The sequence below is a fragment of the Macaca nemestrina genome, chromosome X (genome assembly GCF_043159975.1).
Source record: "Macaca nemestrina isolate mMacNem1 chromosome X, mMacNem.hap1, whole genome shotgun sequence".
Lineage (NCBI taxonomy): Eukaryota > Metazoa > Chordata > Mammalia > Primates > Cercopithecidae > Macaca > Macaca nemestrina.
Genome location: NC_092145.1, coordinates 48,965,535 through 49,109,713, shown reverse-complemented (window position 1 = coordinate 49,109,713; position 144,179 = coordinate 48,965,535).

The window sequence follows — 144,179 nt, the reverse complement described above, 5'->3', positions numbered from 1 at the left end:
GTTCAAGTGATTCTCCTGCCTCAGCCTCCTGAGTAGCTGGGATTACAGGTACGTGCCACCATGCCCAGTTAATTTTTGTACTTTTAGTAGAGACAGAGTTTTCGCCATGTTGGTCAGGCTGGTCTCAAACTCCTGATCTTGTGATCTGCCTGCCTCGGCCTCCCAAAATGCTAGGATTACAGGCATAAACTACTGCGCCTGGCTTTTTTTTTTTCCTGTAAATCCTGGCTATGGGAACAACTGTGAATTTTATTGATCTTTTCTATTGTCTTCCTAATATTTATTTTGTAGATTTCTTCTTTGATCTTTGATATTTCCTTTCTTCCACTAACTTTGGGCTTAATACATCCTTCTTTTTCTATTACCTTGAGGTATAAAGTCAGTTGTTTATCTGAGATTTCTAATTTTTTTGCTTACTTCTTTCTTAGAACTGCCCTTGCTACATCCTATAAGTTTGGTATGTTGTGTTACCACTTTAATTAGTCTCAAGATATTTTCTAATGTGCTTTTTTATTGCTTCCTTCTCCATTGGTTGTTCAGGAGTGTGTTGTTTAATTTCCAGATATTTTTGAATTTCCCAGTCTTCCTCCTGTTGCTGATTTGTAGTTTCATACTATTGTGGTCAAAAAAGATGCTTGATATGATTTCATTCTTCTTAAATTTGTTAAGACATGTTTTGTTGTTAACATATGATCTCTCCTGGAGAATGTTGCATGTGCACTTGAGAAGAATGTGTATTCTGCCACAGTTGGAGGGAATGTTCTGTATATATCTCTGTTAGGTCTATTTGTTCTAAAGTGTGGTTTAAGTCCAATGTTTCCTTATTGTTTTTCCATCTGGATTATCTGTTCATTGTTGAAAGTCACACATTACAGTAGCCTGTAATCCCAGCTACTCAAGAGGCTGAGGCAGGAGAATTGTTTGAACCCGGGAGGCAGAGGTTGCAGTGAGTCTAGATTGTTCCACTGCACTCCAGCCTAGGCAACAGAGACTCCGAAGGAAAAAAAAAAAAAAAAAAAAAAAAAAAAAAAAAAAAAAAAAAAAAAAAAGATGTTGGCATGGATGTGGTGAAAAGAGAACACTTTAACACTGTTGGTGAGAATATAAACTATTACAACCACCATGGAAAAGAATGTGGAGATTCCTTAAAGATCTAAAAGTTGATCTACCATTTATCCAGCAATCTCACTACTAGGCATTTACCCAGAGGGAAAGAAGTCATTACGTGAAAAACATGATAGCAGATGCATGTTTACAGCAGCACAATTTGCAATTGCAAAAATATGGAACCAGCCCAGACACCCATCAATCAACCAGTATATAAAGAAAATGTTCCCATGGAACACTAGTCAGCCATAAAAAGGAACGATATAATGGCATTTGCAGCAACCTGGATGGAATTGGAAACTATTATTCTAAGTGAAATAACTCAGGAATAGAAAATCAAACATCATATATTCTCATTCATATGTGAGAGCTAAGCTATGAGGACACAAAGGCATAAGAATGATACATTAGATTTTGGGAAGTGAGGGGAATGGGTGAGAGGTGGTGAGGGATAAAAGACTACACATTAGGTATAGGGTACACCGCTCAGGTTGTGGGTCATGTAATGAAACACCACCTGTTTCCCAAAAACCTACTGAAATAAAAAAAAAAAGATTCACCTGAGGCTTTTGCTTCAGAACTCTATTTTTAAACAATTAGCCCTCTATTGAATAGGGTAGTGTGATTACATTTAAGAGAGAGACACAAAGAACAGTGTGATTAAGTCTTTCTGAAAATTCCTTAATGGAAGTGGGGGTCACAATGAAGAAAAAGAAATGAAGTCAGGATAAAGGTAACTTTCTTTTAAACTTCAGGACACTTTGGTACACAATAATACATTACTCATGGGGACGTGTCAGAAGACCTTGATGAAACTGGGGCATTGAGCCCTAAATAAAGCTTGTCCAATCCATGGCCCATGGACCACATGTGGCCCAGTATGGCTTTGAATGTGACCCAACACAAATTCATAAACTTTCTTAAAACATTATGAGATTTTTTTTGCGAGTTTTTGTTATCTGCTATCATTTGTGTTAGTATATTTTATGTGTGGCCCAAGATAATTCTTCTGTAATAATATAATTATCTGTATCTGCAGATTCTAAGTCTGCAGATTTAACCAATTGCAGATCAAAAATATTAGAATAAAAGCAATACAACAATAAAAGTAATATAAATAAATAACACAGTATAACCACTATTTACATAGAATTTGCACTGTAGCATTGTATTAGCTATTATAAGTAATCTAGAGATGATTTGAAGTATGCAAGAAGATGTGCATATGTTATATAAAAACACTATGCCATTTTATATAAGAGAGTTGAGCAATTGTGAATTTTGGTATCTGAGGGTGTTCCTGGAACCAATCCTCCATGGATGACTGGTTATATAATTGATCTTCATATATAGTCAATTGTATATGCGTGCATGTGTGTGTGTGTATATATATATATATATAATTATATATGTTATGTATATAAGCTGACTATAAGGAATAGGCTTATCTGCAGCATGCAAGCTAGAGACCTAGGAAAGTCAACCATATAGTGCTAGTTCTAATCCTAATGCATGAGAATCAGAAGACCTGATAGTGTAAGTTCTATTTCTAGTCCAAAGACAGGAGACCAGTGTCCCAGCCTGAGGTAGTAAGGCAGAAAGAGAGATAATTCTTTCATACTCAGACTATTATTCCATTTAGTTCTTCAATTGATTAAAAGAAGCCCACCCACATCAGGGAGGGCAATCTGCTTTATTCAGTCTATCAATTCAAATGTTGATCTTATCCACAAACACACCTAGAAATAATGTTTAACCAAATATATGACACCTCATGGCCCAGTCAAGTTGAAAAATAAATTTAAGCATCAAAATATTTAAGATTATCTTCTTTAAATTTACATTTTGGAGGCTCTGCCACCCTTGTCCTTTTAATGCTGAACACAACTCTTAAATTAATAACAATTTTGGGAGTATTTTCCCTTAATGTAAGGAAATAGGAGTTGGAAAATGACATAACCTATCAACACCACTGGGATACAGCAAACGTGGTGCTAAGAGGAAAGTTCATAGTCCTAAATGCCTACGTCAGAAAGACTGAAAGAGTACAAACTGACATTCTAAGGTCACACCTCTAGGAACCAGAGAAACAAGAACAAACCAAACCCAAACCCATCAGAAGACAGGAAATAACCAAGAGCAGAGCAGAACTAAATACAATTGAAACAAACAAACAAACAAACAAACAAATACAAAAGATAAATGAAACAAAAATCTGGTTATTCAAAAAGATAAATAAAATCTTTATAATTAAAATCCAAATAATCTCAGTAAGAAACAAAGCGGGAGATATTGCAACTGACACCACAGAAATACAAAAGATCATTCAGGGCCACTATGAACACCTTTACACACATAAACTAGAAAACATAGAAGAAATGGATAAATTTCTGGAAAAATACCACCCTCCTAGCTTAAATCAGGAAGAATTAGATACCCTGAACAGACCAATAACAAGCAGCGAGACTGAAATGGTAATTAAAAATGACCAATAACAACAAAAAAATCCAGGACCAGACAGATTCACAGCACAATTCTACCAGACATTCAAAGAATAATTGGTACCAATCCTACTGACACTATTCCACAAGATAGAGAAAGAGGGAACACTCCCTAATTCATTCCATGAAGCCAGTATCACCCTCATACCAAAACCAGAAAGGGACATAATCAAAAAAGAAAACTACAGACCCATAGCCCTATGAATATAAATGCTAAAATTCTTAACAAAATACTAGCTAACCAAATTCAACAACATATGAAAAAGGTAATCCACCATGATCAAGTGGGTTTCATACCAGGGATGCAGGGATGGTTTAACATATGCAAGTCAATAAATGTGATACACCACATAAACAGAATTAAAAACAAAAATCACATGATCATCTCAATAGATGCAGAAAAAGCATTTGACAAAATCCAGCATCCCTTTATGACTAAAATTCTCAGCAAAATCGGCATACAAAGGACACGCTTCTGTTGTGGGAAGTCAGGGACCCCGAATGGAGGGACCGGATGGAGCCATGGCAGAGGAACATAAATTGTGAAGATTTCATGGACATTTATCACTTCCCTAATAATATTATTATAATTTCTTATACCTGTCTTACTTTAATCCCTTAATCCTGTTATCGTTGTAAGCTGAGGATGTATGTCACCTCAGGACCCTGTGATGATTGTGTTAACTGTACAAATTGATTGTAAAACATGTGTGTTTGAACAATATGAAATCAGTACACCTTGAAAATGAACAGAATAATAGCAATTTTAGGGAAAAAGGGAAGACAATCATAAGGTCTGACTGACTGCGGAGTTGGGCAAAAAGAGCCATATTTTTCTTCTTGCAGAGAGCCTATAAATGGATGTGCAAGTAGGAGAGATATTACTAAATTCTTTTCCTAGCAAGGAATATAATATTAAGACCCTAGGAAAAGAATTGCATTCCGGGGGGAGTTCTATAAACTGTCGCTCTGGGAGTGCCTGTCCTATGCAGTTGAGTTAAGTACTGAGATATGCCCTGGTCTCCTGCAGTACCCTCAGGCTTACTGGGATTAGGAAACCCAAGCCCTGGTAAACTTGAGGTCAGACCGGTTCTCTGCTCTCAAACACTATTTCCTGTTAAGATGTTTATCAAGACAATACGTGTACTGCTGAACATAGACCCTTATCAGGAGTTTCTGATTTTGCCCTGGTCCTGTTTCCTCAGAAACATGTGATCTTTGCTCTGCCTTTTGCCCCTTGAAGCAAGTGACCTACTCCCTGTTTGTACACCCCCTCCCCTTTTGAAATCCCTAATAAAAACTTGCTGGTTTTGCAAATCAGGTGGACATCATGGACCTACTGATATGTAATGTTACCCTTGGCAGCCCAGCTATAAAATTCCTCTTTGTGCTCTTTCTCTTTGTTTCTCAGACCAGCCGACACTTAGGGAAAATAGAAAGAACTTACATTGAAATATTGGGGGTGGGTTCCCCCGATACGCTTCAATGTAATAAAAGCTATCTATGGCAAACTCACAGCCAACATAATGCTGAATGGGGGAGAAATTAAAAGCATTACCTCTGAGAACTGGAGCAAGACAAGGATGCCCACTCTCACCACTCCTCTTCAACAAAGTACTGGAAGTCCTAGCCAGAGCAATCAGAGAAGAGAAAGAAATAAAAGGCATCCAAATTGATAAAGAGGAAGTCAAACTGTCACTATTTGCTGACGATATGATAGGTTACCTCAAAAACCCTAAGACTCCTCCAGAAAGCTCCTAGAACTGATAAAACAATTCCACAAAGTTTCTGGATACAAGAATAATGTACATAAATCAATAGCTCTTCTATGCACTAACAATGACCAAGCAGAGAATCAAATCAAGAACTCAACCCCTTTTAAAACAACTTCAAAAAAATTAAAATACTTAGGAATATACCTAACTAAGGAGGTGAAAGACCTCTACAAGGAAAACTACAGAACACTGCTGAAAGAAATCATAGATGACACAAACAAATGGAAACACATCCCATGCTCATGAATGGGTGGAATCAATATTGTGAAAATGACCATAAGCCAAAGCCAATCTACAAATTCAACGCAATCCCCATCAAAATACCATCATCATTCTTCACAGAATTAGAAAAAACAATTCTAAAGTTCATATGGAACCAAAAAAAAAAAGCCCGTAGAGCTAAAGCAAAACTAAGCAAAAAGAACAAATCTAGAGGCATCACACTACCTGATTTCAAACTATACTATAAGCCCACAGTAACCAAAACAGTCTGGTACTGGTATAAAAATAGGCACAGAGACCAATGGAACAGAATAGAGGACCCAGAAATAAACCCAAATACTTACTTTGACAAAACAACTGATCTCTGACAAAGCAAACAAAAGCATAAAGAAGGGAAAGGACATTCTTTTCAACAAATGGTGCTGGGATAATTGGCTAGCCACATGTAGGAGAATGAAACTAGATCCTCATCTTTCACCTTACAGAAAAATTAACTCAAGATGGATTAAGGACTTAAATCTAAGAGCTGAAACTATAAAAATTCTAGAAGATAACATTGGAAAAACCCTTCTAGACATTGGCTTAGGCAAGGATTTAATGACCAATAACTCAAAAGCAATTGCAATAAAAACAAAGATAAATAGCTGAGACTTAATTAAGGTAAAGAGCTTTTGCATGGCAAAAGGAACGGACAGCAGAGTAAACAGACAACCCACCGAGTGGGACAGAATCTTCATAATCTGTATATATGACAAAGGACTAATATTCTGAATCTACAATGAACTCAAACAAATCAGCAAGAAAAAAAAAAAAATCTCATCCAAAAGTGGACTAAGGACAGGAATAGACAATCCTGTAAAGAAGATATACAAATGGCCAACAAATATAGGAAAAAATGCTGAACATCACTAATGATCAGAGAAATGCAAATCAAAACCACAATGTGATACCACCTTACTTCTGCAAGAATGGCCATAACCAAAAAATCAAAAAGCGGTAGATGTTGGCATGGACGCAGTGATCAGGGAACACTTCTACACTGCTGGTGGGAATTCAAACTAGTACAGCTACTATAGAAAGCAGTGTGGAGGTTCCTTAAAGAACTAAAAGTTGAACTACCACTTGATCCAGCAATCCCACTAGTGGTTATCTACTCAAAGGAAAAGAAATCATTATACAAAAAGATACTTGCACACACACGTTTATAGCAGCAAAATTCACAATTGCAAAATTGTGGAACCAACCCAAATGCCCATCAATTAGTGAGTGGATAAAGAAACTGTGGTGCATATATACAATGGAATACTACTCAGCCATAAAAAAGAATGAACTAATGGCATTTGTGGTGACCTGGATGAGGTTGGAGACTATTATTCTAAGTGAAGCAACTCAGGAATGGAAAACCAAACATCGTATGCTCTCCTGGATATGTGGGAGCTAAGCTATGAGATTGCAAAATCATAAGAATGATGCAGAGGACTCTGGGGACTTAGGGGGAAGGGTGGGAGAGGGGTGAGGGATAAAAGACTACAAATAGGGTGCAGTGTATACTGCTCATGTGATGAGTGCACCAAAATCCAACAAATAACCACTAAAGAACTTACTCATGTAACCAAGCCTATGGAAAAATAAAATAACCAACTACTTATAACCCAATAACCTATGGAAAAGTAAAAAATAAAAAAGCCAAAAACTAATGGATGCCTATGAGGTTGTGGAGGAAAGGGAACACATATACATTGTTGGTGGGAGTGTAAATTTGTTCAACCATTATGCAAAGCAGTATGGCAATTCTTTAAAGAGCTAAAAATAGAACTACCATTTGACCAAGAAATCCCATTACTGGGTATATACCCAGAGGAATATAAATCATTCTACCATAAAGACACATGCATGTAAATGTTCACTACAGCACTATTCACAATAGCAAAAACATGGAATCAGCCTCAATGCCCATCAGTGACAGACTGGATAAAGAAAATGTCATACATATACATTATGGAATACTATGCAGCCATTAAACAGAATGAGCTCATGTCTTTTGCAGTAACATGGATAGGGCTGGAGGCTATTATCCTTAGCAAACTAATGCAAAGAAAAGAAAACCACATACCACATGTTCTCACTTATAAGAGAGAGCTAAATCATGAGAAGTCATGAATGAAAAGAAGGGAACTACAGACACTGTGGTCTACTTGACAATGGTGGGGGGGGTGGTGGGAGGAGGGAGAGGAGCAGAAAAAATAGCTATTGGGTACGGGCCTAATACCTGGATGATGCAATAACCTGTACAACAAACCCCTGTGACACGAGTTCACCTATATAACAAACCTATACATGTACCCAAAATCTAAAATAAAATAAAATAAAATAAAATAAAATAAAATAAAATAAAATAAAATAAAATAAAGAATTGGAAAAAAATAAGTTTCTAAAACTTCCCCCAAACTAAGATTGTTATATCTGGTCTAATAAATCTGATAAATCTTGTAAAATTTCAGCATGTTAGAGTGGAATAAAGATATGATAAAATACTGTGTTTTCTGCAAGCTCATCTTCATTTTTAAAAATGTCTTTCAAAGTGTCGTTTTGTGCCTCACATTTCTCAATTAAATTTTTTCATTGTTGTCAATTAGTTGATGTTGTCCTACAAGTTCTGTATTTTTATTAAGAGGATTAATAGCTGGAAATTATAACACTTACTATATTACAGGCAAAATTCTAAGTATTCCACAGGCAATTTTGGTCCAGAACCCCTAATCTTAAATACCATGCTGTAAATGTCGTTTCTTGTTTGGGGTTTGAGGTTTCTCCCATTTTTGTGATACATATCCTGCACATATTGTGAGACTTGTTCAAGAGTGAAAGCTGTTTAATTTGGGAGTGAACCTAGAATTCAAAGAGTATTTTTTTTTTTGGTCTTTTTCTTATTAAGTACATAGGAGTTCCCAAGACCTGATAAATTGTTTTTTCACTTTGTGTAGAATGGCTCAGGCAGGAGAAATAACTGCAACTGTTGGCTAGTGAAATTTTCAGAAAGTAAAGAGGTCAGAGAAGTGATCATTTCTAGCTAACATATTGGTTTCGTATTTTATAAAATAATGAACTGTCTAAAGATCTTCTCAGTATTTATATTTCATTGCAATTTATGGAAGAAAAAATGAACTATAAGTGGCATTTGCGAATTTTGTGAAACTTGAAGGTGTCGTTGTTATCAAGGTTATTCTTCCTCAAGCCATCTTCTCTTCACTCCCAAGCAAGTCATGTCAAGCTCTGCCTTTTAACTTTTGTCATCATCGTTTGGATTTTACAGTGCTCTTCATTTATTTTCAATCTTATCTATCTTAAAATCCCAGGCCTCTGCTTCAGGAAAGATGACTTCTATGGCTAAGGATCTTTTCATTTTTAATTAAGACCTTCTTTCTCTGATTGTTTGTTAACAATATTTGTTAATTGTTGTTTATTAAAAACATTTGCCACGTTAAAAACTAAATGTTAAGCTACTCACTTTATTTCTTGATGATATGGACTAGCAAGAAACAGAAAGAGAGAGAAAGCAGCCCCTGACATTATAAAGCTGACCTGGCAATACCAGGTAGTCCATGTTCTTCTATCAAATAAAAAGAATCTCACAGAATACGGTTCTCAGAGAAGGTCACTCTAAGATCATGATACAATAAGAAAAAATGAGACCACTTTATATTTTTGTCTAACCACAGAAAAAACCATGGTAACTGCTACCCACAAAATTACCAGTCAGAATTGTGCCCACTTTCTAACATCTAAACTAAAGTGAAATCCCTGCTTCCTCATACCCTCCTCCAAAATATTGAAGCAAAGCCCAAATCCTAAATGTCCTGTCTAATACTCTTTTACTGAGACTATTGTATTTCCCGTAGTGTTCTTTTTCCCTGCAAGAAGTAATAAACTCAACTTGTTTATCTAAGTGTCTGTTCCTGGTATTTATTGAATGAAGAGAATTGACAATGGATTGTAAAAAAATAGAGCATGGATTTGCCAGCTTTAATATTTGCCTGTATACAACCATTATGGCTAGTTTGGGTGGATTTGAGTTAAAGCTAAATAGAGTTATTTTGATGCTTGTTTAAACTCAACAACCCTGAGAATTTTGGAATAGATTAACATTAGTTGATTTTTATTCATAATCATACTTTAGTAAATCAAATTACTGTTACTGGTGTATAAAGTCAATCAGGATTAATAACTGTGTGTATATGTATATAACAGAGAATGAGAGGGAATAAGAGAGAGAGGAAGAAGTGTGGGGGGGGAGGAGAGAAGAAGAAAGGGGAGGGAAGGAAGAAAGGAGAAAGGGAGAGTATGGGCAGGAGGGAGAGTACACCCCCCTCTGCTTTCCATGCTGCTTAGCATCATCCCAATAGAGGACCTTCAGGAATGTCCATTTTACTGTTTATCCTCAAATATCAAGGCACTCAATTTTGCCTGCTCATAAAGCCCCACAGCAGCTGCTTGCTGGGATGTCTCTTTGCTCAGAAGTCTGGATTCAAACTGGTGTGCAGGTCAAGGTCCTTCTCTGAGATTCTGAGGCTTAGCACAAGGCAGGCAGCTGTCCCTCCTCAGAGATAGAATTCCCTAGTTCACGATTTTCCTGCTTGAGCCCCTTTAGAAACCACCACTAGTTGGGCAGTTTGCTTTCCTCAGAGGTCTCAGTCCTAGCTCTGAGGGTCCATCCTCCCTTAATATGGGTTCTCAGAACACCTAGATCTTTCCTTGGTTTGCTCCACTCTAGGAGCTGAAGTTCCATCTTGCCCTTACTATCTTTGTACACTTCAGCCTTCCTTTATGCCCACTTAGACATCCCAAGTTTGTTTAAACAATTCCCTCTATTAAATCCTCAATCTTATTAACTTGTGTTGTTTCTGTTTCCCTGACAGCACCTTGATTGATATACATGTGTTTCTGAAAGGATCTTGCCTAATATTATATGCTTATTTTTTTCTCCTGTGGTGTTTTCAGTTTTCTTCTGAGCATGTGCATTTCAGGGTCATCTCTTGAATCTGCAGCTTGGTTTTTCTCATAATTTATTTTTGTAGAAATTTTGAGCCATTTTGTTTTCAAATATTATCTCCTCTACAATCCCTTTCAATTCTCCTTTGCATTATGTCCTATAAATTTATATTGTTCTTTGCATTTTCTTTTTTTGGCTTATTTATTTATTTATTACTTCAATCGTTTGGGAGGAACAGGTGGTGTTTGGTTACGTGGATAAGTTCTTTAGTGATGATTTCTGAGATTTTGGGGCACTCATCACACAAGCAGTGTACACTGTACCCAGTGTGTAGTCTTTTATCCCTCATCCCCCTCCCATCCTTTCCCCCACTCCCTAGAGTCCATTATATCATTCTTACACCTTTGCATCCACATAACTTAGCTCCCACTTACAAGTGAGAACATATAGTGTTGGCTTCTTGGCCTTCATCACCAGTAAAAATATTTATTTATTTATTTATTTATTGAGACAGGGTCTTGAACTGTCACCCAGTCACCCAGGCTGGAGTTCAGTGGCATGATCTCGGATCACTGCAACCTCCACCTCCTGGGCTCAAGCGATCCTCCCACCTCCGCCTCCTGAGTAGTTGGGACTGCAGGAGCATGCCACCACGTCTGGCTAATTTTTTAATTTAATTTAATTTAACTTTTCCAGAGACAGAGTTTCACTATGTTGCCCAGGCTTGTCTCAAAATCCTGGGCTCAAGTGATCCACCAGCCTGGGCCTCTCAAAGTGTTGGAATTACAGGCATGAGCCACTGTGACCGACCATTTCTTTTTATCTATCATCCATTTACTTTTTGTCTTTTTCACTCTGCCTATCTGTTATTTTAAAATTCTCTATTTCTATATTTCACATTTCAATAAATATTATTTACTATCGATTATGCAGCTATCTCCATGTAATTCTATTACTTTGTAAAAAATGTTTTAATTTAAACTGTGTTCTTAGCTATATACAATTTTGGTGAATAGTTTCTTTGATCAATATAAAATTTCTTTCTGTACTTTTCAAGGATATTGCCTCTCAATTTTTAAAATATTGTATTAATACTGGCCCACTGATTGTTAAAATATATTCTCAAAATAATATTTTTATATTTTTTCATGTTTTTTCAGAAGGCATTATTTAAGTGCATAAATAAATAGGAATGCTTTCTTCTAGTTATATCTTACAATATGATTGTAATAATAGAGTTGACTTCCATCACCTGCCTATTCTCCTCTTCCTCCAGTTCTTTCAGATCAAATTCATTTTATCAGTTTGGTGCATACCATTCAAGACCTTTATCAGGCCAGACGCGGTGGTTCACGCCTGTAATCCCAGCACTTTGGGAGGCCGAGGCGGGTGGATCACCTGAGGTCAGGAGTCTGCGACCAGTCTGGCCAACATGGTGAAACTCCATCTCTACTAAAAATACAAAAAAAATTAACCAGGTGTGGTGGCACATGCCTGTAGTCCCAGCTATTCAGGAGGCTGACACAGGAGAAACACTTGAACCCAGAGGCAGAGGCTTCAGTGAGCCAAGATTGCACGACTGCACTCCAGCCTGGATGAGACAGAGTGAGACTTTGTCAGAAAAAAAAAAAAAACCTTTTTCTATGGATATGTATATTTCTTCATTTTGTAAGAGAAGAATACAAAATATTGTTTTCCATCCATATGGGATTTTAAAATTAATGATATCATTTTATTTTCTTGTTGACTAATCTGATTTTTGCATCTGATTTTTTATGTTAATATATTTAGCTCCATCTCATTCTTTGGTTGACAGCATAATCCATTTTGGCCTAGACCTTAGAGTACTTATTCTATCCCCTCTAATGGCACTCAGTTTGAGTTGTTTTCATTGTTTTGTTATAAAAGCAATGCAATGAATAATCTTGTGACAATGGTCAATGCTATTTTTGAGCACAGCAGAGGGATATTGACAGATGCTGAAAGAACCACACTCTCAGTTCACATACCTAGAAGTTTCTCATTATAAGGACAGCCCTCCAGGAAGAGGAAATACCACTGGTTTCTAAACTTCAAGCCTCGTGCCTCAGTCATTTATAGTTACAGGTGCATTATGAAATCTCCAGGCTTTCAGGTTATAGGGAAAGGTAACTCAACATTCTGTTATCAACAGAGTAGGGTCAGTTTGGGCTAATCCTGCAGTTATGAGACTAGGGAACAGAAAAGTTATAGTGAAAGTAACAGTGGCTGGCAGAGCTGGGACTCAAGCCCACATATGTTTTTCTGGATATCTCTCTGATTAAAAGCACAGTTGTGAATGACCCCCACATGAGGGTTGCCAGATAAAACATATAATACTCAGTTAAATTTGAATTTCAGATACATACCTTTTTTTTTAGCTCAAACATGTCCTATGTAATATTTGCTGTGTATTTGAAATTAAAATTTCACTGGAAATCCTGTAAATTTATTTACTAAATCTCATAATGCTATCAATATTTGTCTTCTGTAAAGATTGGAATGTGTGGCTAGGTTTCTCTCTCCATTTTCTCCTCATTAAAGGTATGTTGAAAACATTCACTCATTTTACATACAGATATATTTCTGGACTCGCCTGAGCATATGCTATGGATCCCAGTGGGTTTCAGATGGGTTCCTCTTGCTTTTGAGTCCCTCAACCAACCACAGAGGAGTGCCTTCTATGCTTGTTGATAGGAAGTAAAGCTGTGGGTTACTGTAGCTCACTCTCTCTAGACTGAATAACCATGTATTACAGAAACTGTGTGGTCATTATCAAATGTATCTCAATGTTATTATTTTTAAAATTAATCTTAAAATAGTGTCATGTAAAACACCTACCTATGAATATATTATCCATGTTAGCCTATAGATTTCATCATGTCTAAGGAACAGCATAATCCCTAAAGTGGCAGCCTCTTATTTACCTTCTGTCCTATGTTGCCTTATACCAAAGCACTATGGAGTAGTTTATCTATTCTTTTATTTTAAAGTATTTAATTAGCAAGTAAAGACTGTATATCTTTAAGGTGTACAAGAGGATTATTTGATATATGTATGCTTCATATAATTATTATCACAATCAAATTAATCAACACATCCATCACCATTCATGCTGTACATTAGATCCCCAGAACCTGCTCATCTTACAACTTAAAGTGTTATACCCTTTGACCAACATCTTGCTATATCTCTCACCACCCCCCAGTCCCTGGTAACTACCATTCTATTCTCTGCCTCTATGAGTTTAACTACTATAGATCCACAAGTAAGTGACATCGTAAAGTATTTTTATTTGTGTCTGGTTTATTTTACTTGGTGTAATGTCATTGAAGTTGTTTTCCATGGGTCTTGGAATGATGATTCATTTTTTATCCAATCCTGTACATTTTGACTTATATTAGGAAATTCTTGATTCTATATAAATATTACATTGCAACAGGCAGTCACCATATTTAGCTCTAGCTTATATATACTGGCCAACTTTTGTGACCTTTAGTTCAAATGGAAATTTGGTATCCAGAGCCTGGGCCATTGCTTTTCTGATTGGCTTGGTTCTGGCTCTGCTAGTCTCCCACTTGATCTCTGCAAGTGCCTCCTATGCACTTAATGTCATTGGGTTGGAATTAATGAAACACTGGGCCTTGATCGCTAATGTTGTTGTGGACTAATTCACTACTGCTCCATGCATGGAGTGTGGGATACATCCCTGGCTGGGGATGTCAGCCCTGTTGACACTACTACTGTGATACACAGAACCACAGCTTTAGTTGTTGGACAGTATGGATCCCCCTGCTAGGTCTTTGCTGGTTTGCCTTTTTTCAATGCCTTTGACAAGAAAAAGTAGGCTTTTTTGTCCATGTTGTTTCTCTTCCACGCCTGCTGGAGCTTCCTGGTTATAGGACTCTCTTGTGCCCAGACAGGAATATATGAGAGATAAAAATAAAGTCAAGGGACTCAGTGGTGTCTTTCCTCATGTCCTGAGTTCCTTGGCCTGTCAGCTTCTTCCTTACACCTTCAGAGTCCTTTTGTGATTCTGTGTTGAGTTATTTCCATGACATTTAGAAGGAAGGTGCAAGTAAAGTCACTGTATACCTTTTTGTCTTGGAACTGAAAGTCAGCGTATCTTTTCGGGAATCATTTTCTTCATACTGCCATCTTCATAAATATTTGTTGTCCAAAAATGTTTCCAGTGTCCTTACCTCAACTCCTCAGTGGCTGGTTTCCCTAGTACTATATCTGGAGGGTTGATATTCACTAAATTTTCTCCTTCCCATGTTGACCTAAAATTGCCAAAGGTCCTTGGACATGGCCTCATTATATTCCTGGGGACTGCTATAGTCAGGTATCAGGTATCTCTATTATCAATGAAGACTTTGGTGGAGGGAAAATCTCATTCTCACTTATTACTTAGATTTTGCTTCCTCATTAGAGTCATCTCAATGTCCAGATTCTAACATTTTTTATTCTACCTTATTCACTCATTTAATTTTACTACTGAGTGTCATATGTGAACCACTGAGCTGTGATGCAAAGCTCTGACTCTGAGGATGAACTTAAGGTGCTATAGACAGAACATGTTAATCTCGTGAACCACATCATCTGGAACTATTGAGTGTTTGGGCCACATTTGAAACTGTATGGATTTATAGATAGTTTCAGCATAAGAATCTGTTATTTCAGGTTCTAAAGTGATCCTACACAGAGACTGAGATCAGATTTGGTGTGTCTGACAGAAAACTCATAATAATTAACTCTTTGTTCTTTCATTTTCACCCTTGTTTCAAAATCCTCTTATTTCACTCCAGAGGTAATTTTGGGGGAATTGATAGCATAATGTCTTCTAATATTGTATTAATTTATTCATTCATTGCATTGATTGAGAGAATGAATTACACTTTCAAGTTTCTCTGGAAAACTAATGTAAAACTGAATGTTATGGTGATATTCTGGTTTCTATGACTACTGGTATATGCTCTCTAATGGCCAGACATAGAAACAGTTTACAAGGTTATTTACAGGCAAAACAATTGGCATATGTGCATATATAACAAGCCTATTGGGGGTTTGGCATCACTATGACTATGTTTTTTAGTGTGTTTCTGTTTGTGTGTGGTTGAGGCCATGAGTTATTTTCTTGGAGAAGCTGGGTATGATCCCCCTGTAACTTGAGAGAAACTGCCAGCTGCTCAAGAGGAAAGCTGTAATTAATTGAGTCACCAGTTTCAATTTCCTTGTTCCTATGTCCTAAAATAGCCTAACACCTGTGCAGGAAGAGCCTAGTTAGCCTTTGTTAATTGCAATTTGATTTCATTGGTGGACAGAGAATAAAATTCAGAAGATCTAAAGAGGGCTAAATTAATTTTATGATTTTATAAATTATTATAATATTTTCATTTAACATTATATATTAAAAATTGCCCTGACAAAATGGGTATTATTTATTAGGGTGGAAAATGGAATTTTACTGAAGACCTAAATTATCCCTAAATTGGTCTATAAATATCAAAATAATTATCAAAAGTTCCTTTTTTTTTTTTTTTTTGAGACGGAGTCTCGCTGTGTCGCCCAGGCTGGAGTGCAGTGGCGCGATCTCGGCTCACTGCAAGCTCCGCCTCCCCGGTTCACGCCATTCTCCCGCCTCAGCCTCCGAGTAGCTGGGACAACAGGCGCCCGCCACCACGCCCGGCTAGTTTTTTGTATTTTTAGTAGAGACGGGGTTTCACCATGTTAGCCAGGATGGTCTCGATCTCCTGACCTCGTGATCCACCCGCCTCGGCCTCCCAAAGTGCTGGGATTACAGGCTTGAGCCACCGCGCCCGGCCAAAATTTCCTTTTAATTACATAAGTCAATTCTAAAATTTATCTAGTGTCACTAGGGTTCCAGAATAGCCAAAATATTTTTATTTTGTAAAGGAAACAAAATTTTACCTCTACCTTTTCCGGATAAAGAGCCAAACTCTGTAAAATATTTGAAGAGATTTATTCTGAGCCAAATATGAGTGACCATGGCCAGAGACACAGTTTCTGGAAGTCCTGAGAACATGTACCCACGGTGGTCAGGCTACAGCTTGGTTTTATACCTTTTAGGGAGATATAGCACATCAATCAATATATGTAAGGTGTACATTGGTTTGGTCCAGAAAGACAGAGCAACTTAAAACGGGGAGGCCTCCACATCATAGGTAAATTAAAAGATTTTCTGATTGACGATTGGATGAAAGAGTTAAGTTCTTATACAAAGACCTGGCTGGGTTAAGATACTGGGTCATGGAAACCAAGTTTTTTATTTTTTTTATCATGCATATGCCTCCAGGTAGCAGGCTTCAGAGAAAATAGATTATAAATGCTTCTTATCAGACTTAAAAAAGTGCCAGACTCATTGGCAATTCTCCTCTGGATCTAGGAGAAGACCTGGAAAGGGAAGGGGATTCTCTACAGAATGTAGATTTTCCCTGCAAAAGGTAGCTTTACAGGGCCATTTCAAAATATGTCAAAGAAATATATTTTGGGATAAAATACTTTAATTTCTTCCAGGGATTGTTATCTGTCATGTTGGTATCTTATTGTTACAAAGCGTCTGTTTGTCAGTCTTAAGATCTCTGTTTTGAAAACCAAACACCACATGTTCTCACTGATAAGTGGGAGCTGAACGTTGAGAATACGTGGACACAGGGAGGAGAACAATACACACTTGGGAGTGTCTGGGTGGTGAGGGAAGGGAGAGCATTAGGATAAATAGCAAATGCATGTGAGGCTTAATACATAGGTGATAGGTTGGTAGGTGCAGGAAACCACCATGGCACATGTATACTTATGTAACAAACCTGCATGTCCTGCATATGTATCCTGGAACTTAACATTAAATTAAATTTAAAAAAAAGATAATTTGATAAATTAGTGAGGTTAATACTTAGCAAATATAAATGAATATATGAATAAACTGTGAAAAAATACATATAAATATGTATATGTAATTTTAGCTTTACTAAAGAAGAAAATTCTGCCATTTTCAACAACAAAAAAGATCTCTGCTTTTATGTTAATGCTGGTCAGTTTTGCCTGAATTCCAAAAGCAGGAGGGTATAACAACGCATGTCCAACCTCCCCCTCCCCCATCATGGACTGAATTAGTTTTTCATATTTCTTTGGAATACTGTTGGCTGAGGGCCATTTGGGGGGTTGTCCATCAGTCCATTGTTGGGGGGCTTAAAATTTTATTTTTGGTTTATATGTCTTAGAGTTTTCTGCTGGGTCTGATAGTTAAATTGATATAAAACAGGTAAAACAGGATAAAGGCATAAAAAACTTGTATACATTTTATGTGACATAGGAGCCCTCATAAGGAAATGAAGACCCAAAGAAGTAGAAAAATCTAAGTGTTTTTTATATTAGGCTGAACAAAAAGAGACAATTCTGGAAAAGTAACTAAATTATCTGGGAAGGCTAAAGGAAGATAAGAAATACTTAACAAGGACTGTTTGTACAGAATTAACTCAGCTGTGACTCCCCGTTGAAGAATGTTCCTTTTAACTGGTACAGAGAGATCCAGTAAATAACCTTGCAAACTGTTTCTTCTTTTTAAAATTATTTGGTTGTTTTCGTTTTTGTTTTTTAATTTCCAGGGTACATGTGCAGGATGTGCATGTTTGTTACATAGGTAAATGTGTGCCATGGTGGTTTGCTGCACCTAACAATCCATCTCCTAGGTATTAAGCCCCACATGCATTAGCTCTTTTCCCTAGTGCTTTTCCCCCACCACCCTCCCCCAACAGGCCCCAGTGAGTGTTGTTCCCCTCCATGCGTCCATGTGTTCTCATTGTTCAGCTCCCACTTATAAATGAGAACATGCGGTGCTTGCAAACTGTTCTGACCTCTGGCCATCTTTCACATGGCAGTTTTTATCCTGTTTTCAGGAAGAAAGGGGGAAATAAGAATGCCCTTCTTCCATCTGTTGTTACTCAAGTGAGTTAAGGCTTAAAAATAATCTTTATGTCAAAATGACATATTTTAGGGTGCCATATTCTGCCATGCTTCAATTACATGAAACCAGTTCGAACTGCTCATTTAGCATATTAAAGAAGTTTCTGAGGACTAAACTCTGATCTTTTTCTTCTCTTGCTCAAATTCCTATGTAAGGGGCCTGGAGATCCATGTCCTACAAACCATAAAATCTCAAAAGAGGGGTTTTATTCAACAATATATAACATGGCTTACTTTCCAGCCTGACTCTAGCATAACATCACATGACAGATAAAGATAACCCCCAAATATGTTTCTTTGCCACATCTTCAAATAGCCCAGCAAAGGGGACAGTCAACATTGTATAGAAAACCCCCTTCCCTTTCCAGGCTTTTTTCCTGATCCAGGAGAGACTCAACTAAGAGTCTGGCACTTAAAAAAAAAAAAAAAGAGTCTGACAAGAAACATTTACAATCTATTCTTTCTGAGGCTTGCTACCTGGAGGCTTTATCTGCATGACGGGAACTTTGATCTCCACAATCTCTTATCTTAAGCAGGTCATTCCATTCTATTGTTTCTATGTACATAATGGGAACCTTAATTTCCACAACCCCTTATCTTGGCCCAAACATTCCCTTATACAGATTCTAGATATTTGGACAATGACTTAACTCTTTCAACCAATTAACAATTAGAAAGTTCTTGAATCTTCCTATGACCTGGAAGCCCCCACTTCAACTTGTCCCATCTTTCCAGACTGAACCAATGTACATTTTACATGTATTGATTGACATCTTATGTCTTCCTGTATTGTATAAATCCAAGCTGTAGCTCGACCATCTTAGGCACATATTCTCAGGACAACTTGAGGCTGTACCTTGGGCCATTGGTCACTCATATTTGGCTCAGAATAAATCTCTTCAAATATTTTACAGAGTTTGACTCTTTTGTTGATATTTTCTTACTAATTAGTTTTAGGAAACACTCCATTCAGGTGTCTTTACATTTCAATGGGCTACATAATACAAGAAACTCTAAAGTAATAACAGCTTGGAAGTTTGGTGATGTGGATTTGGGATGAAAGTCTATGGGTGTCGGTGTTCATGGGGGTCATTTTAAGGAAAATGCACTTATTTCAAGAGAACTCCATTCCTAGGATTTCTTTTCCTTGAGGTATATGTTAATTGCCCACCTGGATAAAGCATTATCAGAATATACTTTCCAAATTAATAATTCTATACAACATGGCTATCAGTTGGATAACTAATGACTACTTTTTGATTAGTCATTTTATTTCAACCTAAGAGCAATGAAGGAACATGAATCATTATCATTTTTATTTTTTATTTTTGTGGATAGGTGTTTACATTTATGGGGTACATGAGAGGTTTTGATACAAGCATACAATGTGAAATAAGCACATCATGGAGAATGGGATATACATTCCCTCAAGCACTTATGCTTTGAGTTACACACAATCCAATTATATTCTTTAAATTATTTTAAAATGTGCAATTAAATTATTCCTGACAATAGTCACCCTGTTGTGCTATCAAATAGTAGTTCTTACTCATTCTTTCTTTTTTTTTTTTTTTTCGTATCCATTAACTATCCCCACTTCTTCCAAACCCTGCAACACCTTTCACAGCCTCTGGTAACTGTCCTCCTACTCTCTATGTCCGTGAGTTCAATTGTTTTAATTTTTAAATCCTACAAATAAGTGAGAACATGTGATGTTTGTCTTTCTGTGTCTGGCTTATTTCACTTAACATAATGATCTCCAGTTTCATCCATGTTGTTGCAAATGACTGGATCTCATTATTTTATATGGCTTAATAATATAATACTCCATTGTCTGTAGGTCCCACATTTTCTTTATCCATTAATCTATTGATGGACACTTAGGTTGCTTCCAAATTTTGGCTATTGTGAACAATGCTGTAACAAGCATAGGAGTGCAGATAACTCTTTGATATACTGATTTCCTTTCTTTTGGGTATATACCTAGCAATGGGATTGCTGGATAATATGGTAGCTCTATTTTTAGCTTCTTGAGAAACCTCTAAACTGTTCTCCGTAGTTCGTGTACTAGTTTACATTCCCACCAACAGTGTACAAGGGTTCCCTTTCCTCTACATCCCTGCCAGCATTTGTTATTGCCTGTCTTTTGGACATAAGCAATTTTAACTGAGGTGAGATGATATTTTGCTGTAGTTTGGATTTACATTTCACTGATGATCCATGATGTTGAGCACCTTTTCATATGCCTGTTTCTCATTTGTATGTCTTCTTTTGAGAAATGTCTATTCAGATCTTGCTCATTTTTAAATTGGATTATTAGATTGATTCCTAAAGATGTGTTTGAGCTCCTTATATACTCTGGTTATTAATCCTTTTTCAGATGGGTAGTTTGCAAGTGTTTCCTCCCATTATGTGGGTTGTCTCTTAGCTTTGTTGATTGTTTCCTTTGCTGTTCAGAAGCTTTTTAACTTGATGTGATTCTATTTGGCCCTTTTTGCTTTAGTTGTCTGTGCCTGTGGGGTATTGCTCAAGAAATTTTTGCCCAGAGCAGTGTCCTGGAGAGTTTCCCCAATGTTTTCTTGTAGTAGTTTCATAGTTTAAGGTATGAGATTTAAGTCTTTAATCAATTTTTATTTGATTTTTATATATGGTGAGACATAGGGGTCTAGTTTCATTATTTTGCATATGGATATCCAGTTTTCTCAGCACCATTTATTGAAGAGACTGTCTTTTTCCCAATGTATGCTCTTGGCACCTTCATAAAAAATGAGTTCACTGTAGGTGTGTGGATTTGTTTCTTGGTTCTCTAATCTGTTACATTGCCCTATGTGTCTGTTTCTATGCCAGTACCATGCTGTTTTGGTTACTAAAGCTCTGTAGTGTAATTTGAAGTCAGGTAATGGGATTCTTCCAGTTTTGTTCTTTTTGCTTAGGATAGCTTTGGTTATTCTGCTTATTTTGTGGTCCATATAAATTTTAGGATTGTTTTTTCTCTTTCTATAAAGAATGTCATTGGTATCATGATAGGGATTGAATTGAATCTATACATTGCTTTAGGTAGTAGGGACATTTTAATAATGTTGATTCTTCCAATCCATGAACATGGAATTTTTGCCCATTTTTTTGGTGTCCTTCAATTTTTTTTCATCGCTATTTTAGAGTTTTCACTGTAAAGATTTTTCACTTCTTTGGTTAAGTTAATTCCTAGGTATTTAATTTTATGTGTGGCTATTGTAAATGGGATTGCTTTTTAAGTTTCTTTTTCACATTGTTCACTGTTGGCATATATAAATGATACTGATTTTTTATGTTAATTTTGTATCCTGAAACTTAACTGAATTTGCTTATCAGTTCTAATAGTTTTCTTGTGGCATCTTTAGTTTTTACAAAATATAAAATTATATCATCTGTAAACAAGGATAATTTGACTTCCTTTCCAATTTAGATGCCCTTTATATCTTTCTTTTGTCTGATTGCTCCAGCAAGGACTTCCAGTAATATGTTGAATAACAGTGGTGACAGAGGGCATCCTTGTCGTGTTCCAGATCTTAGAGGAAAGGCTTTCAGTTTTACCTCACTCAGTATAATATTAGCTGTGGGTCTGTCATATATAGCTATTTTTATGATGAGGTATGTTCCTTCTATCCTCAGTTTTTTGAGAGTTTTATTATGAAAAGATGTTGAATTTTATCCAATACTTTTCCAGCATCAATTGAAGTGATCATAAGGTTTTTATCCATCATTCTGTTAATATGATGTGTCAAATTGACTGATTTACAAATGTTGAACAATCCTTGCATCCTGGGGAATAAACCCCACTTGGTCATGATGAACGATCTTTCTAATTTATTGTTGAATTTAATTTGCTAATAGTTTGTTGAGAATCTTTTGCATCAATGTTCATCAGAGATATTGACCTGTAGTATTCTTTTTTGATGTGTCCTTGTCTTGTTTTGGAATCAGGCTAATACTGGCCTTGTAGAATTAAATTGGAAATATTCCCTCCTCCTCTACTTTTTGGAACAGTTTGAGTAGGATTGGTATTGGTTCTTCTTTAAATGTTTGGTAGAAGTCAGCAAGGAAGCCATCGGGTCTTTGTCTTTTCTTTACTGGGAGTCTTTTTATTACGGCTTCAATTTTGTTACCTGTTATTGGTCTGTTCGGGTTTTAGATTTCTTCCTGGTTCAGTCTTGGTAGTTTGTATGTATCTAGGAATTTTTCAATTTCTTCTAGGTTTTCCAATTTATTGGCATATAGCTGCTCAAAGTAGTCACTTATGATTTTTTGAATTTCTGCAGTATCAATTGTAATCTCTCCTTTTTCACCTCTGATTTTATTTGTTTGTATTTTCTCTTTCTTTTCTTAGCTATTCTAGCTAAAGTTTTATCCATTTTGTTTAACTTTGCAAAAAAACAACTTTTTGTTTCATTGATCTTTTGTATTTTTTTATTTCAATTTCATTTATTTCTTTAATAGAAGAAAAGAAATAATAAAGATCCCAGCAGAAATAAATGAAATTGGTTTCCTTTTAGTTTTCTAATTTTTTAAGATGCATTGTCAGATTGTTTATTTGAAGTTTTTCCTTTTTTTGATGTAGGTACTTATTGCTATAAACTTCCCTCTGGGGACTGCTTTTGCTGCATCCCATAGGTTTTGGTATGTTGTGTTTATTAGGTGTGTCTGTTTTCGCATTGCTGAAAAAGACATACCCAAGACTGGGCAATTTACAAAAGAAGGAGGTTTAATTGTACTTACAGTTCCACATAGCTGAGGAGGCCTCACAATCGTGGTGGAAGGCAAGGAGAAGCAAGTCACATCTTACATGGATGGTAGCAGGCAACGAGAGTTTGTGCAGGGTGACTCCCATTTTTTAAAAACCATCAGATCTTGTGAGACCCATTCACTCCCACGAAAACAGCACAAGAAAGATCCCCCCACCATTATTCCATCATCTCCCACTGGGTCCCTCCCACAACACGTGGAAATTATGGGAGATACAAGATGAGACTTGGGTGGGGACACAGAGCCAAACCATATCATTGTGTTTTCATTATCAATTGTTTCAAGAAATTTTTCAATTTCCTTCTTAAATTTCTTCATTGACCCACTGGCCATTCAGGAGTATATTGTTTCATTTCCATGCGTTTGTGTCGTTTCTGAAATTCCTGTTGCTATTGATTTATAGTATTATTCCACCGTATTCAGATAAGATACTTTACATTATTTCAATTTTTTGAATGCTTTAAGACTTATTTTCAGACCTAACATATGGTCCCCTTAGAAAATGATCCATGTGCTGAGGAGAAGAATGTGTATTATGCAACTATTGGATGCAGTATTCTGTAAATATCTATTAGATTCATTTGGTCTGTACTGCAGATTAAGTCTGATGTTTCTTTGTTGATTTTCTTTCTGGAAGGTCTATCCAATGCTGAAAGTATGGTGTTGAAGTCTCTAGCTATTCTTGTATTGGGGCCTATCTCTTTCTTTATATCTAATAATAATATTTTCTTTATATATCTGGGTGCTCCTGTGTTGGGTGCATATATATTTAAAACTGTTCTATCCTCTTGCTGAATTGGTCCCTTTATTATTATATAGTGACCTTTTTGTCTCTTCTTATACTTTTTGTCTTGAAATCTATTTTGTCTAAATATAGTGAGTCCTGCTTTTTTTTGGTTCCCATTGGCATAGAATATCTTTTTCCATCCCTTTATTTTCTGTCTGTTTGTGTCTTTATAGGTGAAGTGTGTTTCTTGTAGGCAATAGATTGATAGGTCTTGTTTTTTCATCCATTCAGCTAGTCTATATCTTTTGACTGGAGAGTTTAGCCCATTTACATTCAATGTTATTATTGAAAAGTAGAGACTTACCCCTACCATTTTGTTATTTGCTTTCTTGTTGTTTTATGGTATTTTCTTCTATCTTTCTTTCTTTCCTGTCTACCCCTAGTGAAGGTTATTTTCTCTGGTGATATGACTTAGTTTCTTGCTTTTCATTTTTTGTTTATTTGTTGTATGTTGTTTTAAGTTTACCATGAAGCTTGCAAATACTATCTTATAACCCATTATTTTAAACTGATAACAACTTAATGCTATTTGCATAAACAAACAAGCAAAAAATAACTAATAAAAACTCTACACTTTGACTTTGTCCCTAAACTTCTGAACTTTTTGTTGTTTCTATTTATATCTTATTGTACTATCTCTTTAAAAGGCTGTTGTAGTTATTATTTTTGACTGGCTCATCATTTGGTCTTTTTACTTAAGAGTAGTTTACACACTATAGTTACAGTGATATAGTATTCTTTGTTTTTCTGTGTACTGACAAAAGAAAAGTTTCAGCTGAATTAAATTTAAAGAAATTTAATTGAACAATGAATGATTCACAAATGGGGCAGCCTTCTGAGCCAGAGTAGACTCAGAGATTCCAGTGTAGCCAGGTGATGAAGAAGATTTACGGACAGAAAAAGAAAGTGATGTACATAAAATGGAGTGAGGTACAGAAACAGCTGAATTGGTTACACCTCGGCATTTGCCTTATTTGAACATGGCTCAAAGAGTTGGCTATATTTGATCGGCCAAAACTCAGTCATTGGCACAAGTGTAGGCTATGGTCTGTTTACACCTCCACTTATTATAGTTCACAATGTACAGAGAAACCTTTAGGCTGAACATAAAATATGTAAGGAGGCAGCTTTAGGCTAAAACTGATTTAACAATTCCCCGCTGTTGGTCTTTTCAATTTTGAGAGATTGACCAAAACTTTAGTCATTTATGTCACTATCACTATCATAAATATACTTAGCTGGTCTTGAAACCCACTGGAAAGCAGTAGAACTGTGGGTTTTGTAAGGTGGGAACAAGAACTTCAGGTTATTATTATTATTTTTTGTAAGGGTTAGAGTGGAGGATACCCTCCCCATGCTGAAACCTGTTTAAAAGGAAAACCTGGTCTCTTTTAGGATTTACATGTTTCCTTAAATTATTAGTGTGATTATGTCACCTTTAGAATGAGCAACTCCATTTTGGTTTGGTCTGGTCTGTTGGGGCCTAGTGCATGAGCTCGGTCCAAAACAATGACACTCCTATAATTTTATTTTAAAAATTCCCCCTTTGTATTCACGTTCTCACCTACATGAGAACGTGACCAAAACTTAGGGCCTTAGTACCACTCTTAGTTACCATCATTTTGGGTTTATGGTCTCAGCATGTCATTCATAGGTTATAGTACTCTCATGGTCACACATTTCTTTCAGAATGACTCTCGTCATTCCAGTTGAAGAGAGGCCATTTGATATTCTAGAGATGGCTGCATGCAAATATTTAAAACTTTTGAGAGAGTACAACACACCAGGGAGAGTACTATTATGACTATCAGGAGGATAACACCAAGAGTTTGGAGTATGCTCCTTACCCAGAGTCCCCATAAAACAAACCACCTAAATTAAATCGATCAAAGAATTAGTTAAAGAGTCTACTCACTTCACTAAACAGTCTCTTCACTAATCCCCAAAACTGAATCTGTATAATACCTAATGTGCTGTATTTCTCCATAGGCCACAAGAGCCAGCAGCTGCACAGATATTTCTCTGTTTAGCCAGTAAGTTATGTAGAGTGATTCTATTATTTAACATAATTTTCACAGTCGGTTGTGTAACTATAGCCTTTACAGTAGAATCTGCTATACAGCCTTTCATGACGGATACATTTCTAATCATTGCCTCTTTTACTCCAAACCATGGAAAAAGGACCTAATGAATGATGCCCTTCTAGAATAGTGAAGGCCTCCTGCAATGTTATTTTAATCCATTATGTGGGTTAAGAGGAGAGAACCAATGTTCTGTTTCTGACTGTTTATGAGGCAAAGTATATGCCATTAATGTTTCTCACTTTCATTGGGCCTTCATCTTCCATCTATCAAGGTATAAGGCTATCCATGTATAAAGCTGGCTGCAAAATCCTTCACAAATAAAAGTATACCACACGAGTACACACAACAGACCCCCTTTTCACTTCTATTGTTCATAGAGGTATAAGCAATGGAAAAATATTCAATGATAAGAGTCTCATGAGAATAAAGAAGTCTTGATCCGTGATCTTGGGAAAAGATCACATCAAAGATGCCATCTTCTTCTGAGAAGAAATTTTCTTGGTTTGCTTTATCCTAAGGGTTCCAATGGGTGTACGCTTCCGAGAGTGTGGAGGGACCCTTCTCAGTTGTGAGATTATAAACCCAAAGTTCAAAGTCCCAAAGTTTTGCTGTAGTATGCATGGCAAGGGCAGACTTTCCCTGATGTTCTCAGAATATCCAGTCTTTGGGTTCCAGATTGTGAAAGGGTTGATTGTCCTCAGTGAATCATAAAAAGCTTTCTTCACCTGGTGAAAATGCACTGTGACATAATAATCTAATGTTATAACATCACTCCTCTTGCATGGAAAAGCTTTTATACAAGCAGAAAACATGCATCGAAAATGACAATGGAATGAAATCCCTCTACAAATGTTTAAATGGCCCATCAGATAGCCAAATGTACCTGAAGCTTTTATTATCTTCCCAGGAATATGGTTTTGACACAGCAAAATTGGTCATAAACTAGGTTAGCAATTTAGAAGTCACCACACTAATATATATTTAATTTGGATCATTTTAGCTTTTCCATGATGAGTCATGGAATGCAAAACTTTTAACAACAAAAGCTTTAGGGACTCAGGAAGGACAAGGCAGTTGTCCTGGTTCTGCATGGGTCTATGCTTAACATTGGACTTAGGTCCTCTTGAATATCAGTTGTTTCTCCAATTTAGGTGCATAGCACTGATAACTGATGGGTTATCATAGGTCATTTGACTTAGATCATGAAGTTCATTCAAATTGTATATTGAAACGATTTCAGTATTGGCTGATTTAGCATGATAATATGGCAAAACATCTTCTTGGTACTCAATTTATTTTTGCTCTACTTGTGTTACAAGTTTGATAAAGCAGTCAGTCTTTTCATTAAAGTTCCAGAAATTCTTACCCAGTCCAAATGATGTGATTCTAAAGTTATTAGAAACCTGTATTCAAGAGTGTTTTTCAGAATCCTTTCCATTCTTTCATGAACCTCCTAAAAGATACCGTATTCTAAGATTTTATGTGCTTGCAAAGTTTTCAGAAGCTGCATTAGTATTAAGCAATAAACTGTGGAAATGACTTTAAAAAGTCATAAAGACAAAATTGACAAGTTTGATTATTTCTGTGCTATAATAACTTAAGATAATAACTATAATTATGATTGAGAGCATATACTCTGACATATTAAAATTTTAGAAATCCCATAAAATTTTTGGAGCAAATATTAATATTATTCACTAAAATATAACCTGAACAAGGTTAAATATTTTTATTTTGACAATGTTTCCCATGAAACTTAACATTTCACATAATCCTGTTTATCTCTCTTTTGGATACTTCAGGGCCCCCTGCAGCATCCCTAAGTTAGAGGTTAAAAAACACTTAATTTTGCAGCTGAAATTTGATTTTGAGAAACCTGTCAAATATGATAAAGGTTTAAAACACTTGATAGTATAAATAGAATTCCAGGTCATGTTAAGCCATTTGTTTAGCCAAAATGACTCAAACATTTTAAAAAGGCAAAAACCTTTACTCATTCATAGAGGGAAGACTTAGCTTTCCAAACAATCTGTCTCTTGTCTTTCCCTTCTTTTCCTGTAGTTCATTCAAAATACAAACAAAAATTTTTTATTATCCTTTAATAGTACATGAAAATCTTACTCAAGAGAGAAAGCCAAATTTTATCCTTGCATTAGTATACTATTAATGTCAACCCCAATTTTTAATAAAACCTTATGGATGAATCTATCCAATCTAAATCAGTTTGACTGTAAGGTGAGATTCTCATAAATCTTTTATAATCCTTTACAAATTTTTGTTAAAAAACAGATTAGTGTTCTAAGAAAACCCTGTTGTGCTTTTATTCCAAAATTCAATTTATGGAAAAACTGAAGATTCTTTAAATTTAGCCAATATGTTCATACATAGAATTTTTTAAAATATTAACTTTACATATCTTCTACAACTTGCTGAAACCTTCCGCTTTTTTCCACCTAATTTAAAACAATCCTTTAATTCTCTAAACTAGGTAAAAATGTACATTCCCATACCTTCTTACAATAATTTACCGAAAGCACATTTCACTTTCTTCACATACCTTGCATGTAAAACTGTTTTTTCCAGTGGTCTCAATTACATGTTACAATGTTAACTCTTAGCAATTTTTTATTTTTGATGAAAAACCTGGTAAGTTATTTTATTTATGAACGAGGTTTGGAGCCTAGGACACCAGACAGAAGTGTAGATAAGTTCTGACTCTTTCCAGCACAGTTAGGGGGGCATGGCTAACTCCACAAGTCTCCAGGCCTTACGTCAAATCTAATGGCTCCAAAATAAATAAGCTGAACAATTTTCAAAAGTCAAAGGAGCAGTTTATGACCTTAAAGCATTTAGCAAACCTAATATCTGATCTACCTAATTTAGAGCAAATATCTTTATTTTGCCAGTAATCTTTAAAAAACTTTATTTCCCAAAGCTTACTAAAGTCACATGAACTAAAAGGCATTTTTTTTATTTTTCTGACAAGATATTTGATTTAAGTGCTTACTTTTGTTTAATCCAATTAATCAAAGTTCTTTCATATATAAACATTACACACACACCACATATAAACACACATGCAGACAGACAAATGAAGATCCAGCAGTTGTAAGATTTTTCATTGGCCAATTTTTAAGTTTCTTAATTGGATTACTGGCTTCAGGGGAAGTTCTTTGAGGAACGGGGCTAGGAAAACATTCAGCTTCTAGTGCCTAATAAGCAGGTACAGCTGGAAGGCAAGCAGACCCCCAAAATTCAGGGTCCCATTTTTATACTGGATCCTGAATCTCCAAAAGTGAAATGCTATGGAACAAGACAGTGCAATGATTATACTATGCATTTGATTGCAAAGCAACCCAATTCCAATGAGTCCATTTTGTAATTAGCCCATTCTCCAAGGGAGTCTTATCTCTCAGTGGAGGGTAGGGACATTGTCATACCTTCCAACTGGCCAATAGCATGCTTCTTTCATCCAAATGTGCAGAATATCTCCCCTGTCATTAGCCATCCCTAAATGTATATTTCCTACCTAGTTCTTACACCCCAAAGCTCTCTCATAATGTGAAGTAATTTCCGATACCCTCAAAACTCAAAACGATCAGATAACACAATGCAAAACAGAACAGAGTCTCAGATTTTGAGAGGGATCCATCCAATTTCACTTCCTGGGGCTTTATGAGGAAAACAGGTTTTTCCCGAAACAAAGTCTGTGGCCCCTCCTTTGCCTTTCCCAAGGAGTCTCAAGCTGTTACAAGTTATCTTAGGTCCTTTCATGTGTGCATCAAGAGTGGCAAGAAGACAAATTGGAGAAAAGCAATTCAGTTGACTGAAAAGAAAAAACCTTTTCTAAAAGAAAACAAAAAGATGCAAGAAGAGAAAAAAACATAAAGACCTTTTCAATGTATGCATAGCTTGGATATTCACTTTTAATCAAGCTGACTTTTAACCATAATGCTCTTTAAAAATAAAAGTCCTTTTAAATTTCTTATTACCCTACTTTAACCAGGCTAAACTGCTAATATTTCTGGCTTTTGAACTTTGCTAAATGTAAGCTTCCAGGTGCTCAGGGAAAGAAAAATTCAAAACTGTTCATGGAGGGGAGGAGAATCAACCAATGGTAAAGGTCACACAGATATCAACCAGAAATACTCATGCCCTAAGCCAGGACTGAACCCAGGCCACTGTTGTAAAATGGTGAAGCCCTAGTTGCTGAGCTGCAGCATTGGGTAGATTCTGTTGTCCTTCCCAGAAGGAGTCCAGAGCAGTCAATTTTGAGCTTGCAAAGGCTCAAGATAATTTTTAGAGCTAACTATGGCATGAATCCCCAAATTCCTATTCCTTGGATGGCGGAGACCAAGAGAAAGTACTGCCACACAGTTACAAGGTCAAGCTCCCAAAGACATAAACAAGACAAGATAGAGATCCCATTCAGTTTTCGTTTGTTTGTTTGTTTATTTCAGGGACCTGAAGCAAAGTTTGTTACTGACCAGCTTGCTGGGCTGTTTTGAATAGTGAACTTATGGGGTATTAAGCCTGTGTTTTATCCTAAGGTACCCCTCTTCATGGCAGCATAACACAGAAAGATAAATTTATATCACAAAATACACTAGATTTGGTGCAGCTTAAAACTAGTTCCATGAATCCTTTTCCTCATTAATTAAAACTTTGCATGAGACAGTGATTTTTACCATTCCCACAACTGGTTTGCACAGAGAGAGAGGAAAGGGAAGGGAGAAAAGCATTACCTGTGGTAGGGTAAGAAGGTGAGGCACTCAGGGAGTCCGGAGAAAGACTCACACATTGGAGCAACATTGAATCAAAAGTTCAGGTGGCCGCTTGTAGGTCACGAAGGAATCTTTTCCAAGAGATCCATCAGCTCTCAAGTTTTCCCTTTTAGGGAGGAGAAAAGTTTCTCATGTCCCACCGTCCTTTACATGCCTATTCCTGTCACCCACAGCCATCAGCAAAGAGTACAAGACAAATTAATCCAAAGAGAATAGGGGTTAACATCCCATAATGCCAAGTCAATTTTTAACCAGGAGGGACTTTACAGAGGGGAAGGCCTCTAAACCAGTCCCATCTTTTACGAAGGTGAAATGTACCCACTACTTACCCAATGTCAGCCAATTGGTGCTGCAATCTATTTCCTTTGGATAGGGATCATAACCAACCCAAAAGGTTAGCAGTTTTATTTTTTTGAATCAATTAGTAATTAAGCTTTTTATTTGCCTTTCAAAAACTCTTTAAATAAATATACTGAAATTTTTTAGAAGATTCTGCATATCAATAGGTGTCCCTAGATGAGACTAACTTGGGAACCCTCATTTTTAAATGCACTACAGTGCGGTGTTGTTCATTTGGAATAATCCACTGTAAGTTATCTTTAGTAAGATTTTATCATTTCTGTAAGACTTTGCTACTCAGTTCTTCAGAAATTAAGGATCTCATTTTTACCTCAAATATTGGCTTTGCTCTCAGATTCCCTGAATCAACTTAGCCAATGACTTTTTCCTATGTAAGCATGCAAGAAAAATGAAACAAAGGGGTAGAACACTAAAACTCCTGTGAATTTCCAAAAGCCAAATTTTACACCCCCTGCAATCGTGCCATTTACTACCAGTTTCTTTCTGATGTAGTCAGATGTAAGAGACCTCCAACTGCATCCAAGCCAGTTAATTACTGGATTCAATTAGATCCTGTACCTAGTCCAGCTTCTGTCACAACTTCCAAACCCAGTTTAGATCAGACGTTTGCTCAAAGAAACTCAGAGAGCTCAAATCACAAATCCGTTGAGGTTCAGAATCCCAGAGACAATTTAACATGATTCCCAGCTGCTCCAGAAGAGCAATGGGCACAAGGGGCTTAGTGAATACCTCACTTGGTTACTCAGTGCTCCTGGGGGTCTTTAGAAGCTCTACTTCAGATCCCACTTTTGATGCCATCCTGACAAAAGAAAAACTTCAGCCAAATTAAACTGAAAGGAGTTTAACTGAGCAATGAATGACTAAAGAATCAGGCAGTCTTCTGAGCCAGAGTAGGTTCAATGACTCCAGCACAGCCACGTGGTAGAAGATTTATGGGCAGAAAAAGGAAAGTGATATACAGAAAATGGAAGTGAGGTACAGAAAGAGCCAGATTGGTTACAGCTCAGCCTTTGCCTTATTTGAACACGGTTCCAACAGTTGGCTACGTTTGATTGGCCAAAACTCAGTGATTGACAAAAGCGTAGGCTACAGTCAGTTTACATCTCCACTTATTATTGTTCATGATATACAGAGAAACCTTTAGGCCGAACTTAAAATATGTAAGGAGGCAGCTTTAGGCTAAACTTGATTTAACAGTACTTACTATTATCAGTGAGTTTTGTACCTTCATATGATAATTTATTGCTCATTAATGTCCTTTTCTCTCTGATTGAAGTACTCTCTTTATCATTTCTTGTAGGTCAGGTCTGGTATTAATGAATTCTCTTAGCATTTGTTTGTCTGGGAAAGTATTTCTCCTTCATGTTTGAAGGATATTTTCACCAGATATACTATTCTAGGGTAAAAATTGTTTTTTTTTGTTTTTTGTTTTTTTTTTTCCTTCAGCACTTTAAGTATGTCATGCTACTCTGTTCTCATCTGTAAGTTTTCCACTGAAAAGTCTGCTGCCAGATGTATTGAAGCTCCATTGTATGTTATTTGTTTGTTTTCTCTTGCTGCTTCTTTTAACCCTTGACCTTTGGGAGTTTTATTATTAAATGCCTTGAATTAGTCTTCTTTGGGTTCAATATGCTTGGTGTTCTACAACCTTCTTGTACTTGGATATTGATATATTTCTCTAGGTTTGGAAAGTTCTCTGTTATCCCTTTGAATAAGATTTCTGTCCCTGTTTCTTTCTCTACCTCCTCTTTAAGGCCAATCATTCTTAGATTTGCCCTTTCGAGGTTATTTTCTACATCTTTTAGGTGTGTTTCATTGTTTTTTATTCTGTTTTTGGTCTCTTCTGACTGTATATTTTCAAGTAGCCTATATTTAAGCTCACTAATTCTTTCTTTTGCTTGATACATATTGCTATTAAAGGACTCTGATGCATTCTTCAGTATACCAATTGCATTTTTCAGCTCCAGAATTTCTGCTTGATTATTTTCAATTAATCCAATCTTTTTGTTAAATTTATGTGATGGAATTTTGAATTCTCTGTGTTATCTTGAATTTCTTTGAGTTTCCTCAATATAGCTATTTTTAATTTTTGATCTGAAAGGTCACATATCTCCATTTCTCCAGGGTTAGTCCTTGGTACCTTATTTAGCTCATTTGGTGAGGTCATGTTTTCCTGCATAGTGGTGATGCTAGTAGATATAAATTGGTTTCTGTGCATTGAAGAGTTAGGTATTTACTGTAGTCTTCACTGTTTGTGCTTACTTGTATCCATCCTTCTTAGGAAGGATTTCCAGATATTTGAAAAGACTTGTTGTGATCTGAGCTTTATCTGCTTTAGCAGGCACCTCGAACTGAGTAATGCTGTGGTTTTTGCACACGGTGGATGTACTGACTTGAAGGTCTTGAACAAGACTAGGTAGAATTCTCTGGATTACCAGGCAGAGACTCTCGTTCTCATCCTTTACTTTTTCCCAAACATACAGAGTCTCTCTCTCTCTCTCTCTCTCTCTCTCTCTCTCTCTCTATCTCTCTCTCTGTGTGTGTGTGTGTGTGTGTGTGTGTGTGTGTGTGTGTGTGTCTGTCTGTCTGTTCTGATCCACCTAAAGCTGGGGGTGGAGTGACAAAAGCACCTTTATGGCCACCACCACTATGACTGTGCTGGGTAAGACTGAAAGCCTGCACAGTGCTGGGTTTCACCCAAGGCCTACTGTAACCACTCCCTTGTTACTGCCTATGTTCAGTCAAGGCTCTGGGGCTCTACAATTGGAAGGTGGCTAGTCAGATAGCCAGGCATGTATTCTTCCCTTCAGGACAACAAGGTCCTGTAGACCAGGTAGGTACAGAGGTGCTCTCAGGGGGTCAGAGACCAGAGCCAAAAATCTTAGAAGTCTACCTGGTGTTCAATTGTATTGTGGCTAAGCTGGCAATGAAATGATAAGAAGCAGTCCTCTTATTTGTCTCTCCCTTTTCCAAAGGTTGAAGAGCCTAACTCGGTATCCCTTGCCACCCCAGGCCACAAGGAGTACCATCAGACTACTGTCAATGTTCTCTTAAGGCCCAAGGTCTCTAAAGACTACTGCCAATTTTCCCTTAAGGCCCAAAGTCTCTTAAGTCAGCTTTTCGTGAATGCTGCCTAGACTGGAATTCATTCGTCAGCACATTAGAACTACTATCAAGAGTGAAAATTGTGCTGGAACAACAGATAGCACTTCTATGACCTCTGCTCACCAAGAATATATTCCAGGTGGCAGGTGGAGGCAAATCTGAGAAACTACTGAAACTGATGGGTATGGTGTTAAAGAACTGTCTCCTCTTCTGGAGTCATATCATCAGCTTCTTGAAGATCATTGAGTAAAAATGGATTGTGATAGTGATTAAGTTAGGAGCAGTCTCCTTGGTTTTGCATGTTGCAGAATGGAGGGGTATGCTTGGGTTGGTGCAGGACTCACGACTTACTATTGAATAGATGGCTGTACATGATCCAAACACGCAAGTGGTTTTTCCTGAAGAGATCCCTAGCCTTGTATACTGAATAAAAGTCACTGTGAAGCTTCTTTAACATGGAAAGAGGAAGGACTTTTTCCCCTCCTTTAAAATATAAGTGAAACTCTTAGATGAAGCAGACTGATGTGCTGCATATGCAAAACATGCTAGATTGGCTTTGCAAAGACCAGGATGTTTATATACTTATTATGCCTCTTACTCAGGTCATGTTAAATTCTGTGACTTAGGGGAACTTGTTGCATGGTCACCCCATGAAATCTTGCCGTTGTAAAATCAAGCAATGATCTGAGAAGCTGTATCAGATTCCTTATCTCAGCTTCCCCCATGGGTCTCTCAGATGCTAAGAAAATTATAATGATCCACAAGACAATGAGGAAAGAAAAGGGAGTGAGTCAAGGGACTCAATCCAGCAAAGCAAACAAATTTTAAATAAGTACTAAGGAATGTGAAGAATAAAGTGGCATTGATAGAGTTGAAAGTAATATCGGGAGGATGTCAGGATACAATGGTTGACAGAATAAAGGTCAACGTTTGGATAAAAATGGAAACGTTTGAAGAGATTCTATGTGAAGTGGTTGTATCTCTTTTTCCTGCATGTATTACTGAGATGGATATTATGTCCACTGGAAAACAATTCCTCTAATAAGCATGGTAAAACAAACGGTATGTAAGTTTATCTGTTAGGTGGTAATAATTGGACATAATAAGTGGGGGCCTACAGAATTTTCTGAGCCCACTCAGGTTGTAAATTTGAAGCAGTATAGAAAACCTGGTGGAGAAAAAAAAAGATTATCACTTTAATTAGTGAATAAAGAGAGGGCCAATGGCCTGGCCACATGGTCAGACAGATGGACAATGGAAAATTGAACTATTAAAGGGCTACTGTAAGAGTCGCAGACCTATGGTAATCACAATGGAAATTTAAGAGGCAGATTAAAGAAGGACAAGTTAATGCCCATTCAAATAATTCCTTTCCCCAATCAGGTGATTGTTATTAGCAAGTGAACATCCTTTTGTGCTTGTTGAGGTGTTGACCTGGTCCATGGAATGAGTGGACATGGAATAGCTGCAGCAAAGCAGAGGTGGGCTTATCATCAGCATATTCTACTTGCACTTTCTGAGGCACCAAATCGCAGCAAGCACTACCTGTGTGCCAGCCAGAAAGAGAAAGATTGCAGGTAATTATCAGGCAGATTCCCTTGAGTGGGGGGCTTAAGGGGGAGGTTCCCACATAGATACCACATTAACTATATCAGACTACTACCAGTGGCCCTGGGGCGGGGGCAGGGTGCTATAAATAGGTCCTGATAGAAAGAGTTACTTACTTTGGACTATGTTTTGTATACTGGACGGTAAATACAAATTCTGAAAATACTGTAAAGTATTGGAACAGAAGATACTGTACCAAGTTAGAACGCCACATTACAATTTTTCAGACCAATGATCATAATTTATAATCCGTAGGGTTCAACAAGAGTCAAAGAGATAATATCAGGTGGCCACATCATATTGCGTATCACCTTTGGAGTCGTGACTTGATAGAGAATTGGAATGACAAAACATTTGTTGAGTAAATTGAGTGGAGATAACGGTATGAAAGGCTAGCTTACACACCATCATGAGTGTGTGCTCACATTCAACATGGGAACGGAGGACAAAGCATACTTCCCACCAGGTAGATTTTTCTGTTTTTCTGGGGGACTGGGGAAGAGTCAGTAAGGGAGAATGCTGGTGTAATTACATAATGTATCCCCACACAAACCCACCTTTTGTGTTCCTAGCTGATTCCGTGGTCCCAGGATTAAGGCTGCAACTCTAGGTGTCAGAGGCACAGATGATCCCTAAAGCAAAACCCTTAACTATACCTTTACACCTTTATGCCAATGATTAGAAGGGCCTGAAAGGATGAATTATGCCTTTATGGCATCTGGCAAAATTAAGGTTGGCGGTGAATGCAGGTGCATTTCCTATATGGTCCAGAAAGCCCACTGGTTGTAACCCCACCCTATTTGAATGAGATTGGACTGAGCTTCTCCTCACATAGCCACTTTTGAAAACTGTTGAGGGTAGGCACTTACCAGGCTGGTACTGGTATCAATGATTTAGACCAAATAAATGGTAAAACCTAACATCCCATTCAAAGACAGAGAAGTTTTGGTAAATCTCAATAACAAATAGAAGGAGCGATAGTAGTTGAGGGTAAAAGAATGAATAAATGATCTATGGAATAAAAAAGTCAATATGACATTGGTGACCTAAAGAGGCTCAGAGTAAGAAAATGTTATTGTGTTTTAGCACTTGTACCTTGATGCTCAAAAGAGTGAAGCCATGTATTTGCCAGTACCACACCTGCTTTTTGAACTGCACAAGGTCAAAGGGAAGCCTGCAAATCTGAGTTGTATTGTTCTGGGAGACATTTTGGTCACATAATATGATGAACTGCTTCTATGACTAATGACTACGTGCAACTGTAGAAATATGCTGTGTATTTTGACTCATTTTTCAGGTTATATCTACTGCAAAGTATATCACTTAGCAAGAATTTTCTAGGAACAACTCCCTATCAGGTCATTTCTCCGTGTAGGGTTACAGCTCTCGGTAGACTAATTACTGTGTAACCATAAACCTTGATGACAAAATCATGAGAAAGGTCCCTGGTTATAATGAATGAAAAAAATAATGATGGCATGTCTGACATGCCATGGTGTGCTGTGCGCAAATATTTATTATTCTTGTTTCAGCGGATGAAAAGCTTTTGAACAAAATAGAAAAAGGAACATGGATTCCTGATGGGAATAAAGCAGTGGCATCACGTGGTAAGTTTGAGTTCTTCTATGTAATGGCTCCAAGGTGACCAACTGTCTTATGTAGGTAAGTGATATGAAAATACTGATACAGATTATCAAAAGTATTGGGAGATCGAGTTGAAGTCTACTTAGTATATAATACTAACATGAAAATGACTAGCCTGAGGAAGAGCTAGATTTAGTTAACCATCAGCTAACTTCTGTGTTAAATAGTACTGCACAGGTTCCTCACAAAGTGCAAATAACATTAGATCGAGGGGAGAAGAAGTCATCAAATTAGGATAAATGTAGAAAAGTATATGTTTTCTTTATAGGATACATTGCTTTCTTCATTAGATATAGCCCTTTCCTATACTGGCTCTTCTCATTGTTAGATATATTCATACTAATGCTATCGCTATATCTATTATATAAATGCTATGCTAAAGGTAGAAGCACAAGAAAATGTGATAATTTTGCTGTAAGATATCCTAGGCCAAAGGCCAGGGGAGCCAACTGGGCAGGAAAGAGTTACGTCCACTTACCTGGTTTCCTCAAACACAAGACATTCCAAAGAAAGTACTGTTTTCAGAACTAGTCCTTAACACACTCCTGGGAGATAACCTCTGTACATTGGAATACTCTCCCTCAAAAAGATTTCGTTTTGTTTAGGTGTTTGTTTAGGTTTTTTTCGGTATTCCTGAAACCTTGGGCCTTGCTGCACCAGTTAGACAAGATACTTTCATCATGCATGGTAAATGCCTGTTTTTTTGGCTCTAAGAGTGGACCGGGGGCTGGGGTCTAAACTGATGAGGTCATACAAGCCTTGCATGTCTATGTGACAGATCACCCCCAAAAACTCTGAATGTCAACTCTCAGAGGAGCTTCCTAAGTTGGTAACACATTACCTGTGTGGCCACACACTGTTGCTTGGTGATTTAAGTGTGTCCTTGGGAAAGTTCACCGGGTGGGGGCCCCTAGAAGCTAGAGCCTGGTTCCTCCTAGACTTCACCTGACTTAACTTTTCCCATTGCATATTCAAGGCTATTTTACCGAAATTTCACTGTAATAAACTGTAACTGTGATCATAAGAGCTTTTTAAGCCCATGAGTCCTTAGAACAAATCGGTGAGCCAAAGAGTGGTCTTAGGGACCCCTGACATACATTGTGCATTTAAACATACACCACGTGTTAGAAGATCAATATATTTGGTTATCTGTGAAAGTGCCAAAACTCTGAGAAGTAAGGGATAATTTACCACACATGGGTGTTGTTCAGTATCCTGTACTAATGGCCAAAGAGAACACTGTTGTGAGAGGGGGAGTGGGAGAAAGAGGGTAGCAGGAAAAGGGAACAGGGTAAAAGGCAGGAAGAAAAGAGAGAAAGAGTGAGATTTCTGTGGGTGCAGAAAATGAAATTTCTGAAAGTTGACATACAACCTGGGAAATCGAGGATATATTGAGAAGGGGCCACTGAATGGTGTCAAAGGACATTTCAACATTTTTATGTAAGGAATTTTTTCTATTACTTGTTTAAGATAAGCATGCATTTTTATTTAAAAAGAACTGAAGTCTGTATTTTTAGGGGATCTAAAATTATATGCCTTCAGCGTGATTTTATGATCTATGAGACATAGAAATACAAACGATAAATTATGTTGAAAACTGGTGTGATTATTTTTTAAATAAAAGCTTTTCTGTTAGTTGTAGAAATAAGGAGAGAAAACCAGAATAAATTCTGGAACTACAGATTCAAACTCTGACAACAAAAATTATTACCCAGTTTTATTTAGTTAGTTTTTAAAACAATTTTAGCAAGTATTGCTAGGCTGATGAATGCAGGGAAGAGACATAGCCTGCTTTGATAGTTGGCAAACTCCAGTGGCGATCTGACTTTTCCACTTCCCCCTTATATTTCCTTGGACACCAGCAAGTTCCCTCCCAGTGATGCTGTCCTCACACACAGGCCAATCCTGTGTTTGCATTCCTTTGTTTTGGCGTTTGGAATACATTAAAATATAGAATGCCTTCCACATTCATTTTCTTTTTTACTGACAAAGGTATCTCTTCAAATCCTCACAGGCCATTCTTTCTTCTTTTGCTTTCTTATTATAGAATTGAGGGTGCAAGATAGATCTCATTTCTCTTCATCATGCAGTGTGTGAAAAAGTGAAGGTAAGTATCTAAACATTTATTTCCTGGGAATTTAAATTCTGAGCATTGGAGGCCAGCATTTCTAGACTGAAATCCAGTGGTCCCATGGACCTTGTGTGGCTCTATATTACCAGAAATTACCTCAGATTACCAGGAATTACCTTTGTTACCCGTATGTACCCTTTGTATTCCAGATGAAACAATGTGCACTTTGGTGTCCTTCTATCAACCCTCTTATTGAAGAGATGTGGATATTTTGTCTATTTCTTCAGAAAGAGAGAGTAGAAAACAGAGCAGCTGAGGACAATTTTAATGTCACACACCACTTTCCGTAAAAGAGCTACACTGAAACCTCATCTACCTTTCTGAATGATGCTCTCATTGGAAAAATAACCCACAAAACGACCGCAATATTTTATAACTGTGCGAAATTACGACAGCCCGAATGTGCGTCAAGATATCTGTCCTGCTTTTCTCCTCACAGAGAAACTGCTGAAAACTATCCCTTACTTAGTATACAGGAATGACTCTTGTCCCAGCCTGACCTTAAGCTTCTGTATATCCCAGGAAGAACAGGGTTGCTTCTCAAATGAGAGTCCACAGGATGAACAACAAATGATTTCTCTCTCTTTGCTTTTGAAATCTGAGAAGAACTGCTTCATAGAGCAGTTGTGCCACTCTAAGCTCAATGCCTATGTGTGACAGAAACTGTGTATATTTCTGTCCACTGATGAACGTGTATGCTCCTGGAAACCCTCATTAAATTTCTTTCTAAGCATCTTAAGATATCACATCTGTAAGAGCCATACGACTGAACATCTTTATTCATTGGCAGTATGTAGATTGCAGCATTGCCTGAGAGAAGCAAATTCCAAAATATCACAGGTCCTTCTTCATTTGTCAGTAACTGCCTAACACGGGGCTCTCTGTGGGAGTTCAATCTCTTGCCAGGACTCTTTCTTCTATTATCTTCATACATAGTTTTACAAATACCGACCAGTGTGTTTTGGCCCAGGTAGTAACTCAATGTGGGGTTTGCCTTCCTCTGTGCATGGAGAGTTTGACATCTCTACTTCCTCCTGTCATGACATTTCACCAAAGGACGCTGAGAGTTTGCGGGCATTTCAGTCACACCAACCAACTTATGACAGCCCTGGGGAGTGTTAAAATAAAAAGGGTATCTGTGATTGCAACTTAGGTATTGTCCAGAGGAAAAAATCTTTTCCCATGTGTTGCCTCGACTGTGTTCTGAATAAGCCATCACAATTTCAGGTTCTAACTTGTTGTCATCCACTTCATTCGTTTGGTTAAAACAATGTGAGTCTCAAGTGAGCCTTCTCAATCCTGTTCGATTCAGATGTTCTGATGATAAATTTAATGTGTCATGGAAAATGTTTATTCATCTTTGACTCAAAAATGCCACGCAGTTTCTCTGTTGACTGGTGCTACAATGACTTATGACTTAAAGTAGGGATGACTAACTAATCAGTTTGGGCAATTGACTGCACCTTCTGTGCATCAGCTATGAGGAACTGTCTTGACACAATGTTAGTAGAATTGGGTATGGGTCATTGCTGGCCAACGGAGGCAAACATCATAGCCTTCTTCACACAGAAAGTGCCCTGAGACACTTAGCGAAGGGCTTCTGACACATATTTCTGATGCCTCCGCCCCATCCTTGAGTTTGGTGATCAGCAGTGGGCACTGAGTATTAGAGGTGGTTTGGTGGGGGGCCTTGTGGAATTTGGCATCCGTTCACGACCAAGCATGCAGTATGTCGGTTCCAAAGAAATCCCCACAGTGATTCTGAGGAAGAATCTGACCCTATTAACAATCCAAAGCTTCCTCCATTATCTATGGCTTGAAAAGCTTGTGCCAGGAAATACCTAGTAGTTAAATGTAGCTAGCATGTTCTTTATGTTGTTTGTTCACCTATTGCTCGGACTGGTATAGTTTTGAATGGCTGGCAGCTCAAATATCAATCCAGCTCTGAGAGTAAATGTATATATTTTACTCCTTACAATACTACTTCTAATGCAGGAAACGTAACATTTTGTTTTTTATGAAAACTGTCTATCTTATTGTGTCCTAAGATGTAGATCAGATATTATTACAAGCAGGAAAGGTTAGGTTCTGAATGAACTGTATTCTTATGCGAAGCCCATCATGACAGTGTTTTTGTGTGCGTCTGTGTTTGGGGGCTGACGTATTTATTGGAGAAAGAGGATGTTTGATCTTTCCTTTTGTGTGGGAGATGCCGGCAGCTCTTGCTGAGTGTAATCTGATGAGGATGAGTCACCAGTCAGTGTTTTTCCTTTTTTGGTTCTGTGAGCTAAGATGATGGGACCCCTGTGTTAGATGGGCTTCATAATGTCTATTTTCATAAAACAGAGGTCTCTGAACTTTTCTACGCAAGCATCCTTGTTTAAGAAAGATTGTTTTCTAGTACTCTAAAGATGTATCATGAATCATTAAATATCTCCATGGAATAATCATCATTGTTTTACTTTAGGCAACACACACACACACACACACACACACACACACACACACACACACGTGAAATTATAAACTAGGAGTTGGCAACTTTTTTCAGTGAAGCAGCAGATATTAGAAATCTTGGACTTTCAGAGCCATACAATGTCCGTTGCTATTACTCAACTCTGCCATTATATCACGAAAGCAGCTCAAATACCAAGATTAAAAAATATATCCAATAAGATATATCTGGGGAAAAAACAAACAAACATGTATCAGGCCAGATGCAGCCCTCAGGCTGTAGTGTGCTGACCCGTGATATAAAAGATTGAATATTTAAATGTGTGGAAAAATCTCATGCTATCTTTCTAGGTCCCAATACATCATCATTTGTTGATGGCTGGTGTAGCTGAGCATTCCTTTGCAAACGGGCTGTGTAAAAGAAAAGTTGTGTGTCTCAATGGCTTTTCTGTACTTGTGACAGAAAGCACAGGCTGCTTAGTAAAGCCTGTTTTATGTCTTTTCAGGTGCCTGCTAGTAGATATTGTTGATGATGGGGCTGGTAACTCATTCTATCTATCAATAATGGTTTGAAAGAGATGCACAGTCTCTTGGGAACTTATTGTTGACTTCTTGTATGAAATATGCCTTAAGAAGCAGCAAATGGTAGGTCAGGGATGTCTGAATCTCTCAGTTCCACATTTCTTAGGGTGTGCCTCGATGCCATTTGCCCCATCTCTGGCAATACCCTTTGTCCTTGACCACCCAGCTCCCTACTAGGTCTGGTCCGTTGGACTTGTGGGCATTACCGGCTTTGATAAGGCCACTTGGAAACAGGAGGCCTAGGAGAGAAGGAAGCATATTGTAACTCCCTTTCTGCCTCCTCTTTCTAGCATTGCTACCCCAACAAATGCTCTTCACCCAGCAGTGCCATGCAGTTTCCTTTCAGGGTATGAAGGAACAGCTGGCATTTTCTTCTAATTTTAGGGATATTATGCATCGAACCCACTCAGGTCATTCAACAGAGTAGCCTGCTGGTGACTTCTCTCTGCTCAAAGTCTGAGTCCCAGCCCTGAGGAAGCCTCCCCTAAGGTTCTAATGCTCAGCACTTATCGGGCAGCTACCCTTGCTCAGATGTAAGTACCCAGGTTCCTGGGGTCATTCCTCTTTGCCCCTTTAAAATGCACTGTTATCTGGGCCACCCTCTGTGCTCAGCATCTGGTTCCCAGCAATTTGGTTCTGTCCTACCTCATTATGAGTTCTCACAACCCTCAGATCTTCCTTTCTTTTGCCCTACTCTGGGTATGGGAATTCCTTCCAGCACTCCCAATTTTTGTGCCATGACTTTTCTCCTTAGGCCTATGTATATATGCCAAGCCTATGTTGCTAATTTCCTCCATGCAATCCATAGTCTGGAAAACCTGGTGTTTTCTCTAGACTGAATCCTGCCTTTGGCCTTCCTGGTATACATGGTTTCTTATTGGATCCTGTCTTTGCTTTTTGCGACTACTTCTTTTATCTGTTGTAGGTATCTCCCACATTTTCTTTTCCAATGTAACTCCTTCTCCAATCTGTCTCCTTAGTCTCCTAGAAATCTAACAGTTACAGATCTCTTTGAAATTCCATTGTGTCCTGTAAGTCTTTTCTGCATTTCTATATTATTTCACCTATACAGGCATTTTATTATTTCTTCTTTCACTGTGTCTAATGTGAATAGATTCTTGATTTCAGCAATTGGTATGGAGTTTCTAGATTAACCCCTTTGATGTGGTAAAATTTATTTACTCTTCTTTCAGAAGAGTTTTCTCAGTGAATACAAATTTGGATCCATATGAAATATCTCTGCAAGATTTTTCCAAGGCTTCCCCCTGAATTTTAATTTGTGTACTACTGTTATAGCTCCATTTGTATTTTTTGTCTTCATTTAGGCCCAATATATCTTTTTATGTCTCCTTGAGTTTTTAGGATACTTTGTTTAGGTGCATTTGCAAAATCACTGCCCACACATCTTTTGAAACATTACAGTGTATTTTAATAGTAAAGCTGAAAGTCCTCACTCATAACTGGCTCTGATCCTGTTGTAGTGGTGTTTTTTGTTTTTTTTTGTTGTTGTTCATTTTCTGTTTCCACATGAATTCCACTTCATTGGCTTTGGAAATGGCACTTACAACAGTTTTTTCCCCCCTAAGCATTCATACATATCTTTCTGTTCCAAGTAAAAATGACATAAAATGGTGTTCTAAATTGATCGGGGTTTCACATAAGTTAGGCAGTACTGTATTGAGTATATTGGTCTGAAACCTGATATTGTTCCCCAATATTTTCTTTCTATGTTAAAATTTTTCAGTCTATCTTGTTATTTCGTAATAACACCCAACTAAACTAGAAATAATACACAATTTTTCTTAACCTGACAAGCAGCATCTAAGGAAAACCAGCAGTTAGCATTAGACTTAGTGAGGACAGACTGAAACCTTTTTTTCTAACGTTAAGAACAAGACAAGGGTGTGGACTCAACACTTTAAAGTCAGTAATTGATAATAGAAAAACTATTTTAACCATTTCAAATAATAATTTGAATTACTGATGTTAGTCTCTATAGGACAAAATATGTGTGCATCGCATAGAATAAAGATGGTTTAGGTTGGAATGGACAGGAAACTCCGGTGGTGGTGTCAGTTTTCTTCAACTGAACTTCTCTATCCCTATCGACGGGTAAAGTAGACTAATCAATCAAAAACAATGAAAGAGGTTTACCTGTATAGCTAAAGATCATCTCCAGAGGTCCCAGTAGCCAATGATCAGTATTCCACTGAAAGCACCCCAGCTTATTTCTTGTTCCCATTGCCGAGTCTTTGACATGTTTTGTAGACATGCTCATTTTAACACTTGCCATTATCTAAGGAAACTCCTGACCTAGAGGTTTTTTTTTTCTCCCTGTAGAATTGTTCAAAGCCACTACTTAGGGAAGGGGTTATTCATGTCTAACTTCCAAATTAATTATTGATAAAACATGGAATTCACATGACTGTAAGCCTAATTTATTTTATAGGCATTTCATTTTTCATCCAAAGAACAATGTGGCACAATTCAATGTCATAAAGATATCTTAGAAAATATAAAGTATTTATTTGGGAAGATCATTGCTTGATCATCCTCAATAGACTGTGAATTTAGAATATGAATAATTCCCAGTAGTAATAGTTACCCTTTGTTAACTGGATTGTGATTTTTAAACTTGCAGGCTTAGAATTATTTTTCAAGGATAAATTGAAGTATTGGACACTTGTGTAAACCAAAGTTTCTCTGAGAAATCAGTATTGATCAAAACTAGTTGGGTAATGTCCAGTATCCAAAAATCATCTGATTGTTCTAAAAGTAAATATGAATCTAGCAATAGAGGACATATTGGGAAGGAGCCAAGGAATGAAGTGACAGGGCAGCTTGATGTTTTTTGTTGAAGGTATTTTCTTATTATTTACCTTAAGAATATATTCCTTTCTTGAGAACAACAACTCAAATTATTTTTGGGGGGTTGTTGGGGCATGCCCTATCAATGTGATTCACACTCAGATGTAGACAGTGAGAATTCTGAAGGCTGGGACAACTGTGCTATGCACTTGTTTTAAAAGGTTATTCATATGATTCATAAAGTATATGTATGGGCAGAATAAAAAACTAAAAAAACTAGATGCACATATTCACACTGAACCTTTAAACCAATTTTTAGAATTTTCAAGGAGGATTCTTATGATATGGAGAAAAGAAGAGATGAAAACAGTACTGCCCTTGTGTAACACAGCACACTCTTTTGAGGTGAACACATGCAGACATATAGACTAGCCTTGTCATTAGGTGATGATAGACTCTCCATGGGTTGGAGATTCTTGCATGTGAACTTTGTCCCTGGTGGCCTAAGTGTCCTTGGTGTGCTTTCCTTTCACTGTCATTGTGCAGAACACAAGCTCTGCTCAGCAGGTGGCACTTTTCTATACTTCTGTGATTCCTCAGAAGGAATGTTTTGAAAAAGATATTTGTGATACAGCACAGACACAATACAGACATACATAGATCCATCTATGCAATGGGAAGATAATGAGATAGAATGCTATGTAATGGTATGGAATGACATTAAGTTGCATGAGAAAAGTACATTCAAGGACGGTATACATTGAAGGATACGATGTCTAGGAAATGTGAGGGATACAGTGAGGTCCCTGTATCAGATGTGAGGTCCACCATCTGATTTTTTGTCAACCGAAAATGCAGACTGAACTTCTCATTGTGACTCATTACTGGATTATGCTTTTTGGACAGAAATGGTGCAGGAGAGAGTTGAAGATTTGAAAGTCAGCTCATGAGACTGTATGAAGCTGACTTAAGGCCACCTTCCTGAATTCTATGAGAAGAGTTGTTCGGAAACATTTTGTTGAGAAGACCGTCTAAAACTTTTGTTTATGTGGCTATTTCTGCTGATATTTGAAAATTAGAAAATAATGCTATGGCACTTTAAATATATTTATTCATTAAAATAACAATGTTAAACCTATTTCATATTTAAATTTAAAAATACTTGCTTTGTGAAAAATAACTATATTTTCCAAAACAAAATATTCAATTTTCTGCCACCTAAATGCAGACTATAGGACAGGGAGGTTTCGCAGCATGTTGAAAGTTGCACAGCTGGTGAGTGGCACAACTCAAACTCAAACCCCCATCTGTCTTCCTGAAAGTGTCTTTGAATTAAAAGGATTGACCATAAAAACACCCCACTATTTGCTTTTCCTGAGAAATTAGATAAGTTAGATTGTGGGTGCTGATATCTACCTCCATTTCCTCTACCCTAAGAACCTGTGGAATCATTCCTTTCATGTAGTTTGCACACAGGTATATATCTAATCCAACATGGCCTTTTTTTTTTGCAGCGTCCATATAGAGTGGGATGACTTTGTTTTGCTCTAGTTCACAGGTCCAGTGGTGTTCTGGAGCTGGCTCAGAGCAGTGCATGAGAACTGATTCTCTGCATCACTTGTCAACTTTGTGTTCAGTCAGTGACGTCATCTTGGTGGCTAAAAATAATAGGCCACAGTGGGAGTTCTTAAACCAGAGAAACCAAAAAACAGTGGAAGTCAGAACTGCATGCCTCCCCACCTGAGGACCTGTTATCTGCATGTTACTGGCCAGGACTGGGCACACAGTCATGGCCTCTAAGCTAATTATAGGAGAAAGTGACACATCATAGGGCAGCTGTCTCCTCAATGTGAATGGCTGTGCATGACAGAACCTGTGTGTACTTGTATGTCCTGATGATGGCTTTGTGTGGTCCTCACCAACCTGACTGAATTTTTAAAAATCTTAACATATTTGTAATGGAACTCCCTCAAAGCGTATTATCCACTGGCAGTGTGGTTTCAACATTACTTGGGCAGAACAGATTTTCAAATATGGGATACTCAGCTTTAGCTCCCTGTTGCCCTAGGGCACGGGATACTTTGTGGAAGTTGTTCCTTCTCAGGAACCATTTTGTCCCTGCAACACTTCAAACACACATTTGTCCAAATATAGGCCCAACTTCCTTTGGCCCTGGCAAAACCTGAGTTTCTGGTTTGTCTTCCATTGACATCCAGGTGTTTTGTCTTCATATATTTTCTCCTTCATAGGTTATTTTAGAGACCAACAATCCACAAGCTCCCTCCTGCACTGAGGTACCTGGCCCACACACATGTACCCAGCCTTTTGTGTTCTGGAAGGCTGAAAGATGATGTGTAACAGGAATTGGAACTTCAGTCTGTCTCTAACAGGAGAACCAAGCTTCTTAACACTGTTTTACTTCTTCCCTAATCCCTTGTGTAAAAAGCTCCCTTTCCCCAAATGCCTATTTCATTAAGAATTTTGGGTATTATTGCTAATGTTTCATTCATTCATCTATTCATTGGATTGGCCATGGGGAAATAACTGAGGTCAACATCAGTGCTCTACTTCTGATGATGTAGGTGTATTTTCTGGTTTCCTGAGAAAGCTAACATTAAGGAAAATGCTTTGCTGACATTCTGGTTTCTATGACAACTGGGATATGCCATTTTATCCTGGAGGCAGAAACACTTAACAAGGATATTTATATGCTGGAAGGATGGACTACCAGCAAAAATACATGGCCTAGTAGGTGTCCCTTATCACTGCGAGATTGTGTGTGTGTGTGTGTGTGTGTGTGTGTGTGTGTGTGTATTTTGGGAGAGTGAAGTTTTCCGTTAGATATTAGGGGCTATAAGCCCTCTTGTTCTATTGAAGAGTCTCGAAGTTTCTCCTGAACGGAGTCTGAGGCTATGAGTCACCTCTCATCCCTTCTGTGTTTCTGTGTTCTAAGATGACAGCTAGTGTGTGAGAGCATCATCATCTGAGTTCTTTAAAGCAGAAGTCTTCCAAGTATTTCTGATCTGACACCTCAGCTTAACAAAGGTTTTAGCTTGTAACAGTTAAGATGTTCTTTATTTATATCTACTTACAGCAAAAGGATTTATGTGTACATTATGGGAGAGAAAATTTGATGTCAGCATATCATGAGACAAAATGAGTAGGATTGGGCACTTGAATGTGAATTTGTGGAACTTTAGGGTTGATATTGTGCTCATCTTGAGTAACTGACACACGAATTAAGAAAAGTTTTCTCTTTAAAAGACAAATTTCTGTCATCCTGTGACTAATTAAAATATGTAAATGGCTCCCCTTTATCATATAAATACAAGGTACAAGCTCATTACAAACATCAGGTTCTGATTTTTTTTTCACATTTTAGGAAGTAGATGTTGCTAATGTTATACTTATTTCTGTATTTATTATGTTTCCAGAGAAATGTACTGCATCTAAAATACTTACTGTTGCATTCTTTGTTGGGATATGTGCTTTCAAAAGAAGCAGGTTCTAGTTAAAGGATATATAAGTCTCTAGGCTTCAAATCCTATGCTCTATGATGTTGGCATGCTGCGATCCCCATTTTGCTTTTACCAACCTGCTCCCTGTTGGGCTCTACAATTTGGGCTCATCAGAGGGAGACAGAAAGTGTGCAGGAAGAAGAAGCAGGATGTACATTCATCTCTGTTCTTGTTTCTCTCAGTGTCATCCCAGTGAAAGCTCTAGACAAAAACAAGGCCATGTGATCTCAGTGGTGGTAGATCATTCATAAAATAGGTTTTGTCCAAACTCCAAGGACTGTCCATGTCTGGCCCTGTCAGCGAGACCAGCACTAGCACACTAGTGAACTCTTTCTCTCCTCTGAGCTCTGTGTCTCAGCCTTGAGGGTGGCCTCATTCAAGATCTTGATGTTCTGGCATGAGCAGAGATCAAGTCACTATCATCATGGGTAAGTGTCCCATGTTTTAGGGGTATATTCTATGACCTTTAGAAACCACTTCTAACCAGGCAGCCTCCATTCCTCAGAAGCATGTGTCCCAGCTCTGATAATCTTCTCATCCAAGCTTATTGGTTTTAAGAACTAGCATATCTTCCCTAAGTTTCATCCAGACCTAGAAGTGCTTGCTCCTTTCTACCATTGTTCTCTTTTTGTTACCTCATTGCACCCTATTTGCCTCTTTCAGCCTCCAAATAATACCATAAAGTTCTTTCTGATTTAAAAAAGGAGGACCCTGCCTGGTAAACATGTTTGTTTTTCTCTCTTCTCTTTTAGAGTTTCCTTTTTTACTTTAGTTTCTAGGAGTTTTACATAGTGAGTGTAGGTGTGTGTATGTGTTGGAGTGTGTGTTTTGTGAATACAAAGAAAGCAACTATAGCAAAATGGTACCATAAGGAAGAGCATGTAAAGAAATATCTTTGAAAAGATATTAGACTGATATTTTATATTGATTGAAGGAAATATTCATTATAACATTGTCTCTGCATGTGTGAATGTTATACTTGGGGGAATTTTTAGAACGCCTTGAATATTTCACTTGATATTTTTCATTATTGTGTTCCTTTCATTATGCTACTCTTTAGGCTGTCTCCTGGGACTACAATTGTATATCTCTTATGTGGTTAGGTATATAAGTTTTAATAATGAAGATTTTCTTTGATCAATATAAAATATCAGCCTAAGGACTTTCAAAAATATTTTCCTCTTTATGGTCCCATTTTGCTATGGTTGCTTTGTTTTTGTTCACTTATATCCCACATTTCATGTCATATCTCCTTAGAGTCTCTATAAAAGAATACTTAGGTGTACATGTATGTGTAAATGCAGCCTTTGTGTAATCTTTTACAATATGATGGGGAAAGTCAAGCCCAAGTCCACATCCACTTCCATCCTCGTTCCACTCTTGTTTCATGTGTATTCATGCCATCAGATTTCTGTTTACTGTTCAAGGTATTGTCTCATTTTCATCTTAAGTTAAGCATCAGAGCATTGTGCTCCGTGTGTGTATGCTTTACATAACCTGCATCATTTTTACTGCATTGGTCTCTAATCTGATTATTTTAACCTAAATTTTTTTCTGTGTCAGCGCATTTAGATCTGTATCACCCTTTGTAATAAAGAATACATAATTGTTGGCTTAGACAAGAGATTTTCAGTCTGTCTCATGGATAGCACCTTGGTTTCATACAATTTAATTGTTGTCTATTATGAACTACCATGCTATGACTTATTTTGTGAACACAGACAACTCCTTATTTTTGTGTAAAACTCAGGGAAATCAATAGGTCCTGAAAGACACACATTGTTTGCTCACCTGGATGTTAGTAATTGTGGAGGTCTCACCTTCAGAAAAAGAAGTTACCCTAACCTTTTAACCCAAAACACTGTGTGTGATATTATTATAGTTACAAGGGGATATTGAACACCTCTTCTGTGGTAGGGTAATGGAGACTGAAGGGTTAAAAGAGCACCTTTGAAAGAAAGCTTCCTGGAATGGAGAAACAATCTTAGTTTGCAGAGGAATGGGCTTTAAAAGGGAAAATATTCACTTTCATCTTAAAATTTTGCCCTAAAGATAAACCATGAATGTTGTACAGTTCTTTTCTGAAGTACTCATGTTTTCCCTTTACTTAGTAGGAGCTTGTTCTCAAAGATGTACCTGAAGAATAGGCTCTGTGACTGAATGTTTAGAGAAATATTGGGACTCAGAGCTTCAATACTGAAAATCTGGTAATTTGAATGTGTGTATGTATATTACGGTCCTATGATATAATTTGGAAAGTGAGAAGCAATTCTAATTTTGTTATTGCTAAGTAAAAAACTGAGGACAACTTCATGAGTTATCAGTTTGTAATAGTTGCCATTTAAATATTATTTACAAAAGCAATATTCCTCCAATTAGGTGTGACTCCTCTGAAGAAATATATGAAGCCAGAGAACAATATAAGAGAAAAAATTTAAGAGATATAAGTTCTTACCCATGTTTAAAAAACTCACCATTAACCCAATGAAATCCTTAAAGCCTCTTTAAAAGGATGTGTGAAAACGTATGCTAAAATTAATCTGGACATGAAAAAGTGCAATAATAGATGAGAATGTATTTTCTTTATAAAAACAATTTTATAGTTGTGCTTTTATTATGATAAAGGGAAATTCCAACACATATTTTATGAAAATACTTTCTTGGAGGCTTTAAAATCAAAAGCCTGGAGCTTACAAGAAGCTCTAGTAAATGTCTGGTGGTTATAGGGAATGAGCATTGGGATAAAAATGAGAGAAAATGGAGAAAATGAATTGCTGTCTGTGGGTAATGGTGTGGTGGGGTTTATATCAAGAAAAATACCCTCATTTTGGAAGGATTTCTTGCCTAGAATTATGTTCTTTTTCCACCAGAAGTGATTTAAACCCTCACTTGGGAAAGGGGTTAACAAAATAGAGCTTCCAAAATATTTCCTACAAAATTCAGTGCTCTTTACTAAGCAAACAAAATTTATTTCCAACTAATTATTTTGCTCTTCAACTAAAGAGTAAATGTCATAGAACATAAGTTAATGGCGAATTCAAAAATTAAACTACTCAATTTGAAACATTTATTTCTTGATGATCTAAAATTGACTATGATGTTATGAATTTCAGAGTTGCCAATTATGATATGTCCTTTTTATTTTAATATTATCGCTTTGACACTTTTCAGACAGTGTGCTGTTGAATTCTAAACTGAGATATTGGATACACTTTTATACCAAGGGTCTTCTGAAAAATTGAACTTATTTTAAAAGTTAGTGTGGTGTTGTTCAATGTTCTATTAGTATGGTATTGATTTGCAAAAGAGGATGAATATTTTATTTTATATCTTTATTTTTCACTCGATCTGTGTGTCCATATCTGTATATCTGTCTCCCTAGAGGAAGAGAGAGGAATTCCTCCTAGTACAAAATATAAAAAGAAAAATATCTGCAAGATTATATATAAGAGACAAAAGCACATAGAGAAGGAACAGCTTAACATACTTCCCTTCTGTTTCTTTCACATATACATTAGTTTTGTAATCAGAAAAAAACCTTAATTGACATTTTGGTTACATATTGAAAGTACTCTGATAAAGGATTTCACACATAAAAAGATGCAAGCAAATGTGAATATCAATAAATACAAAAATACAATTTAAAATACCTTTTGGATATTTCGTATAACATATGTAGAGCTAAACAAAAATTTTGGGGTATGTGAACTCATATCTTTATAATACATATTCCTGGGTGATTGGTATACTTGTGCTTAATATATTTCTTTGGTTTGAGTTTTAAACATTTCACATTTCCAAGAGGTTTCAGGTAATAAGTAAATAGTGAAGCTGAACATAATGTTAATACTGGAAACAGAACCATTTACAGAAATGTGTACAGGCAGTGATCATGGAATATATGCATCAATATCAGGACTCTTGTGGAATGCAGTATGTGTGTTTATGTTGGGTTGTTGGGGGTCATATTTGTTTGGGGGATGATCAATCTGGTTTTGCATGAAAGGCTTACAAGTCAGGCTGAGAGGAGACTGAAGTGACTGAGTCACAGGTTATTTACATTTTTATTTTGTTCTCAGATGGCATCTGTAGCTTAATAACTGACTTGTCTCTGAATTCTCCAAAGTATAGGCATCCAAACCTGTATGATTATGAGCTTCTGTTCAAGAAAAAGGAATGCACGCATTATTACCAACATATGTATGTGTAAATGTCATTACATATTGCTTATTAGATATATAAGCATGTGTAAATAAACATGTACATATACACATTTACGACGAAAATTATTGTTGAACTATGAGACATATAATTTGAAGTCAATAATAGTTTTTCTGTTATCAACAACTGACTTTAAAGTGGCAAGAATCCACACTCTTGTCTTGTTCTTGATGTTAAGAAAAAAGGTTTCAGTATGTCTCCACTAAGTCTAATGTTAACTGCTGGTTTTCCTAGGATGCCCCTTATCATGTTAAGGAAAATTGCCTCTTAGACCTAGTTTAGTTGAGTGTTATTATTAAATAATAAGGTAGACTGAAAGGTATTAATACAGAAAGAAAATATTAGGGGAGAATATCAGGTTTTAGATGAATATACTCAATACAGTCTTGCCCAACTTACATGAAACTCCCATCAACTTGGAACACCATTTTATGCAGTTTTCACTTCAAACAGGAAAACACGTGAACCCTTACGGGAAAAATAAAATCTGTTCTAAGTGCCATTTCTAAGTTGATGAAATGGAATTCATATGAAAACAGAAAAACAAAACAAAACAAAACAAAGCAGGATCATAGCCAGTAATGAGTGATGACTTTCAGCTTTACTATTCCAATGCACTGTAATGTTTCAAAAGATGTGTGGGCAGTTATTTTACAAATGTGCCTAAACAAAGTATCCTGAAAACACAAGGAGACATAAAAAGATATATTGGTCCTAAATGAAGGCAAAAAATACAAGTGGAGCTACAATAACAGTAGACAAATTAAAATTTGAGGGTAAGCTTTGGAAACAACTTGCAGAGATATTTCATATGGATCCAAATTTGTATTCACTGAGAAAACTTTTCTGAAAGAACAGCAAAGAAATTGTATCATATCAAAGGGGTAACTCCCACCCCAATTGCTAAAATCAAGAATCTATTGAGATTAGACACAGTGAAAGAAGAAATAATAAAATGTCTGTGTCGATGAAATAATAGAGAAAACGCAGAAAAGACAGGATACAATGTAATTTCAAAGAGATCTGTAACTGTTAGATTTCTAGAAGGCTAAGGAGACAAACTGGGGAAGAAGTAACATTGGAAGAGAAAATGTGGGAGATATCAACAGCAGATACAAGTAGTCGCTAAAAGCAAAGGCAGGAATGATATGGTTTGGCTCTGTGTCTCCACCCAAAGCTAATCTTGTAGCTCCCATAATTCCCACAAGTTTTGGGAGGGGCCCGGTGGGAAATGACTGATTCATGGGGATAGGCCTTTCCCATGCTGTTCTGATAGTGAATGGGTCTCACAAGAACTGATGGCTTTAAAAACGGGAGTTTCGGACGGGCGCAGTGGCTCACGCGTGTAATCCCAGCACTTTGGGAGGCCAAGGCGGGCGGATTACGAGGTCAGGCTATCAAGACCATACTGGCTAACACGGTGAAACCCCGTCTTTACTAAAAATTCAGAAAATTAGACGGGCATGATGGCGGGCGCCTGTAATCCCAGCTACTCGGGAGGCTGAGGCAGGAGATTGGCATGAACTGGGGGGAGGCGGAGCTTGCAGTGAGCCCACACTGCGCCACTGCACTCCACCCTCGGTGACAGAGCGAGACTCTGTCCCAAAAACAAACAAGCAAAAACACAGGAGTTTCTCTGCACAAGCTCTACCTTTGCCTGCTGCCATCCACATAAGATATGACTTGCTCCTCATTGCCTTCTACCAGGATTGTGAGGCTTCCCTAGCCATGTGGAACTATTAAGTCCAATAAAAATCTTTCTTTTGTAAATTATCCAATGTCAGGTATGTCTTTATCAGCAGCTTGAAAACGGACTAATACACGGATCCAGCCAGAAACACATGGACAGCAGGCAGGTTGAAGCATGGTGTCTGTCTAGAAAAAAAACCCAGATATTCAAGACTGTGGATTGCATAGAGGGAATTGGTTACATAGGCCTGGGATATGTACATACAAGCAGGTTGAAGCATGGTTTCTGTCCAGAAAAAAAAAAAAAAAAAAAAAAACCAGATATTCAAGACTGTGGATTGCATAGAGGGAATTGGTTACATAGGCTTGGGATATGTACATAGGCCTAAGGAGAAAAGTCATGGCACAAAAATTGGGAGTGCTGGAAGGAATTCCCATACCCAGAGTAGGGCAAAAGAAAGGAAGATCTGAGGGTTGTGAGAACTCATAATGAGGTAGGACAGAACCAAATTGCTGGGAACCAGATGCTGAGCACAGAGGGTGGCCCAGATAACAGTGCATTTTAAAGGGGCAAAGAGGAATGACCCCAGGAACCTGGGTACTTACATCTGAGCAAGGGTAGCTGCCCGATAAGTGCTGAGCATTAGAACCTTAGGGGAGGCTTCCTCAGGGCTGGGACTCAGACTTTGAGCAGAGAGAAGTCACCAGCAGGCTACTCTGTTGAATGACCTGAGTGGGTTCGATGCATAATATCCCTAAAATTAGAAGAAAATGCCAGCTGTTCCTTCATACCCTGAAAGGAAACTGCATGGCACTGCTGGGTGAAGAGCATTTGTTGGGGTAGCAATGCTAGAAAGAGGAGGCAGAAAGGGAGTTACAATATGCTTCCTTCTCTCCTAGGCCTCCTGTTTCCAAGTGGCCTTATCAAAGCCGGTAATGCCCACAAGTCCAACGGACCAGACCTAGTAGGGAGCTGGGTGGTCAAGGACAAAGGGTATTGCCAGAGATGGGGCAAATGGCATCGAGGCACACCCTAAGAAATGTGGAACTGAGAGATTCAGACATCCCTGACCTACCATTTGCTGCTTCTTAAGGCATATTTCATACAAGAAGTCAACAATAAGTTCCCAAGAGACTGTGCATCTCTTTCAAACCATTATTGATAGATAGAATGAGTTACCAGCCCCATCATCAACAATATCTACTAGCAGGCACCTGAAAAGACATAAAACAGGCTTTACTAAGCAGCCTGTGCTTTCTGTCACAAGTACAGAAAAGCCATTGAGACACACAACTTTTCTTTTACACAGCCCGTTTGCAAAGGAATGCTCAGCTACACCAGCCATCAACAAATGATGATGTATTGGGACCTAGAAAGATAGCATGAGATTTTTCCACACATTTAAATATTCAATCTTTTATATCACGGGTCAGCACACTACAGCCTGAGGGCTGCATCTGGCCTGATACATGTTTGTTTGTTTTTTCCCCAGATATATCTTATTGGATATATTTTTTAATCTTGGTATTTGAGCTGCTTTCGTGATATAATGGCAGAGTTGAGTAATAGCAACGGACATTGTATGGCTCTGAAAGTCCAAGATTTCTAATATCTGCTGCTTCACTGAAAAAAGTTGCCAACTCCTAGTTTATAATTTCACGTGTGTGTGTGTGTGTGTGTGTGTGTGTGTGTGTGTGTGTGTTGCCTAAAGTAAAACAATGATGATTATTCCATGGAGATATTTAATGATTCATGATACATCTTTAGAGTACTAGAAAACAATCTTTCTTAAACAAGGATGCTTGCGTAGAAAAGTTCAGAGACCTCTGTTTTATGAAAATAGACATTATGAAGCCCATCTAACACAGGGGTCCCATCATCTTAGCTCACAGAACCAAAAAAGGAAAAACACTGACTGGTGACTCATCCTCATCAGATTACACTCAGCAAGAGCTGCCGGCATCTCCCACACAAAAGGAAAGATCAAACATCCTCTTTCTCCAATAAATACGTCAGCCCCCAAACACAGACGCACACAAAAACACTGTCATGATGGGCTTCGCATAAGAATACAGTTCATTCAGAACCTAACCTTTCCTGCTTGTAATAATATCTGATCTACATCTTAGGACACAATAAGATAGACAGTTTTCATAAAAAACAAAATGTTACGTTTCCTGCATTAGAAGTAGTATTGTAAGGAGTAAAATATATACATTTACTCTCAGAGCTGGATTGATATTTGAGCTGCCAGCCATTCAAAACTATACCAGTCCGAGCAATAGGTGAACAAACAACATAAAGAACATGCTAGCTACATTTAACTACTAGGTATTTCCTGGCACAAGCTTTTCAAGCCATAGATAATGGAGGAAGCTTTGGATTGTTAATAGGGTCAGATTCTTCCTCAGAATCACTGTGGGGATTTCTTTGGAACCGACATACTGCATGCTTGGTCGTGAACGGATGCCAAATTCCACAAGGCCCCCCACCAAACCACCTCTAATACTCAGTGCCCACTGCTGATCACCAAACTCAAGGATGGGGCGGAGGCATCAGAAATATGTGTCAGAAGCCCTTCGCTAAGTGTCTCAGGGCACTTTCTGTGTGAAGAAGGCTATGATGTTTGCCTCCGTTGGCCAGCAATGACCCATACCCAATTCTACTAACATTGTGTCAAGACAGTTCCTCATAGCTGATGCACAGAAGGTGCAGTCAATTGCCCAAACTGATTAGTTAGTCATCCCTACTTTAAGTCATAAGTCATTGTAGCACCAGTCAACAGAGAAACTGCGTGGCATTTTTGAGTCAAAGATGAATAAACATTTTCCATGACACATTAAATTTATCATCAGAACATCTGAATCGAACAGGATTGAGAAGGCTCACTTGAGACTCACATTGTTTTAACCAAACGAATGAAGTGGATGACAACAAGTTAGAACCTGAAATTGTGATGGCTTATTCAGAACACAGTCGAGGCAACACATGGGAAAAGATTTTTTCCTCTGGACAATACCTAAGTTGCAATCACAGATACCCTTTTTATTTTAACACTCCCCAGGGCTGTCATAAGTTGGTTGGTGTGACTGAAATGCCCGCAAACTCTCAGCGTCCTTTGGTGAAATGTCATGACAGGAGGAAGTAGAGATGTCAAACTCTCCATGCACAGAGGAAGGCAAACCCCACATTGAGTTACTACCTGGGCCAAAACACACTGGTCGGTATTTGTAAAACTATGTATGAAGATAATAGAAGAAAGAGTCCTGGCAAGAGATTGAACTCCCACAGAAAGCCCCGTGTTAGGCAGTCACTGACAAATGAAGAAGGACCTGTGATATTTTGGAATTTGCTTCTCTCAGGCAATGCTGCAATCTACATACTGCCAATGAATAAAGATGTTCAGTCGTATGGCTCTTACAGATGTGATATCTTAAGATGCTTAGAAAGAAATTTAATGAGGGTTTCCAGGAGCATACACGTTCATCAGTGGACAGAAATATACACAGTTTCTGTCACACATAGGCATTGAGCTTAGAGTGGCACAACTGCTCTATGAAGCAGTTCTTCTCAGATTTCAAAAGCAAAGAGAGAGAAATCATTTGTTGTTCATCCTGTGGACTCTCATTTGAGAAGCAACCCTGTTCTTCCTGGGATATACAGAAGCTTAAGGTCAGGCTGGGACAAGAGTCATTCCTGTATACTAAGTAAGGGATAGTTTTCAGCAGTTTCTCTGTGAGGAGAAAAGCAGGACAGATATCTTGACGCACATTCGGGCTGTCGTAATTTCGCACAGTTATAAAATATTGCGGTCGTTTTGTGGGTTATTTTTCCAATGAGAGCATCATTCAGAAAGGTAGATGAGGTTTCAGTGTAGCTCTTTTACGGAAAGTGGTGTGTGACATTAAAATTGTCCTCAGCTGCTCTGTTTTCTACTCTCTCTTTCTGAAGAAATAGACAAAATATCCACATCTCTTCAATAAGAGGGTTGATAGAAGGACACCAAAGTGCACATTGTTTCATCTGGAATACAAAGGGTACATACGGGTAACAAAGGTAATTCCTGGTAATCTGAGGTAATTTCTGGTAATATAGAGCCACACAAGGTCCATGGGACCACTGGATTTCAGTCTAGAAATGCTGGCCTCCAATGCTCAGAATTTAAATTCCCAGGAAATAAATGTTTAGATACTTACCTTCACTTTTTCACACACTGCATGATGAAGAGAAATGAGATCTATCTTGCACCCTCAATTCTACAATAAGAAAGCAAAAGAAGAAAGAATGGCCTGTGAGGATTTGAAGAGATACCTTTGTCAGTAATAAAGAAAATGAATGTGGAAGGCATTCTATATTTTAATGTATTCCAAACGCCAAAACAAAGGAATGCAAACACAGGATTGGCCTGTGTGTGAGGACAGCATCACTGGGAGGGAACTTGCTGGTGTCCAAGGAAATATAAGGGGGAAGTGGAAAAGTCAGATCGCCACTGGAGTTTGCCAACTATCAAAGCAGGCTATGTCTCTTCCCTGCATTCATCAGCCTAGCAATACTTGCTAAAATTGTTTTAAAAACTAACTAAATAAAACTGGGTAATAATTTTTGTTGTCAGAGTTTGAATCTGTAGTTCCAGAATTTATTCTGGTTTTCTCTCCTTATTTCTACAACTAACAGAAAAGCTTTTATTTAAAAAATAATCACACCAGTTTTCAACATAATTTATCGTTTGTATTTCTATGTCTCATAGATCATAAAATCACGCTGAAGGCATATAATTTTAGATCCCCTAAAAATACAGACTTCAGTTCTTTTTAAATAAAAATGCATGCTTATCTTAAACAAGTAATAGAAAAAATTCCTTACATAAAAATGTTGAAATGTCCTTTGACACCATTCAGTGGCCCCTTCTCAATATATCCTCGATTTCCCAGGTTGTATGTCAACTTTCAGAAATTTCATTTTCTGCACCCACAGAAATCTCACTCTTTCTCTCTTTTCTTCCTGCCTTTTACCCTGTTCCCTTTTCCTGCTACCCTCTTTCTCCCACTCCCCCTCTCACAACAGTGTTCTCTTTGGCCATTAGTACAGGATACTGAACAACACCCATGTGTGGTAAATTATCCCTTACTTCTCAGAGTTTTGGCACTTTCACAGATAACCAAATATATTGATCTTCTAACACATGGTGTATGTTTAAATGCACAATGTATGTCAGGGGTCCCTAAGACCACTCTTTGGCTCACCGATTTGTTCTAAGGACTCATGGGCTTAAAAAGCTCTTATGATCACAGTTACAGTTTATTACAGTGAAATTTCGGTAAAATAGCCTTGAATATGCAATGGGAAAAGTTAAGTCAGGTGAAGTCTAGGAGGAACCAGGCTCTAGCTTCTAGGGGCCCCCACCCGGTGAACTTTCCCAAGGACACACTTAAATCACCAAGCAACAGTGTGTGGCCACACAGGTAATGTGTTACCAACTTAGGAAGCTCCTCTGAGAGTTGACATTCAGAGTTTTTGGGGGTGATCTGTCACATAGACATGCAAGGCTTGTATGACCTCATCAGTTTAGACCCCAGCCCCCGGTCCACTCTTAGAGCCAAAAAAACAGGCATTTACCATGCATGATGAAAGTATCTTGTCTAACTGGTGCAGCAAGGCCCAAGGTTTCAGGAATACCGAAAAAAACCTAAACAAACACCTAAACAAAACGAAATCTTTTTGAGGGAGAGTATTCCAATGTACAGAGGTTATCTCCCAGGAGTGTGTTAAGGACTAGTTCTGAAAACAGTACTTTCTTTGGAATGTCTTGTGTTTGAGGAAACCAGGTAAGTGGACGTAACTCTTTCCTGCCCAGTTGGCTCCCCTGGCCTTTGGCCTAGGATATCTTACAGCAAAATTATCACATTTTCTTGTGCTTCTACCTTTAGCATAGCATTTATATAATAGATATAGCGATAGCATTAGTATGAATATATCTAACAATGAGAAGAGCCAGTATAGGAAAGGGCTATATCTAATGAAGAAAGCAATGTATCCTATAAAGAAAACATATACTTTTCTACATTTATCCTAATTTGATGACTTCTTCTCCCCTCGATCTAATGTTATTTGCACTTTGTGAGGAACCTGTGCAGTACTATTTAACACAGAAGTTAGCTGATGGTTAACTAAATCTAGCTCTTCCTCAGGCTAGTCATTTTCATGTTAGTATTATATACTAAGTAGACTTCAACTCGATCTCCCAATACTTTTGATAATCTGTATCAGTATTTTCATATCACTTACCTACATAAGACAGTTGGTCACCTTGGAGCCATTACATAGAAGAACTCAAACTTACCACGTGATGCCACTGCTTTATTCCCATCAGGAATCCATGTTCCTTTTTCTATTTTGTTCAAAAGCTTTTCATCCGCTGAAACAAGAATAATAAATATTTGCGCACAGCACACCATGGCATGTCAGACATGCCATCATTATTTTTTTCATTCATTATAACCAGGGACCTTTCTCATGATTTTGTCATCAAGGTTTATGGTTACACAGTAATTAGTCTACCGAGAGCTGTAACCCTACACGGAGAAATGACCTGATAGGGAGTTGTTCCTAGAAAATTCTTGCTAAGTGATATACTTTGCAGTAGATATAACCTGAAAAATGAGTCAAAATACACAGCATATTTCTACAGTTGCACGTAGTCATTAGTCATAGAAGCAGTTCATCATATTATGTGACCAAAATGTCTCCCAGAACAATACAACTCAGATTTGCAGGCTTCCCTTTGACCTTGTGCAGTTCAAAAAGCAGGTGTGGTACTGGCAAATACATGGCTTCACTCTTTTGAGCATCAAGGTACAAGTGCTAAAACACAATAACATTTTCTTACTCTGAGCCTCTTTAGGTCACCAATGTCATATTGACTTTTTTATTCCATAGATCATTTATTCATTCTTTTACCCTCAACTACTATCGCTCCTTCTATTTGTTATTGAGATTTACCAAAACTTCTCTGTCTTTGAATGGGATGTTAGGTTTTACCATTTATTTGGTCTAAATCATTGATACCAGTACCAGCCTGGTAAGTGCCTACCCTCAACAGTTTTCAAAAGTGGCTATGTGAGGAGAAGCTCAGTCCAATCTCATTCAAATAGGGTGGGGTTACAACCAGTGGGCTTTCTGGACCATATAGGAAATGCACCTGCATTCACCGCCAACCTTAATTTTGCCAGATGCCATAAAGGCATAATTCATCCTTTCAGGCCCTTCTAATCATTGGCATAAAGGTGTAAAGGTATAGTTAAGGGTTTTGCTTTAGGGATCATCTGTGCCTCTGACACCTAGAGTTGCAGCCTTAATCCTGGGACCACGGAATCAGCTAGGAACACAAAAGGTGGGTTTGTGTGGGGATACATTATGTAATTACACCAGCATTCTCCCTTACTGACTCTTCCCCAGTCCCCCAGAAAAACAGAAAAATCTACCTGGTGGGAAGTATGCTTTGTCCTCCGTTCCCATGTTGAATGTGAGCACACACTCATGATGGTGTGTAAGCTAGCCTTTCATACCGTTATCTCCACTCAATTTACTCAACAAATGTTTTGTCATTCCAATTCTCTATCAAGTCACGACTCCAAAGGTGATACGCAATATGATGTGGCCACCTGATATTATCTCTTTGACTCTTGTTGAACCCTACGGATTATAAATTATGATCATTGGTCTGAAAAATTGTAATGTGGCGTTCTAACTTGGTACAGTATCTTCTGTTCCAATACTTTACAGTATTTTCAGAATTTGTATTTACCGTCCAGTATACAAAACATAGTCCAAAGTAAGTAACTCTTTCTATCAGGACCTATTTATAGCACCCTGCCCCCGCCCCAGGGCCACTGGTAGTAGTCTGATATAGTTAATGTGGTATCTATGTGGGAACCTCCCCCTTAAGCCCCCCACTCAAGGGAATCTGCCTGATAATTACCTGCAATCTTTCTCTTTCTGGCTGGCACACAGGTAGTGCTTGCTGCGATTTGGTGCCTCAGAAAGTGCAAGTAGAATATGCTGATGATAAGCCCACCTCTGCTTTGCTGCAGCTATTCCATGTCCACTCATTCCATGGACCAGGTCAACACCTCAACAAGCACAAAAGGATGTTCACTTGCTAATAACAATCACCTGATTGGGGAAAGGAATTATTTGAATGGGCATTAACTTGTCCTTCTTTAATCTGCCTCTTAAATTTCCATTGTGATTACCATAGGTCTGCGACTCTTACAGTAGCCCTTTAATAGTTCAATTTTCCATTGTCCATCTGTCTGACCATGTGGCCAGGCCATTGGCCCTCTCTTTATTCACTAATTAAAGTGATAATCTTTTTTTTTCTCCACCAGGTTTTCTATACTGCTTCAAATTTACAACCTGAGTGGGCTCAGAAAATTCTGTAGGCCCCCACTTATTATGTCCAATTATTACCACCTAACAGATAAACTTACATACCGTTTGTTTTACCATGCTTATTAGAGGAATTGTTTTCCAGTGGACATAATATCCATCTCAGTAATACATGCAGGAAAAAGAGATACAACCACTTCACATAGAATCTCTTCAAACGTTTCCATTTTTATCCAAACGTTGACCTTTATTCTGTCAACCATTGTATCCTGACATCCTCCCGATATTACTTTCAACTCTATCAATGCCACTTTATTCTTCACATTCCTTAGTACTTATTTAAAATTTGTTTGCTTTGCTGGATTGAGTCCCTTGACTCACTCCCTTTTCTTTCCTCATTGTCTTGTGGATCATTATAATTTTCTTAGCATCTGAGAGACCCATGGGGGAAGCTGAGATAAGGAATCTGATACAGCTTCTCAGATCATTGCTTGATTTTACAACGGCAAGATTTCATGGGGTGACCATGCAACAAGTTCCCCTAAGTCACAGAATTTAACATGACCTGAGTAAGAGGCATAATAAGTATATAAACATCCTGGTCTTTGCAAAGCCAATCTAGCATGTTTTGCATATGCAGCACATCAGTCTGCTTCATCTAAGAGTTTCACTTATATTTTAAAGGAGGGGAAAAAGTCCTTCCTCTTTCCATGTTAAAGAAGCTTCACAGTGACTTTTATTCAGTATACAAGGCTAGGGATCTCTTCAGGAAAAACCACTTGCGTGTTTGGATCATGTACAGCCATCTATTCAATAGTAAGTCGTGAGTCCTGCACCAACCCAAGCATACCCCTCCATTCTGCAACATGCAAAACCAAGGAGACTGCTCCTAACTTAATCACTATCACAATCCATTTTTACTCAATGATCTTCAAGAAGCTGATGATATGACTCCAGAAGAGGAGACAGTTCTTTAACACCATACCCATCAGTTTCAGTAGTTTCTCAGATTTGCCTCCACCTGCCACCTGGAATATATTCTTGGTGAGCAGAGGTCATAGAAGTGCTATCTGTTGTTCCAGCACAATTTTCATCATTATAGCGGTTCTGAGACTAAGAGTCATATCTCAGGCTAGCTACAATTTGAATTTCATGCAGTGCTAGGATCCACCCCAAAACTCTTCTTCACTTTTATTTTACTTATTACAGATAAAAAAAAGAACTCAGAGGTTGTCTGTTTGGCTTTTTTTTCTCATTGTATTGTATTTTTTTTTTCATGTATCCAGGGAAGCCACCTCCTCAGGATTGTAAATCCCATTGTTATGTAACATTTACCTCTAGTAACTGATCATATAACAGCTGTTTTGTACAATGGGTGACTAAATAGAATCCAGGCATCAAAGGTTTGTCATCCACTACCCCTTCATCCTTCCTCTCTTCAAAGAATCCATTCACCATGTTTTGGTGAGTCAGATTGTTCTAGCAAATCCCACTTCTGAAGCCAACTCTGTTGGGTATCATGACCACCCTCAGGCCCCATGATTCACCAAAAGAACTCAGAAGACTCAGAGAAGCTCTTGTACTCACAGGTATGGCTTATTACAATGAAACGATACAGATTACAGTCAGGAAAGGGAAAAAGGCACATGAGGCAAAGTGAAAGAAAAACTAGGTACAATCTTTTAAGTGTCCCTTCCCAGATAAGTCAGACATGGATACATCTAATTATACCAGAAATGATGTGTGCCAACCATGAAAGATGTATTGAGCCTTGATGTCCAGGCTTTTATTATGAGTCAATCATGTAGGCATGTAGCACTTGCTTGACTGACTACAGCTACGCAGATTCTAGTCCATCCCTCAAAGCAAAAATAGGCATTCACAATAATTCACATTGTTAGGATAAACTTAACTAGTCAAACAGGTAGAGCATGGCCCATGGACTCAGACATGCAAAACCAAACTTATTAGTACGAATATTTCATGGACTCGGAGGTTATCTCTCAGGAGTGTCAGGAAGATAAGGCCTTGTTTGGACTATATATGTTGAGGCCTGCTGAGTTAACCCTTCACTTTTCACAATAATTAACATAAAGAATAAATATTACTCTGGTCAAATCCATGCCCAATAAATTAAAAGTTTCATAAGGTTAATCAAGAAATAAAATGTCCAAATGCAGAGTTTTTAATTTCCATGGTTCTAATAAAAATAATGATTAATTTTATATCATTTCTATTAGGTTAAAAGTAAAATCAGTAGACAAAAAATAGTTTTCAGTTATCCAATAGATAGGCATACCTTATAAAAGTAATAATTTGGAAGTCATATTTTGATAATCCCTAGCCAGGTGGTTAGTTAACATATATCTACAAGGAAATCTCAGGTGTGACATTTTCTCTATGTAAAAGTATGTTTCTTTAAATTACCCGCATGAACACCCATGGAAAAAAATTAATTTTTCTAACAACAGAAATTTCAACCTTATACCTCAGAGATTTTTGTATGATGTAGCTGGTATAAATGTAAAGGCACCTGAAATTTCTGAAAAGTAATGAGAAGAGAAACTTTTTTATTACTATGTAAAGACAGTCTATAATGGTTCTGATTAATAAACGTGTTTTGGCTATTCTGGCTCCTACATAAGTATTACAATTGCTTTGTATAATTAAAAATAATATTTGAGAATTGATTGGATATTCATTTTGTAGGACAATTTAGAGAGATTTTAGGTCTTTTCTAAAGTTTCAATTTTTTCTAATAAGTATATGCTTTTTGGCAGGGAAATTTTTAATACATAATGTTAAAACTAAAAGTATTATCAACATTTATGAAAGCATAAAATTAACCTCATATTTCTTAAAAGAATGGAAACCTTTAGCTTTCTTTCTGATGATCCAAATTTTATTCTATGTCTATCAACAGAATCCAATTGAAATTATCAAAAGTTAACTAGGTTCTCCCTGTACAGGTGTCAGGCTATTTCAGAATACAGCAACAAGAGAAGAGAAGTGAATGGATAACTGGTGACTCAGCTACTTCCAGGTTTACTCATGAGGAAAGAACCATTTCTTCCGAGTAACAGAAGTCTCAGATACAGCTTCTTCAATAAAACACATCATCCTCCCATACACATACACATACATAAACATATATACACACAGTCGCAGTTATGGTAGATGCCCAATAGGGCTGGTATGTATGTAGGTATACCACCTTTCCTTCCTGTTAATATCCCTAATAATTATTTCTATCTCCAGCTATTAAATAGCATTTCCCAGTTGCCATTAAACCATAATATCAGCATAACAGTCAGCTTGATGTTAGCTTTCCATGGAAACTGGGATACACAAATTCATCCTCAAAATCAATACTATCAATGAATAAATGAATAAAATATTAGATGAACCAGCAATTCTCAAGCAATAACCAATGGGTTATATACTGATAAAGTGGGTTAAAGTGTACAAAAAGGATAATTAATCATTCTGGCATTCTTGTCAGACAAACCAAACCTGTTTCAGTCTCTATTCAGGATCACCTTAGAATGTGGAAATCACAGACACTTGTGCTGAAAGGAATCTCAAATTCCATGCAGCCGCAAACGCAGTGCAAACATTCAATAGCTCCAGATGACCTAATACACAAGATTAACACATTTTTTCCATTACACCTTAAACATATCATCAGAATCATGGCCTTGTGCCACAGCTAAGTGGCTCACACATGACTCACAACGCTAAGACTCACGGAATACCTGAGTGAATGAATGAATCAGGTAGAAGAATATCTGTTGGAATCTAGACACAGAGATGACTCTAATGAGGAAGCAATGTCTGAGAAATAGGTGAGAATGGCATTTTCCTTCCACCAAGGTCTCCGACAAATTCAGAATACTCTGACATCAACATAAAAACACCATTAGCAAGACATCATTTAAACATATGTATTGAGGTATAATTAATATAACATAACATTCAGCTGTTTTAAGTGCGTGAAATTGAATGATTTTGTATTAAAGTTACACAGTTATGCAACCCTCACCACAATCTATATACACCCTATTCAATTTTAGAACATTTCTGATATCTCAAAAAGATGTTTGTGCCCATTTGCAGTTCATCCCTGCTCCCAATCTCAGATGCAGACCTAGGCAACCACTAATATGCTTTCTGTCTCCATGGTCATACTTTTTCTGAATATTTCATAAAATCAAAACATACATTGCATGTCCTTTTGTGACTAGCTTATTTCATTTAGCAGAAGATGTCCAAATTTCATACATGTTGTAGCATTTATCAATACTTTCTTTTCACGGCTGAATAATATCTCACAAATAAAACACATTGTCTTTATTCATCCATCTGTTGATGAACATTGAGTTGTTAAATTTATTCCTAAGTATTTTATTCATGTTATGTTACTGTATGCACAATGGATCTACTAATTTCATTATTGTATTGTTCATTGCAAATGCAACTAAACATAATTGATGTTTATATACATATATATTTTACTTTAAGACATACAATTAGGTTATTTTTGACTAAAATCACCCTGTTGTTGCTATTAAGCAGTAGGTCTTGTTCATTTCTTCTAATTATGTTTTTTAACCCATTAATCATCCCCACTATCCCCTGACTACCATTCTCAGCCTCTGGTAACCATCTTTCTACTCTCTATGTCCATGAGTTCACTTATTTTGATTTTTAGATCCCACAAATAAGTGAGAACATGTGATGTTTGTCTGTCTGTGCCTGGCTTATTTCACTTAACACAGTATCTGCAGTTCCATCCATATTGTTGCAAATGACTGAATCTCTTTTTATTATGGCTGAAGAGTACTCCATTGAGCATATGTACCACATTGTCTTTATCCGTGTATCTGTTGATGGACACTTAAGTTGCTCCCCAATCTTGGCTATTGTAAACTGTGCAGCAGCAAACATCTGAGTGCAGATATCTCTTCAATATACTGACTTCCTTTCTTTTGTGTATTTACCCAGAAGTGAGACTGCTAGGTCATATGGTAGCTGTATTTTTAATTTTTTGAGGAACCTCCGAACTATTCTTTATAGTGGTTGTACTAATTTACATTCCCACCAACAGTGTACAGAAGTTTGCTTTTCTGCACATCCTCACCAGTATTTGCTATTGCCTGTCTTTTCGATATAAGTGATTTTAACTGGGGTGAGATGATATCTCACTGCGGTTTGGATCTGCATTTGTCTGATGATCTATAATGTTGAGCACCTTTTAATATTCCTGTTTGTCATTTGTATGTCTTCTTTTGAGAAATATCTATTCAAATCACTTGTCTATTTTTTATTAAATTGAATTATTAGATTTTTTATAGAGTTGTTTGAGCTCGTTATATATTCTTGTTATTAATCCTTTGTCAGATTGGTAGTTTGCAAATATTTTATCCCATTGTGTGGGTTTTCTCTTCGCCTTGTTGATTATATCTTTCATTGTGCAGAATCTTTTTAACTTGATGTGATCCCATTTATCCTGTTTTGCTTTGGTTGTCTGTGCTTGTGGGGTATTGCTCAATAAATTTTTGACCAGAACAATGTCCTGCAGATTTTTCTCAAAGTTTTCTTGCAGTAGTTTCATAGTTTGAGGTCTTATATTTAAGTCTTCAATCCATTTTGATTTGATTCTTGTATATGGTGAGAGGTAAGGGTCTAGTTTCATTCTTCTGTATATGGATATCCAGCTTATCCAGCACGATTTAGTGAAGAGACTGTTTTTTCCCCAATGTATTTTCTTGATAGCTTTGTCAAAAATGAGTTTGCTGTAGGTGTGTGAATTTGTTTCTGGTTTCTCTAGTCTGATCCGTTGGTTATGTGTCTGTTTTTATGCCAGTACCATGCTGTTTACGTTACTATAGCTCTATGGTATAATTTGAAGTCAGGTAATGAAATCCCTTCAGTTTTGTTCTTTTTGCTCAGGGTAGCTTTGGCGATTCTGGATCTTTGGTAGTCCATACAAATTTTAGGACTGATTTTTTCTATTTTTTTTTTTTTTGAAAAAAAATGGCATTTGTATTTTGATAGAGATTGTGTTGACTGTGTAGATTGCTTTGGGTAGTATGGACATTTTAACAATATTAATTCTTCCAATCCATGAATATGGAACATTTTCCCATCTTTTAGTGTCTTCTTCAGTTTATTTTTACGGTGTTTTAGAGTTTACATTATAGAGATCTTTCACTACTTTGGTTAATTCCCAGGTCTTTAATTTTATGTGTGACTATCATAAACGGAATTACTTTTAATTTTTCATATTTTTCATGGTTGGCATATAGAAATGCTATTCATTTTTGTATGTTGATTTTGTATCGTGCAATTTCACTGAATTTATCAGTTCTAAAACTTCTTTATGGAGTCTTTAGGTTTTTCCAAATATAAAATCATATCATCTGCAAACAAGGATAATTTGACTTCTTCCTTTCCAATTCGAATGCCCTTTATGTCTTTCTCTTGTCTGATTGCTCTAGTTAGGACTTCCAGTACTAAGTTGAATAACAGTGGTGACAGTGGGCACCCTTGTCGTGTTCCAGATCTTAGAGGAAAGGCTTTCAGATTTTCCCCATTGGGTATGATACTATCAGGTTGGTGCAAAACTAACTGCGGTTTTTCCATTGTTAAAATTTGCAATTTGATATTGGAATATATTCTTAAATAAATGTGATTATGTTACACATCATTTTAATGCACATTTGTCGCTTTATGCTTTTTTGATTACATTAATTGCTGTTTATTTTATATTTAACTTAGACTATGGAAATGACGTTAGACAAAAAGCAAGTAATTTGTGTGATTTTCTTATTTATTTATTTATTTATTTATTTTTATTATTATTATACTTTAAGTTCTAGGGTACATGTGCATAACATGCAGGTTTGTTACATATGTATACTTGTGCCATGTTGCTGTGCTGCACCCATCAACTCGTCAGCACCCATCAACTCGTCATTTACATCAGGTATAACGCCCAATGCAATCCCTCCCCCCGCCTCCCTCCCCATGATAGGCCCCGGTGTGTGATGTTCCCCTTCCCGAGTCCAAGTGATCTCATTGTTCAGTTCCCACCTATGAGTGAGAACATGTGGTGTTTGGTTTTCTGTTCTTGTGATAGTTTGCTAAGAATGATGGTTTCCAGCTGCTTCCATGTCCCTACAAAGGACACAAATTCATCCTTTTTTATGGCTGCATAGTATTCCATGGTGTATATGTGCCACATTTTCTTAATCCAATCTGTCACTGATGGACATTTGGGTTGATTCCAAGTCTTTGCTATTGTGAATAGTGCCACAATAAACATACATGTGCATGTGTCTTTATAGCAGCATGATTTATAATCCTTTGGGTATATACCCAGTAATGGGATCACTGGGTCATATGGTACATCTAGTTCTAGATCCTTGAGGAATTGCCATACTGTTTTCCATAATGGTTGAACTAGTTTACAGTCCCACCAACAGTGTAAAAGTGTTCCTATTTCTCCACATCCTCTCCAGCACCTGTTGTTTCCTGACTTTTGAATGATCGCCATTCTAACTGGTGTGAGATGGTATCTCATTGTGGTTTTGATTTGCATTTCTCTGATGGCCAGTGATGATGAGCATTTTTTCATGTGTCTGTTGGCTGTATGAATGTCTTCTTTTAAGAAATGTCTGTTCATATCCTTTGCCCACTTTTTGATGGGGTTGTTTGTTTTTTTCTTGTAAATTTGTTTGAGTTCTTTGTAGGTTCTGGATATTAGCCCTTTGTCAGATGAGTAGATTGCAAAAATGTTCTCCCATTCTGTAGGTTGCCTGTTCACTCTGATGGTAGTTTCTTTTGCTGTGCAGAAGCTCTTTAGTTTAATGAGATCCCATTTGTCAATTTTGGCTTTTGCTGCCGTTGCTTTTGGTGTTTTAGACATGAAGTCTTTGCCCATGCGTATATCCTGAATGGTACTACCTAGGTTTTCCTCTAGGGTTTTTATGGTATTAGGTCTAACATTTAAGTCTCTAATCCATCTTGAATTAATTTTCGTATAAGGAGTAAGGAAAGGATCCAGTTTCAGCTTTCTACTTATGGCTAGCCAATTTTCCCAGCACCATTTATTAAATAGGGAATCCTTTCCCCATTTCTTGTTTCTCTCAGGTTTGTCAAAGATCAGATGGCTGTAGATGTGTGGTATTATTTCTGAGGACTCTGTTCTGTTCCATTGGTCTATATCTCTGTTTTGGTACCAGTACCATGCTGTTTTGGTTACTGTAGCCTTGTAGTATAGTTTGAAGTCAGGTAGCGTGATGCCTCCAGCTTTGTTCTTTTGACTTAGGATTGTCTAGGAGATGCGGGCTCTTTTTTGGTTCCATATGATCTTTAAAGCAGTATTTTCCAATTCTATGAAGAAACTCATTTGTAGCTTGATGGGGATGGCATTGAATGTATAAATAACCTTGGGAGTATGGCCATTTTCATGATATTGATTCTTCCTATCCATGAGCATGGTATGTTCTTCCATTTGTTTCTGTCCTCTTTTATTTCATTGAGCAGTGGTTTGTAGTTCTCCTTGAAGAGGTCCTTTACATCCCTTGTAAGTTGGATTCCTAGGTATTTTATTCTCTTTGAAGCTGTCGTGAATGGGAGTTCATTCATGATTTGGCTGTTTGTTACTGGTGTATAAGAATGCTTGTGATTTTTCACATTGATTTTGATTTTCTTATATGAGTTCAAAATGGGTCCTACAGCAGCAGAGAAAACTCACTATACCAGCAATGCATTTGGCCCAGGAACTGCTAATGAACATACAGTCCAGGGGTGGTTTGAGAAATTTTGCAAAGGGGATGACAGCCTTGAAGATGAGGAGCATAGTGGCCGGCCATCCGAAGTTGACAACGACCAATTGAAAGCAATCATCGAAGCTGATTCTCTTACAACTACAGGAGAAGTTTCCAAATAACTAAATGTTAACCATTCTATGGTCATTAGGCATTTGAAGCAAATTGGAAAGGTAAAAAAGTTTGATAAATGGGTGCCTCATGAGCTGAGCAAAAATAAAAAAAAAAATCGTCGTTTTGAAGTGTTATCTTATCTTACTCTACTCAACAACAATGAACCATTTCTTGATTGGATTGTGACATGCTATAAAAAAAAATGGATTTCAAACGACAAGTGGTGAAGACCACCTCAGCAGTTGGACTGAGAAGCTCCAAAGCACTTTCTAAAACCAAACGTGAACCAAAAAAAGGCCATGGCCACTGTTTGGTGGTCTGCTGTCAGTCTGATCCACTACAGCTTTCTGAATCCCAGCAAAACCATTACATCTGAGAAGTATGCTCTGCAATTCAATGAGATGCATCAAAAACTGCAACGCCTGCAACTGACATTCATCAGCAGAAAGGTCCCAATTCTCCACAACACCCCCCAACCGCACATCGCACAATCAATGCTTTAAAAGTTGAACGAATTGAGCTACGAAGTTTTGCCTTATCTGCCATATTCATTTGACCTCTCACCAACTGACTACCACTTCTTCAAGCATCTCAACAATGTTTTGCAGGAAAAGACTTCCACAAGCAGCAGCATGCAGGAAATGCTTTCCATGAGTTTGTCAAATCCCGAAGCATGGAGTTTTACATGACAGGAATAAGCAAACTTATTTCTCATTATCAAAAAATGTGTTGATTATAATGGTTTCTATTTTGATAAACAAAGATGTGACTGAGCCTAGTTATAATGATTTAAAACCGCAATTACTTTTGCGCCAACCTTTTGCTGTGGGTCTGTCATATATGGCTTTTATTATGTTGAGATATGTTTCTTCTATCCCCAATTTTTTTAGGGTTTTCATCAGGAAGCAATGTTGAATGATTTTTTAATATATTGACATTGTATCCTACAATCACACTGGACTCATTTGTTGGCTCTATTTTTTTTTTCAACAGGGTCTCGTTCTGTCACCTAGGCTGGAGTGTAGTGGTGCCATAGCACCTCACTGCAGCCTCAAATTCTGGCTGAAGGGATCCTCCTATCTCACCCTCCCAATAGCTGGGACTACAGGCACACACCACCGTGCCCAGCTAATTAAAATTGTTTTTTTGGTAGAGACAGGGTTTTGCCATGTTGCCCAGCGTGATCTCAAACTCCTGAGTTCAAATGATCTTCCTGCCTCAGTCTCCCAATGTGTTGAGATTACAGAGATGAGCCACTGTGCCCAGTCAGTTCTAATTTTTTAATGCATATTCTTTTGGGAATTCTATATACAGGATCATGCCTTCTGCAAATAGAAATAATTTCATTCTTTTTCAACTTTCATGTCTTTTCTTTTTTTTCTAATTTATTTTTAATTAAAAAATAAAAGTATACATATTTATTATGTGCAATATGATGTTTTGAAATACGTATACCTTGTAGATTGGCTAAATAGGGCAAATTAATATGTGGATTAACTCACGTAGTTACCATTTTTTGTGATGAGAACACTTAAAAAATCTACTCTCATCCGTTTTCAAGAACAATATGTTGTTATCAAATATAGTCTGTTATTAAGTGTAGTCACTATATTGTACAATAGATCTCTTGAACCTATTCCTCTTAACTGAAATTTTTTATCGTTTGACTAACATGTCCCCCTACTCCCCTAGATCTGCCCTAGTAATCACCATTCTTACTCTCTACTTCTATGAGTTCAACTTTTTTACATTTACATATACATGGGGGTGCTGAGGCAGGAGGATTGCTTGATCCGGGGATTGATTGCTCAACCCAGGAGATCAAGGCTGCAGTGAGTCGAGATTGTGTCGCTGCACTCCAGCCTGGGTGAAAAAGTGAAAGCTTGTTTAAAAACACACACACACATATACGTGTGTGTGTAAATATATATATTTATTATATATATACATATAAAATCTCACTGGATGATCTGAAAATCAGAATGGAGATGATAGAGGAAGAAGCCAGTGACAAGAGAAAAATGAGGAAGAAGCAAAAACGGAAACCCCTGATAAACCCATCAGATCTTGTGAGACTCATTCTTTATAGTGAGAATAGCACGGGAAAGACTGGTCCCCAAGATTCAATTACCTCCCCCTGGGTCCCTCCCACAACACGTGGGAATTCTAGGAGATACAATTCAAGTTGAGATTTGGGTGGAGGCACAGTCAAGCCATATCACTCAACAATAAGAAGAGAAGATACAATTAAGAAATAGGCAAAGATTTGAACAGATACCTGGTTAGAAAGACATACAGATGGCAAATAAGCACACCAAAATGTGTTCAAAATCATCCGTTAGATAAATGCAAATTAATACAAAAATGAAATACCAATATACACCTATTAAGACAACTAAAAGAAAAAGGCAAAACATAACTGGCAATACCATCAGCTGGTGATAATAAAGAGCAACTTGTATTCTGAATCATTGCTAATAAGAATAAAGAAGTTACAGATTTCCTCAAATATTTAAGATGCACCTACCACATGGATCTAGCAATTCCACACCTAATTTTTGCCCTAGTGAAAAGGAAACCTATCTGTACACAAAAACCTAAATGATTTTTTTTTTTTTTCACAGAGTCTCACTCTGTTGCCAAGGCTGGAGTGCAGAGGCACAATCTCGGCTCACTGCAACCTCTGCCTCCCAGGTTCAAGTGATTCTCCTGCCTCAGCCTCCTGTGTAGTTAGGATAACAGGTATGCGCCGCCATGCTTGTCTAATTTTTTATATTCTTGGTAGAGATGGGGTTTCGCAATGTTGGCCAGGCTGGTCTCAAACTCCCAGCCTCAGGTCATCTGCTCACCTCGGCCTCCCAAATTGCTGGGATTACAGGCGTGAGGCACCCCACCTGGCCCTATATGAATTTTTTATAGCATTTTATTCATAGTTGACCAAACTGGAAACTACCCAAGCAACTGTCCATCAACAGGTGCATGGATTAATAAATTATGGGACATCTATACAATGAAATACTACTGAGCAATAGAAAGGAACAAACTATTAATACAGCAACAAGTGTGAATCTCAAGGGCATCAAACTGAATGAAAGAAGTATATGTCAAAATGTTAGATACTCTGATTTAATTTACATGATGTTATGTACAAGAGAAAACTCTGGGCCTGGCCCGGTGGCTCACACCTGTAATCCTAGCAGTTTGGGAGGCCAAGGCAGGCTGATAACTTGAGGCCAGGAGTTTGAGGCCAGCCTGGCCAACATGGCAAAACCCTGTCTCCATTAAAAATACAAAAATTAGCCGAGTGTGGTGGCAGGCACCTGTAATCCCAGCTACTCTACTCGGAAGGCTGAGGCAGGAGAATCACTTGAACCCCAGATGTGGAAGATGCAGTGAGCCGAGATTGCGACACTGCACTCCAACCTGGGTGACAGTCCGAGACTGTCAAAAAAAAAAGGAAACCTCTAAGGAGAATAAATCAATGTCTTCCAGGATTTTAGGGGCTTGGGAAAGGCTTGGCTACGTAACAAAAGCACCAGAGATTTTTTTAGGTAGGATGGAAATGTTCAGAATTCGTATTGTGATAATGGTTATACACATCCACTCAGGTCCTAAATTCACTGTAAGTGTGAACAAACTAAACATAAACTTAAAGATAAATAACTATAAATTTTGGGTGTATTTGAGTATTGTGGTGACTGGTTGCATGGGTATATACATTTGTTAATACCCATTGATTACTTAAAATAAGTAAATTCTTTTTCCATAAAATTATAGCTTAACAAAGTTGAATTTTAAAACTAATTCAAGAAATCTACAATGAAAAGTTCAAAATATTGCTTTTGAGAAATTTCAATAAATTGAGAAAATAGAAATTGAGAAATAAATTGCTGTTTATAGACTGGCAGGCTAAGTAATCTTAAGATGTCCACTTTCCTCAAACTGATCTACAAATGTAATCAAAACCCAATCAATATCCCAACAGGCTTTTCTGTATAAATTAACATGATGAACCTAATAGTATGGAAATGCTTAGAACATCCAAAACAATACAGAAAAAAAAAGACAAAAGTAGGAGTATTTCAAGGCTGAAGACAAAACTGAAGTAACCAAAAAAGTTACTACAAATATTAATGTAAAGATAAACATACAGATAAATTGAAGACAATAGAGCAATCTGAAAGAAACTTAGATATAAATAAAGAATTGATTCTTAACCATAGAACTAGTATAATTCTATGGTAAAATGAAAATCTTTTTAACAAATATTGCTGGATAAACTAAATATCTGTATGGAAATGAATGAATCTTGACCCCTACCTAAATCATGAAAAAACATTAATTCAAAATGAGTTTTAGACATAAAAGTAAAATCTAAGCCAACACCTCTAGAAGAAAACAGAAAATAAATCCTTTGCAACCATGGAATAGGCAAGGATTTCTGAGCGTGGTGACAAAAGGTATTGCATAAAATAAAAATTGATTAATTGAACTTTTAAAGAATATTCTGATTTTTAAATGGCAATCTAAGGAAAACAAAAATAGAAATGACAATCAGGGAGAATCATGCACAATACATATATCTGACTAATGGATTATATAGAATGTAATCAAGAATCTTACAATATAATAGTACAAAGGTTGTTTTGGTGTGTGTGGTTCTATCATCATCTATCGAATTTATCAAACAGCTTTATTGAAATAGCATTGATATAAATATTGTTTATATTTAAGATGTACAAGTTGATATTTAGATATGCTTATAAATTGTGAAATGATCACCACATTCCAGAACAGGAGGCTAGAAGCTGATAGTGACACCTACACCAAGTAAGATATATGAATGGTCGTTAATCACATGAAAAATTACTCAGCATCATGACTCATCAGGGAAATGCCAATTGAAATCATAATGACATACTATTTTATACCAAATTCAATGGCTAAATTTTATTTTTTCATTATTTTATTTTCTTTTAGATTCAGAGGGTAATGTACAGGTTTGTTACATGGATATATTGCATAATGGTAAGGATGGGGCTTCTAGTGAGCTCACCATGGAAATAGTGAACATAGTACCAAATAGGTGATTTTTCAACCCTAGCCCTCTTCCCACCCTCCCCACTTTTGGAGTCCCAGTGGCTATTATTTCCATCCTTATTTCCATGTGGACCCCCAATGGATAAATTTTAAAAGATTGAAACTACTACATGATGGCAAGATTGTGGAACAACTGGAAACCTCATACATTACTCATGGAAGTATAAAATGGTATGACTACTGTGAAACTGGAATTTTCTTATAAAGTTAAATGTACATTTAACATATGATGCAGCATTTCTACTCCTAGGTATTTTGCAGCAGACTTGTACAAGAGTCTGTCAAACTAAGAGTATTATTCTTCATTAAGGCATGAAGATAACAATGATAAATGATAAACAAATATCTTCAACAAACAGATTAGAAATTGTCAAATATTCATAACAACAAAACACTACTGTACAATGAATAGGAATGAACTACTGATAATAGAATGAAATTTAAAAATATGCTGAATAAAAATAACAGACACATATAAGCATATACCATTTTAGTCTACATATACCAAAGCTCTAAGACAGATAAAACTAATAAAACTACTTATCGCGATACAAATGAAATCAATGGTTTCCTCAGGTGGGGATTTAGAAGGAAATAAAATACAAAGTTGCAGGAATGCACTTTTTTGGCTAATGGAAACTTTCTATAGCTCAATTGTACCTCTAGGATACATTTATCAAAATTCATCGATACATTGATTGCAAAACCAAGTGTGATATATTTTACATAGATGATACCTCAAAAAGTTGATTTTAAAAAAAGAAGAGTGATGTAATGCAGAACATCACAAGAAAATGTTAAATGAAATATAGAGTTACATTCACAACAACATTTGATAAAGAGTTAAACATGTATAGCAAGAGGCAGCATCAAGGCATAGAATGGATGGCAAAGAAGTCCAAGTTTATCTCAGAGCATCCATGGGTCAATGGTAAATTAGGATTCAGATTAGACATAACAGCTTACAATTGCTACTTTCTTGTGAGATAACTAATATGTTTACAACTTTCATGGAACAAAGCATGAAATTTATTGGGATGCCTCAATTTTTAAAGATAAAACCACAAATATTAAAACGAGTAATGGATAGATTTTTTAAAGTCAACTCCCATAATAATTATAGAAACACAAATATAAATAAACATGGGATTCCACTTTGTTCACCTCTTCTGCTTGACAAACTGAGAAAAGGATAAGATGATACATCATTGTAAAGAATCTGTAGAAAAGGACACTGTTCAGCATGTGCCCAAGGTCACATACCTAGTAAGTGGTGAAAAAAATATTGGAACCCAGGTCTACCTGACTCAGAGATAGACAGTGTCCTCTCTTCACCAGTCTTCATCTCCTTCTCTGCTTGAAATTCCATTTTCATTACAGAAGCTAAAATGCCAGGCATAACTATGCTTCATACTTTATCATGAACTGTATTTGAAAATATCAATACTGTAATTCTGTCTATCTTTCTCTGCTCTCTCTCTGTCTCTATCAGTCTGTCTTTATACATATATGCAAATATACACACAAACATAGGCATACATATATAAATATACATGCATGTATACAAACATATGTAAATACATATATATACACATATAAAGAGATTATATACACATATATGTGAATGTGTATACACATAGATGCATATATACATACACAGAGACAGATGCATACACCACACACACATGCATGTATTAGATATAAATGTCAAAGCCAAAACTACAGAGTGAATTTTAATGTGACATTGAAACTAGATTCAGTCAATGACAGCCACAATATATGTATGAAACTTTTTTGAGTGCCTAGAAAGTTTCATCAAATTTAGCAGAGACACGTAAAGAGGACATTATCTTTGCACCCAAATAGTATCATGTTTTTATCAGTTTTATTGTGTTTTCTTTTCTTCTCCACAAATGGAATCATTTAATACAGGCCATTCTGGAATATGCCTTTACCATATTACTTGATATTATTTCATATCCCTTCCCTACAAAGGAATATGAATACTTACACTCCCTTCAACCTCATTTTCTTAACATCTGTATTAGCATTCTATTGTATGTATGTAACATATGTATGTAATTATTATAGCACCTAGGACCTCAAATTCTCAGAGGTTCTGGGGTGTTCTCTACCATCAAATACCTCAGTATTTTACTAACCCACTTTTCCCTGGCAGCTAAGTTAGAAAAGACAATTCATAACAAAAAGGAAAAAATACAGCTAGCAAAACCACTAAATAACTTCATAGTCAAATTAGATTGGTCAAGAAATAAAATTCCCACCAGCCGGGCCGGCATGGCAAAACTCCATCTCTACTAAAAATACAAAAATTAGCCAAGCGTTGCAGTGCATGCTTGTAATCCCAGCTACTCAGGAGGCTGAGGCAGGAGAATCGCTTGAACCAGGCAGGCGGAGGTTGCAGTGAGCCAAGAGCGTAGCATTGCACTCCAGCCTGGGCAACAGAGCAAGACTCTGTCGAAAGAGGGAATGGAAGGGAAGGGAAGGGAAGGGGAGGGGAGGGGAGGGGAGGTAGAAAGGAAGAAAAGAAAGCGAGAAAGCAAGAAAGCAAGAGAAAGCAAGAAAGCAAGAAAGCAAGAAAGCAAGCAAGCAAGCAAGCAAGCAAGCAAGAAAGAAAGAAAGAAAGAAAGAAAGAAAGAAAGAAGGGAGGGAGGGAGGGAAGGAGGGAGGGAGGAAGATAGGAAAAGAGGGAGGGGGAGGGAGGAGGAGGGAGGGACGGAGGTAAGGAGGAAGGAGAAATAGAATTCCCAAATGAAAGATTCCAATTTTCCCCTTTTAATACGGACGATTTATCTCACTATCTGATTAAACCGCTTGATATCTGGTTAAAAAATGAAATGTCTAGGATAAAAGTTAGATTTCAGTTCTCAGACCTACAGAAATGCCATCTGAGTCAATATGCAGAAGCAGTTAGGTAATAATCTCTTTGCCCTTTGCCCCACTGTCAGCTTTATGCTTTATGCCTTAAGCCTAAATGCATGCATGCACACACACACACACACACACACACGCGCGCACACCAATTCTAGCTGACAAATTCCTTTTGTAAGGTTTTGGTTTTTTGAAGGCCTTTCTCATTTTGTGGTTTGTGGTTACTAATAAACAACATTTAAATGGCAAATATTAACTAAAGTACGTAAAATATCCTATTTCAGAAAGAAAAATCTACACAAGGTTTTGACATTCAAAATAACCTTAGGTGCACAAATACTTGCACAATTCATACCACCAAATTTTTCACAATTAAAGCTCCTATTTGCAAGCATTCCTAAAACAAACCATTTTCAAAAGAATGTTTCCAGACATAAATCATCTTACTATTAGAAGAACAAGCATACTTGAAAGAAATCCCAATATATTATTTCTAGCTTTGTCTGCAACATATTACTTAAACTTTATAATGCATCCTCTGTTTCAATATACATTCTATTTACAAAACTCTTATTTCTATCACCAGTTCAGCAGGCCAATTTCCTCTTAAAGATCCTAATTTATCTCCCCAGTTTCAATGACCCTGACATGGATGAGAATTGCAAAATTCCTGTAACTGTAATCACTGAATGGTCTTTTGAGATAAAAAGGCAAGAATCATTTCATCCTTTGCCAAAGTTAAGACATTCATTATCACTTCTAGGGTGAGTGAGATAGGTATGTAATTGTATCACCTATTGACAGTCCTCACTGGTGGTCAAGACACAGGGTATCCCATGATCATAAAGAGATGTTTACAAGGTTATTCACTGTATTATTTTCTGTAATAACAATAAAATGTTCCTTCATAAAATGAAAGTGTGTATCAAAGTGTAAAAGAATAAAAATCTATGGTCTACCCAGAAAATGAATTATTATGTAACAATTAAAAAGAATGAGACTGATGTAAATATAAGTAATGGCAAGACAACTCAAGTGGAAATAAGATTGTAAATCAATAAGTGCTAAATTATATCCTTTGTTTAAAATGCACAGATACATACAAGGAAAATATACATTTTTGTAGTGCACAAAGTCATGTTAATGCACATAACATAGGTCTTGAATTATACCCCATAATGTGATGATGAAGTAACATATGAAGTCAGAGAGAATGAGAATGGTGATAGATAATGAAACAGGACTTTAGTATTTCTATAATTTTAAAATGTTTATAAGGTGAATGCAGTTATTGTTCAAATATTCAATTAAACATTATTTTAAAAACTTCTAAAGAGAAAGAAAATATAGCATATATGACCAATGACAAAATAAATATAGCAAAGTCTATACAAGAAATAGTATAATTTATGACAAATAGCTTTCCAAGGAACTTAGAGGGAAATTTCATTCCAATTAAATAACTAATCATCATAAGCACTTAAGTACATGACAACATAATTTGGGAATCTATAAAGCAAAATAGGTTAGAAGTACGTGGTAAATAAATCCAAATGGAAATTCCACAACTGAAAGGAACATTTAGAGAAAGTAGGAAAGAGAGAAGCAATTCTGGGATGGTAGAGTAAGGACCTCCAAAAAGCAATGAGAACACTGGAAAAAAAGAATTGTCAAAATCAACTTTTAAGAACTCTTGAAATGAACCAAAGGCTTTCAATCATCCAAAAAACATTTATTTAAGAAAAATGGGCAAATATTACTATGAACAGCAAGCTTTGTTGCATTTCAACTTGGCCTAATCTGACTGTCATCCAAGATCTGTGGTAGCCTTCAGAACCAACAGCTTTTCATTTATGTTACCTGAGAAACCTGTAGCCTGGCAACCAGTGGAAGAGCAAAACAAGATTGGAGCTCCCTTACAATTCTAACCTCAGAGATTATTATTTGACCCATCTGGCAGCTCTCTGAAATGCTCCACTTGCAGACATGACTTCATTTTATCTCACTGAAGCATCTATTTTGTGTAAACTGGCCTGCCCTTAGCACATTTGAAAAAACATTCAGCAGCAATTGTTTAACATTGCAGCTTCCAGATGTGGTAATACGATATCAGTGAGGACTAACAAGAAGCATCAAAAAACCTTAAAATGAAAAAGTGACAAAAGAAATTTCCACAGAATGTTTTGAAAAGTTCCAATATAAATGAGATCTGAAAGGCCATGAGCATGTGCAGAACTGTGTGCATACTCAGGAAATACCTGAGAAGGCCCTAAGCGTTCATCTATCACTGATGTTGAGGCTCTGAACAAGCAGAAAATGAAAGCTTAGGCAGGATAATAGACTGCCTAACTGAGTGTTAAAGGCATCCCGAAATATAAACACAAAGAACCTAGGTTACACCTAAAAGACTTATTGGTTCAAGCCACTTAATGAAATGTCTGTCTAATCATTAGCTGATCATTGTTAGAGAATTCAGTGGCCACAGGTGACAAAGTATCCAGGCTTTAAAGAATTATTTGAGTAAAGTTACTATGTAAGAAAACAAGAATAAAAACAAGAACAGACAACAAATTTGGGGAGGGAGACGGAATCTTATTTCCAGAGTTGCCACATCCTATTGTTTAAAAGGTCCAACTAAAACAATAACAACAACAAAACTATAAAATATGCAAAGAACCAAGAAAGTATGGCTCATGAACAAAGAAACAAGTCAATAGAAACTGTTACTGCTGAAGCCCAGACACTGGGTTTATCACAGAGTTTAAATAAATTATTATAAATATGTTCAAATAGTTAAAGGAAAGAACAATATTTCACCTAATAGAGACTATAAGAAAGAGACATTATTTAAAAAGGAAAAATCAGAATTCTGGATTCAAAAAGTACAGTAACCAACATGAAAAATTTCCCACTGGGGCTCAATAGCAGATTTGTTAGCAAAAAAAAAAAAAAAAAGAATCATCAAATTTGAAGGTAGGTCACTTGAGATTATCCAGACAGAAGAACAGGGGGAAAAAGGAATGAAGAAAATTGTAGATCTAGAAACCTATGGGGCAAAAATAAGGCATTCTTAGAAGGAGAGGAAAGAGAGGAAGGGGCAGAAAGAGTGTATAAGAAATAATGGTCAAAACTTCCCAAATTAATTGAAAAAACATTATCCTATGCATTCAAGAAGTTCAATGTCATACCAGTAGAGTAAACTCAGAGGAGACACACCTAGGCACAATATAATTAAATTTCCAAAGCCCAAGACAAACAGATCTAGAAACAACAAGGGGAATAAACTTATTACATATAAAAGATTCTCAATAAGATGAATAGCTGACTTCCCATCAACCACTATGGAGGCCCAAAGGCAGTGGGATGATATATTTTAGGTTTTGAAAGAAAAAGATTGTCAGCAACAATTCTATGTCTATATAAAAACTATTTTTCAAATTTGAAGAAGGATTAAGACTTTTACTGAAAAAACAGAGATTCTGTCACTAGCAGACCTGTCCTACAAGCAGTATTAAAGGGAATCTTTCAGGCTGAAATGCAAGGACACTAGACAGTAACTCTACATAAAATGATAAAGAGCACCAAAAAATGTAAATAGATAGGTAAATGTAAAGACAGTGTAGGTGAATTTCTGTTTGTTTCTGTATTTTTTCCTGTCTGATTTAAAAGACATCATAGAAAACAATAATTATTAAAATGCACTGATGGGCTTATAATATGTAAGGATGAAATTTATATGACAATAATAGCCCAAAGAAAGAAGGAGAAAATGCCAATAGTTACAAAAAGTTTGTTTTCTATTGAAATTAAGTTGGTTCTTAATCCATCCTAGATTGTTTTAAGCTAAAATGCCAATTGCAAATCCTAGAGCAACCAATAAGAAAATAACTTAAAAATATAGTGAAACTGACAATAAGGCAATTATAATAGTATAGTAAAACTATGTGTTTAACATAAAGTAAGGAACTATGAAGAAATGGAGGAAAAAAAGACATAAAACATATGGTAAAGAAATATCCAAATATCCCACATAAATCCTATCTTATCAGTAATTGCATTTAATGTAAATAGACTAAGTCCTCTAATCAAAAGACAAATTTGTAGAATGGATTTTTAAAACCACAATTCAATTATTCTGTCTGCATGGGACACATTTCAGATTCAAAATAGAGTGACAGTAAAAGGATGGAAAATATATATACCATAGAGTGACCAAAGGTGCATTTGCTACCATATCATACAAAACAGACCTTAAGATAGAGTTATCAAACAGAGATGAAGTAAGACAGTTCATGATTAAAGGGTCAATTCATAGGAATGAGTTAACAAATATAAATATATGTACCAAAGAACAGAGTATCAAAATGTCTGAAACAAAAAGTGATACAACTGAAGAAAAAAATATATGCAATTCAACAACAATAGTTGGAGACTTCAACAGTTTACTTTCACAAACGGATGGAACAACTAGGCAGAAGACGAAACAGAAATTAGAATATTTGAACATCATTATGAATGAGTTAGATCTATAGACATCTAGAAGAATCTACTCAACAGCATAATACATATTCTTCTCAAATGGACACGGAATATTCTCCAGAATAGACCTTATATTAGGCTGTAAAACAAGCATCAATAAACTTAAAATATTTTAAATCATGCTAAGTAATTTTTCTGAAGGCAATGGAATGAAAGTATGAATCAATAAAAGTAAGATGTGGAAAATTCATAGAAATTAAACAACATAATCCTAAATAACCTATGAATCACAGAAGAACTTACATTAGAAATTATAAAATAATTATATACGAATGAAAGGAAAATTTATCAAAACTTATAAGATGTAAATATACCCAAAGTCAGCCCAAGAAATAGAATAATAAAGATAAGAGTAGTAATATGTAAAATAGATAACAGAAAAAGAATACAGAGAATCAGTGACAAAAAGGTTTTGTTCTTTAAAAAGTTCAACAAAAGATACAAATCTTTAGCTAGATTGACTAAGGAAAAACTTGAGAAAAATTGAATTTAAAACATCAGAAATAAAAGAAGGAATATCATTACTGATGCCACAAAATTAAAAAGGATTACAAGGGAGTACTTTGAAAAATTTTATGCCAACAAATTATATCTCCTAAATGAAATGCGCAAATTACCTGGAAGACACAAAGTACCAAAATCAACTAAAACATAAATAGAAAATCTGAACAGACCCCTAACAGAGGATAGAATTACTAATCAAAAAGCTTCCCACAAAGAAAAGCCCGGGTCCAAATGGCTTCACTAGGTAATTCTACTCTACATTTAAATAAAACTTAACATCAATCTTTTAAAACTCTTTCAAAAAATAGATAGGAGGAGGCCCAGCACGGTGGCTCATGCCTGTAATCCCAGCACTTTTATAGGGCGAGGCAGGCGGATCACAAGGTCAGGAGACGGAGACCATCCTACTCGGGAGGCTGAGGCAGTAGAATGGCATGAACCCGGGAGGCAAAGCTTGCAGTGAGCCGAGATCACGCCACTGCACTACAACCTGGGCAACAGAGTGAGACTCCGTCTCAAAAAAAAAAAAAAAAAAAAAAAAAAGATAGGAGGAAACATTTCTTAACTCATACTATGAAGCCAATATTACCCTGATACCAAAGACAAAGATATAACATGAAAAGACCTAAAGCTCAAAAACCCCTATGAATACAGACATAAATATCATGAACAAAATATTATCAGTACTCATCCATCAACATATGAAAATGATTATGCACTATAACTATGTGGAATTTATTTTTAGAATGCAACAGCAATTAACATATGAGAATCAGTCAGTGCAATTGTTGGGAAAGGCAGTCATGCCCAATCCGTCAACCCCCACTTGGCTGCATAAGAATGAGCTTTGGGCCTGGAACATTTCCTTAGTGGAAGATGAAGAATCTTCACAGGCTATGCTGGGCTTATCATCTTGTGAGGGGATATCTTTCCCTCTTCTGACCTTGATGTATACTCTTTTTCTGCTTAAGTGTATGCCTGAGTGTCCCCAAGGCATGCCCTCAGTTTTCTGCATCTTAGACCCCACAAGAGAGGGGATGGGGTCCTTCCACTGCAGCATGAAATGGGGTACATGAAGTCACAGTGCCTGAGTTGGCTGCCTAACTGACCCACTAGCCATAGGAACTAACATATTAACAGGGACTGGAACTTGCGTGTACCTCCTCGCTCTTCTTGCTATAAGAAACACTCTATCACTTGAGCCTGATGTGCATAATACTACTCTCAGCAACCTCAAATAGTTCACTAGTTCCTTCCCCAGTTGGCACTTATCTACCTTTTAATATTGGCCACCCTCGTGTTATATTCTATACTGTGGCACAGTTTAACAACCCAATAAATAGTGAAATAGTAATGCACCATATTCATAGCCTAAAGAAAATTACATAATGATCTCAATAGATGCAGGAAGAAATATTTGACAAAAATCAAACCACTTTTCATAAGAAATACATTCAACAAAGAATAGAAGGGAAATTTCTTACCTGTTAAATAGCATCTGTTAAACCCTCTCCCCCATCATACTTAATGGTATAAAACTGGGATGCAAGGCTGGTTCAACATATGCAAATCAATAAATGTAATCCAGCATATAAACAGAACCAAAGACAAAAACCACATGATTATCTCAATAGATGCAGAAAAGGCCTCTGACAAAATTCAACAGCCCTTCATGCTAAAAACTCTCAATAAATGCGGTATTGATGGAACGTATCTCAAAATAATAAGAGCTATTTATGACAAACCCACAGCCAATATCATACCGAATGGGCAAAAACTGGAAGCATTCCCTTTGAAAACTGGCACAAGACAGGGATGCCCTCTCTCACCACTCCTATTCAACATAGTGTTGGAAGAAAAACCCATCATCTCAGCCCCAAATCTCCTTAAGCTGATAAGCAACTTCAGCAAAGTCTCAGGATACAAAATTAATGTGCAAAAAACACAAGCATTCTTATACACCAGTAACAGACAAACAGAGAGCCAAATCAGGAATGAACTTCCATTCACAATAGCTTCAAAGAGAATAAAATACCTAGGAATCCAACTTACAAGGGATGTAAAGGACCTCTTCAAGGATAACTACAAACCACTGCTCAGTGTAATAAAAGAGGACACAAACAAATGGAAGAACATACCATGCTTGTGGATAAGAAGAATGAATATCGTGAAAATGGCCATACTGTCCAAGGTAATTTATAGATTCAATGCCATTCCCATCAAGCTACCAATGACTTTCTTCACAGAATTGGAAAAAACTGCTTTAAAGTTCATATGGAACCAAAAAAGAGCCCGCATCTCCAAGACAATCCTAAGTCAAAAGAACAAAGCTGGAGGCATCACGCTACCTGACTTCAAACTATACTACAAGGCTACAGTAACCAAAACAGCATGGTACTGGTACTAAAACAGAGATATAGACCAATAGAACAGAACAGAGCCCTCAGAAATAATACCACACATCTACAGCCATCTGATCTTTGACAAACTTGAGAACAACAAGAAATGGGGAAAGGATTCCCTATTGAATAAATGGTGCTGGGAAAATTGGCTAGCCATAAGTAGAAAGCTGAAACTGAATCCCTTCCTTACCCCTTATACGAAAATTAATTCAAGATGGATTAGAGACTTAAATGTTAGACCTAAAACCATAAAAACCCTAGAAGAAAACCTAGGTAATACCATTCAGGACATAGGCATGGGCAAGGACTTCATGTCTAAAAACCAAAAGCAATGGCAACAAAAGCCAAAATTGACAAATGGGATCTAATTAAACTAAAGAGCTTCTGCACAGCAAAAGAAACCAGCATCAGAGTGAACAGGCAACCTACAGAATGGGAGAACATTTTTGCAATCTACTCATCTGACATAGGGCTAATATCCAGAACCCACAAAGAACTCAAACAAATTTATGAGAAAAAACAAACAACCCCATCAAAAAGTGGGCAAAGGATATGAACAGACATTTCTCAAAAGAAGACATGCATACAGGCAATAGATACATGAAAAAATGCTCATCATCACTGGCCATCAGAGAAATGCAAATCAAAACCACAGTGAGATACCATTTCACACCAGTTAGAATGGCGATCATTCAAAAGTCAGGAAACAACAGGTGCTGGAGAGGATGTGGAGAAATAGGAACACTTTTACACTGTTGGTGGGATTGTAAACTGGTTCAACCATTGTGGAAGACACTGTGGCGATTCCTCAAGGATCTAGAACTGGAAGTACCATATGACCCAGCCATCCCATTACTGGGTGTATACCCAAAGGATTATAAATCATGCTGCTATAAAGACACATGCACACGTATGTTGATTGCGGCACTATTCACAATAGCCAAGACTTGGAATCAACCCAAATGTCCATCAGTGACAGACTGGATTAAGAAAATGTGGCACATATACACCATGGAATCCTATGCAGCCATAAAAAGGATGAGTTCGTGTCCTTTGTAGGGACATGGATGCAGCTGGAAACCATCATTCTCAGCAAACTATCGCAAGAACAGAAAACCAAACACCGCATGTTCTCACTCATAGTTGGGAATTGAACAATGAGATCACTTGGACTCTGGAGGGGGAACATCACACACTGGGGCCTGTTATGGGGAGGGGGGAGGGGGGAGGGATGGCATTGGGAGTTATACCTGATGTAAATGACGAGTTGATGGGTGCTGAGGTGTTGATGGGTGCAGCACACCAACATGGCACAAGTATACATATGTAACAAACCTGCACTTTGTGCACATGTACCCTAGAACTTAAAGTACAATAAAAAAGAAAAAAATGGAAAGATTTCCCCCAAGTTTAAGAACAGAAAACGATGTCTGCTCTTGCCACTTATATTCAAAATTGTACTGGAGGTTTTAGTAAGCACAATTAAGCAGGAAACATAAAGAAAGACATGCAGGAGACAGACAGACAGATGTCAGCAGGATGGGAGAATAGGACATTCTAGCACTTATCCCCCCACAGAAACGTCAACTTGCCTAAGTATCCACGCATGAAAATATCTTCACAAGAGCTAAAGAAACCACGTGAGAGATTACAGCACATGGTTGTGGCACATAAATAAGAAAAGATTCATTGAAGAGGGTAGGAAGAACGGTTTACATTACCCACATCACCTTTTCCCCCAACCATAGCAGCACAACATGGAGAGAGATAATCCCTACTTGGGGGAAGGAGAGGGAAGTGAACATTGCACTTTGTCTTGGCCCTCAACACTGGGCCACCCAAGTAAAACCCAGTACCAGACATGTTGCTAATACCCTAAACTCCATGCCAGTACCCATGGACTGAGTCTCCAGGGCCAACTCAGCATCAGGCTGCATCCCATAGCCCCAGGCTCCAGGCTTGCCTGGCTGACTCAGTCTCTGGGCCACTCCATCTCCAGGCCAACACCACCAGCAGCCCTACACTCGAAAACAACTCCAGTAGCCTAGGGCTTCAGGCCCACCCCAATGCTAGGCAAGCCCCCACAGATTCAGGTTCTAGTTCCCATCCCAGGGCCAGGCCAGCCCCAGCAACCCTGGGCTATAGACCACATCTGAGCTGACCCCAATGGTCCCAGGCCTCAGGCTTGCCCCAGCAACAGAACAGCTCCCACAGCCCTTGTTATCAGGCTAGCACCTATGGACCCAGCCTCCAGGTCAGCCTCTGTGGATACAGGCTCCAGGTCAACCCAGCACCAAGCCAGCCCCCTGCAACCCGAGGCACCAGGCCTGCCCCAGGGTTCAGAACAGCTGAGAGCCAGGTCAACTCACACAGCCCTAAGCTCCAGGCCCATCTCAGCATCAGGTGAGTACTATTGGCCTCAGCCTCAGGTACCATACTGGCCCCAAGGGACCCTGGATCCAGGACTGTCCTCATTGCCCAAAGCTTCAGGTCAGCCTCTGTGTCACCAGTCACCAGACTATCACTCTTACTACCAGGCTCCAGACCAGTTCTCACAAACCCAGGCTTCACACTTGCCACAGGACCAGGCTGGCCCCAGGCTCTGGGGTGGTCTCTGAGTCCCCAGGCCCCAGAGTATCCAGAGCCACAGCCTGATCCAGCAGACCCAGGGCCCAGATCTATCCCAGTTTACCCAGACTCCAGGCCAGACCCTATGGACCCAGGCTTTAGGCCAGCCACCAAGGTTACAGGCTCCAAGTCTGTCCATGAGGACTCAAGCTCAAGCCCACCCCTACAAGCCAAATAAACAGGTCCATCCCCATGGATCCAGGCTCCTGGTCCAAACCAGTGGAATCAGACACCAGGCCCACCCACTTACTAATGCAGGTACCAGGCCAGACTGCTTCCAGACTCCAGAAGCAAGTCTGCCCATGGGCCACACCAGATGGCCTGCCCAGAATCTCTAGAAGGTTTGACTCATGTAGGGCTTTCTCAGAAAAATTAGTCTGCAAAAATGGGAATAAGTCCATACTTCTTCAAATGTGCAGACATCAATGTAAGGCAACCAGAAATGTGAATAAGTAAGGAGAAATAGCACCACCAGAAGAATGCCAGAATCTCCCAGTAGATGACCTCAAAGAAATGAAAATGCCAACTTTCATTTTCAGTTCAATTATTTTAATTGCTTTTTTTTTTTTTCCTCTGGCAGTTAGTCTTCATTTCTTTGAGAAAGAAGATACCAACTACCAGGGAAAAAATTCAAAATAATTGTTTTAAGGAAGCTTAGCAAACCTCAGAAAAAATACAGAAGAACAATTTAATAATATCAGGGAAATAATAAACAACCAAAATGAGAAATTTAACAGAGAGATTGAGATTATTTTTGAAAAATCTAACAAAAATTCCAGACCTGGAAAATGCAATGGATAGAATGAAAAATGCAATAGAAGAGCATCAATGGCAGAATTGAACAAGGGGAAAAACAGATCTGTAACTAAAGAAAATAATCTGTCTTCAGATTATTTGAAAATATACAGTCAAAAGAGGAAAAATAGAATGCAACAAAATGGAGAAAGCTTACAGGATTTATGGCACCACATCAAGAAAGCAAATCTTCAAGTTATAAGAGTTCAAGAAGGACAGAGAGGCAAAGGGGATTAAAAAAGGTTAAAGAAACAATAGCAAAAAACTTTCTAAATCTGGGGAAAGATATAAATATCCAGGTATAGGAAGGTCAAGGTTTCCAATAAGATTCGACTCAAACAATTCTACACCAAGATATATATTATGCTGTAAATAATAATAATAATAATAATAATAATAATAATAATAGGATCCTGAAATCAGTAAGAAAAAAGAAACAAATCACATATAAGGAAGTTTTGATAAAGATAGCAGCAGAAACCTAATAAGCCAGGAGAGTGGGATGTGTGTCTATCTCCCTTAACCTCTAGAGAGTGAACTTCTAAATCATCAGGATTTTACAAGATTTTATCTCTGCCCGCAAAACACACTGATAAATATCTGTTAAAATGAAGTTAGCATAATCCAACCACACTCCTTTTTTGTCACCAGTGTTGACATACTAAAATGTATTATCATGTAGCAACAGGCAGTATTCCTTATGATATGGCTGGAATCACAAAAAGCACAGGGCCTTTGGTCACCATTATTTAAAATGAAAGGACATTCCAAATTGGATTTTGTCTATGCAGTATCATTTGAAGGGCATCAGATTGGTCTTGACTGGTTTCTGCTTAGCTGGCACTCTTTCTGCTAACATTTTTTAAAAGTCCTACATGGTCTTTCTAGGAATCTTATTGGGGTTCACTTCCATTAGACAAAATACATATCCATAATTCTCTTTGACATAAGCAGTTTGGGTCTTGGGTTGTTGCTGAGACTGCTTAGGAGCAACACCCTTAAACTTCTTAGAAGGCATATTGCTTCATTTAAAGGATCTCTGAGGCACTGCCCAGATCTTTCTGAGGCTTTATAGTCATTCCTTTGGCTTCATCTTTATAACTCTTATTTTCCTGGATGGCTTCTAGATTTGCTCTTTGCCCAAAATCCTTTTCTTAATTTTGGCATCATTTGCCATTTAAGAAAGGCTAGGAATTTTGAAAGCAATAAGTGCTACCTCCTTTTTGTTTAAGCTAAAGTCCTTCATTTAGTTAAACTTTCTTTTCACACATTTTCCTACAAACAAGAAGCAGCAGCCAGGGGGCACCTTCAACACTGTGTCTGAAAATCTCCTTTGTTATATCACGCATTTCAGTAGGTGTAGATTTTCTACTCCCCACATTATTGCAATATGTGACAAGGCATCCTTTTCCTCCAGATTCCAATAACGTTTTTCTCATTTCCATTTAAGCTTTCTGAGACAACTTTCACAATGACCGTCAGGTTTTTGATAACAGTCTGGTCCAAGTATCTTTGACTTTCACTAATACTCCCCTCAAACTCCTCCCAGCTTCAGCCCTCTGTCTGGTTTCAAAGCCATTCCCCAATTTTAGGTTTTAGTTACTGCAGCAACTTACACTTAGTACCAGCAGGTGTATTAGTTGCCTATTGCTATTAATACATACAAATGTTTTGTCACATATGTCTCAGCTCTATTAAATGAGAGAGAGCACTACACTAGGACATGAACACCAGGAGGCAGGGATCACCAAAACAACCTTGGAGGCTGGCTATCCCAGTGCCTATGCTGAACCACTTGTTAAATACAATACTGCTCTGATATCCAGGCTCAAAGGGGCTTTTCATTTACTTAATGCTTCAGAGGTTCCACATCTGCCCTCTTTCAGCCCCATCTCTCTGCAAATGGCCAAGAGTCTAATGTATGGAGTTTAGGGGATGGGTACACTCAGAACCCATACCCCCTTCCTCTAAACATGCTCCAGGTGCCTGGGTCCCTGAATTTTCTGCCCAAGTGTTCCCGAGCCCCAAACCCCAAGTTCCAAGCAACCTGTAGACTTCTATTCACTGGTTCTGTGCTTCTGAGTGTTGAGTGCACTGCCTTTGCAGTGATGGTTGCAAATCAGGATGCTGCATAGAGCATTTTCAGGACCTTATAAGTGATATAAATGATTATATTTCCTTATATTTTTCATGGAAAATAGCTTATTTGGGGTGATACCCTTATCCAGATAATTGTGACAGGTAGCTATTACACCTCCCACGCCTTTACTTTTTCTTATAGTGAACCAATGTAAAGTTGGAATCTTCCTATTAATATTTTCTTTTCAAAAGTTTGCAATAAAACTGTTGCTTAATGAAGAAGTAAAGAATATCTAGATATCAAGAAGCACGTTCTGATGAGTTGCCAGGTTCTTTATAACTTCCTTGGTCTCTGCTCTATGAAAAACTAAATTACAAAAACAAAACCCTTCTGTAGCTTATCTCAACCTGCATGTAGCAGTGGAGAACAATAAAAAAGGACATTGACAGTTCAGACCTGAGCATTGTCAGAGAAGCAAAGCATTCTTAAGAAGGATTGTGTGCCTGATCCAACTGATGGCAGATAGCCTCCTCCAGGTGGCTATTGGCATGGGAAAGTAGTAGTCTTGAGAAAGAGGATTTAGGCCTTGAATTTGGGGAGAAAGCAAGATGTGTGGGAAAGAAGGTGGATGCAGTGGAGCATGGTTAGAGTGGCAGAACAGTTGGTGGTTATACTTTAGCCTTGCCCAGGGACTAGGTATGTTGCTCCAAGCCCACAGAAAAAGGGACTATGGGATCAAGCTGAAGAAGCCGTTTCTGAACCAAGGGGCAGCACTGTTTCTGCGCTTAGGCAACAAACTGTGACAAGCAGTGAGGGAGAGGAAGGAGTAAGAGACCAAATATTTAAACTAGATCATCTGTACCTTTTGTAATATTTGCAGGGTTCTAGGCAAGAGCTCATTTGGAGGCCTATGTGCCATGTGTACAAATATCTGAAAGGTTCAAATCAACTAATAAACTGTTAAATATAATATCTTTCCTATCATGATAGATATACCTTCTTATCAATCTGAAAGGCAGTGTTAAATTTAGAATACTTGGTGTATTTTAAAGATCTTTTTTCTTATTTAGTTTATGGAAGAAATTTAGAAACATAGAACTTTCAGTAACAGGTATATATCAGGAATAGTTGGGTGAGGTGCCAGGCTATGCCTCTTAAGTACCTGAAACCTCCAGGGATGCCCTCTTTTGGGCCCAGTGCATTGGTTGTTCATCGTGGCATAAAAATGAACCACACAAAGAAGGGCTGTGTGTGTGTGTGTGTGTGTGTGTGTGTGTGTGTGTGTGTGTGTGTGTGTACGTAAAAATCTCGTAACAAGAGTGACATCCCATCACCTTGGCCATATATTTTCTATTCCTATTGCCATATATTTCCAAATATTTTCTATTCATTTTTAGAATGAAGTCACAGGCTCTGCCCAATAGAAGGGGAGGGAATTATTCAAGACTGTGAATGCCAGAAGGTTGGGAATATTGGGGGTCAACTTAGGGTCTGTCCATGATACTTGAACACCTCAAAGTTCTGTTCCAGTGATGTAGCTAGAGCAGATCCACACCCTCAGACCCCTATACTGCATCCCAGGCCCCAGATCCCCCTCATGCCTCAGCACTTCTCTGCATACTCTGAGCTCCATTCCTCACCTCAAGTGGCTACAATATGCATATATATATGATATATATGGATACTGAAGCCCACCCACCTCTTCGTTACCTCTCAGTGCTGACAGAATACATTGACAGTGCACTTAACTTTCAGAAGCACAAGTCTCAGTGAACAGGAGCCCCCAGGCCTCTTGGGGTTTGGGGCCACTTGGACAGCAAATTCAGGGTTCCAGATAACCGAAGCATGTTTAGGGGTGGAAGGCACAGGTTCTGAGCGAGTGCATAGATTCTCGTGACCCCAAACACTGAACTCTTGGCTGCTTGCAGAAAGGTGAGACTGGAAAAGGGCAGGTGTGGAGCCTCTGTAGTGTGGGGACCATGAAAAGCCCTGGCTAGACAGTGTAAGTGAAAGTCTGTGAGGTTGAGTTTATAGTTTATAAAAGAACACAGGCTTTTAGTGTGGAAAGATTTATTTATGTCTCTAAATGGTCTTACAAGAAAAAAATGTTTAAAAACATTCAAAACCATCACCACAAATTAACTATTAGTGCATATGTATGTAGTAAAAGGAATGTATGAGTGTGATGTATGCCTATGTAGGATGCAGAAAGTAATGTATGAGAACAATAGACATTTTAGTAGCTGTGACTTGTGAAGAGAGACAAAGGAGAATTTAATTGGAGGGGGTACATGGGGGCCCTCAAGTGCTTTTGTAATGTGATATTGCTTTAGTTGAGTGATGGGTACATAGATAAAATATTCTATGTTCTATTGTCTAGGTTGGCAATATTTCCTAATGAAAAAATAAAAATTAAGAGAGGAAAGGGAGAAAATTGAACAAAGAACTGGAATCTGTTTAAAGGACAAAAATGAAGTCGTTGGTGACCAGAGTAGAGGATTAGAAAGGGAAAAGACAAGGTTTTGAAGGTGGAAGGCCTCATTCTACTTTTACTTAAGTTTGCTTCAGTGCTCTGTAGACAGCCTTAATACCTGCTTTCATATTTTTTGGGAGCACATCTGTTTTGTATTATTTTATGAGATGGTCAGTCAGGTACAGCCACAAAAGGAGACAGAAAAGAGACTCAAGAAAAAAAGTTGATTACGCTATTATACTCACAGGTCCTGGAGACAAGAGGCATGCCATGTCACTCAGAGCCACATAGTGAAGATAGTAGGGTGGTCAGGAGGCAGAAGACAGGAAAAAGGGACCCTTAGGCCAAGGCATTATTGGAATTTCTGTGGGAAAGGCAAGGCAGTGCAGGGTGAACAGTTCAGGGTTGGCTAGTTTGAATAATTTTGGAGGTCTCTAAACCATATGGGTGGTCTCTAGTTGCCTGGTATCTAGTCCTGGGATGATTAAGACAGAGGAATACTGCCTCCTGGGGTGAGAGGGCCAGACAGTGGGGGTATGGTTGTGGGTTGGCTAGGTGGCATAAAGACATGCTCTGGTTGAGCCCTTTGTTATCTTTGAGAATTGCCTAGCCCAGGGAGGTGTAGTCTCTCCCCGGCCAGTATTTTTCTCTTTTTTTAGATGTCAAAACATCATAATATACAGGAATATTTTAAATTGGAAGTGTTTACAGTACAATTGGTCCTCTGATGTTTTGGCATCATATTAAAGAAACTTTGAGGTGATGATAGTGGAGACGTTTAAAGACTAATATATAAATTTCCCCAAACAGCATAGAAAACATTTTATTATGAGAATAGGAAAGAAGGAACACAAGTAGAAATACAAGGAGTCTCTTCAGGCTGCTCCATAACTAAATTTTCCATTTGTGTGGCATTAGCCAAGTAAAATAGATCTGAAATTTTGAAATCTCTAACAATATCTTAATGGAGTTGTAGTGTGTTAGAAATATGCTCAGGTCAAGATGCCAGGTTATGTTGTCAGAGGGTATGAAATGGTAAGCCAGTAAAGTATATGTAAATATCAGTGATATTTGTGTGTAGCCCAGGGGAAGGAGTCATTTTGGTTGGAGACACAGGCAGGAGGTCATCCTGAAAACTTGGATTGGGTTTAGTAGGAGTAGGTAGTAGGGAGTCAGTGGTCCTCTCCCTAGGGGATCATGAGGTTGACTGATAAAGAGGCAGGTGCCTCCTGGGGAAAGCAATAATCTCCATTAATGTTTAAAGGAATACAGACAGTACTAACCTCAATCAGATTTCTCTTTAGGCATAGGAATTGTGGGGAAACATAATTTAGTTTTTTCTTTGTTTTTCTTTTTTTGTTTTTTTGAGACAGTGTCTCATTCTGTTGCCCAGGCTGGAGTGAAGTGGCACAATCATTCCTAGGCTCAAGCAATCCTTTCATCTCACCCTCCTACCAAAGTGCTGAGATTACAGGCAGGAGCCACCACACCTGGCTGCATTTCTTTTCTTACTCAACACTAACTTCATGGCTGAGGCACATATAACAAGAAACAGATTAACAAAAGAAAAGCATACACATTTACTTAATGTAAGTTTTACATGGCATGGAAGCCTTCACAGATGAAAACCCAAAGAAACAGAGAAACCTGTGTATTTTTATGCTTGGGTTTGATGAAGAGTGGACAGTCATGCAGACATGATAGGACAAAGGGGACATGTAATGATAATAACTAGAAGGAACTTAGCAAGGCCTATCTTTTCCAAATTATTGGTGTCTCTGTGTCTTTGAGGATAAGGATGCTCCTTTCCTCTGGGTATAAGAAGGTAATATGCTTCAGTTTTGTGTCCCCACCCAAACCTCATCTCAAATTGTAATCCCCACATGTCGAGGGAGGGACGTGATTGGATCATGGGGGCGGTTTCCCCTATGCTGTTCTTCTGATAGTGAGTGAGTTCTTGTGAGATTTGATTGTTTTATAAATGTTTGGAATTTCCTCCTTCATTCTTCTCTCTCTCTTGTCCTTGCTTCTCCTTCACCTTCTGCCATGATTGTAAGTTTCCTGAAACCTCTCCAGCCATGTGGAACTGTGAATGAGTCAACTAAACCTCTTTCCTTTCCTTTGTAAATTGCCAAGTCTCAGGGACATTCTTTTTTTTTTTTTTTAGACAGAGTCTTGCTCTGTCACCCAGGCTGCAGTGCAGTGGTGCAATCTCCTCCTCCCAGGTTCAAGAGATTCTCCTGCCTCAGCCACCTGAATAGCTGGGATTACAGGTGCATACCACCATGCCTGGATTGTTTTTTGTTTTTTGTTTTTTTTTTTTTTTGTAGGGACGGGCTTTCGCCATATTGGCCAAGCTGTTCTCAAACTCCCGACCTCAAGTGATCCTCCTTCCTTGGCCTCCCAAAGTTCAGGGATTACAGACATGAGCCACCACACCCAGCCTGAGAAGTTATTTATAGCAGTGTGAAAATAGACTAATACAGGAGGGTACTTCTGGAATAAAAGTTTTATAACTTGCTTCAGGGGAAAAGTGTGAGCAGAAGGTGAGAGTGACCTTTCTGCCTCTGCTATTTCTCAAATGCCAAGGTGCCATATTTGGGGGTGGCATGTCCTGATCCCCATCAGAGTGTAGGTGTGTACATTTGCAAAGCAAGGACTATATCAGGATCAAACAGACAGGGAGCTCAGAGACATAATAGAATCCTTAATATCGAATGAAGTAAAGCAAAAATGTGGGGCCTTAGAAAAGGCTGTCCATGGGTGTCACTGAGCAAAGGTTTTAGTGTCTAAGATGAAGTCATTTCCAAGATGGGGGGCGGGGTGCTGAAGTCATCTCCCACAGTGAGGTCTTGGGCCAGGGTGATATCCTCTGAGATGTAGGACTAGGATGTTCTTTTTGAGTTAGTACACACTCAAGTTGATGCGGACCTCAGCATCTGCCATGTTTGAACGAAGCAAGCACTTACTTGGAGGGCTTGGGCACTCCCAGATTGTAAACATTGTAAACATCTGGGAGCGCCCAAACCAATAGTAAGATCAATAGTCGACCAGGCCCGGTGGCTCACACCTATAATCCCAGCACTTTGGGAGGCCAAGATGGGCAGCTTACTTGAGCCTAGGAGTTCGAGACCAGCCTGGGCAACATGGAAAACCACTGTCTCTACTAAAAATAGAAAAATTAGCTGAGCATGGTGGTGCACGCCTGTAGTCCCAGCTACTCGGGAGGCTGAGGTGGGAGCATCACCTGAGCCAGGGATGTGGAGGTTGCAATGAGCCAAGGGTGTGCCACAGCACTCCAGCCTGTGTGACAGAGTAAGATCCTGTCAAAAAAACAAAACAAAACAAAACAAAACAAAGAAGAAGAAGAAGAAGAAGATCAATAGTCAACAGAATGGTGTGCAGCTGCACCTGACAGGGTTTTTTATTTTTGTGTTTTAGGTGGAATTTTAGGTTCAGATTGTTCCCATATCAGATAAGCAGCTGACTGGCCTGTGGAACAATCTATGGTTAATGAGTCCCAGGAGATTTTGTCCCTTAAATATGACCTGCAGTTTTTATGGGATTGTGGTAGGATTAAAAATGTATAAAAAAATACGTTAAGGCCTGGGACAAGACAGAGAACTTTAGGAGTTTATTTGTTGGACTGAAATTTTAAAAAGAGTCATTTTAGGAGACCATTAGGTCTCAGTTAAACTGGCTATGCAGGGTCTATCAGGAACATGGAAATTCTATTTAATGTCTATTTCAAGAGTGCAGCAGTGTGTATTCTAAGAAGTGAATGTATGTGTGTGTCTTGGTTACAACCAGTAATGTCTGTAACTCTCAAGAGAGTGTAAACCAAAAGGTATATGACAGTCTCAGTTTCTAGAAGAGCCCAGTCATTTGTTATTTTGATGATGTACTGCATGAGGCTGAGGGAAGCAATTTCTTGCATCAGAAGCACTTGGGCAATTAATGGCTATAGTAAGTGGTCCAGAGACTACAGGAGGCATGAGAAGAGGGTGCCACTGTCTCTACAGTGAAGGAGTTTGTGAGTGCTCTAACAGGAGTGTTTGAAAGTAAAATTTGTAAATGTGGAATATGTTGTTACCAGAACCCAGAGAGTACTCAAAGATGTTGGACTTTTATGTTCTTAATGAGGGCATCAAATACATCTCCTTGAAAGAGGATGCCATTAATGTAATGTCATACCTGTGCTCCTGGAGAAAGATAGATACAGTTAAGATCTTGCCTGCAAAGATTGTTCATAAGGAAAGCTGTTAAGGTACCCCATGGGTAGCCTGTAAAGGGTGTCTTATGTCCCTTTAGAGGAAGAGGTAAAATGTAGTTGAGAGGATGTTGAAATAGGCACTGAGCAGACCATGTTAGACAAATCTATAGGAGTAAAATATTCACTGATTTTAAATGGAGGAGTGGATATTGTGTATGGGAGGGGGAGTCTTGATGGATGGGAACACAGAATTAACTTTGTAGTAATCTACCATAAGGCATCCTTTACTTTTTCCAGATTTAGAATCGAGCAAAATTGGGCTGTCAAATGGAGAAGCAGTGGGGACAACCATCCCATTATTAATCGGTTTTATATAATAAATTTTAATCTTTGGAGGCCCTGTTTTAGTCACATTGGGCCATACTATTTTAACTATGGGTTCATTGGATCCCATTTCATCAAGCCAATTTATAAGTGTTGTTAAAGTGAATTAAAGTGAAGACCAGGCCTGAAGAATCCCTGAGCAGATGAAGTGACTTTAACTTTTCTTGATTTGCAAACATAAACAAAACTTAACTTGAACTGTTTCTTGTAAATGCCTATATTAAAGAAAAATAGAACTTACACTCAACCAATCAGAAAAAGCTAACAAACTTACATAACTAGAGATTATAGCAGCTAACAAACTTATATAAGTAGAGATATATATGTTGACAAAAGAGTCAAACTCTGTAAAATATTTTAAGATATTTATTCTGAGCCAAATATGAGTGACCAATGGCCTGTGACACAACCCTCAGGAGATCCTGAGAACATATGCCCAAGGTGGTCAGGCCCCAATTTGGTTTTCTGTATTTTAGAGAGACATAAGGCATCAATCGATACATGTACAATGTACATTGGTTCAGTCTGAAAAGATGGGACAACTGAAAGTGGGGACTTCCAGGTCATAGGCAGATTCATAGATTTTCTGATTGATAGTTGGTTGAAAGAGTTGCTATTATCTATAAGACTTGGAATCAATAGAAAGAAATTTCTGCATTATGATAAGGGGTTGTAGAGACCAAGGTTTTATCATTCAGATGAAGCCTCCAGGTAGCAGACTTCAGAGAGAATAGGTAGTAAATGTTTCTTGTCAGACTTAAAGAGTCTGTTCCATCAGCAACTCAAAAAGAGAGGGGGTATAATGAAGTATGTCTGGCTCCTGCTTCCCATCATGGCCTGAACTAGTTTTTCAGGTTAACTTTGGAGTGCCCATGCTGAGAGGAGGTGTCTATTCAGATGGTTGAGGGGCTTAGAATTTTATTGTTGGTTTACATTCTTCCCCTTCTGACCAAGATTTGCCAGAGGCAACATCAATGACCACCAAACTTTTATTATGTCCCATAGAATTGCCAAGGCAGCATGGCTGCCTGCCCTGGGTCCATCCTGTCTCTCAGTGGGACCCCTCTATGGCCAAGGGGTTGAGAGCCAAAAGACTTATAGCCAGTGTGTTCTAGGCCAAACAGGAATGGACGTGGACAGACATTCATTACCCCTTAAAAATTGTAAAGTAATTTAAAAGTCAACAAACGAAAAGCCAAAGGTGAGACTACAAATTGACTTTATCTGTCTTTAACTTTTATGTGTTGAGCTACTTTAATCTTGGTTTTAGTTATAGGTTTACAGCAATTGAGTATACCAAACATAAGCATTGCTAAAACCTTTTAAGCTAAGGAATTTACAGACTTTCGATGTGCTGCAATGCTTTTTCTGGTCTTTTTGTAATTTGTCCCAAGATGGCTGATAAAAATGTTTAAAAATATATTCATATCCATAAATCTCATAACTAGGAGTATTATAACAAGGAGACTTTTATCACAAGGTATCTTTATATCGTCTCAGTATTTTTTTTAACTCTACAAGAAGCAACAAATTCTTTATGGTTGTGACAAATGAAAATAATGCCGCATAATACCTCAGAAGGCGAAGTCTCTTGTTTTTGCCAAATGTTTAAAAAATCTGTGTACCCATGCTTGATTTTGGATGGCCTGAACTAATTCTATCCCTCAAAACCAGCCCTTATAATCTCATGTGCCCATGTCTTCTGTGATAGTCCCAGGGCCAAGAGGGAGTATGCCTATATAGTTTTAGCAGCAGGGCATTTGCAGGAAAAGCAGAGCAGTTCCAGTGGGATTTCAAATAAGGGAGATTCACAGGATTTGTCAAATCTTCTCTAGTCTTTGGAATACCATATTTATGGTTTTCTCAGGAGAAGTAAAACAACAAGCAATAAATAATATTAATAATTTGACACTTAAAAGAGAATGTGTGTGTCAGAACAGAAAAAGAAATCCATTAGGGTGCCAACCAAAAACATGAATAAAATTAAAACCTGGTACTCTTTAGAGGATTATTGTAGCCAATAAATAATTCATGATTCAATCTGTACTCAAAAACGAAAGTCAGGGCTGGAATCTAGCAATAAGTGTTAGTTTTCCTTTGAAATAATTTTTCTCTCTCTAACTCTCCTCTTATACTTAACGGAAATTATATTAAGACCAATTCGTGTACAAAGTAAGTTTTGGGCTTATACTTGGCTTGATCATTTGCAAAAAGTGAAGCAAGAATTGAGTGACCATATAGCCTCTTTTTCAGTTGGCTTTTCTGGAACTTTACATAAAAATGTTACTATAGTCAAGGCCTTGGTAAAATAACCACTGTCTCCAATTGTCCTGTTTAAAAAGAAAAGACTCTTACTAAACTTATACAAGTAATTATATTGTTATAAAATCACAGTTTCCAAATTTTGGAGAAAGAACTCAGATGGAGAGAAAGGTAAATTCTCTCAAAACAACATATTTTACCCAATTGCTCTAAACTATAAATAACTAAAAAGAAAAATATTTCCTTGACTCTTCTTTAACTGGAGCAGCAGCCTTCCAAACAAGACACAATTTGTTCACCTTGGAACTCTCATTCACAAGCCAAGCAGCTGTTGTCAGATAAGGGTTGTTTTTTAGGCACCGTAGAATCTAGCAGCTCCTCATATAGTTAGAGTCAGTCCTAAGGAAAAAGAGGCTCTCTGCTCATGAGTATCTCCTCCTTGCATCCCCAGACAACAAGATCCTATATAAACCATTTTTATTTTATCATTGAACTTGTTTGGGCACCATTATTTTCGTTAGCATAGAGTTGGCTTCAGTTAACATTCTATAGCAAGGCAGGAAATGCCCCTCAAGTGAAAATTCTCTAGTCTAAATTCCAGGTATTTGTCATTAGGAAGTGCTCACAGGCTTTTGGCATAAGCTCCAATAAATGCTCCACAAAGGGCTATGAAGGGGAGGATTGGTCCTGACCAGCACTCCAGCTTCCAGCCTATATTCTGTGCGCTTAGGCAAATCTTACTAGTTCCAATTTAGCATGTCCAATTAACGTTTCTCAAAGGGAAGATTTATATGCCTTCGGTTTTATTTTACTAGATAGGGATAATATCCCCCAGTCAGAAACAATACCCATTTTCATAAGACATTTAGGTAAAGGGGTTATAACTACCTTATATAAAGGTAAGGTTTAAACATCTCAAATTTTATAATCCTACCTTTAAAAAAGATTGATATTTCATAATGTCAACATTTACGTTCTTATATTCTGGTCCCAGGAACTTTTATTCTCTACCCCCAGACCACTTTACCTTTTCTGGTGAAAGAAAATTTGGGTTCCCACCACGGAGTTGAGCCAACGGACTTAGGTTCTTTTGTCAATGTTTATCTTAGTTTGCCTCAACACTGACCCAGGTAATGTCAGTTTTCTCATTATAACCTTTGCCTTTTGATTTTTCTTAAATTTCTCCAGTCTGGGGCAAATGCAGAAAACTGGTGCAGGGTCATTTAATGTTGGGGGACCAGCAGGGGTTCCCTTTGGTACACCCAACCTTTGATAGTGTTGCAAAGACCTTTGTTTTAACCTCATCAATTTTAATTTATTTCATTTCTTAATAACCATCTAAAGATTTCAACCACTCTTCTAGGGTGAGTCCTTTGACTCCCTTTTGCGCTTCCATTTTTTTTGGTTGTTGATTACCCTAATGTTTTATTAAGCATCTATAAGAACCGTGAGGCACAGCCAATTTGGTAAGGCTTCTCAAAGAGTTGTATGACACTGCATGAGTAATGTTGCCTGGGGTGCCCATATAAAAGGGGCTCCTTTAACACCAATATTTACCATGACCTGGGTAATAAGTATATTCAGTGGGATAATATCCCAGTCATCATAAAGCCAGTCACACATGGCTTGCATATGAAGCATAACAGTTGCCTCATCTGGGGTGTTCCCATTTTGCCTTTTTTTTTGTTTTTTTGTTTTTTGGGGTTTTTTTTTTTGGTTTTTTTGGTGTTTTTTTTTTTTTGAGATGGAGTCTCACTCTGTTGCCCAGGCTGGAGTGCAGTGACACAATCTTGGCTCACTGCAACTTCCGCCTCCTGAGTTCAAGCAATTCTCCTGCCTCAGCCTCCTGAGTAGCTAGGATACAGGTGCATATCACCACGCCCAGCTAATTTTTGTATTTTTAGTAGAGATGGGGTTTCACCATGTTGGTCAGGCTGGTCTCGAACTCCTGACATCGTGATCTGCCCACCTTGGCCTCCCAAAGTGCTGGGATTACAGGCATGAGCCACCACGCACAGCCCACTTGGCACTTTATAGGGAGAATTGGACAGTCCCCTTCTAAGGGTAAACAGACTTTACAATGGCACTTATCCAGTCCACTAGGTTGGCCATTCGCTCAGGAATAACTTCTTGTGTGTCTGGATCACATGTACTCATCAGCAAGTGTTTAAAAGCGAGCTGTGGGAAAACCAAACACCTCGTGTTCTCACTCATAAGTGGGAGTTGAACAATGAGAACACATGGATGCAGGGAGGGGAACATCACACATCAGGGCCTGTCAGGGGGTGGGAGAATAGAAGAGGGATAGCATTAGGAGAAATACCTAATGTAGGTGATGGGTTGATGGATGCAGCAAACCACCATGGCACTTGTATACCTATGTAACAAAACTGCACGTTCTGCCCATGTACCCCAGAACTTAAAGTATCATTTTTTTTTTAAGTGAGCTGTGGGCCAAACATCAACCCAAACATGCTCTTTTATTCTGTAGCATTCAAAATTAAAGATACTATCCTTAAAGCAGTTATTTTTACAATCTATTATAGTAAAGGTTTTTCAGAAAGCTAACGATACCGATCTACAAAATGTAATAATTCCTTTACATTATATGCCCTGGTTTTAATAGTTACTTGGTTTTTCCCTTCCCCCACATTAACTATCTTCTTGGTAACCACAGGTCTCAGAGGCAACTTCTGTTGCCCTGACTTAATTTTTCCTTTTGTGGGTAGCTTTGAGGCTAGTGGCCTGAGCTGAGACAGACCCACATCTGAGCTTAGTCCAGCATTAATGCCCAACCCAGCATTCTTTTATTTTAATTTTAGCTATTAGAGATAACAATAGCCAAGATATTGCATATTTGCTTTTTGTCTTATCTGTTTGCGTATCCTTATGCATCCAGTGAGCCAGATCCCTAGGAGTATGATTCATCTCTAAATTTTACTAGTAACTTTTGCCTTTAGTAACTGAATGCAGCTCAGCAGCAGCTCTTTCATATGGATAACAACGTGGCCGCCCAGGAGTCAAAACTTTCTCATTTCCCACCTTTTAATTTTTCTCTTTATCCATTTAGTTTTATCTGTATAATTTTTTTCCTTTATTTTAAAATAACTCTTCAATAACATATAAATGAGAAAAAATATATTTTCTTTAGCAAAAACCACATCCTTGTGTCTTTATAAACTTCACCCAAAACACTTTTTAGTCTCTTATTATTTTAACTCTTAGTAACCCAAATTCCCAGTGAAAAAAACTGAAGTTACTTAATTTAACATAACATGACTTTAAGATTTTAAGCTACTGGATAGAATCTTTAGATTAAATTTACCAAATGAATTTTACTAAATATTACTAAAGTCCTGTAAACCAAATGGCATTAGAACTAGCTTTTATTTGGCTGATTCTTTAAGGCAATTGATTAGAGCTGTTTCATATAGTTTGGTAGTCAAATATGATTTCTACATGACACATATAAACATATAGACAAACAGACAAAGGCACATCCAAATGATTTTTCCACTTGCCCGTTTTAAAAAATGATCTCCCTGCCGGGCACGGTGGCTCACGCCTGTAATCCCAGCACTTTGGGAGGCCGAGGCAGGTGGATCACCTGAGGTCGGGAGTTCAAGACCAGCCTGACCTACATGGAGAAACTCCATCTCTACTAAAAATACAAAATTAGCCAGGGTGGTGGCGCATGCCTGTAATCCCAGCTACTCGGGAGTCTAAGGCAGTAGAATCACTTGAACCCGGGAGGCGGAGGTTGCAGTGAGCCGAGATCATACCATTGCACTCCAGCCTGGGTAAAAAGAGTGAAACTCTGTCTCAAAACAACAACAACAACAACAACAACAACAAAGTGATCTCCCTTACTTTAGAATCTTAATTGAAAAAAAAAGTTACAGGTGCCAACAAAAGGTATAGGAGAGAGTTACCATCTCAGTCCTTTTCAAAAGAAAGAAAGAGCTAAAGCAGCAGGGCACAGCATAAGTTAAACTTCTTAGATATCAATCTGAAGAATTTCAAAAAGAAACAGATTATAGAATTTAAAAATTTCTTGCATTGAATAATAATATTTTTCAATAAAATCTTGTTCTAACCAATTCTTTAGTTTTTTAGTGTATTTTAATATCAAAATCAAATTTCTAGAAGGACTATTGTAATTAAATTTTAGCCAACTTAATTACATAACGTTTTTTCCTATAAATTCCTTTTTTACTAACCTGATTACAACTTACACAGACTACTTACAATATGTTTGGACTTTCTGGTTTGTCCTAAATATCTCCCTTTATTAAACAATCAGTGTATTCATTTTAGGACAAAAATTTACCATATGAGATTCTCTTGCAAACAAAGTAATTTCTCTTTTAACATTTCTTACCAAAAATACCCCTTCATAACTTTCTTTACATCTCTCTTAATTCCTGGTTCCTTTTACCTTGCTTTGTATATAACCTTTCAAATAGACAAACAATATTTATCTTTTAATAAAAACACATTAAAAAATGTTTTCCTATTATTTTAAATTGGAAATTACCCAGATATTTAATAAATAGCTATCATTTAATCTAAATTTTGATTACAAGTTGTATGACAAGTTTGTTTACAAGCATTTATTCCATTACATTTACCAAATTAGTTCATTTAATAGTTTACCTGGATTATTTATGAAAACTGTGGTAGTCATAATTTAGAGTTATTTCCCTGTTAACAATTTTCATAGCCTGTGAATTTCCGGTGTTTACTTAAGTAAGAAACTTAAGGCTAAGCATATGGGTATTCTACCAATAACCCAGGATTTAGCTGTTTTCATTAAACCAACAATATTAAATGTCTTATTTATCAAAAATTACACAAGCAAAGATCTTTATGTTTGGGGATGAGTTTATGGCCAGTTTTGACACTTTATGATATTCTGCAAGGATAAGTATGAAACTAATTGATCAATAAATGCAAACAAAAGTTCTGACAATTTTAAAGACATCTCTAATATTACTTTACCAGTAATTTTGTGTCCAGAATTTATTCCTTCTGGTGGGTTCTTGGTCTCACTGACTCCAGGAGTGAAGCCACAGACCTTCACGGTGAGTGTTACAGCTCTTAAAGGTGGCACGACTAGAGTTGTTTGTTCCTCCCCAAGGGTTCATGGTCTTGCTGACTTCAGGAATGAAGCCACAGACCCTCGCGGTGAGTGTTACAGCTCATGAAGGTGGTGCAGAACCAAAGAGTGAGCAGCAGCAAGACTTATTGTGAACAGCAAAAGAACAAAGCTTCCACACTATGGAAGGGGACCTGGGTGGGTTGCTGCTGCTGGTTTGGTGGCCAGCTTTTCTTCCCTTCTTTGGCCTCACCCACATCCTGCTGATTGGTCCATTTTACAGAGCGTTGATTGGTCCATTTTACAGGGTGCTGATTGGTCCATTTTACAGAATGCTGATTGGTCCATTTTACAGAGTGCTGATTGGTGCATTTACAATTCTTTAGCAAAACACAGAGTGCTGATTGGTGCGTTTACAATCCTTTAGCTAGACACAAAAGTTCTCCAAGGCCCCACTCGACCCAGAAGCCCAGCTGGCTTCACCTCTCAATTTTAAAGTTGGTTTATTAAAAATGTTACTTAAGTCATGTGAACCTGAAAAGCATTTTAGCTTATTATTTAATTTATGAGTACTCTTTAAGTCAATTTGGTACCTTGTGGCCAAAACACATAACAAAATATGTGTATGTACACATAAACACTCACATACACACTCATACAAACCAATAAAGATCCTTTAGCTTTTACTTCAGAACTCTAGCCATGAGATATTAATAAAAACTCACCAGTTGGCAAAAAAAAAAAAAAAAAAGGCTGGATCCAAAGATTTTTTTTTTTATCTCAGTAGAAAAGTGACAGCAGATTTAAAGCAGGAAGAAAAGAAAATAGACAAATAGAGAATTTAGGAACTCTACAGTTGCAGGTCAACCTTTGGGCTCTGAATTATTCCTTGATGTAGTTTGCCATCAGTTTAAAATGCGCACAAAAATACAAAAATAAGTAACCAGCTGGAGTGCTAGAAAAACTGGCGTAGCCTCAAACTTTTCCATTTTACACAAAAACAAGTAGAGGTGCCATAAAACCAAAGGGGTACTCCAAAGGGGGGTGTTCTACTTGTCTTTCCTCATTCTTATTTGTGTGAACCCAAAGCATCTGAGACAGGTCTCAATCAATATAAAAAGTTTATTTTGTCAAGGTTATGGACATGTGCCCAGGAGGCAGGTCTGAACTTTTCTCCAAAGATGATTTTGAGGGCTTCAGTATTTAAAGGGGATAAAACGGATATTGGAGAAAGAAGAAGAAAATTTAAAAAGCTGTGGGTAGATAAGAGAGGAACATTTGCATCCTTTGGAGTCTTTGATCAGCCTTTCACTGAATGCGTAATTTACATGAGAGACTCGGGTAGGAGAATAGTTACTTATGCCTTAGTCTGGCTCACTGAATCTGCATTTTTGCATAAACAATAGGGCAGAGAAAGCAATCAAATACACGTTTGTCTCAGGTGAGGAGAGTGATGACTTTGAGTTCTGTCCTTTGTCCTGCACCTGTGAAGATAAGCTATCAATTTACATTGCCATGGTGAAATTCAACAGAACTGTTTTAGGGTAAAGATCTTGAGACCCACAAGGAATTTCCATGTGGACAGATTGTGAGGGAGGTATATAGCATCTTTCATCTTTGTAGCTATCTTATTTAGGAATAAAATGGGAGGCAGGTTTGCCTTATTCATTTCCCAGCTTGACTTTTCCCTTTGTCTCTGTGATTTAAGGGGTCCCCACATTTATTTTCCTTTCATATTTGTTTCCCACTTTTCTTTTCTTAAAAGAAGAAACTGAGCTTTGGATTAGGGTTTTATGTGTGGTCGATTCATGTGTGTTGACTGTGGGTAGGACTCCACAGTGTTTCAGCACTGAGTATTTTCAGCCCTCTTACATGTCTGTTTCTCTCTCTGGAGGTCTATCACCTCCAAGAGGGCTCAAAACATGGAGTAATCAGCTCTTATATGCATATCCTGGATGAGGCTTTTTAAACTAATTTTGTTGGGGGTTTCCTGTAGGGGTGCTGCATGTCATGAGGGTCAACCACCCAGGCACTCCCACTCAGTCCCACACCCGGTCACCCAATGGCATCTTTCAGCTGGTAGGAGTAAAATGCCCTTTCTCTTCAAAGCTAAGAAAGCTCAATCTCTCATTTACCTACAAAAACGACACTTCATTTCCTCAAGGAAATGCACAGAGAAGCCAAATGAGCTTAACTTTTAGGAAGAAAAAGCAGTAGAGAAGACCCTTTAGAATGCATCCCTGAAGTTGAAAGGTGGTCATTCTCCTTGTCTTTAGAGAACGGAAATGAAGATAATCTTTTAGAATACACGTCTTAACTAGAATTAAGATTCGAAACAAAAACATCTTAGGAGAAAAATAAAACAGCTCAGAATAAATCAAGGACCATCAACCAAAGGAAGGTTCAGGGCTCAGGAGGACTTACCAGTTCCACAAGAGGAGGAGCTTGAAATCAGAGAGGATTTCAATGGGCCCCTGCTGACACCTTAGCTCTGAGTTCGGGCATCTCCTTCAGGGTCCTGAGGCCCCACATTGGACATCAAATCATTGTTGACAAAAAGAGTAAAGCTGTAAAATCTTTGAAGAGATTTATTCTGAGCCAAATATGAGTGAACAACGACCCATAACACAGCCCTCAGGAGATCCTGAGAACATGTGCCCAAGGTAGTCACGCCACAACTTGGTTTTATGCATTTTAGGGAGACGTAAGGCATCAATCAATACATATGTGATGTACATTGATTTGGTCCAGAAAGGCAGGACAACTGGAAGCATAGGCTTCAAGGTCATAGGCAGATTCAAAGGTTTTCTGATTGGCAATAAGTTGAAAAAATTACTATCAATAGAAAGGAGTGTCTGGGTTATTATATGGGGTTGTAGAGACCACGGTTTTATCATGCAGATGAAGCCTCCAGGTAGTAGGGTTCAGAGAGAATAGATAGTAAATGTTTCTAATCAGACTTAAAGAGTTTGTTCTATCAGTAATTCCAAAAGGGAGGGGTTATAAAGAGGCATGACTGGCTCCTCCTCCCATCATGTCCTGAATTAGCTTTTCAGGTTAACTCTGGAATGCCCTTGCCAAAAGGGCATTCAGATGGTTGGGAGACTTAGAATTTTATTTTTGGTTTACATTTATATCCTTGTATTATAACTTATATAGCAGGATATACCAAATAAGGCAACTTTATAACTGTAACCAATCAAATATTTTCTTCATATGACTTCTGGATTCACTCTGTAGAAGCTTGTCCCTTATGATTCCACAGTGGAGCCCCAAACCACTGGTTTGGAGCTGCCCCATTCATGAATCAATATTTGCTCAAATAAACTCTTTAAAATTTTATTGCCCCTTAGTTTATTCTTTTAACAGTGTTAAAGACTTACTTTAATTTTAATTCATTATTTATTATGTCAGAGCATCTATGCCAAGTATAGAATATTTTAGGGCAATGGGTATTGTGACTATAGGAAATATAGACAAGGCTACACTTAAAGTGAGGCATACCCATTTTACCTCTATGTTATATTTAGTTACTTTTTAAGATTATAGGGGATATAATGTTTCAACTTAATGGGCTCCTCTAGTATAACTATAATTTGAGCCCCAGTATTGGTTAAGTCCATGAAGTTTTGCCCATTGGATGCATTTTAGCAAATGCTAAGTTAGAATTTATGTTGTACAAGCACAAAAGTCAACCAATGCCCTTTTTATCTTTTGTTATATAAATTCTTTAGTATATTAATTTTTAATTTCCAATTATATCAAAGTAGAACTATTTTTGTTTAGCTATAGTTTATAGATACACAACTTAAAATAATAAACTTATATTAAAATGTATATGTATGTATAATTCATTTAATTTCTTTTCATCTTCTCCCCGGTTTGAGTTTGTTTATAAATTGGAAAGTACCTGGGGCTAGTATCATTTTTGTTAGACCTGTCATTTGCTCCATATATAAGGTTTAAAGTTCCTTTTACCCCCCTTGGACTTGTAGCCACCTAAAGCAAGTCTTTGTTACCCTCTTTCCTTCCTTTCTTTCTTTTTTTTCTTTTCCTTTCACTCTCAGCCACCTAAAATGGCAGTCTTTTCTTTGTTTTCTTTCTTTCTCTGGCTAATAAAGAAAGGGGGGGGTGGGGGGTGAGGGTGACGCCTCTAGGCAGTAGCCTTTCTACTCTAAGCAGCAGCCTCCCTCTCTAGAGTGTCTCAATCAACCTCTGAGGTGCTGTAGTCTACATCAAAGAGAGTAGTGGTAGCCTCAGTTTTATCTTTTAAATTCTTGGTTTTGTGACAATTTTATTTTAAGGAGGAGACTCTCAGCATGTCAATAGGCAGCAGTACTTAAGAGTGTCCAAGCACATTGAACTGGAGGTTTCGTAATCTCAAATCAGCTGAGAAACTTGAGGTATTTTAGGGAGAGGAGGAACAAAATATTCCTTCTCCTTTTCCTTTTTCTATTGAGCCACTCCTCTCTATGGGTGAGATTCCAGATATCCCATGAGGTCAGGAAGGAAGACTGACAGAGAAGCAAGGCACACAGCAGAAAAGGAGTTGCCAGCAGCATTAACCCTTACTGGACACCATGGTGGACTTCCTTTGAAGGTGATGCTCCTCTCTTGTTAGAACTCAGCAGGAACATGAGAAACATGAATTTGAATGTGAACATGAGGCAGCTCCCTGTTCAGGTGCCACTTGTCAACATAAGTAATCTTGAGAGGGTTACCCAGCTCTCATTTGCTGACAAATCAGCTAGTACCTAACACCTGGTATTCAGTAAGCCTTTGCTAGCTGCAGGGAAATTCACCCTTCCACTGTCATTCTCGATCCCAGTGGAATCTTTGAAATATTTTTAGCCAGTTGTTCCAGTCTTTAACTTAATTGGGGAGTGCTAGGAGAATCTTTCCCCATCTCTTACCGAGCCAGGGCTATCTGGAAGTGGAGTCTTTGGGCATTCTAGGAGGATGCAATCCACAATTTAGGACAGTAAGCCTTTGCAGTCCCTAAAAGAGGCAACAAAAAGCAGCATAGAGCAGTACACAGAAATGTTAACATAACGCTGGAGACTTGTCAGATGGTAGAGCCCAACTGAGACTGCCTATTAGTAAGCCAACTAGCTAAGAGGCACCTCCTAAGTCTCCTCTTGCCCATAACTAGACCATCCTGTTTGTGACACCAACTGTTTTGTAATTCCTTTATGAGATGTTCAGTCAGGTGTGGCCACAAAGGAAGGCAGAGGAGAGGCTCAGGAAAACAACAACAACAACAACAACAACAAAAACAGTTTATTATACTCATGGGTCGCAGACAGGAGGCACATTGTGGTTCTGATTTGTCAATGCTGCTAGAATTTCTACTAATATAATATAATATAATTTGTGCAAGTTCTGTGAATCATATTGGTGCTCACTCTATTACAAGAAAGGCACACCTGCAAATCTCGTTCAGATAAGCCATTCACACCCAGGGCTTCTGTTAAGACTAATTAGGTGCAACAATCTTCATCTTCTTTGAAAGGCTACTATTTTACTGAATGTTTCTTTGAGATACTTCCTCAGATCTTCCTGAGATCTTAACAAAGGATGTTATACTTACAGCATTGACTTAATCTTTAGACTATGTTTTCCAAATGGCTTCTGAATTTGATCTTTATCTGGAAGCAGTTTCTTAATTTTAGCATTCTCTGCCATTTAAAGAGTCTGGAAATTTTTAAGACTAGGAAGTTTGTCTCGTCTTTATTGAATAGTTTATTTACCTTAACTCTCTCTCCTACATATAGCAAGAAGAAACCATGTAGCACTTGCAAGGCTCTAGAAATCTCTTTAGTTTTATCACCCATTTCCTCAGGTATATTTTCTACTCCCCACATCACTGCACCACATGACAAGGTATTCCTTTCCTTCAGTTTCCAATAATGCTTTCCTCACTCCCCTTTAAGCTTTCATAGGCAACCTCCACATTAACCATCAGGTTTCTTATAATGGTCTGTTCCAGGCATTTTGATGTTCATTAATACACGTCTCAAACTTCTAGTTTCTTTCCTCTGCTCAGTGCAGAGCCGTTCTGACATTTTAGGTTTTTGTTACCACAGTATCCTGCTCTTGGCATCAAAACGTGTTCTAGTTGTCTATTGCTATATAATACGTGAGCCTGCAACAGAGTGGCTTAAGACAACAAACATTTAGCCTGTAATCCCATCACTTTGGGAGGCCAAGGCGGGCAGATAACGAGGTCAGGAGATGGAGACCATCCTGGCCAATGTAGTGAAACCCCGTCTCTACTAAAAAAATACAAAAATTAGCCAGCCATAGTGGCGGGCACCTGTAGTCCCAGCTACTCACGAGGCTGAGGAGGAGAATCGTTTGAACCAGGGAGTCAGAGGTTGTAGTGAGCTGAGATCGCGCCACTGTACTCCAGCCTGGCAACAGAGCAAGCCTCTGTCAAAAAAAAAAAAAAAAAAAAAAAAAAAAAAAAAAAAAAAAAGTAGTATTTTATGATGTCCGTGGGCCAAACATTCAAGTGTAGCTTAGGTGGGTGGTTCTGTCCTGGAATATCTTAAGGAGTTGCAGTTAATATGCCGCCATTTATCTACAGTCATCTGAAAGTTTGACTAGATACTAGAATCCCTTTCAACATTGCTCACTAACTGAATTATAGGCAGGAGACCACAGTTCCTTGCAGCCTATTTCCAGGAGGCATCCTTGTGGTTTTCTCAATCAGGCTACTCGAGTATCCCAATGACAGCTGGCTTCCCCAGGAATGAGCAATTGAAGAGCAAGAGGAAAGTCACAATACCTTTTATGACCTAGCCTCAATGTCACACTCTGTCATTTCCACAATACCTTATTGGTTACATAAGTCAGTTCTATTAAATGAAGGAGGGCACTACACTAGGACATGAATGCCAGGTGGCAGAGGTCATTGGGGTGACCGAGGAGGCTGGCTATCCCAGTGCCTATGTTGAATGAGCTGTTAATGAGCAGAGTAGTACTGCTCTGAGATTCAAGATACAGAGGGATTGTCATGGGCCACCCACTTTAGAGGTTTCAATCCTTCCCTTTTCCAAGTCTCACCTCTCTTGAAGTGGCCAAGATTCAAGTGTGAGGACAAGGAAATGTGCACAATCAGAGCCCATTCTCCCCACCCTCAACCATGCTCCTCCTGGGGCCCTGACCAAGTAGCCCCAAGCCCTAAGTCCCAACAGGCTTTCAGGCTCTTCTTGACTGGGTCTGTGCTTTGAACTCATTTATTATTTCTAATAGGTTTTTTAAGCAAATTCCTTAGGATTTTCTATATGCAAGATGAAGTCATCTGCTAACAAAAATACTTTTATTTTTTTCTTTCTAATTTCAATGTCTTTCATTTGTACCCCTTTTATCATTATGTGAAGGATTCTTTTATCGTTATAAAAAATCTGGCATTATCTATCGTAAGTTTTTTGTTCTAAAGTCTATTTTGTCTGATATTAACATATCCACTTAATCTTCTTTCTGTTGCTTTTTCTATCCTATTACTTTAAATCTACTGTATATTTATCTTTGTATCTAAAGTCTGTCTCTAAATCTGCAGCAGCTGCTCTGTGAATAAATCAAAAGATACAACATGCTTGGATTGAGACAAATGACTACATTTTTAAGGTACAAATCCCAGAATAAAATGCTTGCTTTTTCAGCAATTTACACCATATGAAAGGGGCTCTTTAAACAGACAGCCTGGACACACGGGTCTACAGTAGCCAGAATATGAATACAGCGTCTCTACCTGCCTTCTACATGGGGATCAACAACCACATTAAGGAAATTCAACCAGTATCAGTTATGAAGATACCCAGAAACCTATGTTTTAAGAAATGATTGTCATTGAAGAGACATTTCCATAAATAGAATATATGGGGAAAGTAGAGAAAACAATCTCTTTACAGTAGCATCAAAAAGAACAAAATACTTAGGAATAAATTTAGCCAAGGAGGTAAAAGACCTGTATACTAAAAACTACAAAATACTTAAGTAAGAAATTAAAGAAGACACAAATAATGGAAATATATCTCATGTTCATTGATTGCAAGACTTGATATTATTAAGATTTTAATACTACCCCAAACAATCTACACATTCAATGCAATACTATCAAAATTCCACTGCAGTTTTTACAGCAATAGAAAAAAGTAGTTCTAAAATTGATGTTGAACCTCAAAGGGCCCTAAATAGCCAAAACAATCTTTGAATGAGTGAATATTTGAACATGCTCTGTGAGTGAGTGTGAGTGACTGTGTATTTAAGCGTATGCATGAATTTGTGGCCATATGCATAGATGTTAGCATATTTGTGTGAATGAATGAAAGTATTGGGTTCACTGCTGCGAGCTCCCTAATATGTAAGTGTATTCTTGTGGGTGAAATGTGAGCAGGTGAGTGTAAGTGCATGTGAGAATATTTTCTTCTGTGAAGGTTTGAGTTTTATGGTGGATGTGAGCATATTTGTGTGTGAGTTTAAATGCAAGCATGTTTCTTGTTTGAGAATGTTACTGTGCATGTGTGATTGTGGACCTCTGAGTGTATATATTTGTGTACTTGTACAAGTGTATTTGTGGTTATAGTCGTGTGATTGAGTGAATTTTTCAGCTTGTTTATGTGAAGGATTGAATGTGTCAGTGTGCACGTCAATGTATATGTATCTTTGAATGTGAGTGAATTTGAGGGCATGTCTAAGTGAGTGAATGTTTGTGTTTCATAAGTAAATATTTTAGTGAGTATAGGACTGTGAGCAGGTCTGTATGTGACAGTGGGTGTGTGAGCCTGTTCATAGGTGAGAGTGTTTTCTTGGGTGTAAATTTGCATGCTGAAAGTGAAAATTTAAGTGTGTTCATCTTATGAGTGAATTTGTAAGCATGCAATTTTTGCATATTGGTGTGTATTGAGCAGATAAAAGTTTCTTGATGTAATCTTGATGTGTGATTATGTTTGAATAAGGTAATTTGTGAGTGTGTGTAACTAATGTAATTTTTCACATGAAATGGAGTGAATTTTTGATTTTCTTTGTGAGTGTGAGCATATTCATGTATAGATGAATATGCGAGCATGTTATAGTTTCTGACAATGATAATTTGCATGAGTAAGTAATTGTTTGTGTGCACATAAATGCAATGAGCATGTGTGGTGTGTGAGTGAATCTGTAATCATGTTCATGTGTGTTTGTGAATGTGTTACATATTAAGCATATGTGAGTGAATGACGTGAGAGTAATTTGTGTGAATGTGTGAGCATCCAAGTGTGAATGCATATAACATTATGTATGAGTGTGAGTAAATTTGTCTATATGGGCAGTTGAGTGAGCAAATAGTAAGCAGGTTAATGAATGACTGCATGTTTAAACATGTGAAAATTTATATTGATGACAGTGAGTATGTGAACTTGTATATATGAGTATGTTAGTATAACAATATTTGAGTGTTGATGTAAATTTTTATGTATGTTCAAATGTATGCTTGAATTTCAGACCGTATGCATTTTCAAGGACTCTTTTTGCTCAAATTTTAGGTTCCTCTGACCCCTCTTCTCCAGTGGGCTTCATGCATGGCCACATCCTTGGTCTGCTGAGCCATATTTTAGCAAGAATCATGCTAAGAAAGTTTAGCCAGAATTCCCCCAACCTTGACACCTAATCAAGTTCCTCTTCCCCAGACCCTTGATACCTAAGTTCCTTTCAGAAATTGTTCATCCACTGACTCCCTCACTCTGTGTACTGGCTAGAAATCCTCAGCTATTCCTGTTGGATTTGGAGTTGCATTTAATATCTTTCCCTTTTGCAATAGCCTTCAATAAAGTCTTCCTTACTGATTTAACTTCATCCAGTGGAATCTTTCTCAAATTTTGTGAGTCATGACACTGTTCCAGGGGCATAGCTTGGATAGAATAGGATTCATTCCTGGACCTCCAGACCTTTCACCCAGGTAAGGTCTTGGGATTTCTCCAGGATACACACCTTTGAAGCCTTTGTCTTCACTTCTGACTTATTCATCCAAGATTCATTAGTAAGTCTGACTTCTGATCCAGTGTTCTGAATGGTAGTTTGTTGATGCATGGTAACGACAGATTTTGATTTTTAGGATTCTGAGTATACTTCTGAGTCTGGGTTAGAGTGCCAGGCTTCTTTATTTGAAAGGTACCTTTGTTTTAGAAAATGGGAATTTCTGATTGATTCTTATTTGGTTGAACCTTGGTTCTCTGATATATAGATTACTCTTCATTTGTAGAGATCCTGTTTGGATCCTGTTTTCTATATCTCATTCAGATTTTCTGTCTCCGTTGCTGTAACTTTAGTGCCTTCATTTGGCATGGAAAACTTTCATTCTTCTGATTCTCCTCCTTTGAAGACTCTAGCTGACTGTATGCTTCAATACTATGACACAAATTTAGCCTAATGGCTTTAAATGGGGCAAAGACAAGAGCCAAATTTTTAATATAAATCAGTGAGTTTTATATCATTGTATTTATACCTTGCATGTAGCTAAAATTTTGAAATGAAAGATATGAGATCTCTGTTTGCATCTGTCTGTATGTTTATCTATGCATGTATATATTTATATATGAGTGATATTTTCCTATTTTCCTGCTTCTGGATGACATTACCAAATCAACTTACATAATCCTGTAAAGGAACTCTACTCTAATTGTCTTAGAGATAAGTAAATGAGTATATAAACTAAATATTACTGAAATTCCCCCAAAATAAAAAAGTGAAATTCTAATACTTCCAACATGGAAAAAAGGTATTCTTATAACAGCTAACTCAAATATTTTAAAAATGCAAGCTTACATAATTTGTGTAAAACTGTGGCAAATAAAACTAATTGAATATTGTTGATTTAATCAAATAGCTATGTCTTCTGAGTTACAAGCATTAAGTATAATATGAGCATACAGTTTTATTCTACTTGATCTTACTAGTTAATATGCTTATATTATATCTACTAGATGTCCATGCCATCATCAAAACATTCAATCTGAAAAACAGGAAATCCATTCGATTGTCACTACCATCCTCACTCCACCATCTAAATACTTTTAAGCCCAACATCTAGAAGTTTTCTTGACTGGCTGTCTTGTGGACTCAGAAACTGGATTTATAATCCATTCTAGCATTAATCTTTCTTTTTCTTTTCAGAGAAATCTCCCTCATTAAATGCCTGATTGCTTTCACTATCCAGAAAATGTCCCCTACTACCAAGTCTCAACAGATTGTTCAGCTGATCTTTAATGAACAAAGATAATCAAGTAAGAAATGGACTTATATTGTTCAGAGGAAAGAATAATGTCTCTTCTTGAATAAGAGGAGGGACTAACAAGAACTCCCTCCTTGACTAAACTTAAAGATATTTTTTTTCCTTTTTTAAAAATTATTATTATTATTATACTTTAAGTTCTAGGGTACATGTGCATAACGTGCAGGTTTGTTACATAGGTATACTTGTGCCATGTTGGTGTGCTGCACCCATCAACTCGTCAGCACCCATCAACTTGTCATTTACATCAGGTATAACTCCCAATGCAATCCCTCCCCCCTCTCCCCTCGCCATGATAGGCCCTGGTGTGTGATGTTCCCCTTCCCGAGTCCAAGTGATCTTATTGTTCAGTTCCCACCTATGAGTGAGAATATGCGGTGTTTCGTTTTCTGTTCTTGCGATAGTTTGCTGAGAATGATGGTTTCCAGCTGCATCCATGCCCCTACAAAGGACACAAACTCATCCTTTTTTATGGCTGCATAGTATTCTATGGTGTATATGTGCCACATTTTCTTAATCCAGTCTGTCACTGATGGACATTTGGGTTGATTCCAAGTCTTGGCTATTGTGAATAGTGCCGCAATAAACATACGTGTGCATGTGTCTTTATAGCAGCATGATTTATAATCCTTCGGGTATATACCCAGTAATGGGATGGCTGGGTCATATGGTACTTCCAGTTCTAGATCCTTGAGGAATCGCCATACTGTTTTCCATAATGGTTGAACTAGTTTACAATCCCACCAACAGTGTAAAAGTGTTCCTATTTCTCCACATCCTCTCCAGCACCTGTTGTTTCCTGACTTTTTAATGATTGCCATTCTAACTGGTGTGAGATGGTATCTCATTGTGGTTTTGATTTGCAATTCTCTGATGGCCAGTGATGATGAGCATTTTTTCATGTGTCTGTTGGCTGTATGGATGTCTTCTTTTGAGAAATGTCTGACAAAGGGCTAATATCCAGAACCTACAAAGAACTCGAACAAATTTACAAGAAAAAAACAAACAACCCCATCAAAAAGTGGGCAAAAGATATGAACTTAAAGATATTTTGAGCCCTCTTCTCAACTAAGCCTCACACTTGGCCTCAACCTAGGCCTGCCAAACCCAGTTTTAGCAAAAGTCCTGCTAAGCCTGCTAAGGAAGAATTGCCCGACACTTGATATTTAATCCAATTTTTTATCCTCTCCCCCTTTGATACATAACCAAGGTTCTCTTGGTAATTTTCCATTCATTAACTCCTTGATTCTGCCCACTGGCTATAAATCCTTAGTTGTATCTGCTTTGTACGAAATTGAGTCTAATCTCTCTCCCTTATTACAATAGTTTCTGTCCCTTATTATGATGGTCTTGAGTAAAGCTTTCTTTGCCTGTTTAATTCCATCTGCTGCAATCTTTCACTGACAATATGAACATTAGTATGTTCATTTGAATGAGGGAATGTGTACCAGGTTCGTTTCTATGAGCTAGTTAACATGTAAGTATATTTGTATCAGATAATGTGAACATGTGAGTGTAAGTACATATGAGTGTATTTTCTCAGTGAGTAAATGTTTGAAATACATGGTACCTGTGCGCATGTGTGGCTGTGTGCATGTTTATGTACAAGTGTTTTGTGTGTAAGTGAATTTTTAAAATCATATTCATGTGTGTGAGTGAATGTGTAATAATGCTCATTTGAGTGAGTTGTGGGCATGTTTATATGAGTGAGTGTTTGAGGGTGTGGGTTTGAATATATGTGAATATGTCTATATATGCAAGTAATCTGTCAATATGTCTATTCGAGTGAGCAAATAAGAATCCTGTTAATGAGTTAATGTGTGTCCATGTGCATATATGCAAGCATGTATACTTGTGGCAGTGACTATGTGAACCTGTAGCTATCTTAGAATGTATTAATGGAAAAATGTTTGTGTGCTTAGGTAAACATCTGTGTTCATGTGTATGTATTTTTGAGCATATGCATGTAGTGTAGCATGTTAGTGTGAGTGTATGAATGTGTATCATGTTCATTTTGTGAGCATATTAATGTGTGAGTATACTGTGTAGGTATGTGGACATGTTATTGTGAGTGCTTGCAACTGTGAGTACATGTGAGTGTATTAATGAATGTTTGAGCTTCATGGTGAGCATGAGCACATTTGTGTGCAAGGGTATATGTGAGCATGTTAATACATGTGAAAAGAGATTGGATAAATAAGAACATCAGACTGTATATATTTGTGTCCCTGTGTGGAAAAAATTATAATAGTGGCCATATGCCTGAACTTGTTTCTGTGAAAGAAAGAATGTGTCAGTGTGTTTGTGTAAATATACCTATGTATGACAGTGAAATTGTGAGCATGTTTAGATGAGTAAGTAAATGTGTAATCATGCTTATGGAAGTTATTGAAGTTGTGAGCATGTTTATGTAAATTAGTGACTGTGGAAGCATGTGGGTGTGAATGTATGTGAGTGTGTCTATTATACTATAATCAATGCTAATATACTGTATGATACTATAATCAATACGATTATACTGACTAAATATTATTACTATTTAGTTAGTAAGCTCATTTGAGTAAATTCTGTGTGTTAATTTCAGTGTGTATACATATATGAGAATATACATTATAAGTGTGAATATGCGAACATGTATGTACCTCAGGGTGTGTTTGTATAACAATATTTGACTGTTGAATAAATATTTGTGTGTATTCCTGTGTATATGTAAATTTGTGAGCATGTGAATAGATGGTAGCATATTGGTGTTAATGTGATGCTTTATCTTATCTATTTCTGTGATTTTGTTATTTGTGTGTGTGTTGTATGAGTGAAATGTGAGCATGTGAGTATGAGTGCCTGTGAGTGTATCTATGTGTGAATGAATGTTTGAGCTTCATGGTAAGTGCTATGATTTGTATGTCTGTCCCCTCCAAATCTCATGTTGAAATGTGATCTCCAATGTTGGAGGTGGGGCCTAGTGGAAGGTATCTGGGTCATGGGGGTGGATGCGTCCAAATCTCATGTTGAAATGTGATCTCCAATGTTGGAGGTGGGGCCTAGTGGAAGGTATCTGGGTCATGGGGGTGGATGCGTCCAAATCTCATGTTGAAATGTGATCTCCAATGTTGGAGGTGGGGCCTAGTGGAAGGTATCTGGGTCATGGGGGTGGATGCTCCATGAATGGCTTGGCACCCTCCCTGTGGTAATAAGTGAGTTTTCGTTCTATTTGTTCACGTGAGATCTGGTTGTTAAGAAGAATCTGGCACCTCCCTCACTTCTCTCTCTTGCTTCCTCTCTCACCATGTGACACACCTGCTCCTCCTTTGCTTTCCGCTATAATTTAAAGCTTCCTGAAGCTCTGACCAGAAGCAGATGCTAGTGCCATGCTTCCTGTATAGTCTGCAAAACCATGAACCAAATAAACCTATCGTGTTCTTAATAAATTACTCAGCCTCAGGTATTCCTTTATGGTAACACAAAATAGACTAAGAATGTGAGTGTGGGCCGGGCGTGGTGGCTCACGCCTGTAATCCCAGCACTTTGGGAGGCCGAGGTGGGCGGATCACAAGGTCAGGAGATCGAGACCATGGTGAAACCCCGTCTCTACCAAAAATAGAAAAAATTAGCCGGGCGCAGGGGCGGGCGCCTGTAGTCCCAGCTACTCGGGAGGCTGAGGCAGGAGAATGGCGTGAACCCGGGAGGCGGAGCTTGCAGTGAGCCGAGATTGCGCCACTGCACTCCAGCCTGGGCGACAGAGCGAGACTCCGTCTCAAAAAAAAAAAAAAAAAGAATGTGAGTGTGTCCAAGTTTGTGTATAAGTTTTTCTCTGAGATGTTCCTGATTATAAGCATGTTAATGCCTGTGATAAGTGATTAGGTCTGTTGGGGCATATGAGTATATATAATTATGTTCCCCTGTGCATGAATTTGTCAGCATGCTCATGTGATTGAATGCATGAGCATGTTTCTGTGAAGGATGAATGTGTCAGTATATGTATGTGTGCATCAGATTGTGTGTTTGTTTGTGAGTGAATTAATGAGCACGTTCTTGTGAGTCAACATTTGAGAGTGTTTTTAGCAAGTGAATGTGTCACCGTGTGTGTATGAGAGAATGTGTGTGACAGTTTATGCGAGTCTGTTCATGAATGAAAGTGTTATAATGTGTAAATTAATGTGTTTACAGGGGGTATTTTTATGCACTCATCTGTATGAGTCTGTGAGCATCTGCATGTATGTTAGGATGTTTGTCTGTAGTGTGTATTTTTGTGTGCTCTTGTTAATGTGTGAGTATATTTGAGTAAGGTAATCTTTGAGTATGTGAATGTGAGTGAATGTTAATGTTTTATGTGTGGAGATACAAGTGTATGAGCTTTTTGGTGAGTGAGAGCATGTTCACATGCAAGTGAATATGTATGTTATTATTTGTAACAATGATAACTTGTATGGGTACATGAATGTGTGAGTGCACATGTATAATTGTAATAAGTGTGTCTGATATGTTAGTTAATTTTTTGTCATGATATTATGTGTGAGTGAACAGATGGGTGACAATGCTCATGTGAATGAATGAGATGTGAGCATATTTGTGTGAATGACTGAATGTGTGATTGTGAGGATGTGAATATATGTATGTCTACATGAATTAGTAAATTTGTCAATATGCGTGCTATTGGAGAGCAAGTTGTAAGCATGTTAATGTGAGTGAGTGAATGAACATGTGCATATATGTGAGCATGTGCATTCATGAGAGTGAATAAGTGAACTGTACTTATGACAGTGTAGTTGTGTGACAATATTTGAATGCTGAAGTTAATATGTGTGTTCTTTTGTATGTGTGAACTAGTGAGCATGTGCCTGGACAAATAGCATATTCATGTGAGTAAGTCAATGTAAATTGTGTTTATTTGTTTGAGCTTGTTAGTGTGTGAATATATTATTTGAGCAAATGGGGAGCATGTGTGTGAATTTATTTGCATCTATGTATGAAGGAATGTTTAAATGCCTTGGTGAGTATAAGCATCTGTGTGTTTGAGTATATATGTGACCATGCTCCTGTTTCAGATTTGTTAATGTGTAGGTGAGAGTGAATGGGTGAGTGGAAACATTTGAGTTTTTATTTTTTTTTATTTTTTTTAATTTATTATTTATATTTATTATTATACTTTAAGTTGTAGGGTACATGTGCATAACGTGCAGGTTTGTTACATATGTATACTTGTGCCATGTTGGTGTGCTGCACCCATCAACTCGTCATTTACATCAGGTATAACTCCCAATGCAATCCCTCCCCCCTGCCCCCTCCCCATGATAGGCCCCGGTGTGTGATGTTCCCCTTCCCGAGTCCAAGTGATCTCATTGTTCAGTTCCCACCTATGAGTGAGAACATGCGGTGTTTGGTTTTCTGTTCTTGTGATAGTTTGCTAAGAATGATGGTTTCCAGCTGCATCCATGCCCCTACAAAGGACACAAACTCATCATTTTTTATGGCTGCATAGTATTCCATGGTGTATATGTGCCACATTTTCTTAATCCAGTCTGTCACTGATGGACATTTGGGTTGATTCCAAGTCTTTGCTATTGTGAATAGTGCTGCAATAAACATACGTGTGCATGTGTCTTTATAGCAGCATAATTTATAATCCTTTGGGTATATACCCAGTAATGGGATGGCTGGGTCAAATGGCATTTCTAGTTCTAGATCCTTGAGGAATCGCCATACTGTTTTCCATAATGGTTGAACTAGTTTACAATCCCACCAGCAGTGTAAAAGTGTTCCTATTTCTCCACATCCTCTCCAGCACCTGTTGTTTCCTGACTTTTGAATGATCGCCATTCTAACTGGTGTGAGATGGTATCTCATTGTGGTTTTGATTTGCAATTCTCTGATGGCCAGTGATGATGAGCATTTTTTCATGTGTCTGTTGGCTGTATGAATGTCTTCTTTTGAGAAATGTCTGTTCATATCCTTTGCCCACTTTTTGATGGGGTTGTTTTTTTTTTTCTTGTAAATTTGTTTGAGTTCTTTGTAGGTTCTGGATATTAGCCCTTTGTCAGATGAGTAGATTGCAAAAATGTTCTCCCATTCTGTAGGTTGCCTGTTCACTCTGATGGTAGTTTCTTTTGCTGTGCAGAAGCTCTTTAGTTTAATGAGATCCCATTTGTCAATTTTGGCTTTTGCTGCCGTTGCTTTTGGTGTTTTAGACATGAAGTCTTTGCCCATGCCTATGTCCTGAATGGTACTACCTAGGTTTTCCTCTAGGATTTTTATGGTATTAGGTCTAACATTTAAGTCTCTAATCCATCTTGAATTAATTTTCGTATAAGGAGTAAGGAAAGGATCCAGTTTCAGCTTTCTACTTATGGCTAGCCAATTTTCCCAGCACCATTTATTAAATAGGGAATCCTTTCCCCATTTCTTGTTTCTCTCAGGTTTGTCAAAGATCAGATGGCTATAGATGTGTGGTATTAATTCTGAGGACTCTGTTCTGTTCCATTGGTCTATATCTCTGTTTTGGTACCAGTACCATGCTGTTTTGGTTACTGTAGCCTTGTAGTATAGTTTGAAGTCAGGTAGCGTGATGCCTCCAGCTTTGTTCTTTTGACTTAGGATTGTCTTGGAGATGCGGGCTCTTTTTCGGTTCCCTATGAACTTTAAAGCAGTTTTTTCCAATACTGTGAAGAAACTCATTGGTAGCTTGATGGGGATGGCATTGAATCTATAAATTACCTTGGGCAGTATGGCCATTTTCACGATATTGATTCTTCCTATCCATGAGCATGGTATGTTCTTCCATTTGTTTGTGTCCTCTTTTATTTCACTGAGCAGTGGTTTGTAGTTCTCCTTGAAGAGGTCCTTTACATCCCTTGTAAGTTGGATTCCTAGGTATTTTATTCTCTTTGAAGCTATTGTGAATGGAAGTTCATTCCTGATTTGGCCCTCTGTTTGTCTGTTACTGGTGTATAAGAATGCTTGTGATTTTGCACATTAATTTTGTATCCTGAGACTTTGCTGAAGTTGCTTATCAGCTTAAGGAGATTTTGGGCTGAGACAATGGGGTTTTCTAAATATACAATCATGTCATCTGCAAAGAGGGACAATTTGACTTCTTCTTTTCCTAACTGAATACCCTTGATTTCTTTCTCTTGCCTAATTGCCCTAGCCAGAACTTCCAACACTATGTTGAATAGGAGTGGTGAGAGAGGGCATCCCTGTCTTGTGCCAGTTTTCAAAGGGAAGTTTTCCAGTTTTTGTCCATTCAGTATGATATTGGCTGTGGGTTTGTCATAAATAGCTCTTATTATTTTGAGGTACGTTCCATCAATACCGAATTTATTGAGCGTTTGTAGCATGAAGGGCTGTTGAATTTTGTCAAAAGCCTTTTCTGCATCTATTGAGATAATCATGTGGTTCTTGTCTTTGGTTCTGTTTATATGCTGGATTATGTTTATTGATTTGCGAATGTTGAACCAGCCTTGCATCCCAGGGATGAAGCCCACTTGATCATGGTGGATAAGCTTTTTGATGTGCTGCTGAATCCGGTTTGCCAGTATTTTATTGAGGATTTTTGCATCGATGTTCATCAGGGATATTGGTCTAAAATTCTCTTTTTTTGTTGTGTCTCTGCCAGGCTTTGGTATCAGGATGATGTTGGCCTCATAAAATGAGTTAGGGAGGATTCCCTCTTTTTCTATTGATTGGAATAGTTTCAGAAGGAATGGTACCAACTCCTCCTTGTACCTCTGGTAGAATTCAGCTGTGAATCCATCTGGTCCTGGACTTTTTTTGGTTGGTAGGCTATTAATTATTGCCTCAATTTCAGAGCCTGCTATTGGTCTATTCAGGGATTCAACTTCTTCCTGGTTTAGTCTTGGAAGAGTGTAAGTGTCCAGGAAATTATCCATTTCTTCTAGATTTTCCAGTTTATTTGTGTAGAGGTGTTTATAGTATTCTCTGATAGTAGTTTGTATTTCTGTGGGGTCGGTGGTGATATCCCCTTTATCATTTTTAATTGCGTCGATTTGATTCTTCTCTCTTTTCTTCTTTATTAGTCTTGCTAGTGGTCTGTCAATTTTGTTGATCTTTTCAAAAAACCAACTCCAGGATTCATTGATTTTTTGGAGGGTTTTTTGTGTCTCTATCTCCTTCAGTTCTGCTCTGATCTTAGTTATTTCTTGCCTTCTGCTAGCTTTCGAATGTGTTTGCTCTTGCTTCTCTAGTTCTTTTAATTGCGATGTTAGAGTGTCAATTTTAGATCTTTCCTGCTTTCTCTTGTGGGCATTTAGTGCTATAAATTTCCCTCTACACACTGCTTTAAATGTGTCCCAGAGATTCTGGTATGTTGTATCTTTGTTCTCATTGGTTTCAAAGAACATCTTTATTTCTGCCTTCATTTCGTTATGTACCCAGTAGTCATTCAGGAGCAGGTTGTTCAGTTTCCATGTAGTTGAGCGGTTTTGATTGAGTTTCTTAGTCCTGAGTTCTAGTTTGATTGCACTGTGGTCTGAGAGACAGTTTGTTATAATTTCTGTTCTTGTACATTTGCTGAGGAGTGCTTTACTTCCAATTACGTGGTCAATTTTGGAGTAAGTACGATGTGGTGCTGAGAAGAATGTATATTCTGTTGATTTGGGGTGGAGAGTTCTATAGATGTCTATGAGGTCTGCTTGCTGCAGAGATGAGTTCAATTCCTGGATATCCTTGTTAACTTTCTGTCTCGTTGATCTGTCTAATGTTGACAGTGGAGTGTTGAAGTCTCCCATTATTATTGTATGGGAGTCTAAGTCTCTTTGTAAGTCTCTAAGGACTTGCTTTCTGAATCTGGGTGCTCCTGTATTGGGTGCATATATATTTAGGATAGTTAGCTCTTCCTGTTGAATTGATCCCTTTACCATTATGTAATGGCCTTCTTTGTCTCTTTTGATCTTTGATGGTTTAAAGTCTGTTTTATCAGAGACTAGTATTGCAACCCCCGCTTTTTTTTGTTCTCCATTTGCTTGGTAAATCTTCCTCCATCCCTTTATTTTGAGCCTATGTATGTCTCTGCGTGTGAGATGGGTCTCCTGAATACAGCAGACTGATGGGTCTTGACTCTTTATCCAGTTTGCCAGTCTGTGTCTTTTAATTGGAGCATTTAGTCCATTTACATTTAAGGTTAAGATTGTTATGTGTGAACTTGATCCTGCCATTATGGTATTAACTGGTTATTTTGCTCGTTAGTTGATGCAGTTTCTTCCTAGCCTCGATGGTCTTTACGTCTTGGCATGTTTTTGCAATGGCTGATACTGGTTGTTCCTTTCCATGTTTAGTGCTTCCTTCAGGGTCTCTTGTAAGGCAGGCCTAGTGGTGACAAAATCTCTAAGCATTTGCTTATCTGTAAAGGATTTTATTTCTCCTTCACTTATGAAACTTAGTTTGGCTGGATATGAAATTCTGGGTTGAAAATTCTTTTCTTTAAGAATGTTGAATATTGGCCCCCACTCTCTTCTGGCTTGTAGAGTTTCTGCCGAGAGATCTGCTGTTAGTCTGATGGGCTTCCCTTTGTGGGTAACCCGACCTTTCTCTCTGGCTGCCCTTAACATTTTTTCCTTCATTTCAACTTTGGTGAATCTGGCAATTATGTGTCTTGGAGTTGCTCTTCTCGAGGAGTATGTTTGTGGCGTTCTCTGTATTTCCTGGATTTGAATGTTGGCCTGCCCTACTAGGTTGGGGAAGTTCTCCTGGATGATATCCTGAAGAGTGTTTTCCAACTTGGTTCCATTTTCCCCCTCACTTTCAGGCACCCCAAGCAGACGTAGATTTGGTCTTTTTACATAATCCCATACTTGTTGCAGGCTTTGTTCATTTCTTTTTCTTCTTTTTTCTTTTGGTTTCTCTTCTTGCTTCATTTCATTCATTTGATCCTCAATCGCTGATACTCTTTCTTCCAGTTGATCGAGCAAGTTATTGAAGCTTGTGCATTTGTCACGTATTTCTCGTGTCATGGTTTTCATCTCTTTCATTTCGTTTATGACCTTCTCTGCATTAATTACTCTAGCCATCAATTCTTCCACTTTTTTTTCAAGATTTTTAGTTTCTTTGCGCTGGGTACGTAATTCCTCCTTTAGCTCTGAGAAATTTGATGGACTGAAGCCTTCTTCTCTCATCTCGTCAAAGTCATTCTCCGTCCAGCTTTGATCCGTTGCTGGCGATGAGCTGCGCTCCTTTGCCGGGGGAGATGCACTCTTATTTTTTGAATTTCCAGATTTTCTGCCCTGCTTTTTCCCCATCTTTGTGGTTTTATCTGCCTCTGGTCTTTGATGATGGTGATGTTCTGATGGGGTTTTGGTGTAGGTGTCCTTCCTGTTTGATAGTTTTCCTTCTAACAGTCAGGACCTTCAGCTGTAGGTCTGTTGGAGATTGCTTGAGGTCCACTCCAGACCCTGTTTGCCTGGGTATCAGCAGCAGAGGCTGCAGAAGATAGAATATTTCTGAACAGCGAGTGTACCTGTCTGATTCTTGCTTTGGAAGCTTCCTCTCAGGGGTGTACTCCACCCTGTGAGGTGTGGGGTGTCAGACTGCCCCTAGTGGGGGATGTCTCCCAGTTAGGCTACTCGGGTCAGGGACCCACTTGAGCAGGGAGTCTGTCCCTTCTCAGATCTCAACCTCCGTGTTGGGAGATCCACTGCTCTCTTCAAAGCTGTCAGACAGAGTCGTTTGCATCTGCAGAGGTTTCGGCTGCGTTTGTTATTGTTTGCTGTGCCCTGTCCCCAGAGGTGGAGTCTACAGAGACAGGCAGGTTTCCTTGAGCTGCTGTGAGCTCCACCCAGTTCGAGCTTCCCAGCAGCTTTGTTTACCTACTTAAGCCTCAGCAATGGCGGGCGCCCCTCCCCCAGCCTCGCTGCTGCCTTGCCGGTAGATCACAGACTGCTGTGCTAGCAATGAGGGAGGCTCCGTGGGTGTGGGACCCTCCCGGCCAGGTGTGGGATATGATCCTCTGGTGTGCCTGTTTGCTTAAAGCACAGTATTGGGGTGGGAGTTACCCGATTTTCCAGGTGTTGTGTGTCTCAGTTCCCCTGGCTAGGAAAAGGGATTCCCTTCCCCCTTGCGCTTCCCAGGTGAGGCAATGCCTCGCCCTGCTTCAGCTCTCGCTGGTCGAGCTGCAGCAGCTGACCAGTACCGATCGTCCAGCACTCCCCAGTGAGATGAACCCAGTACCTCAGTTGAAAATGCAGAAATCACCGGTCTTCTGTGTCGCTCGCGCTGGGAGTTGGAGACTGGAGCTGTTCCTATTCGGCCATCTTGCTCCGTCCCCGAGTTTTTATACTGGTGTCCCTATGTCAGTGACTTTGTGAGTGTGCTCATGTAATTGAGTGAACATTAGAGCTTGTTTGTATGAAAGACTAAATGTGTCAGGGCGTGCATGTCCATATATCTGTATCTATGTATCTAAGTGAATTTGTGAGCATGTTTGAGTGAGAGTGGGTGTGTGCATATGTTTCATTAGTGAGTAAATGTGTGAGTGTATGTATGTATGTGAGCATGTCTGTGTGTGACAATGTATGTGTGGAACTGTGGATAGGTGATAGTGTTTTGCTGTGTAAATATGTGTGTTTAAAGTGAGTAACTGCATAATCATCTGTATGAGGGCTTTTGTAAGTATGTACATGCATGACAGATGTTCACATGTAATGAGTAATGAGCAAATGTGTCTTGTTAATGTGTGAATATACTTGAGTAAGTTTACGCATGAGAATATGAGTAACTGAATGTGTTTTTATGTGTTAAATAAATCTGTGATCAACTTGGACTGTTTAAGCAAGTTTGTGTGCAAGTGAATGTATAGTACATTGCATTGGTAGTGAATTTGTGATTCTGTACATATAAATGTAATGAGTGTGACTTGTCTCAGCAAATTTGTGATCATATTCATGCATATGCATGCATGGTAATGCTCACGTGAAAGCGTGCAGGGCAGAACAATGATAATTTGCATGTGTAAGTTAATGTGTAATTGTATGTATATAAATCTAATGAGTGTGTTTGGTGTGTGACTGAAATTCTTATCAAGTAAACGTGAGTAAATACAGGAGAATATTTGCATCACTGAGTGAATGTGTATGTGCGTGGTGAGAATATATGTGTGTATATCTAAGTATGGGAGTGCTTTGGTCAGTATGTATCTTCAGTGAGTGAATTATAAATGTGTCCATATATGTGAGCATGTCATTCATGACATTGAATACTCAAACCTCTACATCTGAGTCTATTAGTGTGACAATATTTGAGTGTTGAAGTAAATGTGTTCAATTGTATGCCTAAAATTGTGAGCATATGCATGAATGTTGATATGTTTGTGTGAGGCAGTGAATGTGTACTGTGTTCACTTGTATAAGCTTGTGAGAATTCTTTTTTCCTTAGCTTTTAAGTTCAGGGTTACATGTGCAGGTTTGTTATATAGGTAAACTTGTGTCATGGGGGTTCGTTGTACAGATTATTTCATCACCCAGGTATTAAGCTTTCTATCCATTAGTTATTTTTCCTGATCCTCCTGCTCCTCCCACCCTCCACCATCTGATAGACTTCAGTGTGTGTTGTTCCCCGCTATGTGTCCATGTGTTCTCATCATTTAGCTCCAGCTGATAAGTGAGAACATGTGGTATTTGGTTTTCTGTTCCTGCATTAGTTTGCTAAAAATAATAGCCCCGAGTTCCATCCATGTTTCTGCAAAGGACATGATCTTGTTCCTTTTTATGGTTGCATAGTGTTGCATGGTGTTTATGTACCACATTTTCTTATCCAGTCTACCATTGATAAGCATTTAGGTTAATTCTTTATCTTGCTATTGTGAATAGTGCTGCGATGAACATAGGCGTAAATGTGTCTTTATAACAGAATGATTTGTATTCCTTTGGATATATACCCAGGAATGAGATTACTGGGTCAACTGGTACTTCTGTTTTTACGTCTTTGAAGAATCATGACAATGTCTTCTAAAATGGTTGGACAAATTTACACTCCCACCAACAGTGTATAAACATGACTTTTTCACTGCAACCTCGCCAGCATCTGTTATTTTTTGACTTTAACAATAGCCATTCTGGCTGATGTGACATGGTATCTCATTGTGGTTTTGATTTGCATTTCTCTAATGATCAGTGATGTTGAGCTTTTTTCCATATGTTTGTTGGTTGCATGTATGTCTTCTTTTAAAAAGGGTCTGTTCATGCCCTTTGTCCACTTTTTAATGAGGTTGTTTGTTTTATTCTTGTAAATTTGTTAAGTTCCTTATAGATGCTGGATATTAGACTTTGTCAGATGCATAGTTTGCAAACATTTCTCCCACTCTTTAGGTTGTCTGTCCACTTTGTTGATTGTTTCCTTTGCTGGGCAGAAGCTCTTTAGTTGAATTAGATCCCACTTGTCAATTTTTGCTTTTGTTGCAATTGCTTTTGGTGTTTTCATCTGAAACATTTGCCTACTCATACATCCAGAATGGTATTGCCTAGGTTGTCTTCCAGGGTTTCTGCTGTTTTGGGTTCTTGTTTTGTTGAGACAGGGTCTCACTCTGTTGCCCAGGTTGGAGTGCAGTGGCACAATCTTGGCTCACTGCAACCTTCACCTCCTGGATTTAAGTGGTTCTCATACCTCAGCCTCCTGAGTAGCTGGGTTTACAGGCATGCGCCACCACACCTGGCTAATTTTTGTATTTTTTTTTTTTTTTTTTTTTTTTTTGAGACGGAGTCTCGCTCTGTAGCCCAGGCTGGAGTGCAGTGGCCGGATCTCAGCTCACTGCAAACTCCGCCTCCCGGGTTCACGCCATTCTCCGGCCTCAGCCTCCCGAGTAGCTGGGACTACAGGCGCCCGCCACCTCGCCCGGCTAGTTTTTTGTATTTTTTAGTAGAGATGGGGTTTCACCGTGTTATCCAGGATGGTCTCGATCTCCTGACCTCATGATCCACCCGTCTCGGCCTCCCAAAGTGCTGGGATTACAGGCTTGAGCCACCGCGCCCGGCCTAATTTTTGTATTTTTAGTAGAGATAGGGTTTTGACATTTTGACCAGGCTGGTCTCAAACTCCTGGCCCCAAGTGATCCACCCACCTTGGCCTCCCAAAGGGCTGGGATTACAGGCAAGAGCCACTGCACCTGGCCTGTTTTCGGTTTTATATGTAATTATTCAATCGATCTTGAGTTAATTTTTATATATGGTATATGGAAGCGGTTCAGTTTCAATCTTCTGCATATGGCTAGCCAGTTATCCCGGCACTATTTATTGAATAGGGAATTCTTCCCCCATTGCTTATTTTTATCAGGTTTGTTGAAGATCAGATGGTTGTAGGTGTGTGGCCTTATTTCTGGGTTCTCTGTTCTGTTCCATTGTTCTATACATCTGTTTCTGTCCAGTATCATGCTGTTTTGGTTACTGTAGTCCTGTAGTGCAGTTTGAAGTTAATGTGATGACTCCAGCTTTGTTCTTTTTGCTTAGGCTTGCCTTGGCTATTTGGGGTCTTGTTTTGGTTCCATATGAATTTTAAAATAGTTTTTTCTAATTCTGCAAAAAAGTCAATGGTAGTTTAATAGACACAGCATTAATTCTATAAATTGCTTTGGGCAGGATGGCTATTTTAATCATATTGAGTCTTCCTATCCATAAGCTTGGAATTTTTTTCATTTGTTTGTGTCATCTCTGATTTATTTGAGCAGTATTTTGTATTTCTCATTGTAAAGAACTTTCACCCCCCTGGTGAGCTGTATTCCTAGGTATTTTATTCTTTTTGTGGCAATTGTGCATGGAATTGCATTCCTGTTTTGGTTCTAGGCTTGACTGTTGTTGGTGTATAGGAATGCTAGTGACTTTTGCATATTGACGTTGTAGGCTGAGACTTTGCTAAAGTTGTTAAATTAGCTTAAGGAGCTTTGGGGCTGAGGAATAGTTTGACTTTCTCCCTTCCCTTTTGGATGCACTTTATTTCTTTTCTTCCTGATTGCCATGGCCAGGACTTTCAATATTATGTTGAATAGGAGTGATAAGAGAGGGAATTCTTGTATTGTGTTGGTTTTCAAGGGGAATGCTTCCAGCTTTTGCCCATTCATTATAAAATTGATTGTAGAATTGTCATAGATGGTTCTTATTGTTTTAAAGTATGTTCCCTCAATACCTAGGTTATTGAGACTTTTTAACATGAAGGGGTATTGAATTTTATTGAAAGCCTTTTATGCATCTATTGAGATAATCATGTGGCTTTTGTTTTTTGTTCTGTTTAGGTGATGAATCACATTGATTGGCTTGCTTACGTTGAACCAACTTTGTATCTGAGGCATAAAGCCTACTTGATAGTGGAGGGTAAGCTTTTTAATGTACTGCTGGATTCGGTTTGCCAGTATTTTCTTGAGGATTTTTGCATTGATGTTCATTAAGGACATTGGCAAGAATTTTTATTTTTTTGTGTGTCTCTGCCAGGTTTTGATATTAGAATGATGCCAGCCTCATAGAATGATTTAGGAGGAGTCCCTCCTCCTCAATTTTTTTGAAATACTTTCAGCAGGAAGGGTAACAGCTCATCTTTGTACATCTGATAGAATTCAGCTGTGAATCCATCTGGTCCTGGGCTTTTTTTGGATGGTAGACTATTTATTACTGATTCAATTTTACAGAGCTCATTATTGGTCTGTTCAGTGATTAAATTTCTTCCTTAGTCTTGGAAGGGTGTATGTGTCCAGGAGTTTATCGATTTCTTCTTGATTTTCTAGTTTATGTGCACAGTGATGTTTATAATATTCTCTGATGGTTGTTTGTATTTCTGTGGGTTAAGTGGTAACATCCCCCTTGTCATTTCTCATTGTATTTATTTGTATCTTCTCTCTTTCTCCTTTATTTTTCTAGCTAGCAGTCTATTTTATTATTATTTTTTTAAACTAGCTCCTGAATTCATTGATCTTTTGAATGGTTTTTTTCATCTCAATCTCCTTCACTTCAGCTCTGATTTTGATTATTTCTTGTCTTCTGGTAGCTTTGTGTTTGGCTTGCTCTTGGTTCTCTAGTTCTTTTAGTTGTGGTGTTAGGTTGTTAAACTAAGACCTTTCTAACTTTTTGAGGTGGGCATTTAGTTCTATAAATTTCCTTCTTAACACTGCCTTAGCTGTGTCTCAGAGATTCTGGTATATCATATCTTTGTTCTCATTAGTTTCAAAGAACTTCTTGATTTCTACCTTAATTTCATTATTTACCCAAAAGTCATTCAGGAGCACGTTATTCAATTTCCATGTAATTGTATGGTTTTCAGTGAATTTCTTAGTATTGATTTCTAATTTGATTGGGCTCTGGTCCAAGAGACTGTTTGTTATTATTTCAGTTCTTTTACATTTGCTGAGGAGTGTTTTATGTCTGATTATGTGATTGATTTTAGAGTATGTGTCATGTGGTGATGAGCAGAATGGATATACTTTTGCTTTTGGGTGGAGAGTTCTGCAGATGTCTATCAGGTCCACTTAATCCAGTGCAGAGTTTATGTCTGAATAGTTTTCTTAATTTTCTGTCTCAGTGATCTGTCTAATATCGTCAGTGGGCTGTCAAAGTCTCCCGCTACTATTGTGTGGGAGTTTAAGTCTCTTTGAAAGTTTCTAAGAACTTGCTTTATGAATGTGGGTGCTCCTGTGTTGGGGGCATATATATTTGGGATAGTTAACTCTTCTCATTGAATTGAATTCTTTACCATTATGTAATGTCCTTCTTTTATCTTTGATGGTTTAAAGTCTGCTTCGTTTTTAACTAGGATTGCAACCCTGTTTTATTTTATGTTTTCCATTTGCTTCATAGATTTTTCTCCATCCCTTTATTTTGAGCCTATGTGTGTCACAGCATGTGAGATGGATCCTTTGAAGACAGTATACCAACAGGTCTTGGTTTTTTATCCAGCTTGCCACTGTGTACCTTTTAATTGGAACATTTATCCTGCTTACATTCAAGGTTAGTATTGAAATGTGTGGATTTGATCCTGTCATCATGATGTTAGCTGGTTGTCTTACACACTTGTTTATGTGGTTGCTTTATAGCATCACTGGTCTGTGTACTTCAGTGTGTTTCTGTAGTGGCTGGTAATGGTCTTTCCTTTCCATATTTAGTACTTCCTTCTGGAGCTCTTGTAAAGTAGGTCTGACTTATAGGGTTTCAGCTCTTCTGACTTGTGGGGTTTCAGCTGAGAGGTCTGCTGTTAGTCTGATGGGCTTCCCTTTGTAGGTGACTTGTCCTTTCTCTCTAGCTGCCCTTAACATTTTTTTTTTCATTTCAACCTTGGAAAATCTGATGATTATCTATCTTGGGGAACATCTGCTTGGGAAGTGTTTCGTGGGGGTTCTCACAATTTCCAGAATTTGGATGTTGGCCACTCTAGTTAGGTTGGGAAGGTTCTCCTGCTTGATATCCTGAAATATGTTTTCCAAGTTAGTTTCATCCTCCCTACCTCTTTCAGGGACAATAATGAGTCATAGATTTTGTCTCTTTATATATTCCTATGTTTCACAGAGGTTTTGTTTGTTTCTTTTCATTCTTTTTTCTCTGTTCTTGTATGACTTTCTTATTTCAGTAAACCAGTCTTCAGGTTCTGAGATTCTTTCCTCAGCTTGCTCTATTCTACTATTAATACTTGCAATGGCATTATGAGAGTCCTGTGGTGTGTTTTTCAGATCTATCAGGTTGGTTATGTTCTTTTCTATACTGGCTATTTTGTCTGTTAGCTCCTGCATTGTTTTGTCATGATTCTTAGCTTTCTTGTATTGGGTTTCAATGTTCTCCTGCATCTCAATAATCTTCATTCCTATCCATATTCTGAATTCTATTTCTGTAATTTCAGCCCATTTCAGAACCTCTGCTGGAGAGTTTTATGTGGTCATTTGGAAAAAAGAAGGCATTCTGGCTTTTTGAATTGTCAGAGTTCTTGTGCTGATTCTTTTTCATATTTATGGGCTTGTCTACCTTCAGTTTTTGAAGTTACTGAACTTTGGATTTTTTTTCTTTTATCCTGTTTGACGACTTTGAGGGTTTGATTGTGGTATAAGGTGGATTTAGCCAACTGGCATCATTTCTGGAATATTTTAGGGGGCCATCATTCAGCCAACCAACTCCTAAACTACATGCTGTAATTCTGGGGGACTTGTGTTGGGCCTCGACCTTGTTCTCTGGCTCCTCAAGGTTAGGAATCTACTGCACTAGGGTGGCCAAGGTGCTCCTGGACTGCTGGTCACTACACTCAGATGGGTGATGTTAGCCAAAATGCTTCATAGTGTGGTAATAGCAGGATCCATCCTCATAGCAGCAGCTGTGGCAGATTGCTAGCAAGTGCCAGGGTGCCCACCTCCCTGAGGGTGCTCACCACAGTGGTGAAGTCAATGCAGCTGGTGGGGTGCGTGGTTGTGCTGAAGGTGGTGTTGGCTCAGGGGCAGGGTGCTGGGGGGTACAGGTTTGGGTGCCTTTTCTGTGCCCCACAAGCAGGAGTGTTCACTCAGAGTGGGGAAGGATCTGCTGTTCTCTGCACAGTGTTAGCACAAGGATGGGGAGCTGATGAAGATGGTGCTGGCTGGTTCTATGCCCACCAAGACTCCATCTACAATGGTGGTCAGCGAGGGGAGTGGGAGTGAACTAGACTCCTGTGTGCTGGCAGGGCAAGAAAGGAAAACCAGCCCGTGCAGACACACATCAGCAAAGCAATGTGGGGAGTTGCCGTGGGCCTGGGGAAAATAGCAGTATAGGAAGGGAGCATGCAGGCTGGTGTGTGGCCATTGGAACCAGCCTGCTGGAGCTCTCCACCAGTCAGGCACGGTCTGCCAGTGCAGAAGCTATGGTGTGGGCCCCCAGGGCACCCATGACTGCTCCACAAGCAGGCATGGCCAGTCTCGGCCCCTAGGAGAGGCCAGGAAACCAAGGGATGCTCAGGTCAGCCCAGCCCTGTCTGAGGGGCAAGACTGCCCTGCAGAGTTCAAGTTCAACAGTTCCCCTGGCCTAAAGTCTCCTATGGGAGCAAGTCAAGCCTAGGGGAATGGTTGTCCCTGGCTCCACTGGGACAGTGGTTCTCCACTTCAGATGCTCCCACACCAGACACTCTGGGCTCCACATCAGCTGGCTTGCTGCCCCTACCACTTCTGTAAGCAACTTTCCCTGCCAACTCAAGTGTCTGTGGTAGTCGAAGGGTCTCCTCCTGCCAGGGTTCCAGAGGCCCATGGCAAGAGTGGGTTTCTCCTTGCCAGTTCAACTCATCCATTCCCCTGGAGCCGTTGGGGGCCAGGAACAAGTCCTGATGTGCAGTAGCCCCGTGCAGGATTCCCAACTTTCTCCCCCTTCACCCCAGCTTCTGTGTCTTCCCTCTGTCCACTGTTGTTGCCTTCTCTCTGAAGATCTGTTAGGAGCACATGAGTCTTCTAGGTTCCTCAGTGAGAGCTGTTCCGCCTGGCTGCATCTAGTTGGCCATTTTACCCTCACTCAGCTTGGGAATTCTTGTGTGAGGGTAAGGTAACCATATGAGCTAAAGTTCATGTGAGTATATCTGTGTGTGAATGCATGTTTCAGCTTTGTGGTGGATGGGGGAATGTCCATGTGCAAGCGTGTATGTGGACGTGTTCCTTATTCTAAGAAGGTTAATATGCATGTATAGATGAAAAGGTATGGGGAGCACCTGAGGATATATATTTGAGTCCCTATATGAATAAATTTTGTAAGCATGCTTATGTGATTGAGAAATCATTTAAGCATATTTGTGTGAAAGAGCATGTCAATGTTTTGTGAGTATATTTAAATGTATATAGGTACATGAGTGAAATTTTTGAAATTCATATTTGTGTGATTCAATGAGTGAGCTTTTTTGGTGAGTGAGTGAATGAATGAATGAATGCATGAGATTTTGTATGTATGTGAGCATAAATATGTATGAGAGTATATGTGTGGTACTATTCATGGGTGAAAGCATTTGTATGTGAATTCATATTTCATTAAATATTTGTCTATGCTCATTGTATGATTAAATTTGTAAGCAAGTGAATGTTTGCATGTTTGTGAGTAGTGAGTGTGTAAGTGGTCTTTGGTGTAATCTTGTTACATATATGTGTTTATGTTGATATACACTTAGTTATGTAAAGGAATGTGAGAGGACATGTGTGTTGGTAAATGTAAGTGTTTTACATGTTTTGAGTGAATTTGTGAGCTTCTTGGTGAGTATGACAATGTTCATGTGCCAGTGAACATAGGAGCAAGTTCCTCTATGTCAATGATATTTTACAAGTGTAAGTGAATGTGTGATTATGTGTATATAAATCTAATGAGTGGTTCTTGTGTGTGTCATTTTCTGATGAAGCATATGTGTCAGTGAATATGTGATAATGCTCATGTGAATGAGTGAGGTGTGAATAGGTTTGTGTCAGTGAATGTGTGAGCGTGTGAATATGAGTAGGCATATTTGAGAGTGAATATATGAACTTATACATGTGAGAGGTGAGTGTGATGATATTTGAGGGTTGAAGTTAATGTTTTTGTGTGTTCAAATAATATGCTTGAATTTGTGACCAAGAGCATGGATGTTAGCATGGTCATGTGAGTGACTGAATGTTTATCAGGTGCACTTATAACCTGTGAGTATACTTGTGTTACCACGTCAGTATATTTCTGTGAGTGAAATGTGAGTGTGTGAGGTTATCTGTGTGTACTTTTTCTGTGAGTGAATGTGTGTCATGTGGCTGTCAGCATGTTTGTGTGTGCCCATGTGTGCATGTTCCTGATTATGACAGTGTTAATGTCCATGTGAAAGTGAAAGTGGGAGCATCCGAGTACATCTATTTGAGTCCCTGTGTAACTGAATTTGTGCAAATGCTATGTGATTGAGTGAATGTTTAAGCATGACTGTATGTAGTTAATTTATTGCTGTGTGCATGTGAGTGTATCTAATGTGTCTATGTGTTTGAGTACATTTGTGAGCATGTTTATATGAGTATGAATATGTGATCATGCACACATAAGTGTGTGAAAGTATGAGTCTATTTATGTAAATAAGTGACTGAGCATGTAACTGAATGTGTGTGTCTGTGTAAGTGACATTGTGCACATGTTATGTGATTAAATGAATGAGAAGGATTGTATGATGTTAATTTATTGGTGTATGTGAGTGTATCCAATATGTCTATTTATTTGAGTACATTTGTGAGCATGTTCATATGAGCGAATGTGTGATCATGCTCATGTAAGTGTGTGACAGTATGAGCATGTTTGCGTAAGTGTGTGATCATGTAAGTGTGAATGTATGCATGTGTCTATATGTAGTGTGAATGTATGCATGTGTCTATATGTGTAATTTTTTGTTATGTTCATTTGATTGAGTGAATATTAAACATGTTAATATGAGTGAATGTATGAGCATGTGCATATATCTAAGCATGTATATGTACACATGTAAGCATATGTATGTAAGCATGTGAGAGTAAATATGTGAATTTGTAATGTCTTAGATTGTGCTAGTGTAACAATATCTGAGTGTTGAAGTCAATGGGTTTGTTAAAGTGTATTGTGAATTTGTGAGCATGGACATAGGTGCTAGCATGTTTGTGTTAATAAGTGAATGTGTGTCATATTCATTTGTGTGAGCTTTTTAATGTGTGAGTATATTGTGTGAGTTAAATGTAAGTGTGAAGTGTATCGCTGTGAGTGAATGTTTGAGATCATTGTGAGTGTAAGCATGTTTGTGTGAGAGTGATAGGTAAGCAGATTATTATTCATGAATGTGTTAATGTGCCTGTTTAATTGTATGGGTGAGTGTGAGCACATAGCGTATATAATTGTGTCTCTATAGGTATGAATTTGTGAGAATACACATGTGAATCAGTTAGTGTGTGAGCAGGTCCCTGTTTTTATGTGTGCTAATGCATGAGTGAAGGGATGCATAAAAGTGTTCAGGTGAGCTATACAAGTGTGTCTTACATATGAATGAACTTGTGAGCATGTTCATATGCATGAGTGTATATGTCTTGGAGATAGTGTATGTGAGTGTTCTACATGTGTGAAAATTTAACATGATCATGTTACTGAATGTGTGAGCATATCTATATATGAGAGCATAAATTTGTGTTTTAGTGTATTTGTGAGCATGTTCACATGTGAGCATAAGTGTGTGTAACTAAATAATGAGAATCTATATGTGAATATATAATTATGGGAATATGATTAGGCAGGAGATTGTAAATAATTATATGTAAAGGTATCTATATATTATAAATGTGATTTAATTTTATAAACGTGTGTGTGATTGAATGTGTTAGCGTGTCCCTGTTTATGTTTACATACATGTGTGAAAGAAAGCATGAGTGAGTAAATGTGAGCATATATGAGTGGGTCCTGTGTGTAAGTTTGTAGGTATGTCCATGTGAAAGAATGAAAGTGTGAGCAAGTTTGTGTGAATGTGTGCACATGAAAGTTTGTGTCTATATATGTTAGTGAATGTATGAGCATGTCATGAGCAAAGCAAGTCCATCTGTAAACTTTAATGTGTGAGTGTATTTATGTAAGTGAATGTGTGACCTTTTATGTAAGCATGAGCATATTCAGGGGCAGTGAGCACCTGAAAATATTCCTTTTGTGGTTATATAATTTTGGGTAACTAAATGTGTGAGTATGCACGTATAAGTGAGAATGAGTCTGTCTGGTGTGTGTGATTTTGTGAGCACATTCATGTGAGTGAGTGAATGAGCATGTTTGGGTTTTTGTTGTTGTTGTTCTTTATTGTTGTTTGTTTGTTTGTTTTGAGACGAAGTCTCACTCTGTCACTCAGGCTGGAGTGCAGTGGAGCAATCTGTCTGCTCACTGCAACCTCCACCTCCTGGATTCAAGCAATTCTTCAGCCTCAGCCTCCCAAGTTGCTGGGATTACAGGTGCCTGCCACCATGCCCCACTAATTTTTGTATTTTTAGTAGAGATGGGGTTTCACCGTGTTGGCCAGGCTGGTCTTGAGCTCCTGACCTCAAGTGATCCACCCACCTCGACCTCCCAAAGTGCTGGGATTATAGGCATGAGCCACCTTGCCTGGCCCATGTTTGTGCGAATGAAAGAATGTGTGAGATTGTAGACATATATGTGAGTGTGACTGAGTTAATTTGTCACTATGCTCTTTTGAGTGAGTGAATTGTGTGTTAATGTGAGTGACTGAATCTGTGTCTGCATGTATAAATAAATCTCTGAGTAAATTCTTGAATTTGTGTATTTGAATACACATACATATTTGTGCAAATAGAAAACTAGGTTTTATATTTAGTATATGAATGTGTGTGAATGTGTAAATATATGTAAGTTATTATATGTGAGGGTGTCTATGTGTGTGAATTTTAAAACATGTTTGTGTTTGAGAAGTAATATGTGAGTTTATGTGTGAGCACAAATTCAAGTATGTTCTTGCATGTGAGTAAATGTTTCAGTGTTGATATGTGTGAGTGAATGTTTGAATAACTTAGAGCATAAATGGGTGAGTGAAAGTGTGAGCATTTCATGTGTGTAACCACATTGATGAGTATATTTGAGTGAATAAATAAGCATATGTGTGTGTGAGTGCATGAATGTATCCACCAGTGTGAGTAAAATTCTGAGCATGATTATGTGAGTAATGCATGAGTATGTATGTATGTGGGCATGTCCATGTGTGAGACTCTTCATGTATGAATGCGTTAGCGTGAGCATATTTGTGTGTTTAACTGAATGTTCATGTATAAACGTGTATAAAGATGTAAAAGTATTCATGTTTGTGTGAAGTTATCAATGTGTGAATAAAGTTGTGAGTAAAAACATGACCATGTACTTGTGCGTATATGTGCGCATTCATGTGTGTGATTAGTGTGAATGTTTATTTGCAAGTGAATGTTTGTGTCCCTGTTTGTGTGTTAATTTGCATGTGTGAATGAATTTTATGTGCATGTGAGCATATATAAGTATGTCTTTGAGTAAATTTTTAAGAATGTTCACGTGAATGAGAGGATCTATAATCCAACTTGTGTGAGTGAATAGATGTTTGAGCAATTTTTGTGTGTGAATGTATGTGCAAGTGGGTTCGTTTGTGTGGGCTTCCTAATGGAAGAATATATTTCTGTGAGTATATATGTGTGTGTGTTTGTTTGCAAGTATATGTGTGTGTGTTTGCAAGTGAATGTGTGAGCATGCCCCTGTTTATGTATGTTTATGTGCCTGTGTGCAAGAGTATGTGTGTACATGTGACCATATATGAGTATTTTCTGTATGAGTGAAATTGTAACCATGTTCATGTGAATGAGCTAATGTGGGAGCCAGTTTGGTTGAGTGAATAAATGTGTGAGCATCTCTTATATGAGCATCACTGAGTATGCATGTGTGTGTCAGCATGTTCACACTATAAGTGAACATATGAACATATTGTGTCTGTGTGGGAGTTAGTTTTTGAGTATGTTTGACTGTATGAGTGAACTTACCTGTGTGAAAGTGAAAGTGTAAGTGTGTAATATGTGAAGATTATTTCTGTGAGTGAATGTGTGAGCACATTCATGTGCAGGATCAGGTTCTCCAGTGAGTGAATGAGTATGTTTGTATATGTGAATATAATTGTATGTGTGAGCAAGTTCATTTGTGTGCTAATGTACAACTATGTGAATGTGAGCACCAGCATGTGAGTGTATCTATGTGAGTGAGCAAATTTGTGTAATGTTAAGAGTGAATAAATGTGTGAGCATGACCTTATCTGAGAGTGTCAATATGTGGGTGAATGTATAAGTATATTCATGTATGTGAGGAATTAAGTGTGCCTGTGTGAGATGTGCAAAGATGTTCATGTGTGAGTTAATGGGTGATCAAACACGTGTAATAGCATGATAATATATGAGTAAATGCATGTGTGAGTAACACATGAATATGTTTCTGTGAGCAGGTTAATGTGTGTGTGTATAAGTGAATATGAGTATGTGCACAGAAGCAAATATGAGTGGTATGTGTGAAGAACATTGTGAGCATGTTCATCTGTGTCAGTGAATGTGTGAGCATGTGCATGTATATGAGCCTGTTTATATCTGAGTGAATTCTTTAGCATCTTCATATGTGT